The following is a 144,179-nucleotide window of genomic DNA, read 5'->3' on the forward strand; positions in this document are numbered from 1 at the left end:
ATTATACTTACGTGTGAAAACCTAACAAAAATTTTATTGTATCACATTTTTTTGAGATATGTGAGGATGGTTAGATAAGAGAATTACTTCAGTATCTCAAAAAGTATTTAGAACTTTGGTCAAATATCATTACTTCTTTTTATTACGGAACGTTTCTTTTTCTTTAAGCAGATTGCCTCAACGACATTGCCGCCTTAACTCTTTCGCGTATGTTGGCATATGTTTGTTATAAATATGTTGCTAATTACTAATGTTGGGGTGGAAAAAATAGAGACCAATTCTTTCTTCTTTTTTTGGTTCTTATTTTCTTTTGTTGAGTTAATATTATTTAATCTTTTTTAGATTCTAACTCTTGGTTTTATATTAGAAGAGCGTTGACTTATGGGGGATATTCCTATATCGGGTAAAATTATTATAGACAAGGTCTTTGACACGCTTCGAGTTTTAAAGAATTCTCAACAATATTCATGATGAGGTATTTTCTATAAGATTTATAACACATATTGCCTTCTTTTCTCAACTACTAATTGATTCGGTAGTGCGATGTTACAATACTCAATCTAATATGTGCTTGAAAGCATATTTTATATATTTAAATAAAAATCATCAAACTCGAATTAACCGACAAAACTAAAGCGATGAAAATCGCTTAATTGATTTGATTTGATTTCAACATCTGAAAAACTGACTAAATTAATTTGATCATATTTAAAGAATAACTCACACAAATCTAATCATGCATGAACACCCTTGACCATGACTAAAGTACAAAAAAAACTCTATTCGGAAAAATGTATATCAAATTAGATTAATTATATTATTACTTAATCAGATAGTATTTTTGATGAAATTTTTGAATAATAAGGATTCATAACAATTTTTAATAAGGATTCATAACAATTTTTAGTTGCTAGTTGAAGCATGACATGCTAAGTTTTAATCAACATCCACAATTCGATCAACAGAGCCCAAGGTCCCCTCTATATATCCCAACACCAACTCATTCTCTCACACGATTATTTATTTTGAGATATTTTTTTTAAAGTAGAATTAATTATATATATTTCAGGTAAATTTGTCAAGTTGTATGATTTTGCTAGGTTTCAGAAATTGAAAAATATAAATCATATTTAGATAAAATACATTCAAATTCTAAATATTATTTATAGAGCATATGATAAAGTACGACTCCAACTTTAACTTCAAATTTTTTAAATAAAATGAATTTAATTTTTATGAACAAACATCCACTCATTTGTTTGGGTTAGTTATTACCTCTGCAAATAGGTAGTTTTTTTTATTTATTTATAGTGAACGATTAAAAATATCAAAAATAAAATAGATATTACATAAGATGAATACAAGAAGAAAACGTCTATCGTTTAAAGCTGAGAAGAGAGAAGTTGTCGTATAAATAATTTTCATTATATTTAGCCTTATAAAAGAATGAAAAAACTATCAACTTTTTCCGTAAACAAAAATCTACATACAAAATATTGGTGAACAAATTAGTGGCGACAAAAACTGTTGCCGCAAAATCTCTACATTTAGTGGCAACATGTTATGTGTTGCCGCAAAATCTCTACAAACTTGTATCATAACAGCTGATTGAGAAAATGGTCTACACCTGACTTCCCTCCACCACCCAAAACCCCGCAACAATTCCAATAATATTTGAAACAGCACCACCCATTCAGGAAGTACTTCGAGTTATTATCCGATATCTTCCAGAATAATTTGTAGATCTTCTGCCAACATTATGTCAAGCTACAGTTTGATCATATAAGCCTTTACGACTTCAACTCTTTCAACTACGACTTCTTTTGGAGGTATCACAAAAGGGTTTTCGGCCAACTTAAGCACAGTTAGGTTGTCAAGCCGGCTAATATATTGTATCAGGCAGCTCATGGATCTGATTGTTGCTCAAATCAAGTTCCTTTAGATTTATCAAGTCACCAATTGTGTCAGGAAGCTTGGTTAGGTCATTGAAATTATTGCTCAAGTTGATGATCTCAAGATTTGTCAAGTTCCCAAATGAACGTGAAAGCTCATGTAGTTCATTAAAATTCACATCTAAAAAGTGTCAGGGATTTCATCTCACCAACTGAAGTAGGTAAGGAACGAAGCTTGTTAAAAGAAAGTGAAAGCATTTTTAGATTTACCAGTTCATTCCCAATATTCCTTGGCAAATAAGAAAGCTTGTTGAAGCCTGAATCGAATTCCATTAATGACCTGCAATGACAAATGTTATCGGGCAAAGTGATAAGCTTGTTTCGAGAGACATCTAAGATCTTCATACTAAACAATAAACTAGTCGAGTTTGGCAGCGATTCCAAATGATTAGAAGACAAATGCAGCTCCTCGAGGTTTTCTAAGCTCGCAATTGAATCAGAAATCACCGCAAGCTGATTGTTTGACAAATTAAGCTAGTAAGGAGCGAATCTTCCTAAAAGATTCGGTAGTATCCTCAGTTGCCTGCAGGACAAATCAACCTTTCCCACCCTCTTCTTCCCTACTAATGCCGGGAAGTGTAACTTATTCAGTTCATCATTGATGAACTTTGTAATAGATTGAAGAAGAAGAAGAAATGCAGAGAAGATAGGAGAAAGTAATGTATTCTCATATGAATTAATCTTATATGAAAACTTGTGTATACAGGATACAAATTAGGAGTATATATAGACTACATTGACTAAGTTAGAAAAATAACTAACTCTTAACAAACTTTAACTAACTGACTTTTACAGCTAATTACCTAATTAACTGACTTTAGGAGCTTTGCACAGTTAGCCTCATTTGCATAACTAGTCTCTTTTTTAGGCTTATAGCCCTCCTTCAACACTCTCCCTCAAATTAGGTACTCTAAATATGTTAAGAACATCTAACTTGGAATTAAGATATTGGTGTTGGACTTTGGCTAGTCCTTTTGTAAGAAGATCTGCAAGTTGTTCTTTGGTAGGGATATACTGAGCTTTGACTTTGCCTTGCTAATTTTTTTTCCTAATAAAGTGACAATCAATTTCTATATGTTTTGTTCTTTCGTGGTAAACTGGATTGCTAGCAATTTGTAGTGTTGATTTGTTGTCACTGAATAGGTCAACTGGTAGTTCAATCTTGACTTCCAATTCAATTAGTAGTCCTAGTAACCAAATGAGTTCAGACACAGTAGATGCTAAGCTCTTGTATTCTGCTTCAGTAGAGTTCTTAGAGACAGTAGTTTGTTTCTTTGATTTTCAGGATACTAAGGAATCCCCTAGCTTGAATAAGAAGCATGTAACAGACCTCTTTGTGTGTGTACGTGCTTCCTAATCAGCATTACAAAAGGCAGTCACATTTTGTACATGATTACTATTATATGCCTAATTAGTCAATAGGGGTACAAAAGTCACTTCCAGTCAATTATGTTAGGCAATTAAGTCGTTAGGTTCCAATTTTTCATTGAAGGCAGTGGCGGGTGGGGGGGGGAAGTAGTTAGAGAGCACTTCATTCAAATTTAGCTATTAATTCAATTGTATCAGTTCATTGGCATTTATTGAATAATATCTCTCTCCTACTTTCTCTCTATGTGTGTTTTCTTGCAACTCTGTTCAAGAGCTTTTCTTCCATAATCTCTTTAGAAACTGCATAGCTAATCTCTGCCTAATCACAAGGCACTGAAAGGCTGTAACAATTGGTATCAGAGCAGTCGAATCCTTGGAATTTTGTAGTCATAGGGGACTGTATTAGAAGTAATAAAATTAGACATGAGATAGACCAATCAATGGGGGTATTTGAAACAGTTATTTGGTGAGCAACTTCGAGTCATGAATGAGAAGCATGATCAAAACATGGAGGAGGTTCGATAGATGTTCATGACGATGGAAGGGACTCATAAAGCTCCACACAGAGAAGAAATGGCATTGGCTGATTCTGGTAGGTTTGGTGGTTTGTAGTACAGGGCCAATACTAGGTATTCGCGCATCAATTTTCTAAAATTCAATGGTGAATATTTGAGGGGATGGATTTATAAATACGAGATATTTTTTGAGTATGACAATACAGCTGAAGAATCGAAGGTGAAGGTAGCTGCCATACATTTGGAAGGGAGAGAATTACAATGGCATCAAATGTATATGAAAACTCGATTCTCTTAGAACATTCCAGAGTGGGAGGAGTATGTTAGAGCCCTTCGACATAGATTTGGGACCTCTACTTATTTAAATCCCCTATCGAAGTTGGTGTCATTATGATAACAGGTACTATGCAAAGCTTCTTTGATCAGTTTGATGAACTGTTAAATGGGGTAGATCTCATAGAGGACCAAGCGATCAATTGTTTGCTGGCTAGATTAAAACCTAAGATGGCTGTCCAGGTGAAGTTGTTGAATACTAGATCTCTGATGAAAGCATACAATCAAGACAAACTTGTTGAGAAATCCCTAAGACTTCAAAGAACCAGTAATGTTCCTTATCATAGAACCACTTCTCCAATACTATCTAATCCAAAACCTAATTTCAGCCAATTTTACAGACCAAATCCACCAAAGAATTTCCCTGCTAAACCCTTCACTAAACCCACTCGAATGTTAACCAGTGTTGAGATGGATGAAAGGTGGTCAAAGGGTTTGTGTTATTGGTGTGAAGAGAAGTATATACCAGGCCATAACTGTCGAAAAGGAAAACAATTGTACTTGTTTGAGGTAGATGGGGAAGAAGAACCACAAGAAGAGGAGTATCATGAAGTGCAGGAAATGATCATAGTGCAGAAGTCAAAAAAAGGGGCTGCTTGCCAGCAACCTTTTTTGACATTGTTTGCTGAAAACGCGTATGCCTTTTTTGACATTGTTTGCTGCCAACAACTCTTACACGTTTTTGAAAATGCGTATACGCGTTTTCTTTCTCCTATATATAGAAGGCATCTTGCCCTCGTTTAAATCATCCAAAAATCCCAGAAAGAGAGAGTAAGAATACAAAGAGAGTTATACACCAAGATAAATATTGTAGTCTTGATTATCCTCTTTAGTAGTTGTTCCTTTTACAAGAGAGAAGTGTTAATTGTTGTTTTCTCCTTGTATTTGAGAACAGTGTACTCCATATTTTATAGTGAGATCCTTCTACCCCGTAGTTTTTCCCTTCTATCAGTTAGAGGGGTTTCCACGTAAAATTCTCGTGTCCAATTTATTTTCATCATATCAAACTTTAATTGTGGTGCTTCCTCTCCCCAATAGTGGTATCATAGCCCTCGGTTATTCTGTCTGTTTTATGCGAAGATACTATTCGTGAATAGTAAAATTTCGTGAATAGTAAAATGGGGTGAATAGTACTATTCACGTGAATAGTACTATTCACGTGAATAGTAAATTTCGGTGATGGTACAGTTTGTCACGATTGTTCGCAAAAATATTCAGAAACGATCTAGAAGGGTGTGAAGCAAATAACAATGTCGAGTACAACAAAGTTTGACGTTGAGAAATTCAATGAGACTAATTTCTCATTGTGGAAAATGAAAATAAAAGCGATATTGAGAAAAGATAATTGTTTGGCTGCAATTGAAGGTAGACCCGCAGACTTTGCTGATGACAGCAAGTGGAATGACATAGACAACAATGCAGTTGCTGATCTACACTTGGCACTAGCTGATTAAGTATTGTCCAGTGTGGCGAAAAAGCAGACGGCGAAGAAAATATGGGATACTCTTACGGGGTTGTATGAGGCCATGTCTTTACATAATAAAATCTTCTTAAAAAGAAGATTGTATACTCTTCGAATGATAGAGTCCATGCCAGTTACTGAACACATTAATACTTTGAATACTCTGTTTTCGCAACTTACAACAATGGGTTGCAAAATAGAGGGGACTGAACGTGCGGAGCTTCTACTTCAAATTCTTCCTGACTCGTATGATCAACTCATCATCAACCTGACGAACAATACAGACAGTCTAGTTTTCGATGAAATTGCAGCCGCTGTCTTGGAAGAAGAAAATCGGCACAAAAATAAGGAAGACAGACAAGCAAGTTCGCAGCAAGCTGAAGCCTTGATGATGCTGAGAGGAAGACCAATGGAACGTGGCCCTAGTGGGAGTCACAATCACGGCAGATCTCAATCAAGAAGTAAGAAGAATATCAAGTGCTACAACTATGGCAAGAAAGGGCACTTCAAGAAAGATTGTCGGTTCAAGAAGAAGAGTGAAAATCCTGAGCCATCAAATGCTCAAGGGAATGTTACATGTACCTCGGATGATGGCGATATTTTATGTAGTGAGGCAATATCAAATAATGAAGGCAGAAAACGTTTCGCTGATGTCTGGATCATGGACACAGGAGCAACATGGCACATGACTTCCAGGAGAGAATGGTTCCATCAATATAATCCTATCTCAGGGGGGTCTGTGTTCATGGAAAACGATCATGCTTTGGATGTTATTGGTATTGGGTCCATCAAAATAAAGATGTATGATGGCACGGTTCACACCATCTAGGAGGTACGACATGTAAAAAACTTGAAGAAAAATCTATTGTCTTTAGGACAACTAGATGAAAATGGATGTTCGTATAAGACTCATGGTGGAGTCATGAGAATATCCAAAGGAGCGCTTGTAGTGATGAAAGCAGAAAAACTTGCTGCAAATCTATATGTGCTTAAAGGTGAAACACACCAAGAAGGAGAAGCATCAACCGTGTCAACAAGTTCATTTGAAGAATCAACGATGATGTGGCATCGTAAACTTGGCCATATGTCGGAACGAGGTTTGAAAATTCTTGCTGAGCAAAAACTTCTTCCAGGGCTCAAAAAGGTTTCACTACCCTTTTGTGATCATTGTGTTACCAGTAAGCAAAATAGACTGAAGTTTAGCAGTTCCTCTGCTAAAAGCAAGGAAATATTAGATCTGGTCCACTCTGATGTCTGGCAAGCACCGGTGGAGTCCCTAGGAGGAGCAAAATATTTTGTGTCATTTATTGACAATTTCTCCAGGAGAAGTTGGGTGTATCCAATCAAGAGAAAGGTAGATGTTTTTCCAGTTTTCAAAGAATTCAAAGCGCGGGTGGAACTTGAATCTGAGAAAAAGATCAAGTGTTTGAGGACAGATAATGGAGGAGAATACACTGGTGATGAATTTAATAACTTCTGTAAACAAGAAGGTATTAAACGGCAGTTCACTGTGGCATATACTCCACAACAAAATGGAGTAGCAGAGCGGATGAACAGAACCTTGTTGGAATGGACAAGAGCTATGTTGGCAACTGCAGGGTTGGAAAAACCATTCTGGGCAGAAGCAGTCAAAACCGCCTGTTATGTGATCAATCGGTCACCATCAACCGCAATTGATCTGAAAACACCAATGGAGATGTGGACAGAAAACCAGCTGATTATTCTCGCTTACATATATTCGGAAGTCCTGTTTATGTTATGTACAACACCCAAGAAAAATCAAAGTTGGATCCAAAATCTAGGGAATGCATTTTCTTAGGGTATGCTGATGGAGTCAAGGGGTATCGCTTGTGGGATCCCACAGTCCACAAGGTGGTAATCAGCAGGGATGTTGTATTTGTTGAAAATAAGATACAAGCAAAAGAAGGTAGCACTTCAAAAGAAAAATCAGAGACTACTACAGTTGAAGTTGAAGAAATAGAAGAAGTTCCAATTTCTTCTGAAGCAGCACCAGAGCACGAAGAACAAGAGCAAGCTGAGATCGAAACTCCAAAAGTTCAACGGTCAACTAGGGAGAGAAGAGAACCAGCTTGGCACTCAGATTATTCTATGGAGAGTAATATTGCATACTGTCTACTAACAGAAGATGGAGAGCCTTCAACTTTTCACGAGGCTATGAAAGGCCAAGAATCATCTATGTGGGTGGCAGCAATGCAAGAAGAAATTGAAGTTCTCCATAAAAATAAAATATGGGATCTTGTTCAATTACCACAAGAAAGGAAGGCCATTGGAAACAAATGAGTCTACAAGATCAAACGCAATGGTATTGATCAAGTGGAGAAGTATCGTGCAAGATTGGTGGTGAAAGGATTCACTCAGAAAGAAGGCATAGACTTCAATGAGATATTTTCTCCAGTGGTTCGACTCACAACAATTTGAGTGGTCCTGGCGATATGTGCTACATTTGACTTGTACTTGGAGCAGTTAGATGTCAAAACTGCATTTCTTCATGGAGAACTTGAAGAAGAAATTTATATGCTCCAACCAGAAGGTTTTGAAGAACAAGAAAAAAGAACTTGGTTTGCAGGTTGAACAAATCTCTATATGGTCTCAAACAGGCGCCGAGATATTGGTATAAGAGATTTGATTCCTTCATTATAAGCCTTGGATACAACAGACATAGTTCAGATCCTTATGTTTATTACAAGAGATTTGGTGATAACGATTTTGTTATTTTGCTGTTGTATGTTGACGACATGTTGGTAGCAGGCCCCAACAAAGATCGTCTTACAAAATTAAAGGCATAGTTGGCTAGGGAGTTTGAAATGAAGGACTTGGGACCAGCAAACAAGATTCTAGGGATGCAAATTCACCGAGACAGAAATAATAGGAAGATTTGGCTTTCTCAAAAGAACTACTTGAAGAAAATCTTGAGACGCTTCAAGATGCAAGACTGTAAGTCAATTTCTACCCCACTTCCTATTCATTTCAAGTTATCCTCAAGTATGAGTCCTAGCAATGAAGTAGAGAGGATGAAGATGTCTCGAGTACCATATGCATCAGTAGTGGGAAGTTTAATGTTCGCCATGGTATGTACAAGACCTGACATTGCACAAGTAGTGGGAGTGGTTAGTCGATACATGGCTAATCCTGGTAGAGAGCATTGGAATACTGTTAAGAGGATCCTGAGATACATCAAGGGTACCTCAGATGTTGCAATGTGTTATGGAGGATCAGACTTTAATGTTAAAGGTTATGTTGATTCAGATTATGCAGGTGATCTTGATAAGAGCAAGTCCACCACAGGTTATGTGTTTACTCTTGCTGGAGGAGATGTAAGCTGGGTTTCAAAACTGCAATCTATTGTGGCTACATCTACGACGGAAGCAGAATATGTAGCAGCTACACAAGCTAGAAAAGAAGCAATATGGATGCAGATGTTACTGGAGGAGCTCGGACACAAACAAGAGAAGGTTGCTCTATTTTGTGACAGTCAGAGCGCTTTGCATATCGCAAAGAATCCGACATTTCATTCAAGGACAAAGCACATACGAGTTCAGTATCACTTTGTTCGTGAGAAGGTGGAAGAAGGCAGTGTGGATATTCAGAAAATTCACACTAATGACAACCTAGCAGATATGTTTACAAAGCCAATCAACAGTAATAAGTTTATATGGTGTCGATCTTCTATTGGCCTAGCAGAAACGTAAGTGGGAGAATGCAGAAGTCAAAAAAAGGGGTTGCCTGCCAGCAACCTTTTTTGACATTGTTTGCTGAAAACGCGTATGCCTTTTTTGACATTGTTTGCTGCCAACAACTCTTACACATTTTTGAAAATGCGTATACGCGTTTTCTTTCTCCTATATATAGAAGGCATCTTGCCCTCATTTAAATCATCCAAAAATCCCAGAAAAAGAGAGTAAGAATACAAAGAGAGTTATACACCAAGATAAATATTGTAGTCTTGAGTGTCCTCTTTAGTAGTTGTTCCTTTTACAAGAGAGAAGTGTTAATTGTTGTTTTCTCCTTGTATTTGAGAACATTGTACTCCATATTTTATAGTGAGATCCTTCTACCCCGTGGTTTTTCCCTTCTATCAGTTAGAGGGGTTTCCACATAAAATTCTCGTGTCCAATTTATTTTCATTATTTTCATCATATCAAACTTTAGTTGTGGTGCTTCCTCTCCCCAACACATAGAAGTAGGAGATGGGACTTTAGAGGGGGCACAAGTCTCGATTCATGCCTTGTCTGGAGTGCATGACTATAGAACTATGAAAGTTAGAGGATCTTTTAAGGGAAAGGTGATACATATCTTGATTGATATAGGGAGTAGCCTAATTTTTTGGATTATGAGAGCGCCAATAGGCTAGGAAATCCCCTGAAAGTCATTCATGTTGTCCTTGTGGCTGTAGCTAATAGCAAAAAGATTGATTGCTCTCACATATCTGATGGATTTTCTTGGAAGATGCAAGGTGTGTAATTTTCCTCTGATATGTTGATCTTGGCATTAGGGGATATGATGTAGTTTTGGGAATACAATGGTTGATCACCTTGGGTGACATAAGGTGGAATTTCATGCAACTTAAAATGGAATTCATGGTAGGGAAGAGAAAAGTGTCCCTGAGGGGAAGTCAACCAGCTAAGACACAGTGGGTTGACAATAAACACATCCAGAATTTAATGCAGAAGCCAGCACAGTTGTCCATAATGGCAGTAGCAGTGGTGACACTCAAGCAACCTGAGGAGAAACACACATCTGAGATCATACTGAATTCTCAAGAGGTGAGTATCCTTATTTATGTCCAGTCCTTAGTTGATTAGTATGCCCAGATTTTGAAGACCCCCACAGTATTAGCACCTCATAGGAGGCATGATCACAAGATAGTCTTGAAATAAAGCACCTTACCTATCAATAGATACCCCCACTATCCAGAAACATGAAATAGAGAAGCACGTGCAGGAAATATTGACTTCTGGAGTTATAAGACCAAGTGTGAGCCCTTATTCATCCCCCATAGTCATGGTAAAGAAGAAGGATGGCTCTTGGAGAATGTGCATAGATTATAGGGAGTTCAATAAGTACATTGTCAAGGATAAATTCCCAATTCCTGTGATCGAGGAACTGTTTGATGAACTTGGTGGAGATCATCTTTTTACTAAATTGGACTTACGATCTAGTTACCATCAAATCAGAATGAGGGATAAAGATATAGATAAAACAGCTTCCAGGTCTCATCATGGACACTATGAATTTGTAGTGATACCCTTTGGTATGACAAATGCACCCTCTATATTTCAAAGTCTGATGAACCATATTTTTCAGCCTTATCTCAGAAAATTCATCTTGGTTTTCTTTGATGACATACTACTGTACAGTCCCTCTATGAATAGCCATTTGGATCACTTGGAGTTGACCTTAAGAGTTTTGAAGCAAAACAGTTTGTATGTTAAACTCATCAAGTGTTCTTTTTCCCAGCCTAAAGTAGATTACTTGGGACACATTATCTCTTCTGATGGGGTAGCTGCTGATCCTAAAAAGGTTGAAGCTATGTGAACTTGGCCATCACCTAAGATAGTGAAGGCACTTAGGAGATTCTTGGTACTCTCAGGGTACTATAGAAGATTTATTAATGGTTATGGTATTATTGCAAGACCTTTGACTAACCTACTGAAGAAAGAAACTTTTAAGTGGTCAAGTGAGGCCAAAATAGCTTTCCATAAGTTGAAGGAAGTTGTAAGTTCTCCTCCTGTTCTAGCACTACCTAACTTCAATTTAGAGATTCTTATTGAAGCTGATGCATGCTCAATAGGGGTAAGGGCAGTCTTGATGAAATAGGGTCATTCTTTGGCATTCATGAGTAAAGCTTTGGGGCCAAAACACCCTTCTCTATTTGTATATGAGAAGGAGATGTTGGAAATTGTGTTGGCAGTGCAGAAATGGAGACCATACTTGATTGGTAGGAATTTCACAATCAAGACAGACCATCAAAGTTTGAAATATCTTATAGAGCAGAGAATCACAACTCCTACCCAGCAGAAGTGGCTGACCAAGCTTATAGGATATGACTATTCTATTGCATACAAAAAAAGAAGCGAAAATTTAGTTGTGGATGTACTATCTAGAAGAAGTGACAACCAACTTCAGTTAAAGGCAATTTCTGTGGTCACGGTTCAGCTATTACAATAGGTGAAGGATTCCTATTAAAGGGATGTCTATATCATGAAATTACTCCAAACTATATCTGCAAATGGTGCTTGCAAATCTTACTATTCCTGAAAGATGGGTTGTTATATAGGAAGGACAAGTTGATGATAGATAATGAGGCAAAACTAAAGAAAGAAATGCTGCATATTTATCATGACAATGCTTTGGGTGGTCACTCAAGTATGGAAGCTACCCTCTAGAGATTGAAGAGTTTTTTCTGGAAGAGAACAAAGAAAGAGGATTTTCAATATGTGAGGGAATGTGTAGTCTGCCAATAGAACAAATCTGAGCATGTGGAATCTCTGGGTTCAATCCAAACCCTACCTATCCCTGAAAGAATTTGGCAAGACATCAGTCTTGATTTTGTCGAAGGTCTTTCCAAAGCTAATCTAAATTCATTATACTGGTGGTAGTTGACAAATTGAGAAAATATGCTCATTTCATTGGTCTATACCATCCCTACTCAGCAGCTGACGTTACTCAATTATTCTTGAATCATGTCTATAATTTATAAGGCCTTCCTCAGACCATTATGAGTGATCGGGAAACTATATTCTTGGGAAAATTTTGGCAGGAATTGTTCAGCATCCAAGGTGTGGCGTTGCATCATTCCTCAACTTACCATCCTCAAACAGATGGACAAATAGAGGCAATGAATAAGTGCTTGGAAGGATATCTTAGGTGTATGTGTGGTGACAGGCCTAAGGAGTAGATTTATTGGTTATCAGTGGCTGAATGGTGGTATTATACCAACTTCCACTCATCCACTCATTTGACCCCTTATGAGGTGGTCTATGGACAACACCCTCCTCTTCATATTCCCTACTTCCCTCAATGATCTATTATTGAGGCAGTTGATAGAAGTTTACAAGCAAGGGAAGAAACCATTAGACTTCTGAAACACCATCTCTTGATGGCTCAACAGAGAATAAATCAGGAAGCTGATAAAAAAACATCTGAAAGGGTTTTTGAGGTTGGTGATCTGGTTTACGTGAAGTTACAACCTTAATAGACAATTGTCCTTATGGGGTCACTCCTACCAGAAACTTGTTCCTAAGTATTTTGGGCCTTTTCCAGTACTTAAGAGAATTGGTCAGGTTGCTTATCACTTGGGGTTGCCACCACATGCTAGGATTCATCATACCTTTCACGTATCGCAATTGAAAAAGAAGATTGGTTCTAACCCTGTTGGCCCACACCTTCCGATTACCCTATCTGCTCATGGAAATGTTCTATTGGAGCTTGAGACTATTCTTGATCATAGGGTCATGTCCAAACACAATTGATCTATCACCCAAATCTTAGTGAAATGGATTAATTGTGCTCAGAAGGACAGCACTTGGATGGATTTACATACACTATAATAGTAGTTCCCTCTGTTCAATTCTTGAGGTCAAGGATGTGTTTGATAGGGGAGTAGTTGTTATATGACTAATTAGCCAGGAGGAGTACATAAGTCACTTCTAGTCAATTCTGTTAGGGTTAAGTCATTAGATTCCAATTATTAGTTGAAAGCAGTGGAGGAACAGTAGTTAGATATTACTTCATCCAAGTTTAGCTATTAATTCAGGTTCATTGGCATTCATTGAATAATATCTTACAGATTCTCTCCTACTTTCTCTCTCTGTGTGTTTTCTTGCAACTCTGTTCAAGTGTTTTTCTTCCATAAGCTCTTTAGGAATTGCGTAGCTAATCTCTCCCTAATCATAAGGCACTGAAAGGTTGTAACAATTACTTGACATAAGTATACCTTGATCAGGCTGTGACTTTATGTACCTGACAATTCTTAATGTTGCTTCCATATATGACTTTTTAAGCTACTGAAGATACTGATTTAGAGTTTGTACACTGTATGAAATATCAGGTCTTGTAACTGTTAGATACAACAGTTTGCCTATTAACCTCTGATATGAACTAGCATCAGGTAATAAAGGGTCTTCTCCATTGTTGTTGGTTGTATACTCATCATATTATCTTGTTGTCAGTTTGACATTTGTATCTATAGGAGTAGGCAATGGTTTAGAACCTGCTAGACCAAGTTCAGATATCACCTCCAATGAGTACTTTCTTTGATGCATCAATATGCCTTGATCAGATCTATCAAATTCTATTCCAAGAAAGTATTTTAGGTTTCCCAAGTCCTCCATTTTGAACACTTTCTATAGTTTTTGATTTGTTTCCTCAATTAACTTCAGGCTATCTCCAGTTACTAGCATGTCATCAATATAGACCAATACTATTACAGTTCCACGTTCAGATTTTTGCATGAAGAGAGAGTGGTCATACTAGCTACTGGAAATTTGGAAGGGAGGTTTCGATTTGTGAAGAGGAGAAGTCATAATTATAAGGACTTCATGTAAGCCTAAGTCTATAAGGACTTGGTGGTTACAATTCTAAATCCAATACGGAATTGGATAACCATCAAGTGTAAAGTTCATAAAAGTATTTGATGACCAATACCACTTCTACTATGTTATATCTAATCATAATAAAGAATAAAATAATCTCATTAGGTATTAAAATATTTTAAAAGAATAAATAAAATAATTAAATTTAATAAAAATTAAATTGGATTGGGTCTTGACTCGTTCTATGACACATTACTTGACACATTTTAATTCAATCCATTTTGATCAAAGCAAATTTGAGTTGGATTGGATCTTGATTTGTTTATTTTCAATGGAAATAAAATTATTAACTCCAACAATTAAGAGGTCTACTACAAGTATTTTTATGATTGAGTTAAATATTTCATATTTTGATTTTAAGTTTTTCGTGTACATATTTATCGAAAAATATTTTACATTTTTTAAGTTTAGATATTTCTAATGAAATTTCTAACTGTGTCACTATCCAAAGGGATAATAGGACCCGACAAAGTAAAAATATGTAACTAAAAATTTGGATAAAAGTCTTGAGGTAACTTTTATGTTTTCCCCTTAATATGTTGTTGCTCAATAGTCAGTGGCGGATCCAGAAAATTCATTAAGGGGAGTCAAAATATAAAGTAAAAAGATAAATGCTGCTAGCAGGGGTAGAACACACAACCTCAAGCAACTTTTGCAACTTCTTAGTCACTACATTAAACCTTCAACTTGTGTATGCTTAAAGCCCTTACTCAAGAGGTCCTGGAGTTGCAACTTAAGCTTCCTCAACTCAATTAGAACCATCCGATATGGTGAAATAGAGACTGACTGTATACCCGATTCAACATCAATGCAAAAATCAATATCACGCTCAGGAGAAAGACAAGGTAGATCGGTGGGAAAGACATTAGGGAACTCTCGAACCACAAAAATTGAATCAACAGCAGGAGTGTCAGCATTATTGTCACGAACATAAGCAAGATAGGCTAGACACCCTTTTTCTTCTAACCGTTGATCCCTAAGGAAGGAGATCAGAACACATGGCACATGACTGGCTGCTCCTGCCCACATGATCGGAGAAATACCTAGCATACATAGAGTAACGATCTTGGAGAAGCAATCCAAAATCGCATGATGAGTAGACAACCAATCCATGCCTAGAATCAAGTCAAAGTCTACCATATCTAGCATGATCAAGTCTTCTCTAGTATCATACCCCAATATGGTCACCACACATGATCGATACACTCGATCAACTATTAAAGAATCACCTATAGGGGTAGCTACACGTATAGGCACATATAATGGATCACACAACATATCCCACTGAATAGCATAATGAGTAGACATATACGAATAACTAGGCCCCAAATCAAATAAAGCATTAGCAGGCTGATGAGAGACGGATATCATACCTGTGATGATGGCATCCGAAGCCTCCGCCTATGGACTACCCAAAAAAGCATACATACAACTGTGTCCACCTCTACCACCTGTCTGAACTGCCTGGGAACCACCCTAGTACCCTGAGTATCCCCTCTGCTTGGGGGCCTGAACCTGCTGACTCTGGCGTCTGCGGTGGCTGATAATAGGAAACTCTCTAGAAAAATGGCCTATCACACCACACTCATAGCACACACCCTTGAAAAAACCTATTTGTGATGTCCCAGCTGAACCTAAGTGGACACCCTATTCTGAATACCCAGAAGTCTCACCTAGAGAAGACTGACCCAAAGTCTGGCTGCCCTGACCACCGACACCTACCAATCCCCCATCAGTAAGCTGTAAGGATGCCTGAACTGGCCTTCTAGGTGGATACTGTTGTAGATGACCTTTATCAAAAGAACCTCTACCATGCAACAAATATCCACTGAAACTGCCCTAACGGCGAGGCCTCTTATCGCTGCCTCTGTAAGCCTCACGACGAATAGCCTCAATAGTACAGGCATGATATACTATCCCAATGCAATTATCTACTCTTTAAAGGGACAGATAACCCTCTGAAAAATTGGTGTACCATCTCCTTTGTTGTCGGCATAATCATGGTAGCGTGCCTAGATAACTCATGGAACCGAGACTCATACTCTATGACCGATCCTTGTACCATCATTGTATACTTATTCTGTAGCCTCTCTCTCAAACTGCAGGGTACGTACTTCTCAATGAAAGCCTCAAATAATTGATTCCATAAAATCAGCCGCGATCTTGTGGGTCTGCAGCTAAGGTAGGATCTCCACCACTACTTTGCTGGTCCATCCAGCTTAAAAGTAGTGTAATCAACTTCAGGGGACTCCACCAACCCGAGGTTGTGCAACCTCTCCTGGAAACTAACCAAAAATCATGGGCATCCTCACCCGTAGCACTGGAGAACCTGTGGGACCTAATATGATAAACCTCCCCAACATCTTCTGCTCCTATGCAGTCATAACTAGCCTAGCTGTCATGTGTTGAAAAATTGTATGAATAGGCTAAATCACCGGACTGGGAGTTGTAGTAGGCTGTAGTACTGGAGTCTGATCATACTGTGCCCCTGCCTATCTTAAAGTCTAAGCCTCCTCTCGGAACTGAAGTCCGACTGAAGTACTAGGCAGTGTCCCTACTTGGGACATACCTTCCATGAAGCTAAGGATCTAGGCCAAAGTATCTTGTAACACTGTTGTGGCCACGAATCCTGGTGGGGGTTGGGCTCTATTTACCTCCACCGGCTGGTGCTCAAATTGCTCGACCTCTATGTATGGCCTCGGTACTGGTGTTGCAGCCTACACTCTACCCCGACCTCTGCATTGACCTTGACCTCTACCCCGACCTGAGGCTCTATCTGCAGGTGAGGGGGTCCTCATCCACCCTGAGTAGATCACATCTTCTCCATCTAAGAAAGAATAAAACAAATAGGATTTAGAGGTGTTCATCATCATTAGTGCACGATCAGAAACAATAGTGACTTAATTCCTAACAATTTCCTATAGCCTTCCGAAGATTGAATATGGACATCATCGTACAATTCTGCGGAACTCTACTAGACACTTACTCCTAAACTAGTAAGACCAGTGAACCTAGTCTTTGATACCACTCTGTCAGGACCCAAATCCGAGCCATGATGGTGCCTATTATACCCCCCGAGTAGGCTACCCAAACCTAACTCAAGCAGAAGTCCAACCTCAATTTAAATATATAAATAAATAATAACTTAAGAAGGCGGAAGTAAGAAGAATATAACAAAAGAAATCTAATCAAGGTATAGATATATAAATACGATAAAAATATATATATATAAAAGGTCCGAAAGTGACCAAAAATGGCGAACTGATGCTAGATCAACTCCGGACTTGATGTCACATATATAAGAGATACTAAGTACAAAAGCTGACAATATCTATATACAATATAGAAATGACTGTCCAAAGTGCAAAATATAAGCCAGTACAAAAGAAGAAAAGTAGCAAGTCTCCAAACGTTGGGAGCTCACCACAATTCGGATCTGGCACCTCCACGGATGATCAGGCGCGATCTGGGGGTAGCTCGAACTGAATATTGCATCAAAAAAATACAGAAGTGCAATATGAGTACCAAAACATGGGGTACCCAGTAGGCATCATAGGACAACTGAGCTCAGAAAGAAAGAATATACATATATAAGCAGCACAATGATACTAATCATAACATAAATGAGTCATAAACTACAACTAAAGGTGCATCAAGGTACGAGGAGAATATACAAATCAAATAAACCCAACTACAACAGGTAACCACAATAATTAACTCAACTCATAAAATACTAGAAGAGCATGTATATATAACAAAGCGAATCAGTAGTAATAATTCCAAAAGTATCATAGAGCGCCCGAAATAACCCTTGAGCTCATCAATATTAATGTAATAACTTGGAATGTGTATCAACGGGTCACCCAAAATTCACACCTCAAGCTTATCAATGGTAAATATAATAGTGTAGCCCAAAGTCAATAAAAGGACCGCCCGAAATTATACCTCAAGCTCATCAAAATCATGCAGTGCCATAAACAAGATATCACTAGTATCTTCTTCAACTCCTTATACTTATCCATTAACCAAAATCTTAGTATCATCATTTATTCTTTGATTAAAAGGATTTTAAATATCGGCGGGGTAATCAAGGTAAGTAACATGTCAAAAATCACATAACACTTAAAGCCAGGTAAAAACTCTGCCGAAGTAATCAATTCACTAACCTGAGACTCCAGTTTACCAAAAGTATGGCCTAGGACCAATCATTTCAATGCCATAAGGAAGTACGACATAAGCATAAGCCGAAAACACAATAAAATGGGCAACTAAAATCAAACAAGCCAAACAAGTGGAATATTATGTTCAAGTCACCTAGAGGCAATTTCTAAGGATTCAAAGTGATGTAAACAGTCAACAAAGCACCTAAACTAAGGCTCCAATGACTAAAATTCAAAATAGCTACTAACGATGCCATGGACTCCTAATTTACTCAAAAAGACTACCAACACCTCGAACCAACCTAGTCATACAATACTACTCATAATATACCAATTCTAACCGTACCAAGTCTAAAGAGAAGAAGCCATAGCCTACCTCAAGGGAGAAATCGCACACGAATTACTTCGGAGATTTTCCTTTCTGGGCCACCTTTGAATGATGTCACTCTATAAAATTATCGTAGAACACATCAAACAAAGTCAACGATACCCATATTACCATAGTTAAAAATGAAATCAAAATTAGGTCAAAATTCAATATTGGGACCCCCACATAAAATTAAAAAACCAACTCTATCACAAGGTTTCAAATAGCTCAAGGAACTTGTGCCCCAAAATGGACACATTCCGAGCACCGGAAGGGCTCAAACCAACCCCACTAAAATCAAGCCTTAGAATGGTCAAAAAGTGAGAAACAATGAATTTATGTGAGACTTACGAGGATTTTAGGATGATGAAAGGTTCCGAACGTCCCCGCAATAATTTCCAACACAATGCAATAAGAATCAATGAAAATAACCAAGAATTGCTCTCAAAAAGTGAGTTTCTAAGTGTTGGAAATGAAGAAAATATATCCAAAAATGGGTCTTAAATACCACTGGACTATTCAAAATTGCTCTTCGGGATCGCGAGACCCAAGTCAGCAATCGCGAGCACTGAACAAAACTACCTTTCGCGATTACGGCACTCAGCCCCGCGGTCGCGATGACCAAGGAGTCTGTCCTTTGCGATCACGGCCCTTGGCTTTCAAACGCGAAGAACAAGAAGCCCTACACCAACAGTTCAGCTAGTGCTAACTTTGAAGGATTGGGATTTCTCCAGTGGGGGTCCAAAATTCATTCGGAATCCCATTAACCAGAAATAGCATTCTAAACTCAATGGAAACGATGAAATGACCAACGGAGGCCATCTCATTGAAATATTGACCAAAGTTAAACTTTCAAAGGAAAGCACATAAAGCGTTCAAATGGTCAAAAATTTAATTTGAGCACCTCGAAAACCAAACCAAAGGTCATTCTAGATCAAACTCAGTGTATCAAAGATAACCGCACTGACAGAATTTTTATTCGAGCGCGTTTACTCAAAATGTTGACTAAGTCAAACTTGGTCAAAATATTAAAGTTAAAACGGCAAATCGTACAAACTCAAAATGAAGACTCCAAAACCCAAAACAACCTACCTTTTAGATCAAAATGCCTTCCATAGCTAGTGGAACCTTCGGAATTCCCATACGACAACCGATTTTTTTGATGTTGACTAAAGTCAACTCTTATACTTAAAGCTTCTAAAAAGAGAAAAATTCGCACCAAGCTCATCCAACCACCTCGAGGAGTGTGCCACCCATTCCAACATCATATAAGAGCTATAAATTAGCTATGAAAAGAGGTAAAATGGTAAAAACACGCAAACGTACAGAAATGATCTTGGAGGTCATTCATATACTTTCAAATAATTATGTATATTTCCATTAATTAAAATTTTTTTACCATATTTTAAGTTAGATACATTGAGATACATCATTCTTTAAAATTAGCCTACAATAGATTTCTTAATTATCTACCCACGTAATTTTCTCCATAATTTATGCATTTACTCCAAATCAATCCACTCTTTCTCCTAAATTTTTCCTCCCAAGTTATATATCATTCTCTCTCCTCCTTCCCCCTCACCTCCATCACTGCACTTTCAACATATAAAAAGAGTCCAATACTACTTTTGTTCTCTCCTTTCACTAATTTGTTACATAAATTCATGGCATAATACATAAATATACTCTTTAACTTGGTTTCACCTGATATCTATGCCCTCCAATTTTGGGTGTGCACAAGTAGACACTTAAACTTGTATAAAATTGAACAACTAGACATACGTTTTCTGCATAGAATAATACACATAGGACACCACGTAGGACACAAAATTGCCATGTAGGATGCCATGTAGGACGAACGTGTCTATTTGTTGAAGTTTTGGATAGTTAAAGTGACAACCTGTGCACTAGTAAAGTTAGAGGTCATAGTTGTCAGTTGAAGCCAAGTTAAGGATCATATTTATGTATTATGTCTAAATTTATCTATCTATCTATCTATATATATATATATATATATATATATATATATATATATATATATATATATAAGTGTGGAGTGCTGCCACTCTTATGTCATAGCAACATCAAAAAGCACGAGCCGCTTAGATCCTTCAACATCTTGGGAGGATTACCCTTTGTTGATAGTTTTTAGTCCTACTTCGAGGCTTATTGTTGTTCAAAAAATGGCATAAAAATTACACTACTGACTATTTTCTATAATTGACCAATTGCGATTTTTGATATCACTACAATAATGCGGAGGATATTCTAAAGTTTGCATAAAGGTCAAAAATTATGAATGTTTTTTCGTCAAAAAAATTGTTTGTGGAAATAATAAGTGGAGATTTACGCATGTATCTGGCACATATTGATGTATATATCACATTGTTCACGTATTTGAAATATAATTGAGTTAAATTTTTATGTATCTAATTTTTATCAGTGTATTTGATTAAGTGTACATATATCTGATAAAATATACGCATATATTTTAATAAGAGTTCATGAATCTGATAAAGTGTTTATGTTTCTAAGTTAAAACATAATGTATCTAGTCTTTATCAATGTATATGACTAAGTGAATATGTATTTGATAAAATATATACATGTATTTTGAGTAAGAGTTCTTATATATGGCAATAGCATGTATACAACAACAACAACAACCCAATGAATCACCAAAAAAAGAAGTATTTTGATTGTTTTGATTTTGTTTAGGAGTTATGATATGTCATATCCTTTACAGTTGTTGCAAGCGTGTTTTTTCCTTATTTAATGACGTTCAGTTATATCTCTTAATTCGACATACTCCTTAATTAATGAATTTCAGTTATATCCCTTAATTAGACACGACTAATTGATATGTATCTACCTTACATATATCTGATACATGTATCTAAAAGAGGTAGATACACATACCCAAGGATCAAAATATGATAGTGAACATAATATTGCAAATTAGCGTGAAACTAATTAATTAGCTCCTAAAGTAGTGGAATTGTGTAAGCTACCCAAAATTAAAATGTTGAGTCTTTTAAAAGAGATAATATCTCTCATGTTCTTGTTGTTGGAGATGATTTTGTTTCTTGATGCATTCTTTTGAAAAGAGGTATTACAACTATGATACTAAATAAGAAAATTTATTTTGTTGTATTAGAGGGGAGCAATGATGTAAAGTGAATTTCAAAATCCACTTATGATGATGTATTTATTCTTGAAGGATTTGTCATAACATGAAAATTATAAATTGTGATTGCCAGGGTTGTAGAGAAAAATAAAAATTTTCAATGAAAAAATAGACACATTTATTTGAGATATAATGTGATAAAGAAGTTGTTGTGAGATGAAATTATTTACGTAAATTATGTGTAGTCAGAGATGAATCTAATCAATTAACGGACTAAATGAAACATTGAGTTGAGTGAAAACATTGAGTTGAGTGAAATTTTTAGTCAATTTAAAAAGATCAATAATGATGGTAACCCAACCTATATGATAGAACATCCATGAATTAGGTCCATATGGGTAATAGCAATTCATTAGTTGATCAAGTAAGCAATATGAAATTATGTCCCTCCTATGATGTGTGAAGTGTTAAACTGCAAAGCAAAGTGAGATTATTGAATTATACTCTTAATTCAAATCATATCCTTTATAGGGGCATATTGCTACATTGGTGATTGGACCTATATGAGTGTGGAGTGCTTCCACCCTTATGAAATTGTGATACATTTCTAAAGCACTCATGAATATCAAGACACGCACCTCTTAACTTAAAACCGCTATAACGATAAAAATTGTGTAAGTATAATGTGATAGAATAAGACCTTAGACTTAAAAAAAAAATCTTGATTCACGGAAATTTTAAACTTCACCAATTATTTTGTAAGTTTAATTTTCTTTTATTTAAGTTTATTCATAGTTTACAAGATACTAGATTCAATGCATTGTACTTATATGTGAAAACTCAACAAAATATTCGTTTTATTTCACTTTTTTTTTGAGATATGTGAGGATTGTTAGATAAAAGAATTACTTTAGTATCTCAAATGTTATTTAGAACAGAAATTTTTTTGGGTCAAATATCATCAGTTTTTTTAATTACCCAACTTTTCTTTTTCTTTAAGCAAATTGCCTTAATGACATTGCCATCTTAACTTTCATGTCTATTGGAATATGATTTTTGTTATAAATATATTGCTAAATACTAATGTGGGGGTGGAAAAATTAGAAAGCAATTCTTTTTTTTTCCTTCTTATATTCTTTTGTTGAGTTTATATTATTTAATCTTTCTTAGATTTTGGCTTTTGATTTTAATTAGAAGAATTTGTTGAATTTTGGCGAATACATCTATATCATATAAAATATTCTTATAGACAATGTCTTTGACATGCCTCAAGTATTGAATAATTCTCTACATATCTATTTATCTATACTATATTAAAAGCATGAAGACGCTTAGAAAATGTTGGTTGAACTTTTTGCCCTTCATTAAAAGATTTTTTTGAACAAAATCGTCATTTACTATGTTATTTGATTATGTTTTTAATAATTTAAGACATTAAAATCAACTCAAATTCAGTAAATATTTTTGCCGTTGGGTAATGATTGAATTTCCATATATAAACATGATATTCCGAATATGAAGGGCTACGTAGCCTTACCTTGCATTTCTGTCAGAGGATGTTTCCAAGGCTTGAACCTGTGACCTCCTGATCACATGGAAGCAACTTTATCAGTTACTCCAACACTCCCCTTCATATTCCGAATATGAAATCAACTTAAATTAAAATAATATCCTTTTGTTGGGCCAAACTACACCAACTATAATCATGATTCTAAACAAACACACAATTTTATATTACATAGGATTGTGTAAATAATATTTTCCTTAATATTGGATTTTTACGTCTTTGTATTTTCGTTGTATACCATAATTAGAGTTCTAAATAAATAGTAATTCTATATTACAAGACTTTTAGTGTATAAACATATTTTCTTTTTGGGGGGTTTTCCCTCTTTTATCTTTTGAAGTATATAATTCATTGAACATAATTATTAGATTTCAATATTAAAATACAATTCTACCTCTTCTCTTTTCATTGCTTATGAATTATGATTTAGATATCGCGTGCTTTTATTGTGTTTTTTGGATTTGATCTAACACGTTCTTTAATATGTCTAAAAGTTTGGCCATTTCATCAAATCAATTCTAGTTTGCTAGAGTTTTCATATTGATTTAACCTCATTATGCAAGTGATATTAATCATTGATATTAGGTTAAATTTTAAATTTATGTTCTAGGAGTTGGAAAATTATATGCATAGCGGAAGCATACCAGAATTATACTGTTTAAGTGAATAATAGATAGCATATATGTTTATGCTAGAACACACATGATCATGCTAGAACACATAAACTTGCTGAAATTTAATTTAGTAAATACCTCTTAAAACGTGAGCAAATACCTTCAAGCAAATCCATAAGTTAGACTGCAGTCCGCGGTCTTCTACAATGATCCCAAGTTCACAGCCAAACCCTCTCAAAACTTGGGTGGGCAAGTATCGTATAGAAAACCTACTCTTTTGTTAGGTTAGGAGAACCCCTATTTATAGGGACCTTTTCCCAGTCTGTAACACCCCCCAAAAATATTTTCCCTAAGATTCGGACCCTTCTTGTTTTCGTGTAGGGTCGAACTCTATTATTGTGAAGTATATGCATGAGTTAAGATGAGTCCGTGAGTAATTGAAGAGTGTTGGAGGTGATGTAGAGTCACAAAGGACCCCTAGGACCAAGCTAAGTCCAAAACGTTCGTCGTGGCTATGTTTTAGGATGAGTTCGTTTAAGGGGTCGACTTCTAACGACCCTATCTTTTGAAAGAAGACAATCTGGGTGGCCCAAGACCTACCAAATTAAAGGTCGTCGAGTCTTCTTTCCAACGCCACCAAGAATGTAATTTTTGGAGTTCGGAGTCAAAAGATATGACGATCCTTAGACGAACTAGCACGGTAGGAATTTCAGGCCTGGGTTACAACTGCTGGAAATCTGGGCTTGGCGCCGCAGTGGCGCGACGCGCCAATATCGCGCTAGGAACAAGCCTCAATAGTTTGTCCCCTGGCGCGGTGCGCCACTACGAGGTGTGCAGGGTTTTCAAGCCTATTTTCCAGAACCCGAAAAACTTGGGCTTGGCACTGTAAGGGCGCGACGCGCCACTATCGCGCCAGGAACAAGCCTCAGTAGTTTGGTCCTTGGCGTGATGCGCCACTAAAAGATGTGCAGGTTTTTAGCCTATTCGATTTGGCGCCGCAGTGGTGCGATGCGCTACTATCGCGCCAGAGTTTTCAAAAGGAGCAATTTGGGAATTTTTCCAAATTATATATGTATCAGCCTTGGGACATTTTTGGACCATATTTTCAGCCTCTCTCTCTCTCTAAAAGCCCTAGAAAATTTCCCTCTCTTCTTCTTCTTCTCCAAATCCTTCTCCAATAAGAAGTGCCTCCAAGAGCTTCAAGATTCAAGTTTTCCGTTGAAGACCCAACATCAAGGTTTTCTTCAAGTCTTCTCTAAGGTATGTAAGGCTACTCAAAACATAGGTTGAGTCCACCCATATGCCCTACACTTTCTTTGAGGTTAAATGTTCATAAGAATGGAGTTTCTTGATAAGCCTATGTCCAAATGAGTCTTGTCATCCATTAATGTGATTCTTGTTATGTTAATGTTGTTGAGCTAAGAAATTTCTAAAATCTTCTTGTTAGCATGATTCAATGAAGATGAGTTGTTAGACATGCTTTATTGATTTTTCTTAACTATGTGGATTATGACGAAAATACTAATTTTCTTAAATATGTTGTTTATTTTAAATTATTGGTCTAAAACCTTGGAGTTGTGATGAGTTCCAAAGATGTGTTAAATTAATAGAGAAATGGTTGGATAGGTTTGTATGATTCCATAAATTTATATTTAATCTACTCTTGAAAAATATGATTGGGATCGATCGGATTGTATGATTGGGAGAGGTTTGATTGTGATAGAGTTGACGAGTTGACAAAGTTGTAATGAGACTTGTCGATATTATTTGATTGAGTTGATTGGATGGAGTTTTATGAGCATTGAGTCTTGGTAGGATTATCGAGCACCGAATTGGGCAAGAGTACAGTCCATACTCGAACCCAATAACTACGTCGCCAAATGTAGAAGGGGATTGAACCGTTAAAGTTGGATGCTTTCCTAAAATTATTGTCCTGACATTATAGGACTTGGTTGGATTGGATCCATGATTGGTTGATTCATTCATACCCTGGCAAGGTATGAATAGACGCGGCAACAACGTCGGTTTGTTGTACTTTCACTAGCTCATAAGTGATGGTTGTCGAATAAGAGAAACTCCCACATAGGTCTTAGTAGTACTCCTTGTCGGATTGAGTTGATTTGTATATGATTTGGTCCCGTCTAAACTATATTCCTTCTTAGACTTAGGACGCTTGTTGAGTTGTATTTCTTCCTGAGTTGAGATTCCCGAGTTGATTTGGTTCCTTCTAATGTTATTTCATTCGGCCATTTTACATACTCGTACATTTCATGTACTGACGCCATTTGACCTGCATCATTTCATGATGCAGAGACAGGTACTAGAGATCATCAACCGGCGCACCATTGGAGATCCACACACTCCCAGTTAGTTGGTGAGTCCTCCTAGTTTCTGGAGGATGTTGAGTTTCTTGTATAGTTTTGTGTTGTTTCCTTTATTTTGATTGTTGGTAGCCATGGGCTTGTCATTGGCACCTCCCAGATTGTTGATAGAGGCTTCATAGATCGGAGTGTAGAAATATTGGATCGTTCTTTTGAGTAGTTCTTCTATAACTGTTTGTTGATTTGATAGTTATTTGGCCTTTGGCCCTAAATTATGAATAGTACTTCATTGAATGAGTCTTCCGCTGAGAGAATGTGTTTGAATGAACGTGTGACTAGACCAGGTGGTTCGCTTGCAGGCTAGAAATAGCTTTTGAGTGCCGGCCACGCCTAGGGTACCCTCCCAGGGCGTGACAAACATGGTATCAGAGCCCAGAGTTTAAGAGTCCTAGGGAGTCTATGAAGCCGTGTCTAGTAGAGTCTTGCTTATGGGTGTGTTGTGCACCACACTTATAATCAGGAGGCTATAAGACATTAAGAATTGTTTCACTTCTTTCATATTTTGAGTTCGTGCGATAGAGTTAAACTCTATAAAACTCCTTTCTAATTCATGCGTTTATACATTACAGATAATGCCTCCTAAACGTACTTCTAGCCAGAGGAATACTGATAACGCAGGGATGCCACAGTCAGAGGTACATCCAACAAGGGCTAGAGGCCGACTGGCGAGGTATGCAGAGGCACCTCAAATGCCTACTACTTCACCTACACCAACTTCGGAAGCGGACTTTAGAGGAGCGATTGCCATGTTCACTCAGTTAGTGGCTGCCTAAAATGGTAACCAGAGTTCGCCAACTCTTAGCTCTAGTTCCCAAGAGCCGTTTGCTGCTACCAGAATTAGAGACTTTTTGAGAATAAATCTGCCGGTGTTCACGGGTTCTAAGGTTGATGAAGATCCCCAAAGTTTTATTGATGAGATGTGGAAAATCCTGAAAGCTATGCATGCTATGGAGATTGAGGGGGTTGAGTTGGTGTCCTATCAACTCAAAGATGTGGCAATATTTAGTATAACCAAGAGGAACAAGGTAGAGGTGAGGATGCTGAACCTGCTATGTGGGATGAATTTGAGGGAGCTTTTCTTGACCACTTCTTTCCCCGAGAATTGAGGGAAGCGAAAGTGGAGGAGTTTGTGAATCTGAAACAAGAAGGCATGACTGTTAAGGAGTACAACCTGAAGTTCATCCAGCTGTCCAGGTATACTCCAGAGATGATCCCATATGTGAGGTCGAAGATAGGCTCCAGAATTTTAGACCCTAGGGTTCTCAATCCCAAGCTAGCGTGGGTCAAGGTTCGCAAGGAAAGCCACCATGCGTCAAGTGTGGTAAGCTCCACTTGGGAGAGTGCAGGGCGGGAAGGGTTGGTTGTTATTAATGCGGCCAAATAGACCATTTCTAGAAGGAGTATCCGGCATGGGGGAACAGAGCCCACTATTCTACCACTGCACCACCAGCTAGAGGTAATCAGAGGGGCACTACTTCAAGTATGAGCGGAGGTACAAATTGACTATATGCCATGGGTAGTCGTCAAGATCAAGAGAACTCTCCAAATGTCATAACGGGTATGATTTGAGTCTCTTCTCTTGACTGTTATGTTTTGATGGATCCGAGTGCCACCCTATATTTTGTGACTCCTTACGTAGAAAGTAAGTTCAATAAAATTCCCGAATGTCTCCTTGAGCCTTTCAGTGTAGCTACTCTTGTCGGTGATTCTATCTTAGCTGAGAGAGTCTATAGAGATTGCACTATGTCAATTTAGCACAGGGATACCTTGGCTGACTTAGTTGAGTTGGACATGGTTGATTTTGATGTGATCCTTGGCATGGACTGGCTTTATGTCTGTTATGTCTCTATTGATTGTAGAACTCAGATTGTTAACTTCAAATTCTCGAACGAGGCTATCATAGAGTAGAAGGGGAGTCCTGTCGTGCCTAAGGGTAAGTTTATTTCCTACCTTAGGGCCAGGAAGCTAATCTCAAAAGGGTGTATTTATCACCTTGTCCGAGTGAAAGATGACAGTATTGAGTCTCCATCCCTTGAGTCGGTTCCGATTGTCAACGAGATTCCTAATGTCTTTCCTGAAGATCTGCCTGGAGTCCCTTCTGATAGGGAGATCAACTTTGGGATTGATGTCCTTCCTAATACCCAGCCTATCTCAATCCCTCTATATAGAATCGCTCTGGCTGAGTTGAAAGAGTTGAAAGAACAGTTGAAAGACTTGTTAGATAAGGGATTCATTAGGCCGAGTGTCTCACTATGGGGTACTCCAGTCCGATTTGTGTGAAAGAAAGATGGGTCCCTTAGAATATGTATTGACTACAGGCAGCTGAACAAGGTCACCATAAAGAACAAATACCCTCTCCCCAGAATAGATGACTTATTTGATCAACTTCAGAGTGCCACTTATTTCTCAAAGATAGACCTAAGATCGGGCTACCATTAGTTGAAGGTGAGGGAGTGTGATGTCCCAAAGACAGCTTTTCGGACCCGCTATGGCCACTTTGAGTCCTTGGTAATGTCCTTTGGGTTGACTAATGCCCCCGCAGCTTTTATGGATCTCATGAACCGAGTATTTAAACTATACCTTGATATGTTTGTGATTGTATTCATAGATGATATTTTGGTTTACTCCAAGAATGGGGAGGAGCACGCCCATCATCTTAGAGTCGTCTTGCAAACTCTGAAGGACTAGGTATTGTATGCAAAGTTCTCAAAATGTGAATTTTTGCTTGCATCAGTGGCTTTTCTAGGCCACATTGTATCTGGAGATGGTATTCAGGTTGATGCTCAGAAGATTGAGGCAGTGAAAAATTGGCCCAGACCCACATCTCCTACAGAGATAAGAAGCTTCTTGGGTTTGGCCGGCTATTATCGAAGGTTTCTAGAGGGATTCTCATCCATATCATCACCATTGACCAAGCTGACCCAAAAGAAGGCTAAGTTTTAATGGTCTGATGCTTGTGAGGAGAGTTTCCAGAAATTGAAGACCAAGCTAACCACTACTCATATTCTAACCTTGCCCGATAGAACAAAAGGTTTTGTGATCTATTGTGATGCATCTAGAGTTGGTTTAGGTTGTGTGCTGATGCAGAAGGGGAAGGTGATAGCTTATGCTTCAAGACAACTTAAGGTTCATGAGAGAAATTACCCAACTCATGACCTTGAACTGGCAGCTGTGGTATTTGCCCTTAAAATTTGGCGCCACTACTTGTATGGAGTGCATGTTGATGTGTTCACTGATCACAAGAGTTTACAATACGTCTTTAGCCAGAAGGAACTCAACCTGAGGCAAAGGAAATGGCTCGAACTACTCAAAGACTATGATATAAGCATTCTCTACCATCTAGGTAAAGCTAATGTTATTGCTGATGCTCTTAGCAGGTTGTCTATGGATAGCACTACTCATGTGGAGGAGGAAAGGAGAGAATTAGCGAAGGAAGTACATAGATTAGCCCGATTGGAGTTCGTCTTGAAGAGAACAATGAAGGTGGAGTTAATGTTCAGGATGGGGCTGCATCCTCACTCGTGGCAGAGGTAAAATAAAAGCAACACCTACAGGAAGGTGATGGTTTTTACCAAAGGGGGAGATGGTGTGTTAAGGTACCAAAATAGATTGTGCGTACCAAATATTGATGATGTTTGAGGAAGGATTATGGCCGAAGCGCATAGTTCTAGATACTCTATTCATCCTGGCTCTAAAAAGATGTATCATGACTTGAAGGAAGTTTATTGATGGAGTGGGATGAAGAGAGATATTGCGGAGTTTGTTTTCCAGTGCCTAAATTGCCAACAGGTGAAAGTTGAGCATCAAAGACCATGTGGTTTAGCTCAAAATATAGAAATCCCATAATGGAAGTGGGAGATGATTAATATGGACTTTATCACAGGTTTACCAAGGTCCCGAAAGCAACATGATTCGATTTAGGTGATTGTGGATAGAATGACGAAATCAGCCCACTTCTTGGCAGTTAAGACCACTGACACCGCAGAAGATTATGCAAAGTTATACATTCAGGAGATCATTAGATTGCATGGGGTCCCCTTGTCTATTATTTCAGATCGAGGAGCTCAATTCACTTCCCAATTCTGGAGATCCTTTCAGAAGGGACTGGGTACAAAGGTGAACCTTAGTACGGCCTTTCATCCCCAGACGGATGGCCAAGCGGAGCGCACCATCCAGACATTGGAGGATATGTTGAGAGCTTGTGTGCTTGACTTCAAAGGAAATTGGGATGATCACTTACCTCTCATAGAGTTTGCATATAATAATAGCTATCATGCAAGCATTCAAATGGCTCCTTATAAAGCTTTGTATGGGAGGAGGTGTAGATCGCCAATTGGATGGTTTGAAGTTGGTGAAGTTGAGTTGATTGGTCCCGATTTTGTTCACCAAGCCATGGAGAAGGTGAGATTTATTCAAGATAGGCTAAAGATATCCCAAAACCGCCAAAAATCTTACACCGATGTGAGGAGGAGAGACTTAGAGTTTGAGGTGGATGATTGGGTGTATTTGAAAGTGTCACCCATGAAGGGTGTCATAAGGTTTGGAAGGAAGGGGAAGCTCAATCCTTGATACATTGGTCCTTACCAGATTGCGAGGCAGATTAGGAGTGTTGCCTATGAGTTGGAGTTACCCCAGAGCTCACCTCTATTCATCCGATATTTCATATTTCGATGTTGAAGAAGTGCTTAGGCGATCCCTCGTTTGTAGTCCCCATTGATAGTATTGGAGTTAAGGATAGCGTATCCTATGAAGAGGTTCTGGTCCAATTTCTTAATAGCCAAATTCGCAAATCGAGGAACAAGGAGAACGCCTCAGTCAAAGTCCTATGGAGAAATCCATTTGTTGAGGAAGCCATGTGGGAAGCGGAGGAAGATATGAAATCTAAATATCCCCATCTAGTCGTGCCTACCAATGAGAACATTGAAGGTAATGCCCATTCCCTTGAATTAAATTCGTTCGTGCATTTTGAGTTTGGATAGAAAATTTTATTTGAGAAATTGATTGGTTGATTGACTAAATTTTGATTGTGATTTGTACCCCGATTTCCATTCTTGGTTTACTCATAATTCGAGAACGAATGATCCCAAGGGGTAGATATTGTAACACCCCCCAAAAAAAATTCTCTAAGATTCAGACCCTTCTTGTTTTCGTGTAGAGTCAAACTCTATTATTGTGAAGTATATGCATGAGTTAAGATGAGTCCCTGAGTAATTGAAGAGTGTTGGAGGTGATGTGGGGTCACAAAGGACCTCTAGGACCAAGCTAAGTCCAAAAGGTTCGTCATGGCTAAGTTTAAGGATGAGTTCATTTAAGGGGTCGACTTCTAATGACCCTATCTTTTGAAAGACGATAATCTGGGTGGCCCACAACCTACCAAATTAAAGGGTCGAGTCTTCTTTCCAACGCCACCAAGAAAGTAATTTTTGGAGTTCGGAGTCAAAAGATATGACAATTCTAAGACGAACTAGCACGGTAGGAATTTCAGGCCTGGGTTGCAACTGCTGGAAATCTGGGCTTGGCGTCGTAGTGGCGCGACGTGCCACTATCGCGCCAGGAACAAGCCTCAATAGTTTGGCCCCTGGCACGGCGCGCCAATACGAGGTGTGCAGGGTTTTCAAACCTATTTTCCAGAACCCAGAAAACTTAGGCTTGGCGCTGTAGGGGCACGACGCACCACTATCGCGCCAGGAATAAGCCTCAGTAGTTTGGTCCTTGGCGCGACACGCCACTAAAAGATGTGCAGGTTTTTAGCCTATTCGATTTGGCGCCGCAGTGGCGCGATGCGCCACTATCGCGCCAAGGGTGTTTTGGGCCTATTTTCCAGAGTTTTGAAAAGAGACAATTTGGGAATTTTCCCAAATTATATATGTATCATCCTTGGGACATTTTTGGACCATATTTTCAGCCTCTCTCTCTCTCTAAAAGCCCTAAAAATTTCCCTCTCTTCTTCTTCTTCTCCAAATCCTTCTCTAACAAGAAGTGCCTCCAAGAGCTTCAAGATTCAACTTTCCGTTGAAGACCCAACATCAAGGTTTTCTTCAAGTCTTCTCTAAGGTATGTAAGGCTACTCAAAACATGGGTTGAGTCCACCCATGTGCCCTACACTTTCTTTGAGGTTAAATGTTCATAAGAATGGAGTTTCTTGATAAGCCTATGTCCAAATGAGTCTTGTCATCCATTAATGTGATTCTTGTTATGTTGATGTTGTTGAGCTAAGAAATTTCTAAAATCTTCTTGTTAGCATGATTCAATGAAGATGAGTTGTTAGACATGCTTTATTGATTTTTCTTAACTATGTGGATTATGATGAAAATGCTAATTTTCTTAAATATGTTATTTATTTTAAATTGTTGGTCTAAAACCTTGGAGTTGTGATGAGTTCCAAAGATGTGTTAAATGAATAGAGAAATGATTGGATAGGTTTTTATGATGCCATAAATGTATATTTAATCTACTCTTGAAAAATATGATTGGGATCGATCGGATTGTATGATTGGGTGAGGTTTGATTGTGATAGAATTGATGAGTTGACAAAGTTGTAATGAGACTTGTCGATATGATTTGATTGAGTTGATTGGATGGAGTTTTATGAGCATTAAGTCTTGGGAGGAGTATCGAGCACCGAATTGGGCAAGAGTACAATCCATACTCGAACCTAATAACTACGTCGCCAAACGTAGGAGGGGATTGAACCGTTAAAGTCGGATGCTTTCCTAAAATTATTGTCGTGACATTATAGGACTTGGTTGAATTGGATTCATGACTGGTTGATTCGTTCATACCCTGGCAAGGTATGAATGGACGGGACAACAACGTCGGTTTGTTGTACTTTCACTAGCTCATAAGTGATGGTTGTCGAATAAGAGAAACTCCCACATAGGTCTTGGTAGTACTCCTTGTCAGATTGAGTTGATTTGTATATGATCTGGTCCCGTCTAAACTATATTCTTGCTTAGACTTAGGACGCTTGTTGATTTGTATTTCTTCCTGAGTTGATATTCCCGAGTTGATTTGGTTCCTTCTGATGTTGTTTCATTCGGCCATTTTACATACTCGTACATTCCATGTAATGATGTTATTTGGCATGCATCATTTCATGATGCAGAGATAAGTACTAGAGATCATCAACCGGCGCACCGTTGAAGATCCACACACTCCTAGTTAGTTAGTGAGTCCTCCTAGTTTCCGGAGGATGTTGAGTTTCTTGTATAGTTTTGTGTTGTTTTCTTTATTTTGATTGTTGATAGCCATGGGCTTGTCATTGGCACCTCCCAGATTGTTGATAGAGGCTTCATAGATCGGAGTGTAGAAATGTTGGATCGTTCTTTTGAGTAGTTCTTCTATAACTGTTTGTTGATTTGATAGTTATTTGGCCTTTGGCCCTAAATTATAAATAGTACTTCATTGAATGAGTCTTCCGCTGAGAGAATATGTTTGAATGAACGTGTGACTGGACCAGGTGGTTCACTTGGAGGCCACAAATGGCTTTCGAGTGTCGTCCACGCCTAGAGTACCCTCCCGGGGCATGACAAATTGCAGCTCAATTGGTGCAAGGCGATCCCTTTAAGGTGGATGTAAAGGAGCTAGAGGTTCCGGGTTCGATATCCCGTAGCGCTGCAGCATGAAGAGGGATGAAGGTGCAAACTGGATGACCCTAGCATAGACAATACCTGAGTATGTGGGCCCTAAGAAGGGGGCCATCACAAAAAAGGAAATAATTCAAATAATTAATTTGAATTATTCTTACCATTATAAATTATAAATCATTTCACTAGAAATTCGTAATTGCACTCCTCTATTTATATTTTGAAATTTCCTATTAAACACTTATGTAATTCCCAAGTTACGATTACAGATACTAATCAATAAATCAAACTACTAACTACTTTAACTTAAATATTAATTTTCTTTAGAGAACAACTTAACTTAATTCATGTGTCAGATTCATAAATTCACTTACAAGGTTCTACACGATAAATACTTATAAACTTCTCAAAAAGGCATATCATCAATCTTTATATCAATACATGAATTTCATCAACTAACTTAATATTTCATCAATATACATCATTATCATTCAATCTACCAGACACATTGACCCATCTCAGAATTTCACATTTTAATAAATCAAAACGATAATTAATACAAACAGATCATAATAGTTATATCAGAATTGAGAATATAAGTACATCTTACAGTTTAAAAAATGTTGTTTTGTTAGTCAGTCTAAAACAACTATTTCTACTCTATCCCGTTCAATACATACAAAATGCGCTAGTACAAGAAGTTTCAACTATACCATTCTCATAATCAAGATAAATTACATATAATCTTGTGCTACGATCATACCTATAGCTTGTCCAATTTCCATCTTAGATTGTGAACAAAAACCTTTATACTTTTAAAAACTGATAATTTAATCTTCTGTGCAACAACTAAAACTTTAGACACTAAATCATCTACTATATAAGTAAATGGACACATAAACGAATATATGATCTATTTAAACTTTTATTAAAATTGAATAAATAATTGTTCTATAATAAATACTACATCTAAACTCATGGTTAATAGTATATATCCCAACAATCTCCCACTTAGACTTTTAACCATCACAATTGTTATAATATATTATATCTAAATGCATGGTAAATAGTATATACCCTAACAATCTCCCACTTAGATGTTTAATCTTGAAAATTATTAGAATACTATGTCTAAATCCATGATTAATATTATATACCCTAGCAATTTTCCACTTAGACTTTTAACTATATATGCATTTACGACTTTCATAGGCATTCCTTTTATGTGACTTATCAAAAGGATCTTACCAAGTTATTTTCTTATGCAACTCAGTCTAGTAGTGCTTAGTCGTAACTAATCAATTTTGAGCTAGATCTTCGAAGACTCTATCATGAAACCTTGTAAGAGTGTACTTCTTTTTCAGGAGTTCTTTCAAGATTACTAAACAAGTCAATTTTCATTATGATTCTCCCACTATGACTAAGTACTACTACTATAGTCACACTTCCATATTCTTAAATCTTAATATTTTCCTCAAAATCCTTCGTCATTGAAATATTAACAACTTATTCATGTAGTGTTCTTTATTTTTCTCAACATCACTCCCACTACTTGGGGTAGTAATTTTTCTTATGTCAAGTAACATTTCTCCCACTATTTAATTAAATGCAATGGAACGTCAATTCTGACTTACCGATTAGATGTTCTTGAGCATCTGAATTTACAACTGACTCATTTGTTATTTCTTTTTTCATCTCCTGTAAAAAGTAATTTACTTCTAGGATATTGGTTTATTAAATGGTCATTTTCTAGAAATCTGACAATTTTGTTAACAATTGTCTTGTTTTTTTAGGACAATAAAATAAATCTTCTTTCATCCTTTTTGGTTATCCAACTAACACACACACATACATTCTTAATTCCAACTTATTTTTTCACCCTTTCAACACATATGCTAGACAATTCTATATCTGAACAGGTCACAGACTAGACTTACATCAAATCCACACTAGTTCTATAGATGTCAAAAGGTACTGACATGAAAGGAATTAAATTCAAAATGTGATATGCAGTTCTTAGGACATATTCCAAAAGAAGAAAAACAACTTCGAATAAGTCAATCATTAATCTTATCATCTCCATAAGAGTCTATTTCTTTTCTCTTTTACACCAATCTATTATAGAGTGTCAGGAGTAGATAATTGAAATGCAATTACTCTATCAGATAAGTGATTAGTGAATTCTGCAGAGAGGTATACGTTACTACAATCAGATCGCAGTGGCTTTATATATTTTTTATGATGCTATTTTCATTTTTTATCTTAAATATCTTGAGTTTATCACGGCATTTACAAAGCATCAAAAAACATATATTCATATCATGAGTAATCTTATGTGAATATCCCAAAATACTCAAAGTCACCTCTTGCTTGAATATTCATTTACCATACAAATCATAATAGATTAATTCTAACTTATCACTACCTCCATTTTCTTTTTAAGAGTAAGGTCTCTTAGTCATTTTTTCTTCTAAACAGGACTCACACATTGATAGTGACTCCACTTTCAATGATTATGTTCATCCCTTAACCAACCTCAAAGTTCTATACAGAATAAATGACTTAGACAGATAATTTTCATTCAATTTGAAAATATTCTCTCTTATGAGATAGATTAATATTATTCAATTCATGAGTGATCGTACCAAAAAAAACACGCACATATATACTACAAGAGATAAAATATTTATCAAACTCAATAATAGAAGAGTTGCAAGAAAAATATACTATGTATCAATCTCTTATCTAGTTAGAAACTGAAAATAAATTCCTTTTAACACAAGATATATGTATAATGCATTCTTTGAATCAATATTTTATTCCTATCGAAAGAAATTCTTGAGTAGTATTAAGTGGGTCTGTAAAGTCTGTTGAGAATTTGAGACATAATACATTAAATAGACCATAATATATCGTATAATTCTGAATAATAAAATTTAGGACTCATTTTATACATATATATTCATGCATCTCGAATAGCCAATCAATGAGATTGGAGAACTAATCATGCAATACACATGTACAATAACCGATTATTCACTCCATAAACTTATACAGATCTAACTCAGATGGAGATTCTACTGTTAGTTTAAGTCAAGTGAAAATCACCCTAGTTACATTGATCCAATCATGTATTACTCAGTTTAGTAGAGTTAATATAGATTATCAAAACTAGCGATTAAATAAATAATGACTTGTATTAATTTCATCCAATAGGGAGGAAGGTCTAAAGCCAGCACATAAAATTAGTACTTCACTACTATTTAATCTTGGTAATAATGGGAAGGACCCTTATCACCAAACATGACCAATAACTCATATAACGATCCAAATAATAAAAATATATATTTTTTACTAGTCGTTCTTATGAATCGGGGTCCTTTTTTCTGATGAATTCTAAAATTATGATCAATTCGGTGAAGAAGTTATTTGGTAAAAATAGAATTTAAAATTTTTAGTTCAATAATTCTTATCACATATCATTATTTGCGTAATAGATATACGAATCAGGAACAAATAACAAATTTTAAAACTATTTACATTATCTGAGTACTATTTTCTAAAAATCAGCATGTTTATATATCCATTGAATATTAAATTTTAAAAAACACCTCATAGATATTCATGCATCTTGAACGATAAATTTTGATGAAAAATAACTACTCATGCAACATACATATGTGATGTCAGATATTCACTCCAATAAATTTAGAACAAAAGCTAACTCATGTGAAGAGTATGTTGTTAATTTAAGCCAAGTGAATACAATTATCCCTATATCCATTGATCCAATCATATATTACTCAGATAGGGAGAGTCAATACAAAGTATCAAAACTAGAGATCAGATTAAAGCTAGTGATTTGTATTAATTTCATCGGATATGGAGAAAGGTATAAAGCCAGTACATGAACTTAATACTTCACTAAAATTTAGTCATGAAGACCACAGAGAACATCTCTATCACCACTATATTATAGTCGAATAATTTTTCATCACAATTAATTTTCAAGATACAAAAAAAATATTCAAAATATCACCTAAACGACCTCGAATTGCAAAATCACTACATAGCAGTGAGTATTTCTAATTTGATCATTTCTTGTAAACCTACCAAATTTCAGATCAATCAGAGTTCAAAAAAAATATTTATCTTCAAAGCTATGATCAAATTTAGATTCAAATGATTTAAGGAAAATAATCATATATATATCCTTGTATTATATCAATTCATGTTAAATTAATCATGTGTATTCATGTACCACATTTAACATAAATAAAACTGATATAAAGGATAACTTTTCATATTATATCACATTTATATCCGAAAAGAACAACTTAAAAATTATCTTAACAACCTCAAAAATCATAACCGCATAGCACAGAGTATTTCTTACTAGGTCGTTTCCAATGAACTTACCAAATTTCAGGTCAACTGGAGTCTGTAAAAATTCTTTATTTCCTAAGTTATGACCAAATTCGGATTCAAGTGTTTTGAGTATCTTCAGGAATTTAAAAAATATGACCCACATTCTTATCACATATCAATTCATGTTAAATCACCATGTGTAATCATGTTTCAGAATTAACATAAACATAACTAATATAACAAATGTTCTTTTCATATTCAAATCAAATTTTAATCAGACAAACTATCTAAAACACATCACTCACTGGGTTGTTTCCAATGAAATCACCAAATTTCAAGTCAATCAGAGATCATAAAATTCATAACCTTCAAACTATGACCAAATTCGAATGTTAACCGTTTTAGGCATAGTAAAGATTAAAATAACATGATTCAAATTTTCATTCTCTTTTAATAATCATCTTATGAGCATAAGGCATACGTTGTGTCCTTCCGTTGGTTAAGACACACAATACTTTCTTATATCAAAAATTGTCTTCTCGATTAATACATCTGAAAATTCAAGATATTGCGTTTCTCCCTTTCAGACCAGTAAAATCATTTAATATCTCTTCCCATGAATTAATTAAGTGTTACTAGTATCTAAAGGTAAATTTGCTTTGGAGTAAACAAAACTTGACTAGTACTATACACTTATCCAAAACAATTTACATGTGATACATTGTGCATATTTTACTGAATCAAATAAATAGACCAAATTAATGGATCGTATTTATTAATTATAATTCTCAATTCATATATTGACACAATTTCACATGTATAAAACTTTCGGAATTTGTTAATGATTCCAAATAAATAGACCACTTTAGCAACACTATTTATTAATCACAAATTCTTAACTTATACAATATTTGTAACGGGTAAGAAAAAACGATGCTCAATGTTCATATAATTATAAAAGGAAAAAAAGAAAAGGGAAAATATCCTAATACAATGATGCACCAGTTGCTGTTACCGCCACTTACTTCACAGATTATATATATTTTCATCTCCTATTCTTTTAAGAGTTTTGGCAAAGTTAAAAAAAATAAGTACTCCTACAAGGATTTTCACTCCAAAACAAATAAGGAATCCTTTGGTCAAAACTACTTTTTAACAATCCATGCCCAAATAGTTTTAAAAAAAAAACAAACAAAACTGAAGGAAGAAGCACATGAAGCTAAACTGTATCATATTTTCTTTGCCAAAACGTTTACACAATTACTTGTGAGAACGGATGAGACCCTATCACTGCCACCGCCACACAACATACACTAGCTTCTTTTGAATTCCACTCGTTCTCCTTCTTCCTCTTTTTTTTTCACTTGATCAAACCAATTATTAAAATAAAAGTAACAGTGACTTTTATAGAATTAAATGATCAAATAGAGCTTTAAAAAAAGGAATCCCAAAAAAACAACGAAACATCAAAATTGATTGTCAACGCAGTTGAAAAAATCAGACTTAAAAAAAAAAAAACTTTCAACGAATTTCTCAGGTATCGAACACCAAATTCTAGGTTATCTATTTAGATGTAAACGTGGCTCTTGATGCCAATTGTTGGAAAATTATATGCACGCAAAAGCATAGCAGAATTATACTGCTTACATGAATAATAGTGTAATGACCCTCAAGGTCATTTTTGGAATTTTTGTAAAATGACCATTTTACCCCTCCCTTTAGATGCCCCGAGTCATTTCTAATTGTTACTGGGTGTTGATTTTTAGAAAATCCTATGAAAAGTTAAGTCCTTGGAAATTTTGAGTTTCATAGGCTTTAAGTGTTAAAAAGTGGTATTTGGGGTCAATTAGAGCTACGGGTCTCAGAATGGAATTTCGTCGATTCCAGCAGCTCCGAAATGTCGAAATAGGCTTAGGAGACTTTACGGAATCAGTTTTGGAGCTGTAACGAAGATTTGAGGCCTTGAGTTGAGAATTTGAAGAACTTTAAGGCAAGGTTTGACTTTGGTCAACTTTTGGAGTTTCGATGCTCGGAATGGAATTCCGATAACTCCGTTGGATTCAGGAGATGGTTTTTGGTCTAGAAGAAGTGTTGGTTGAATTTTTAGAGGTCCCGAGTCCATTTTGGTATTTTAAAGGCCTAAGTTAGTTTAGTTGCGACTTTTTGAGTTTTGGGCTAACGAAATCTCGAATTCAAATTCTGATGGTTCCATCAGCTCCGGAATGACCAAATTAGGCTAGTAGCACTGTTGGAATGACTATCGAGTCAATCGATACGAGTTTGAGGCCATTTGACGCTTTTGACTTTTAAACTTAGCTTATGGTTGACTTTGGTCAACATTCTTGGAAAACGCGCTCAAATGAAAATTCTGGCAGCGCGGTTAGTTCCGAAATATTGATTTTGGTCTAGAACGACCCTTCGTTCATTTTTCGAGGCTTCCGAACTAATATCGAGGCCCGTTGTGGAATGAGGCTTAAAATGACTCTTGGATGTGGGACCCACTTTTTATTATAATAACCTCGTATGAGAATTCTGAATGCGCCATTGAGTCCAAAATATCGAATTTAGTAGGGTAGCATATCTGGTTTATTTTTATCGGATTCCGAACAAATTCCGAGGGTCCATTCGGAGACTTTAAATAATGGAAAACCAGAAAAAAATCTGGTGCAATAGTGCAGATTTTGCACCAGATTTTCAGATTTTTCTCCAACTTTAAAACCCTTTATCTTGAGTTATATAGCTCCAAATTGGGTGATTCAAAAGGCACAATTGTGAGATTTTTCGTGGAGAACGCATTGGGGAGCTTGGAAACTGATTTGGAGCATTCGATTCAGGTAAAAATCGTGATATTATTTGCAGCAGTGTCCATTTCCGGAATGGATTTTTGAAGAACTTTGACAAGTTATTTCTTGACCAATATAAATCCGATTTGGGCGATTCCAGAGGCTATCTTGCGTGGAAATTTAAGGAGAACATCGTGGAAGTTTCAGAATCTGTTTTTGGCACGTCGTTCGAGGTAATAAATTGATTTTTAGCTGCAGATTTAGTGATTTTCGGAATGAAATTTTATTGAATTTTGAAAGAGTGTATCTTGGTCAATATAACTCCGTTTTGAGTGATTCTTGAGGCTAGATTGTGGGGTTTTTCGCAAGGATCATCATAGTGCAATTTGTTTGGGTTGAAAGAGTCTCGTATTTCCAGAATTTACTGATTTTGATGCTGCCATTTTTAGTCCTTTAGTCCGAATTTATGAGTTTTGGTTGTTTGATCGTCTTGCGTAATTTCCCACCCCGAATTGTGTTATAAATCTGATTTGTGAGCTTGGGGTGACGTTTAGAACCTGTTTTGGGGGTCAAATTCGGAATTTCGTATGTGGGCCCCACAATTCCCGTTTTCGACCCAAAAATTGGTCCATTTCCAAAAAATAATGAAATTAGTGTCTAAACGACCGTATCGATGTTGTGGTTCTATTTTTGACAGTTTGGCAGCGTTCTGAGGTCGTTTGAAAGGGAAAAGCTCCAGCACAGTGATTTGAAGCTCGCGTGTTTAGCCTACAGGTAGGCTACGGTTTACCTTTCTTTAGATTGAGTTGGAATGTGTGAAAGCATGTTGAAATAGTTGGGATTTTGGTTGGATAGTTTAATTGTATATCTCAGGTGTTAGAAATCATGTTTTAGGCTTGTTATCGGGTTTTTTGGGTATTTAGAAGCAGATGTATCTTGTCGTTATTTGTTAGTATTATAAGGAGAGTTGAATGAGCATGTTGTTGATACTGTGGAGTATGTTGGCCTTAGTATAGGTGTTAGAAATCATGTTTTAGGCTTGTTATCGGGGTTTTCAGGTATTTAGAAGCATGTGTATCTTATCGTTATTTGTTAGTATTATAAGGAGAGTTGAATGAGCATGTTGTTGATACTGTGGAGTATGTTGGCCTTAGTATAGGATGTAAACTTGCTTTATATGCCCGGCGTCGCTCCGGTGGACTTAGATCCCTGTAGAATGGTGTAGCGGGCTAGTGCCTAGTAGTTGGCCTTAGTTAGGCGATACTCTTGCTCTTAATAACACTCTCACCCATAACTCGATATAGTCATAACTTTTGAGATGCGTTGGCAATACTAGAATTCATGATCGTTTGGCTTCGGCTCCGGTTCAAGTTTTGGCGGCATATCAGTTGACACATTGGGGAGGAAATTCTTGGTACTATTGTTGATTAGTTGGAAAGGATATATTCGAAACCATGGGATAAATTATCTATGAGCATCCGGTTACCCAGTCCCGGCCTCTATTCTGAATTATCGGGGAGCATCCGGGTACCCAGTCCCGGCCTCCATTCTGAATTATCGGGGAGCATCCGGGTACTTAGTCCCGGCCTCTGCCGACTTGCTAGTATGACGAGCATACGGGTATCCAGTCCTGGCCTCGATCATACCGATGTATTACGGCGAGCATCCGGGTATACAGTCCCGGCCTCGAGCCCACCGATGTATTACGGCGAGCATCCGGGTACCTAGTCCCGCACTTATGTATTATGGCAAGCATCCAGGTACCCAGTCCCGGCCTTGGCCACTTTGAATATTCGGGCGAGCATCTGGGTCCCAGTCCCGGCCTCGACCCCTAAGTCACCCCTAGATCGATTGACTCTTGGAGATTCTGGGTTTTGGAAATGATACAGTACTTCGGTTCCTGACATCGCATATTCTTGGTTCCTAGCCTTGGTAGTTGTAGCTATTCTGTGTACTCGGCGAACTTATGGGGGTTCATTCGGGTTTTTATTTAACTTGCGTACGAGTGTCCCGGCTGGGCTTATGGGGGCCCAGTTAGGTATAGTTAGCTGTAGCTTTCGTAGATAGTACTCTTTTCACTTTAGATACTTATGTTGATTCCTATTTAGGCTTATTCCTCTTTTTCATATTGTTTTCACCTTTTCTGCTCAGTCGGCCTATGATGCCTACTGGGTACCTGTTGTCTTGGTACTCATACTACACTCTGCATCTACTTTCGTGATGCAGGACCGAGCACCAGCTACTGTCACGAATAGATCGATCTTGTTGTAGTCAGATTCGGAGACTAGGGTGATAACTTGGCGTTTTTGGATCACTTCTGTCTCCTTCAGAATGGATGGCCCGTCTTTTGCCTTCTGAGACTAGCCAGTTGTTTTATATCTTTTTGGTCCACTTTCGGGACTTGTACTCATATTTTATTTTGTTGCAGCTCTGTACTTGTGACTTCCAGGTTCTGGGAGGGATCTTTAGTTGTTTAAAACATGTTTTGGTTTACTTCCGCTTATTCATTCTGTTTACTTTTATAATTCAATGCTCTTATATAGCTTTTGTCTTCAAACACATTACTTGAAGTTCCGGGTTGACGGGTTGGCTTACCTACTAGAGGGTTATAGTAGGTGCCATCATGACCTACGAAATTGGGTCATGACAAATAGTTAATATATACGTTTATGCTAGAACTCATACGATTATGCTAGAACACATAAACTTGTTGAAATTTAATTTGATAAATACCTCTTGAAGCATGAGCAAATACCTTCAAGCAAATCCACAAGTTAGACTGCAGTCCGCGGTCTTCTACAGTATACCTGTCAACTAGGTCGACCGCCCCCCTAAGACCAGCCCATTAAGACCCCGACACGGGGGGGAGACCGGACCGGATACAGGCTCAACACAAAAAAAAACTAGGCTTGTCCGGTCTTTTTTTGGCCTTGGACCAGTAAGACCGACCCGATAAGGAACCGGTAGCCAGCCCACCGACCCAGTAACGATTTTATATATTTTTTTAGATTAATCCGTTTGGGCCTCTTTTTCAAAAAGGATCGTTGGGCCAACGGCTATATATCTGAAAATATTTCCCTTTTTTAAAAAAAATAAATTAATTAATCAAAATATTTTTCTATAAATATCTACAACATTTAATCATTTTTTCCCACCGACAATTATATAATTCTCTCAATTCTCTTTCAATTTTTCAATTCTCTCTTAAAGTGATATCAATCTTTTATTATTTTTTGCAATTAACAACATCAAATGGAAGTTTTCAACTTTCAAGTGATCAACATTTCTGCAATTTTACAATTCTTTGTTTGATTCCGATAATTTGGTATAATTGTTCCTTCTCTTGCTCTTATTTAGTAAGTTAATTCTAGTATATTTCAATATTTAATTTTTGTGTTTAAAATTTTTATTAGTTTAATTTGCATAATGAAGATATTAAAAAATATAGGTAAAAGTGTTAAAAAATTGTGTCTCAGCGAAGGTAGTGGTAGTAAGAAAAAAAAGTAATTCCGGTAGAGGTAATACAAGTAGAAATTATTCTCATATGACTGAAGTACCACCTAGTGAATTTGGAGAAACAGGTGTAGGTGCACATGATATGAATGAAATTGAATATCAAGAAACTTATGGTATAGAAAAATCAAATGAATTTGAAGTAAAAATAGAACAAGATGATAATGATGATGTGAATGTTACACCAACTAGTCCTGATGTAGATTTAATTAATGCTCAATCTAGAACTGTTAATCTTCCTCCACGACCTATAAAAGAAAGAAAAAAACTAATTTAATATGACATTATTTTGAACGCATAGCCGGAACAACTAAATTTCAATGTAAAGAGTGTCAAAAAAAATGCGAGCATAAGACTGGGTAATAGAGGTGGAACGGATCAATTGACTAGACATCTAGACAATGAGTATCATGATTGGAAAGAATGAATAGGGGGTGCTACTGGGCCAGTTCAAGATAAAATAAATCCACATATCGAAAAATTAACGGGAACGTATAATAAAATAAAGGACGTGAAGAGATAGCGAAAATGATAGTTGTGGGTTGTCTACCTTTTTCATTTGCTTCTTCTGATGCTTTTATTCATTATATACAATCAATTTATAATCCCACGTTTAACGGTATTCCTAGAAATACTTGTAGATCAAATATTTTTAGACTTCATTGATAATATACATATTATTTACGTTGGTTATTAATAAAACTTTCATGTAGAGTTTCACTTACTTTTGATCTTGGTAATGTTATAAATAAAATAATTATTTAACTGTTACTTGTCATTGGATAGATAGTGATTTTATTATGCAAAAACGTATTTTAGTATTTCAATATGATGAAGACCGAAGACATAATACGCAATTTATTTCTGATTCTATATCAATGGTTGCAAAATAGTATGATCTTCAACACAAAGTTTTATGTATTTCTTTTCATAATGCATCTAACAACACCACTGCTATTAATTCTTTGAAAATTGAGTCCCCCCCCCCCCTTTAGATGATATTTTTCATGTTAGATATGTTTGTCATATATATAATTTAATTGTAAAAGATGAACTTTATTTTTTTGAGCCAACAATTGAAAAAATTAGGAATGCAGTTGGTTTATTCAAGGAAATAATAGAAAAGCTAGACTTAAAGAATTTAAAAGAAAATGTGAGGAAAATAATCTTAGACCTAGATTAATGCCCGAAGAAATTGAGACTAGGTGGAATTCGACTTATGATTTTTTAAAGACTTGTAATATTTATAAAATCATTATAACTACAACTTTTAATCAATATGCATATAAATTTCCCGAAGTCATGTTGGAAGAATTTGATTGGACTAAAATTAATGATGTTGTTGTGTTTTTAGAAAAAATTTATTTGGCTACTCTTGAATTTTTCGGTGCTTATTATCCTACTATTTCTAATATTTTAGCTTATTTAGCCAAAATTTATGTATTACTTATGGAATATAAAAAGAAAGTTGATTACAAAGATGTTGTTGCTAAAATGATAGAAAAATTTTAAAAATATTTTTTTTCTATTTCTTCTATTTATTTAATTGGTGCTATGTTAAATCTGTATATGAACTTTAATACTATGTCTGAATGTGTTCGCCTTATATATACTTCTATAGAAATTGAAAAAGATGAAGATCCTAGTATGTTTAAGGCGGTAAGTGATACAAATGATTATATTCAAACATTATATAATCATTATATCGATATACTTGATAATGCTACACCTAGTCATATTGTTTCTTTATCTCATTCTTTTGACGAGCCATCATCTTCTAAAAGGCAGGCACGTGGTATGCCTACCCATGATTTTTTCTAATTTATCTATTTGGAATAGAATACATCCTACATCACAACAGAGCATAAATTGGGATGAGCTTAATTATTATTTGAGACAGACTCCAGAGACCTATAATGAAAATAGTGTCACTACACTGGAATGATGGAAGAGCAATCAAAAACAATATCTAGTATTATCAACTATGGCTAAGGATGTGCTAAATATTCCAATGTCAACTGTTGCATCGGAGAGCGCATTTAGTCAAGGAGGGCAGCAGATCGGAGACAATCGACACTCTTTGGGGAGCAATGCCGTGAATATTTTAGTTTGCCTCAAAGATTAGATTAGATCAGAGCGTAGGAATAAAGGAAGAGCAGAAGATATGGAAGAAGACGAAGAACTTGAAAAAATAATGTCAATTGGAGATCCTTCGGCACAAGCTAGTCCAAATTATGGATTTGTTGATTTTGAAAATTATAAGCTAATTCTTGTTAACATTAATACCGATGTCACGCCCCGAGAGGGTACCCTAGGCGTGGCCGGCACTCAGAAACCATCTCCTGCTTCCGAGAGAACCACTTGGTCTCATTACTTATTTGTTCATCAGCGGAAGACTTAAGAATACTAATGTGGGTTTGTCATCATCAACACTCAAAGAAAAAATAGATAATTCTTAGAAGAAGTAGTTTCTAAGGAGAACTACACCGATTACATCATCAAACTCTGTCTATGAAGCCTCTAATACTCTTAGATGATGCCAATGACATGTCCATTGCTACCTTAAAAGAAACATAATACTCAAAAGTAATAAAAGGATAGAGAGTTCCTCCGAATACAAGAAGGACTCACCAAATAGCTAAAAAATAATGATCTTCAACGATGCGCCTGTTGAGGATCTCTAACACCTGTATCTGCATCATAAAACGATGCAGGTCGAATGACGTCAGTACATGGAATGTACGAGTATGTAAAATGGCAGGAAGGTAAGGACATATATCAAGAAATTCCTCTTAGGAAAACTCAGCTCAGAACTCAACATCATCTCAACATTAATATGTAATGCAAATTTAAAATAACAATAAAAAATGCTTACTCAGTTGGGAGTTTCTCTAACCAACAACCATCACTTATGAGCTAGCGATGATACAATGAAGCGATGTCGTTGCCACATCCATCCAATACCTTGCCAGGGTAAAGGACATCACCATCTTGGATCCACTCATCAAAGTCCTCTTTTTGGGACTTAAGAGGCATAGCCTCCATCCTACGCTGGCTACATAGTTCTGGAGTTTGAGTCAATTAAACTCTTACCCAACTCGGTGCTCAATACTACTCCCAAAATATGTGCTCATATTAATCTCATCATCTAGTCTCATTGGACTTTAATTTAGATCATCAAACTCATCTTATTACCTCTTCATCAATCATTATACTTCAAAAACATCATTTACATCTCATCAAAACATCTTGCTCAAAACATCATCAAATTCACTTAAACTCAATTAATTGCTCTTTCAAAACTCAATAATATATATATAGAGTATTAATTCATGTCACTCTTTTTGTCAATAAAATATTAAAAGCCAACATCTTTACTCAAAATATATGTAAAAATATTCATGAACATCAAATCAATTAGGATTCATGGAAAAGTAGCCATGAACAATAATTCCAATAATATGAGAGATAACAATAATAATAATATTAATGCATAAATATATCTAACTCAATAGAAGAAGAATTAATTCATTTAGAACTCAAGATTTGGATAAAACTCAACTATAAATCAATTATAATGAATTTAAATATTGGGTGCATGGACGAACTCAATCCAATGCTATGGAAGCCTTACATACCTTAAATCCGAAGCTTTACTCCGAATTGGAACACTCTTGGACCCCTAGCTTTTTTTTCTCGCCAGAGCATTTTGTGTACTACCCGGAGTATACGAATCACCGGAGTAGTATTTTTATACTACTAAAACTAAAACTATATTTGAGAATGAGTAAAAAAGTATATAGAGAGAAGAGTTTCTTAAGAAAGCTTGATGAATAAAATGAGGAAATAAGGTGGGTATTTATAGGTGGGAAAGAGGGACCAAATAATAAATAAAATAATTATAAACAAAAGTCTGAAAATTTAATGAAATATATTGATGTCATGGATGATGTCAAATGGAGGGCAGTTGATGTCATTAGTGATGTCAAATGTATCTAGATCTTTCTATGGTAGGTGAGATGAACTCTCATTTAACGGAATATCCATTTTTGAAGCTGCGTTTGAATATGATACATTCCTTATTAGGATTTGATGTCTCATAATAATTGTAGATATATAAGTCTAGTTTCATATCGTTCAAGAATCATGCAATTTGGATCAACCTACAGTGAGATATGAATTTTCTTCTACAAACACTTCATTCCGTCACAACACTATGTCTTGCAAAGATTAATTTATTTGATCTACTTAAACTCCGAATATTAAGATATGATCTTCATGGAAGTTGTAGGTAATGACGTATTGGTTACTCAGAAATTTGAATCACCTAATTTGGACAATCCTATGAAAAGTTATGCCCAAAATACAGAGGCTGTATCATTTTCGTCAAGAATTGAAATACCGACATACAATGTTTTAGGGATTGTTACAACAGATGAATTGGAGAAAATGATTCGAAATATGTAGAAGTTATAATTTATTATATTCAACTAATTATAAGTTTGTAACTTGTATATTTTGAATTTTATCAATATATTAATAAAGTCAAAGATCCATTGAGTCTTTGCATTCTTAATTATTTTCCCTATAAATTTTGTATGATTCAATTAAATAATTATTTTTACTTTACATAATCATCTAAGAAAAATTAAATTTGTATTCATTATAAGATTTCAATACTTGAAAAAATATTATTATAATAAATAGTATAATATGAGTATATTTGTTATACATTGTAAGTATATATAATATATAATGTAAGTAATAGATAGTATATTATGAGTATATTATATATGCATTGTAAATATATATAATATATAATGTAAGTAATAGATTGTATGTTGTGGGTATATTAGATATACATTGTAAGTATATATAATATAATATAAGTATATTATTATAATAGATAGTATATTATGAGTATATTTGGTATATTTTATAAGTATATATATAATATATAATGTAAGTAATAGATTATACATTGTGAGTATATATTAGATATACATTGTAGGTATATATATTATAATATAAGTATATATATACTAATAGATAGTATATTGTGAGTATATTAGATATACATTGTAAGTATATATAATGTAAGTATATCACTATAATAGATAGTATAATATTAGGTTACTTGATATACATAATGCGTATATATAGTATAATGTAAATATATGCATACTAATAGATAGTAGATTGTGAATATATTATTATAATAGATAGTATATTGTGAGTATATTCGATATACATTGTAAGTATATATAATATATAACATAAGTATATTATTATAATATATAGTATATTCTGATTATATTAGATATATATTGTAAGTATATATAATGTAAGTATATCACCATAATAGATAGTATAATGTTAGTATACTTGATATACATAGTATGTATATACTTACATTATACTATATATACATACTAATAGATAGTAGATTGTGAGTATATTTGGTATACTTTGTAAGTGTATATATATATATATATATATATAATATAATTAATTATATCACTATTGTATAAAGTTAGTATATTAGATATATATTGTAAGTATATATATAATATATAATTAAGTATATCACTATAATAAATAGTATATTGTGAGTATATAAATTATTATAATTACTTCTAAATTAACTAGATAACGATACACTATATTGATGATTGACTCAAATTTTTAAATACATAAACACCGCAAAAAAATCAAGTCCAACGGGCCCAACCCGGCCTATTAAGCCAGGACTCTATACCCTTGCAAGGTTTGATACGATGAATACTTATAAGCTTTTCTAAAAGGCATATCATCAATCTCTATATCGAGACATGGATTCCATCAACTAACTTATTATTTCACCAGTATATATTATTATCATCCAATCTATCAGGCATATTGACCCATCTCAGAATCTCATATTTTAATAAATCAAAACGATAATTAATATAGACAAATCATAATAGTTATATCAGGATTGAGAATATAAATACATTTAACAGTTTAAAAAATATGCTTTTGTCAGTCAATCTAAAACAACTATCTCTACTCTGTCCCATTCAATACATACAAAATGTACTAGCACAAGAAGTTGGAACTATATCGTTCCCATAATCAAGATAAATTTCATATAATCTTGTGCTACAATCAGACCGATGGCTTATCCAATTTCCATCTTAGATTGTGAACAAAAAACTTTATACTTATAAGAACCGATGATTTAATCTTCTGTGTATAAGCTAAAACTCTATACACTAAATCATCTACTATATAAGTAAATGGACACATAAACGAATATATGATCTATTAAAACTTTTATTAAAATTGAATAAAAAATTGTTCTATAATAAATACTATATCTAAAGTCATGGTTAATAGTATATATTCCATGGTTAATAGTATATATTCCAACACTAGGCATATCTATTTTGTTTGGGATTTTGTAACATCTCGAAAATTTCTATGCCAAGACTCGAACCATTCTTCATATGCGTATAGACTCGAACTGAATGACTTTTAATTGTATATATGAGTTAGGATCAATTCTTAAGTATTTTAAGAGTATTAGATGTGGTTTAGGATCATAAGGTATCTCTAAAACCAAGTCAAGCCCAAAAAAATTTTATCGACTAAGTTTTCGTATGAGACCGTAGAAGGGTCAATTTCAAACGACCATATCTCCTAAACTATAACAAAGAGTGTCCTATGACCTATCAAAGTAAAGGTCTATGAGTCTTCTTTCCAACGCCATCAAGATCAAATTTTTTGGAGTTTGGATTAAAATGTTATGCCTAGTTGACCAGAGAGGTGCGCGATAAGTCCGCGACGTAGACATGGCGCAAACTTGGCTAGTTTTTCCATATTTGTTTTGATCAGAGAGGTGCGCGACAAGTCTGCAATGCAGACCTGGCACGGACTTGGCCAATTTTTCCAGATTTTAGTAAGGGCAACTTAGACCATTCCCTATTATATATATACGAACTTGGACGCATTTTGGGGTCATTTTTGCTGTCTTTTGCCACCCCAAAACCCTAAACTTCATCATCCTCTCTCCCAAATCATCTTCTACAAAAAATAAAATCCTCTCAAACTCAAAGGATTCAAGCCTCCCATTGAAGGTGTAACATCAAGACTTCTCCAATTCTTCTTCAAGTTCTTCTCTAAGGTGTGTGGGTTTTCATCCATGGGTTCTTCCACCCATGGAGCCCAAATGTTTTCTCAACTTAGTGTTTCAATTTTAAATGATGAAATCTTATGGGATTTAACATGATGGTTCCAAATGCATAGATTATGGTATATTTTAAGTTTATTTACTCCTATTGATATATATGTATATTGACTCTCAATTTCAAGTGATGAGTTTTTTTATGGATTTTCATACAGCGATTCCAAATGTATAGATTCTTGAATATTTGAAGTTTATTTACCTATATGACTTATGTTGATTCTTATTTACATGAAATGGATGCTATATCAAAGTTCTTAGATGAAGGTTTGAAAGGTAGTTTTAAAGTGCATATGGTGGGTTATTTTTAAGATGTTTGATTTGATGCATTCATATCACTCTCATGCATACAAGTATTCTTTAAATGTATTTGATGGTCTTTTTGAAATGAACCCACCTAGTTTCCTATGATAAAGTAAAGTTGAAATGTAGTTTGACTCTAATGAATGTCATGAAGTAAATTTTTATGAAGGGGAGTCTTTATGAAATGATTGATTGTTGAAAGGGCTTCTTTGCCAAAGTAATGTTTCAATCTGAAAGGACAATTCTCACATCGAATCAAATAAAATGTTTAAGGTTATGATATGACATGCATGACATCCCTATAGGCCGTCAATGTTTTTGAATATTTTTTCAAAAAGGAAGGTCCGATTAGCATGGTACCTGGAATACCATCACTGATTGTAGACCTAATTTTCTTATAAATCAAGGTTCATTAGTAGAACGATAATATAGGGTATGACAGCCATGATGATATTATGAACCAAAGGTTTTAATGAGCTATTTCATAGATTGATGTTTTAATGTTAAAGTTGCTATATTGATGTTCAAACGTTATTCCATGGGATTTGACCTAGCACCGAATGTAGCATATAGATGGGGACTCGACCTAAGAGGTACTTAAGTAAAGTCTCATGTTGCATTAACTATGTGCCACCATAGGAGCCCTTGTCGGCTAGGCCTTTGTAGCCACCAAATTTTAAATAATTGAATGTAAACTGAATGGAGTTCTACCCGAGAAAGTAGTCTCCCCATGCCAACGTAGGGGTTTATGTTTGATTCTATGTAATAGATCGCATGGTCTTAAATGTCGGTTATGGTTACTTTCCCATAAAATGAATGTTTTAAGGCTTCATATGATGACGTCTAATGCATGCATTCACTTATGAATATTGCTTACTCATGTCTCTTTTATGTTCTTCATTTCATAGCATACTCACACACTTAGTACATTCAAAGTACTAATGCATACTTTTGCCTATATGATATCACCATGTAGGAATAGACGTCGCTCATCGACCTCCTCCATATGGCTAGCTCGGATTAGTTTGAAGAGTGCTTGTGGTGAGTTCTCATATTTCGGTAACAACATTCTTTTTATTCTAAGCTTATGTTATGTAGAACATTAAGACTTTTACTAAGGAATTTCTTGACACTTATTTTGAGGATGAGCTAGGAGCATGTCTTAGCCCCCGTCAAGTCTTTAATGTAGAAGGTATGATTTGACATAGAAAAGGATGTGATATTGTCTTTGACTCTTATTAAATGTGAAGCCCCTTAGTCCCTACATCCCTTTTTGTTATCCGTTTGTTTTATTTATCATTACCAATGAAATATTTAATGAATGCTAAGAGGCTTGGGTGAGGTACCTCTAGGTGTCTCATTCGCCGTATCATGTCTAGGCCCTAGGCTTGGGTCATGACAGATTCAAAAACCAACTTCTTATGTTCTTTTTACGTTCATCTTCTTTTTGTCTCTTTTAGTTGATAGCACATAAACTACTTTATATGGAAGTTAATACATGCCTTTTGCTATTGATTTAAACCAGAGTAATTTAAAGGTACATTTATATAGTATAATTTTGTATTATTTTACAAATACAATAGTATCAATGTTATATTTCATAACAAATTTTATTTGTATTCATGTGTATTTATATCATTGATACCATTTGTATTTTGAATCATAGACAAGGATGTGAATCATTGAAATATCTCATTTGTATTTTGTATCACTGAAAATGATTTGTATAGTTGATAATTACCATTTGTATTTGTATCATTAACTGGTAACATTTGTATTTGTATCATAGATTGTTACCATTTGTAGTTGAATTGCAAAGAGAGAGGAGGAAGCGAGCAATTGAGGGCAGATCGAGAGGTGAGAAAGAGAGGGTAAAGAGGTAAGAGAGAGAGGGCACACACACAGAGAGAGAGAGAGAGGAGATAGGCAAGCAAGAGTGTAGAGAGAGACGAGGGGAGAGAGGCGAGGGGGAGAGGTGAGGGAGAGAGGAGATAGGAGAGAGAAATTTGTTATAACGTACACACAATAATTTTCTTTTTCATATATATATTTATTATTAATTAACACGCGATACACACATGCAAAACACATACACTTAATTAGTTTAAAATAAAAATCATCAAAATCGAATTAACAGACAAAACTAAAGCGATGAAAATCGCTTAATTAATTTGATTTGATTTCGACAATTGAAAAACTGATTAAATTGATTTGATCATCTCTTAATGAATAACTCACCCAAATCGAATCATGCATGAACACCACCCTTGAACACGAGTAAAGTATAAAAAAAGCTCTATTCGGAAAAATATATATCAAATTAGATTAATTATGTTATTATTAAATCAGAGAGTATTTCTGATGAAATTTTTGAATAGTAGGGATTCATAACAATTTTTATTTGCTGGTTGAAGCATGACATGCTAAGTTTGAAGCAAAATCCACAATTCGATCAACAGAGCCCAAGGCCCCCTCTATATATCCCAACATCAATTCATTCTCTCACACGATTATCTATTTTGAGATATTTTCTTTTAAAGTAGATTTGTTGCATATGTTTCGTCAAGTTATATGATTTTATCAATTTTTAGAAATTGAAAAATATAAATTATATTTAGAGAAAATATATTCAAATTCTAAATATTATTTACAAAATATATGATAAAGCACAACTCTAACTTTAACTTCAAAATTTTTAAATAAAATAAAAAATATTTATTTTTTATGGCCAAACATCCACTCATTTGTTTGGGTTATTTATAACCTCCACAAATAAATAGTATTTTATTTTATTTATAGTGAATGATTAAAAATATCAAAAATAAAATAGATATTACATAAAATGAAGACAAGAAAAAATATTTATCGTTTAAAGCTGAGAAGAGTTAAAATTTTGAACTAAAAAGTTGGCGTATAAATAATTTTCGCCATATTTAGCACTATAAAAGAATGAAAAAATATATTAACTTCTTCCATAAACAAAAAATTACATACAAAATATTGGTGAATATTAAGATAAAAGAATTAGTGGCGACATAAAATGTTGCTGCAAAAGCTCTATGGCGACTTGTTATGTGTTGGCGACTTGTTATGTGTTGCCACAGAAAGCCTTATAACTGTTGATTGAGAAAATGGTCTACATGTGACTTTCTTCCACCTCCCAAACACCCTGAAACAGTTTCAATAACATTTGAAACATGATAAAAACAGTGTCTACTAGCAATAAACCAAGACAGAAGAAGAGAAATCAGCTATGGAGGTATTCTGCCATTGGGAGAAAAATGGAAATATTGCAGTTATGAAGATGGGTCTAGAATGTTCCCATTCTTCATTATATATACATGTCCCTATCTTGACAGCTATACACTAGATATTTTACTAATTGACTAACCACTAATTAGTTACAACTAACCATTAGTTACAACAAACAAATAACAACCTTCTAACTAACCAGTTAAGTCACAGCTCCTACTTTATCACTCCCCCTCAAACTGATAGGTACAAAAATATCTAATACTCCCAGCTTGGAAACAAGATACTCATGCTATGACCTGTATAGTCCTTTTGTCATTATATCTGCTTGTTGTTCATATGTACTTAAAAACAATGGCTTAATCAGTCCCTTTTGAATCTTTTCTCTAATGAAATGGCAATCTATTTCTATGTGTTTTGTTCTCTCATGATATAAGGATTTGCTGCTATCTGTAGTACAGCTTTACGATCACAAAAAAGCTCCACTGGCATTTCCAACTCTTAAACCAATTCTTTATATAATCCAACAATCCATATTATTTCAGAAACAATGGAAGTCATGCTCTTGTACTCTAACTCTGCTGAGCTTCTTGAAATGGTTGTTTGCTTCTTTGACTTTCAAGAAATCAAGGATTCACCGTGTTTGATCAAGAAACATATAACTGATCTTCTAGTATTTGGGCATGATGCCCAATCAGCATCACAGTACCCTGTCAACTTGTTCTTATTTCTGATACTCATCAATATTCCCATAGCAGGCTTCCTCTTTATGTATCACACTATCTTCAATGTTGCTTCCATATGAGATCTTTTTGGCTTCTGTAAAAATTGACTCAAGGTTTGAACTACATAACAAATATCTGGCCTAATTAGTATCAGGTATAGTAATCTTCCAATTAACCTCTGATATGGTCTTATGTCCTCCAATATTAGATTATTTATTGTTCCTATTGCTTCATCCACTTCTGTGGTTGTCAACTTAACATTGGTATCCAGTGGTGTCCATGATGGTTTAGCTCCAGTTAGATCCACTTTTTCAATCATTTCCAAAGCATACTTCCTTTGGTTCATCAATATTCCATTCACTGATCTGCAGAACTCAATTCCTAGGAAGTACTTCAGATTCCAAGATCTTTGATCTTGAACTTAGCATGCAGTTCTTTCTTGGTTTACTCAATTAGTACCAAGTCATTGCCAGCTATCAGCATATTATCAACATATACAGAATTACCATAATTTTTCCATGCTTTCTCTTGATAAACAATGAATGATCCAGGCCACTTTGGAGAAAATCAAAAGTAAGCAAAGCATCAGTAAGCTTCACATTCCATTGTCTGCTAGCTTGTTTAAGTCCATATAGGGATTTGACTAGCCTACACACTAAGCCTTGTGACTCTCCCCCTGGATAGAAAATCCCTCAGGCAGAGCCATGTACACCTCATCATATAAATCACTCTGTAAAAAGGCATTATACACATCCATTTGATGAATGTGCCAGGTAAAAGCTACTGCTATAGATAACACACTTCTCACTATGACAATCTTCATAAAAGGAGAAAAGATATCCAAGTAGTCAAGTCCCTCCCTTTGATTATAGCCTTTTGCAACCAATCTTGCCTTGTATCTTTCAATTTGATCATCAGCTTTGAATTTTACTTTGTAAACCCATCTACAACCAATAAGATGCTTACCTGGAGGTAGAGGAACTAAATTTCAAGTATGATTATCTTCAAGGGACTGAATCCCTTCTTTCATAGCTTGGATCCAATATGGATCTGAGCAAGCTTCATGATAGGATTTTGGTTCAGTAATACAAGAGAAAGCAGTTAGGTATTGCTGATATGAAGGAGAGAGGTTGGCATGACTTAGCACATGAGAAAGGAGATATGGAGTTTTTACTGCAACACTGCTGGAAACATAATCTGTCATCCAAGTAGGCTGATTTCTTTGTTTGAAAGAAGTTCAAACAGTTGGTACCTCAATCGGAGGTACAGTATAAGGAATAACAGGAGCAACAGGAACTGCACTAACAGGAGTACCATCATCATCAGGAGAATAATTCAAGGAGACAGGATCAGTAAATACTTCATCAGGGAAAGTAGCATGTGGCTCAGATATAAAAGGCTATGTAGAAGTATTTAGGAAGATAGAACCAGTGTGTATCTGTGTCCTAAAGGGAAAAGTATCTTCTTTGAAAATCACATCTCTGGATAAGAAAAAAGAGTGAGTGACCAAGCTATACAATACATAACCCTTAGTCACTGAAGAGTATCCCATGTGAACTGCAGGCACAACTCTTGGATCAAACTTGTCACATGAAGGAAACTTCTTGGCATAGCACAAACATCCTAAAGTTCGGAGGTGATTAAGAGAACATCTGTGACCATGAAATACCTCAAATGGTGTTTTGCCCTTTAAGAGGGTAATCTATTCATCATGTAAACATGTAATGACTTGTTTGGTCATTTTGAGAATGAGTCATCTCTCTTTCGTAAAATACTCTCCCTGTAAATTTAAATTAAAAAAATTTGGACCTTTCGGTAACTTCAATTAATAAATTGATGGGTGGTTTTAAATAATTAATTTAAGTGATGGACTAAAGTGTTAATTTATTTAACATCCTATACTATTTTCCCATATATGAGAATAAATTGAAAAATAAAATAAAAAATAAATAAATAAATAAAATCTTAAGAATATAATAGTGCTAATGGGTCTAGACGTAGGCCAGACCCATTTTCTCTGCTAAACTACGTGAGGTGACCTAAATTTTTGTAATTAGTGCAATTAATACTCTACATTCCTTAAAAAGAGAGGAAAATAAAGGAGTGCCGCTTAACAAATTGAAGAAATTGGAGATGATATTCGTCTGCACGCTGAGTATTACAAACACTCAGGTAAGACTTAACTTTGATGTTTCTTCTTATATTTTTTTTATTTTATTTTTATCTTTTTGTTTGCTTTTGTCTTTTTGTCAATTGTAATCATTGCAATATGACATAGGAAGGCATTATCATGTCTTTTTTTTCGATAGTGATGATAACTTAGCAGGTAAGGCTATTTAAGGTTGTGGTCTGACACGTATGGCTTCACCGTGTATAGAATTTGGACTCTCTTTTAATGACAAATATTGTGACTTAAGTCTGAGAGATGAATATTTAATATATTAGGTATATTCTATTTGATGAATACCATATTAGATTTATAAAATTTAGAGGAATTAAGACTTAATCCTAGACTTGAGATTTAGGTAATTGGTCATAGAAAAGAGTAAATTTTATTAGTCTAGGCTAGACATCTGGCAATATGAATGTTGTTAGTTCTGAAAGCTTTTTGTGATTATTTATTTTAATAGATTGCATTAATTTGGAAGCCCAACAAAAGGGGAAGGCTGAAGTCCTCGGGTGATTGTTCGAGTATTTGAGGCAAGTGAATTTCTAAACCTCAATTTAAGCTTGTAGATGCTTGTATTTCCGTGTTATGTATACTAGGGAGTAATGATAATTAGACTTGGTTATTGACTATATGATTGGCCTTAAAAATGGAGATGAGGGGTATAATATGGTTATCTAATGACATGTATTGGTGGAATTGATATGTTGTGATTGTGGATTTATTTTGGACATGTGAAATGACTATGTTGATGTGAGATAGGAAAAAATATTGTTATTGTCATATTATTATCGTAAATTATATGAATATGAATTGATTGCATTGGTTCTGACATATTGTGTTAAAACTGAAAATGATATGAAATAAAAGGGGTTGAGCCACACGCTCTGTGGCAGGTATTATGAAATAAAGGGGTCGAGCCATACGCTCCGTGGCAAGATATATATGTTGAGGGGATGGGACACACGTTCCGTGGCAGGTTACATGGACAAAAATATTCCCCATTCCAGACTGTGATTTAGCGGATGTGTATCGATAGGATAGACATGCATCATTTTATTGCATTGCATTACACCTTTTTGATATTTGTGAATTTGTGCTTACCTCTATATTGCTATGTATATGCTGACTTGACTTGATATGATTCATTGATGAGATTATTGATGAATATTCGTGGACTATATTGATGTTGTTATTGTACAAGTGTAAAGTTAGGCTGGTTTTATTCAAGTTGTAGTTAAGGAGGTTCGGTTGGGAGGATAGGAGTACTTATATCTATTAAGCTTTACTTAGTTTTAGTTATCCACTTGCTGAGTACCATGTTGTTTAGTACTCACCCCTTGCTTCCACACTTGTGTAGGTTGTGAGCCCGGACCTGCTTGATCTCCTACTATTTTCTACTACATCCGAGGCTATCATTCCGAGTGTTGAGGTAGCTGTTACATCCATCTAGCGGACACCTCTTACTTTTTTAATATGTTTTAGTCCTATTGTAGAGATAAAGACATTGTGTCTGTATTTTCTTTTATATTTCGGTAATGTATTAGTGGTTTGTACACATGACAACCAATCTTGGGGGAGTTTAAGTTTGTTTTACCTATTTAGGTTAAATTAAATTTGGATTTATTTCCTTTTCTTCCGTATCTATTTTCCATTGGGTATTAGGCTGACTTGTCTTGGTGGGTTGAGATGAGTGCCATCACACCCGGATTTAGGTCGTGACAAAATAGTATCAGATCCCCAGGTTCATAGGTCTCACATGTATACAAGTCGATTCTAAGTAGAGTTTTGAGGATCGGTACGGAGACGTCTGTACTTATCCTCTAGAGGCTATGAGGAGTTTTAGGAAATTTTCCCTTTGTTCTTTCACTTTGTATCATGCGTGTTGTGTTGGTACTGAATTTTCGTGTGTCTTTTTTGATAGATGGCCAGGACCAAAAGTACGACTAGAGATAGAGGCCGAGCTAGAGGCCGTGGTAGGGACGTGGCGGCAGGCAGAGGTCGTGCCTGAGGAGCGGCGCCAGCTAGATGTCGTGCTAGAGAGGCTTCTCTTGATCCACAGATTGATGCTAGAGAGGAACAGGTCCCTCAAGTCTGCTACTGCACCATTGCTTCAGGCCACTTTGATGCTTGTATTGGATGCGCTCGAAGGATTTAATCAGAATGTGAGGGTGAATGGTACACCCGAGGGTTCTCAAACTAGAGCAGGAGCTCAGACCCTAGGGCAGCATTAGATTCCAATTGTTCAGGATCCGATAGGCCAGCCACTTATGGGCCCTACAGCTGATGAGGGTGGAGTACAGGTAGGGGGAACTCAGGGTGCACCTGTAGTCATGTTGACTGACAAAGAACAACGCCGATATGAGAGGTTCTGAAAAATGGACCCCTCACAGTTTCAGGGTGGGAAGACTGAGAATGCACACGAGTTCTTGACCATGTGCTGAGAGTTGTTAGAGGCAGTAGGGTTAGCCGAAACTCATGGAGTTCGTTATACTACACTCTAATTTTGTAGACCAGCCAGAGAGTGGTGGAGAGTGTATACGAGTTCCAAGCCAGTTGGGTCACCCCAAATAACTTGGGATGAGTTTGCTAGTGCCTTTTATGACCGTTTCATCCCCTGGAGTGTGAAGGAAGAGAGCTAATTACGGTTCGAGAATTTAAGGCAGGAAGGACTTACAGTTGTTGAGTATGAGACTCATTTCTACCAGCTGTCCAGACATGCCATGGCTGTCCTTCCTAATAAGACAGAGTGGATTCGCAGATTTGTGTGAGGATTGAACTATACCATTCGTACAATAGTTTTTTGACCCGCCCATGAGGGCGCTTCCTTCCAGTCCATTGTGTGTGCTGCCAAGGAGGCAGAGTTGATGGAGAGAGAAGAGTTTGGGGACCCCAAAAGGGCCCATGCTTCTGGTTAATTTTTGGGTACCTCATCTGGAGGTAAAGGGTCCTATAGAGGAGGTGGTTCCTTCCAGCATAGAGGACTAGTTCATACATCTATGCCAGCTTCTGCGGATGGTCAGTTACCTCGTGGATCCTACAGTACAGGTCAGAGTTACTAAGGGTCATAGTAAAGGTCAGTTATCCAGGGTGGTTATATAAATTCTTTAGGTTCATCACAGAGGTTTTCGCATGGGAGAGCATATTATACTTGTGGTAATCCAGATCATCTTTCATGTCAGTGTACATCTCAGGGTCGAGGAGAAACCCAGCCTAGTTCTTCAGTTTCAGTTAGAGGACCAGCACCGCCGGTCAGAGGTCGAGGTAGAGCCCAAACTAGTAGAGGTGGTCGCACTCCTAGTAGGGGTGCTGGTGTTGCTATAGTCCCTCAGGGAGGAGGTAGAGGTATTGGGCAGGTCGGAGGTTGTAGAGGAGCTCAGTGTTATGCTTTTCCAGGGAGACCCGAGGCTGAGGCTCTTGACGCAGTTATCACATGTATTGTCCCAGTTTGCCATCGACCTGCATCTGTATTATTTAATCCAGGGTCTATATTTTCTTATGTGTTTGCCTATTTTTCATCTGACTTTGATTTGATATATGATCGTATGTCTGTGCTCATTCATGTTTCTACACCCGTGGGTGAACCCTTAGTGGTGGATCGAGTATATCGATCATATCTTGTTTCTTTGGCCAGGTATGATACTTGGGTAGATATGATTATTCTAGGGATGGTAGATTTTGATGTGATATTGGGTATGGATTGGCTTTCTCTCCATCGTGCTATTCTCGATTGTTATGCTAAAACTGTTACCTTAGCAATACCTGGTGCCCCGCGAATTGAGTGGAAGGGTACTAGTAGCTCCTATCCCAGTAAGGTTATCTCATATATTCGTGCTCAGAGGTTGATTGATAGAGGGTGTATGTCTTATTTGGCCTTTATTCGGGATACCAGTATTGAGTCACCTCCTATAGAGACTGTTCCAGTGGTTAAGGAGTTTTCTAATGTATTCCCTATTGATCTTCCTGGTATTCCTCCAGATAGGGACATTGATTTTGCTATTGACTTAGAGCCTGGAACTAAACCCATTTCTATTCCTCCATATCGCATGGCGCTAGTTGAGTTGAAGGAGTTGAAAGATCAGTTGCAAGACTTGTTGAGTAAGGGGTTTATTCGCCCTAGTGTGTCGCCTTGGAGTGCACCGGTTCTGTTTGTAAAGAAGAAAGATGGGACTATGAGGATGTGTTTCGATTACAGGCAGTTGAATAAGGTAACTATTAAAAATAATTATCCTCTTCCCCGTATTGATGATTTATTTAATCAGCTACAAAGAGCGACATTGTTTTCCAAAATAGACTTGAGGTTCGGTTATCATCAGTTGAAGATTAGAGCGTCAGATATCCCTAAGACAACTTTTCAGACTCGTTATGATCACTATGAGTTTTTGATGATGTCATTTGGGTTGACGAATGCCCCCGCAGCATTCATGGAGTTGATGAACGGAGTATTTTGCCCGTACTTAGATTTTTTTGTGATAGTATTCATTGATGACATCTTGGTGTATTCCAAGACTGAGGTAGATCATGTCCACTATTTGAGGTTGGTACTTCAGAAGTTGAGGGAAGAAAAGTTGTATGCAAAGTTCTCCAAGTGTGAATTTTGGCTTGATTCTGTTACATTCTTAGGACACGTGGTGTCCAAAGAGGGGATTAGAGTGGATCCAGCTAAGATTGAGGCAGTTAGAGGTTGGAAAAGGCCTACTTCTCCTACTGAGATTCGTAGTTTTATGGGGTTAGCCGGTTATTATAGACGGTTCATGCGGGGCTTCTCCACTATTGCATCTCTACTGACTAGATTAACTCAGAAGGCCGTGGATTTTCATTGGTCCGATGAGTGTGAAGCGAGCTTCCAATAGCTTAAGACTTTATTGACTTCGGCTCCTGTATTGATGCTACCCGAGGAAGGTATGGGATTTACTGTATACTGTGATGCTTCCGGTATTAGTTTAGGCGGTGTGTTGATGCAGAAGGGGAGAGTGGTTGCCTATACCTCGAGATAGTTGAAGGCCCATGAGAAAAACTATCCTACTCATGATTTGGAGTTAGCAGCTGTGGTTTTCGTGCTTAAGTTATGGCGTCATTACCTATATGGTGTGCATTGCGAGGTCTTCACCGATCATAGGAGTCTTCAGTATATATTCAGTCAGAGGGATCTGAACTTCAGGCAACGTAGATGGCTTGAGTTGCTGAAGGACTACAACATGACTATTTTGTATCATCCAGGAAAAGCCAATGTGGTGGCGGATGCCTTGAGTAGGAAGTCCTCTAGTATGGGGAGTCTTGTCGCGATTCGAGTTGAGGATCAACCATTGGCTAGAGATGTTCAAAGGCTGGCTTATAGCCTTGTCCGGTTGTAGATTTCTAAGGATGGTGGTGTTCTTGCCTTTATGGAGGCACGTTCTTCCTTGTTTGACTTGCCAGCAGGTAAAGTGTGAGCACCAGCGGCCTAAGAGTGTAAGTCAGAGGATGCATATTCCCACTTGGAAGTGGGAAATGATCACCATGGACTTCATTGTGGGTTTACCTCCCACCGTGGGTGGCTACGACTCTATATGGGTGGTGGTTGACAGACTAACAAGTCCGCCCATTTTATTCTAGTTAAGGTAAGGTACACAGCGGATAAACTAGCCCAATTGTATATTATTCAGATCGTTCGGCTTCATGGTGTCCCAGTATCCATCATTTCAGATCGAGGTTCAGTATTCACTTCGCACTTTTAGTAGGCATTACAATATGGTTTGGGCACTAGACTTGATATGAGTATTGCTTTCACCCACAGACTGATGGTCAGTCCGAGCGGATGATCCAAGTGTTGGAGGACATGCTCCAAGCTTGTGTTATTGATTTTGGTGCTAGATGGGATCAGCACTTGCCCCTAGCGGAGTTTGCCTACAACAACAGTTATCACTCTAGTATTCAGATGGCTCCATTTGAGGCTTTGTATGGTAGGCGGTGTCGATCCCCTATTGGATGGTTTGACTTAGCTGAGATGGACTCCTTAGACACAGACTTACTTAGAGATGCTATGGAGCAGGTTCGTAGGATTCAGGGTAGACTCTTGACAGCCTAGAGTAGGCAGAAGAGTTACGTAGATCAGAGAGTTCGACCATTGGATTTCATGGTGGGTGATCACGTTTGGCTTCTAGTGTCGCCCATGAAGGGTGTGATGCGGTTCGGGAGGAAGGGCAAGCTCAGCCCTCGATTCATTGGCCTATTTTAGATTTTGGTGCGAGTTGGAGAGGTGGCTTATAGATTGGCCTTACCACCTAGCTTATCGACTGTGCATAACGTGTTTCATATTTCCATGCTCTGGAGGTATGTTCCGGATGAGTCCCATGTGTTATCACTCGATTCAGTGGAGTTGGATCCAGACCTAACATTTGAGGAGGAGCCTATAGCTATTCTAGATAGGCAGGTTCGTAAGCTTAGGACCAAGGAGATAGCTTCAGTGAAGGTACAATGGAAAAACCGTTCAGCCGGAGAGGCGACTTGGAAAACAGAGGCTGATATGCGCGCTAGGTATCCCCAGCTTTTCGAAGCTTCGGGTACTTTCTTTTACTTTATGTTCGAGGACGAATATGATTTTTAGTGGTGGATAATGTAATGACCTGTTTGGTCATTTTGAGAATGAGTCATTTCTCTTTCGTAAAATACTCTCCCTGTAAATTTAAATTAAAAAAATTGGACCTTTCGGTAACTTCAATTAATAAATTGATGGGTGGTTTTAAATAATTAATTTAAGTAATGGGCTAAAGTGTTAATTTATTTAACATCCTATACTGTTTTCCCATATATGAGAATAAATTGAAAAATAAAATAATAAATAAATAAATAAATAAAATCTTAAGAATATAATAGTGCTAATGGGTCTAGACGTGGGCCAGACCCATTTTCTCTGCTAAACTACGTGAGGTGACCTAAATTTTTGTTATTAGTGCAATTAATACTCTACATTCCTTAAAAAAGCAAAATAAAGGAGTGCCGCTTAACAAATTGAAGAAATTGGAGACGATATTTGTCTGCACGCTGAGTATTACAAACACTCAGGTAATACTTAACTCTGATGTTTCTTCTTATATTTTTTTATTTTATTTTTATCTTTTTGTTTGTTTTTGTCTTTTTGTCAATTGTAATCATTGCAATATGACATAAGAAGGCATTATCATGTCTTTTTTTTTCGATAGTGATGATAACTTAGCAGGTAAGGCTATTCAAGGTTATGGTCTGACACGTATGGCTTCACCGTGTATAGAATTTGGACTCTCTTTTAATGACGAATATTGTGACTTAAGTCTGAGAGATGAATATTTAATATATTAGGTATATTCTATTTGATGAATACCATATTAGATTTATGAAATTTAGAGGAATTAAGACTTAATCCTACACTTGAGATTTAGGTAATTGGTCATAGAAAAGATTAAATTTTATTAGTCTAGGCTAGACATCTGGCAATATGAATGTTGTTAGTTTTGAAAGCTTTTTGTGATTATTTATGTTAATAGATTGTATTAATTTGGAAGCCCAACAAAAGGGGAAGGCTGAAGTCCTCGGGTGATTGTTCGAGTATTTGAGGCAAGTGAATTTCTAAACCTCAATTTAAGCTTGTAGATGCTTGTATTTCCGTGTTATGTATACTAGGGAGTAATGAGAATTAGACTGGGTTATTGACTATATGATTGGCCTTAAAAATGGAGATGAGGGGTATAATATGGTGATCTAATGACATGTATTGGTGGAATTGATATGTTGTGATTGTGAATTTATTTTGGACATGTGAAATGACTATGTTGATGTGAGATAGGAAAAAATATTATTGTTGTCATATTATTATCGTGAATTATATGAACATGAATTGATTGCATTGGTTCTGACATATTGTGTTGAAATTGAAAATAATATGAAACAAAAGAGGTCGGGCCACACGCTTCGTGGCAGGTATTATGAAATAAAGGGGTCGGGCCACATGCTCCGTGGCAAGATATATATGTTGAGGGGACGGACCACACGTTCCGTGGCATGTTACATCGACAGAAATATCCCCCATGGGTTCCGGACTGTGATTCAGCGAATGTGTACCAATAGGACAGACATGCATCATTTCATTTCATTGCATTGCAACTTTTTGATATTTGTGAATTTGTGTTTACCTCTATATTGCTATGTATACATTGACTTGACTTGATATGATTCATTGATGAGATTATTGATGAATATTCGTGGACTATATTGCTGTTGTTATTGTACAAGTGTAGAGTTGGGCTGGTTTTATTCAAGTTGTAGTTAAGAAGGTTCGGTTGGGAGGATAGGAGTACTTGTATCTATTAAGCTTTGCTTAGTTTTAGTTATCCACTTGCTGAGTACCGTGTTGTTTGGTACTCACCCCTTGCTTCCACACTTGTGTAGGTTGTGAGCCCGGACCTGCTTGATCTCCTACTATTTTCTACTAAATCCGAGGTTATCATTCCGAGTGTTGAGGTAACTGTTACATCCATCTAGCAGACACCTCTTACTCTTTTAATATGTTTTAGTCCTATTCTAGAGACAAAGGCATTGTGTCTGTATTTTCTTTCATATTTCGGTAATGTATTAGTGGCTTGTACACATGACAACCAATCTTGGGGGAGGTTAAGTTTGTTTTACCTATTTAGGTTAAATTAAATTTGGATTTATTTCCTTTTCTTCCACATCTATTTTCCATTGGGTATTAGGATGACTTGTCTCGGTGGGTTGAGATGAGTGTCATCACACCCGGATTCGAGTCGTGACAAAATAGCCTCTAAAACACAATGCCCCCAAAATTTCAAAGGAAAAGCTCCTTGAAATCTGATTGCTCTGGCCAACTCCAAAATGTATCTATGATTTCTCTCAACGACTTCATTCTGTTGAGGGATGTAAGCACAACTTCTTTGATGCACTATACCATTGTCGAGAAATAACTGCACACATGCGGAATTGAAAAACTCAAATCCATTGTCTATCCTGAATATCTTAATGGTCTTATCGAACTGAGTTTGGATCAACTGTATAAAGTTTCGAAGTACTACTACAATATCACTTTTTAAGTTTGAACAAATATATCCAGGTCATACATGAATGATCATCAACAATAGTCAAAAACAATCTATATCCATCAATAGTTTGAACATGAAAAGAACCCCATACATCCAAATGCATCAAATCAAAGATAGTAGAAGACTTAGTGTCGCGAAAAGGAAAAGGCATTCTAGTGTGTTTAGCAAGAGGACATAATTCACACTTATCTAAAACTTGTTTGCAATCACCATGATCAATATCCAGCAGCTTCTGCATTGCACCAACAGAGGCATGACCCATTCTTCTGTGCCACAACATAATATCTATTGTATTCTTTGTAGCAATCAATCCTCTGAGCAGTTGTTGCTTGTCTTGTGTTCCTTTTATTTTGTGCTTCAACAAATAAACACCTTCCTTTTCTATACCAATCTCCAACACCTTCCCACTTGAGAGGTCCTAAAATATGCAAAATTTAGGGGAAACATTGACTGAACAGCATAACTCCCTGGTTATCTTGGCGATTGATAATAGATTATATCTAAAGTCAAGTATATACAGCACATTGCTTATCGTTTGGCCATCAATTATTTCGCAACTTCCAGTATGAGTTATATTTACTACTTTACCATTAGGTAGATGCACCTGTTTTTCAGTAACAGTAGTATGTTCTTCTTGCAACAACTTTATATTAGATGTCATATGATTTGTAGCTCCACTGTCTACTATCCATTCCTCCATTTTATCTTTTACACAAGATACCGAAATAGTACCTGATTCCTTAATTACAGTCACATTGGAGCAAGAATATTACCTTCCATAGTAGGAGGTTCTGCAATTGACAATTTTCCCATGCTTGCTGAAGAGGTTTCCCCTTGCTGTTCCTTGTCCAAAAATTGCATCAATCGATTATATCAATAAGGATCCTCTAATAACTTCATCAACTGATTGTAATTACCCTGAGAATCGTGAGGTAGAGCTTCTCCTCTGTAAACTTCATTGTCAGGTGTTTTGCCTCTGATTCCTTCAGGCAATTTAGAAACCTCTTCCTTTACATTATATGCTCTTCCTCTAGGTTCTTGTCTTCGTACTTGGCATCTATTTTTTCTAAGATATCCATCACGTGTGTGAATAAGGTTGGTACCATTTGGTTTTCTTTTAAATTTGTAATCTGGAGGATAACCATGCAATTTATAGCAATCCATCTTTAAATGACCTTTCAACTTACAATAATCATATTGCACATCCATATTCTTCTTGAATCTATTGAAATTTTCTCCTCGACTTGTCATGAGAGCTATTATTTCTCCATTCATAGATGATCCAGCCACATTGACCATAACTCTTTGACTTTTTCGTTCAATCATCATAGAGTAGGCTTGGTTAATGGATGAGAGTGGAACTAACATCAAAATCTGTCCCCGAGATTGTCCATATGATTCATTCAGTCTCATTAAAAATTGCAGCAATTTTTGTCTCTTCGTAAACTCCTCAAAATCGCGTGATTTCTTGCAACTGCATCTAGGAAAAGGAGCTAAGCTATCAAACTCAGCCCACAGTAAACGCAGCTTCATAAAATACTCAGAAATGCTACTCATACCTTGAGTTATGGTTGCAATTTCTCTGTGTAGATGGAAGATCCTGGAGCCATCAACCTTATCAAAACGCTCTTTTAGATCATTCCATACAGAACTTGTATCAGAAGAATACACAATTCCACTTAGTACTCCTTTGATACGCAATTCATTATCCATGATAGAACTATCGCGTTGAATATCATTCCCATAGATTTGTCAAATTTGTACCAAAATTAGCCTTCTTACAGTTCCATTGATGAATCCCAACTTTTTGCATCCAAGTATGGCGATTCGCATCGAATGACTCCAGATTGAATAATTCTCAGATCCCGTTAATTGAATAGAAATCAACACCACTTCAGAAGTGTCTGATATATTCAGATACAGTTGATGATTATGACTCAGCTTCTCTGGCAGCTCATTTTCCAGAACCTCCGCCATTGTTCTTGTCACTGATTTTGACAATTTTGATCTTCAAGCAGCTCGATCTAGACCATATCTATGGCCAATTGCTCTAATACCATGATAAAAATAGTGTCTACTAGCAATAAACCAAGAAGAAGGAGAAGAAGAAGAAGGAGAAGAAGAAGAAGGAGAAGAAGGAGGAGGAGAAGAAGGAGGAGGAGGAGGAGGAGAAGAAGGATAAGGAGAAGGAGGAGGAGGAGGAGGAGGAGAAGGACAAGGAGAAGGAGAAGAAGGAAAAGAATGAGAAGGAGGAAGGAGGAGGAGGAAGGAGGAGGAGGAGAAGAGAAATCAGCTATGGGGGTATTCTGCCATTAGGAGAAAATTGGAAATATTGCAGTTATGAAGATAGGTCTAGAATGTTCCCATTCTTCATTATATATACATGTCCCTATCTTGACAGTTGTACACTAGATATTTTACTAATTGACTACCCACTAATTAGTTACAACTAACCATTAGTTACAATAAATAAATAACAACCTTCTAACTAACTAGTTAAGTCACAGCTCCTACTTTATCAAAACAGCACAAGTGTTTCGAGTTATTAAGCATGTCAGTGTCTCTCCGATCTTTTTAAGCATAATTTGGGGCTCTTTTACCGACATTATATCATGCCACCGCTTAATCATATAAGCTTTTACAACTTCAACTACGACTTCCTTTGGAGGTATTAGAAGAGGGTTCCAGCCAACTTAAGCATAACCAGGTTGTCAAGCCGATTAATTGTATCAGGCAATTCATGGATCTGAGCAACGATCAAGTTCATTTAGATTTATCAAGTCACCAATTGTGTCAGGAAGCTTAGTTAGGTCACTGAAATTGTTGCTAAAGTTGATGATCTCAAGATTTGTCAAGTTTCCAAGTGAACGTGGGAGCCCATGTAGATCATTAAAATACACATCTAAAAGGCGCAGGGATTTCACCTCATCAACAGAAGTTTTTAAGGAATGGAGCTTGTTAAAAGAAAGCGAAAATATTTTCAGATTTACCAATTCATTCCCAATATTCGTTAGAAAATAAAAAATCTTGTTGAAGACTGCATCGAACTTCACTAATGACCTACAATGACAAATACTATCGAGCAAAGTGACAAGCTTGTTTCAAGAGACATGTAAGATCTTCAAACTAAACAATAGACCAATCGAGTCTGGCAACGATTCCAAAAGATTAGATGAAAGATGTAGATCCTCAAGGTTTTCTAAGCTCACAATTGAATCAGGAATCACCACAAGCTGATTGTTGGACAAATTAAGCTTCGGGTAGTATCCTCAGCTCCCTCTTCTTCCCTACTAATGCCTCCTGCAAAATGTCGGTCACTTCAATTGATTCCACATCATTATCATTACCACCAGCAACCACCGCCATCTCATAAATCTTTTCCAACCTCTGTTCCGCTTCCTTCAACATCTTCTCATTGGCCTCGTGCAATTCATCCAAAGCTATCAACGCCTTATACTCCTCCTTTCGACACTCATTGTCCAATCTCCAATCCTGCCTCTCCATCCTCGTCTGCGTCGATCTGAGCTAACTTCACCTTGGCAGTATGAACATGGTCATGAAAAGGCCGGTCACCCAGGGTTTTGAGCATGGACCGGGTCAGCAACGGCTGATCGCGTAGCATTAACGATGTTAGGATCGGTGAGATAAGGCAGACGCTCCTCGAAGTGAGGTTCTGCTGGAGGTTGATGGAGGATTTGGGGCTATTCGATGTCGAATTCATCGGTGGTGATTTTATGGCTAATATTGGGGAGCTTGGACATGACGTAGGAGAGGATTGGGAAATTGGTAGGGTTGGGATCCATGGCTAATGGAGATTCGTGATGAAGAAAGGGAAGCCATAATTATAAGGACTTTAAGCCTAATTCTACAAGGAATTGGGTTTGATAGCCGATAATTCTAATTCTAATCACATTATAAACAGGATTTAAATTATGGATAGAATACCTACCAAAAATCATATTTTTAAATATCCTCTCCATCATAAAAGGTTCCTTTTATTCGGAATTGAAAGCCATCTCAATTATATGAAAACATTTTCATATGTAAGATTGAAATATCCATTCCACCACACTCCTAATTATTCCGAGGAAAATAAAATGGTGTCATTATTTATGTTTTTACTTTTTATCATCTTTGATCAATTGAATCGTTTGGGTGGGTACTAATGAAATGTACTCCACAACTACCATATATTTTATACATCTTTTCTAGCCTTAATTATGGCTTGATTTTATATGATTTATATTTTCCGTCAAAATGTTAGTAGTTTAACAAGCCAAATAACTTCATGTACAAACAGAAAAAGAAAAAAAAACTTACAAAAACACATTAATTTTAACCTTTAAGGTTGAGACTAAGGAGCAGAGATAACGATTGATTTAGAATTTAGGGATAATTTCAGGTATCCCTCTTCAGATTTTGGTCCTTAATACTTTATCTACCTTATTTTAATTTATTTGTGACAATTCTCTTAACATATTTACTATTAATTTAAAATATTATAGTATGACTAATTTGCACCTTATAATTAATTAATTTTATGAATATCCTCACTAACAAATTCTTTGAAAATAAAACCTAATTCCCTTGGTTAAAAGATCATTGACAATTTTCTTGGCAAATTCTAATTCCACCTTCTTCCTATTTTGTTTTTCTTTGCTCAAAATCAGTTGTATCTGTCTTTGATAAACGAATGACACGGATCAGTGTTTTAAAAGGCGAGAGCGTAAGGCGAGGCATTTTATGTAGTACGGGGTGAGGCGTAAGCCTCGAGATACGGGGTGTAAGTCTCATGGATCTACAGGGCGTAACTCTCATGTATATTCAATTTTATAATTTTATTACTTAGAAAATAAGTAAAAGTAAAACTTTCAATGATTTTACAAATAAATTTTAATAAATAACCAATAATATAGAAAAAAATATCATAATTATTATTTGAGAAAGATATTCATAATTAATAATATAGAAAAAAGTATTCTAATTTCTATTATGATAATAGCCAAAATACTTTTTATGATAAAATTATCATTCATCTTCACATTTACTAGTTCTTCTCACCCTCAATTAATATTTGCATTAATTATTGTTTATAAATTTTAAAGAAGAAAAAAGATAAAAAGTGTAAGAGTAATGACAAAAAATGAATAAAATTGTCTCAGGAATATTGTGCTATGAAAGATCTATCCTATCAATTTCACACATGATTATCTAAAAAATTATTTATAGCAATGTCATTTTCTATATTAGTTAATTTATACATTTTAGAATGAATCACTAAAACCTTAAAAACATGATAACATAAAATATAAATATCATTACTCCAATAAAAAAAATATGATTTAAAACAAAAATGGATTAAAACTCAAAAAAAAAAAAATTAATGCCCGGGACTTACATTTTTACACACAAGACTTACACTTTTATGCCCGAGGCTTACGCCCCAAATTGTAGGACTTACGCCCTATGAATCTATGCCTTCAATTTGCGCCCCGAAGTGTTTTTGATACGCCCCACCCCAGGGCTCGTCCCAAAAATGTTTTTTAAAACACTGATATGGATTATATAATTATATTTTCACTCTGTTCATTAAAATCTTGGAATACTTTAATCTCTCTTTCTATTTCATTCAGAAACTAATAAACATGATGAACAATAAGCATAAAATCAACCCCAATACAAAGGAACAAAAATAGAACTACAATTTATCACCAATACAGAATAAGTAATTGCAATTATCTCTACCATCTCTTTCTCTTGTCATAATCACTAAATCACCTTTGAATGATGAATGCCATAATAAAACTTCAAAACATCTATATATAGAGTAAAAATATACGGTACTTGCAAAGAATAAAACCTCAATTTAGCATTATTAAAGTTAATTTACAAAATAATTAAGTCATGTAATGAGTTTTTAATTCTTCAAAAAAGATGATAAAATTAATTTTTAAAATGGGTATATTTGAAAGGGCAATTTGGTCAAGTTGTGATTTTGTACATAAATAATAAATAGATTAAAAGATTTGTTACTAATAAATTAAAATAAGAGAAGTAAGTGTAATATCATAAACCACAGTGAGGTTAGTTTTATCCGATAAAACCTGAGGGAGGGGGGGTTTCTGAAAAATAGAATTTAATTTAAATGCTCGATATGCTCATATATTGACTTGCCAATTAACTTCAATGACAGATCAACGTTGTTCTGATTTTCAGTACTAATAATAAATTGACGACACCAATTGATTCATTACATTGAAGCATGAAAACAAAATTCTACCAATTATGATGAACCAGATATTTGATTCATTATATTTAAAAAACTAAAATATTTATTCATTATATTTAAAAAACTAAAATATTTATTGATCAAATTTTAATTTAATAAAAAAATAAAATTAAACATAAATTGTAGTGTTCTTTAATATAATCCTCCCACCAGAGGTGTTCGAACGAGACCAAAAAACCTATCTGAACTGATAAATCAAGTCAAATCAATTTAATAAATCAAAAATCGGCTCGGTTTGATTTGATTTGGTTTGATGTTATCCATAAAGAAAACCGAACTAAATCGAACCGAACCGAACCGATAAATATGTACATATTTAAAATATTATATATATTTATATATGTTTATTAAACTTTATCTATTTTTTAACTTCTTCATAATTTAGGATCATTCCAAGAAAAAAGTCTAGCTCATGTTCCCCAAGCCCATTTATGTTTAAAGTAAAATAAAAAAATCCTTACTGAATAATTAGCATAAATAATTTTTTCCCTCGTTAGATTTTCAGTTCTCTCTTATTTCCTCTCAAATTCTGTAGACCTCTATTCTGTTCTCAATCTCTCACGATAACAATTGAGTGCAAGAAGCTTTAATCCCAGTAAGTCTGTAACTTTTTCTTCCTTTTACTTTTTTGGTTACTTTTTGTATGTTCCCTACTCTTTGTTTGTGTAATTATTTTTGTGTCTTTGAAGTTTTAGTTGAATGAATTGCTTCTCTAATCTTTCATCTTGTATGTGTTTTTTATTTTATTTCTCTGTTATTTTATATTTTCTCCACTGATTTAGATTTTTTCTGTTATTTTTATTTTTATCTAATGATTTTGGATTTTTCTATTTATTTAGATTTTCGGATACTTTTTTTCAGATGGAAACTACAACTACTCAAAAAGAGGTAGAGCCAGTGGAGGTAACCAACAAAGTATCTCCAACTATTTTGCTGGAACTTGAGCTTGACGGTGATAAAACTCGTGATATTACTCTCAATCATGCTAAAAATGGAAATAAACAACTCTTTGCGATCCTGATCGTAGCCTTGTGAGTAGTGACAGGAGAACATCCGGCGTTTGGAAACACTATACTGAATATCTTGATAAATGAGGTGAGAAAAGGGCGAAAGATAACTACTGTACTAGTAACTTTGCTTCTGAAAGTACGAATAAGACCTCAACACTATGGAGACATTTAAATGAGGTTTGTCCTAATTCCCCTCTTAGAATTATTGACAGAAATCAATCAAGAATCAAGGTAGTTAAAAAAGGGGAACAAGCCTATAGTACATGTACCGTACAAAAAGTTAAGATTAACGTCAATGAGATTAGGAGAGTTATTGCTGAGTTTGTCATTATTGATGAACAACCTTTTAAAGTTGTTGAAGGGGAAGGTTTTAGGAGATTAATGGCAGTTGCGTTGCCTAATTTTCAATTACCTTCTCGCTTGACTGTTGCTAGAAAATGTTTGAAAATATATCAAGAAGAGAAAGAAAAGCTTAAAAAGCTTATTCATAATCAACGTGTATGTGTTACTAGTTGTCACGATCCGACCTAGGGCCTAGTCGTAACGCAGCGATCGAAACCCCGAAGGGCTCCAACCAAGCCTCTTATACATATCATAAGCATATATAAGGTAAAATATAAAAGCGGAAACATCATAAGAGAGTCTAAAACCATGAATAGAAATCTGAAAATGTCTTATGACAATATAGACTCAAACATACGTCCAACTAGATGCCTCTAAACATGAGTATGGGCGGGGCCTAAGACATGTCCCTAGCTCACCCTCAATATACACATAACCAACTTAAAACTAGTCCTCGGTCAATGAGGACTCACCACAAGACCTTCAGATAAAGAATGCCTACTAGTTACATAGACGATAAGGATCTTCAATATCAACCCCTATATTATGAGACAATGTAGGCAAAAAGTATGCATTAGTACATTGGAATATACTAAGTATGAGGGCGTGACATGCAACGTAAATCATGGAATGCAAAGGTCAAGTAAAACACATGATAAGATGGAATACGTAAAGTCATGAGAAAATCATATTGACCAAAGCATTTAAAAGCATAAATTCAAAATCATAATATATTTAAGAGATCATACATATGTAGGATAGGAACCATAACCGACAATAAGATCATGCGAGCTATAACATGGAATCCGATGATACCCACATCGAGAAGGAGGAGGCTACTTTGCCAAGGTAGACTCTTAATCATGAACATGTGCTATTTGTGGATCCACTAGCTAGGCCAAAAGGCAATCCTACGGTGGCACGTAGTTATGAGACAAGTGACTTTATATAAGGACCCCTTGCTTTGAGCCCCCACCTCAAGTCCACATTCGGTGCTAAGTCAAATCTCATAGAATACGTACATATCGTAGAAAATCATAATTTCATATATCATAGCCATTATCATAGGTTTGAGATCATAGAGTAGCTCATTTTCATAACATAAGTGCAATGCGGGCATTGTCCTTCCACATTACAAAATCATACATACATAGACATAATTCATACTTGGAAATTCATGATCATAGCTTATACTTGAAATTAGGGTAAGACATGAATGTATGATCAATTGACTTGAAAATCATGAAATTAACTTGAAAATATCCATGATCATAAACTTTATATCAGTCCATACATAATTCATATAGATAGTATCATTAGGAAGTATAATTGAAAATATCCATATTTTACATCATGAACCCTAAAAATCAAAATAGGAGAATTCATGGAAAAACTATTCAATTTAATTCAATAACTATCAATTTATATCAAAATAGACTCATGATCATACTTTAAATCAAAATTCATGCAATTGAAATAGAGATTACAAAACCCATAAAATATCATACTTTAATTTGATAGAAAATCCTTGAGAAATTGATTGGGCTTCATGGATGAAAGGATCCATGAATCAATACCCACATACCTTGAGTGAGAACACCAATTAATTTGGAATAACTTGAGAATTTTGATGGAGAAATTGAGTGAATTTGCTTGAAGCCTTCAATGGGAACCCTTGAGAGCCTTTTTGTAGAGAGAAATATTTGATAGATGAATCATAGAAGAATGAATAGAATTGGAGATTTAAGTTAATTTATAGAGTTGAATTAGGTCCTAAAAACGTTTAGGTTCATTAACTAATAATTTGGGAAAGGTCTAAAATGCCCCTTAAAAAAATTTAATTCGGCCAGAACTGCTTTCCAAGTCTGTGACACGGACCTGTCACAACCAACTCGATTGGAAAACTGTCCTCGGGTCCGCGACACGGTCCTGTCGCAGACCACACTATTTTGTGGATTCTTCAAAAATCTTTCTTCCGATCTACGGGTCCTAAAAATCCATCGAGACCATTTTTCCTCAACTTTTGACCCCCTGATCGATATTTCGAACTCGGATTTTCCAAAAAGATTAAGGATAATGTGTTACATGAGCGGACTATTTCCAAGGCATTCTTAAGGTATTTTGTGGACATTTTTAGGAATGTTACACTAGTGATACGTGGACATTACTTCAAAATCTAACTTATATGGTTATCACTGCCCATTGGATCGATGATGAGTGGAATCTGAAAAAGAAAAATCTCAACTTTTTCCAAACATTAGATCATAAGGGTGAAACAATTGCTAAGAGGATTGAGCGTGCTTATTTAATTGGGAAATTGATAACATATTCACGGTGACCTTAGATAATGCAACTGCTAATGATTCTGCAATTAAACACTTGAAGAGAAGAATTGAGAATTGAAAAGGAGGCATCTTAGGAAATGAGTTCTTAAATGTTAGATATAATACTCATATTCTAAATTTGATCGTGAAAGAAGGACTCGGTGAACAAAATGAGTCTATTTCTCGGGTAAGAAATGCAATCAAATATGTTAAGTCCTCAACTCGAAGGTTTGATTCCTTTAAGTCATTTGTCGATAAGGTTAAGTGTAATGACCCAGAAGGTCATTTTTGAATTTTTTTATAAAATGACTATTTTACCCCTCCCTTTAATTGCCTTGAGTCATTTTTGATTGGTACCGGGTGCTGAATTTTAGAAAATCGTATGAAAAGTTAAGTCTTTGGAAATTTTGAGTTTCATAAGCTTAGTATTAAAAAGTGGTATTTGGGTTCAATCGAAGCTAAAGGTCTCGAAACGGAATGTCGTCGATTCTAGCAGCTCTGAAATGTCGATATTGGCTTAGGAGACTTTACGGAATCAGTTTTGGAGTTGTAACGAAGATTTGAGGCCTTGAGTTGAGAATTTGAGAAATTTTAAGCCAAGATTTGACTTTGGTCAACTTTTGAAGTTCCGTTGCTCGGAATGGAATTCCGATGACTCCATTGGGTTCGGGAGAGGATTTTTGGTATAGAAGAAACGTTGGTTGAAGGCCTAAGTTGGTTTAGTTGTGACTTTTCGAGTTTTTGGTCAAAGAAACTTCGAATTCGAATTCTGATGATTTCATCAGCTTTGAAATGGCCAAATTAGGCTAGTAGCATTTTTGGCATGACCATCGAGGTAATCGATACGAGTTTGGGGCCATTTGGTACTTTTGACTTTGAAAGTTAGCCTACGGTTGACTTTGGTCAATATTCTTCGAAAATGCGCCCGAATAAAAAATTTTGACAGCGCAGTTAGTTTTGAAATGTCTATTTTGGTCTAGAACGACCCTTTGTTCGCTTTCCGAGGCTTCCGGACTAATATCGAGGCTCGTAGTGGAATGTGGCTTAAAATGGCTCTTGGGTGTGGGACCCACTTTCTATTAAAATGATCTCATATGGGAATTCTGAATGTGTCATTGAGTCCAAAACGTCAAATTTAGTGGCATAGCATATCTAGTTTATTTTTATCAGATTCCGAATGAATTTCGAGCACCCCATCGGAGATTTTGGATTTTCCAAAATCTAAAAAATTGCAGCAACAGCTGCCCTTTTATTTTGGATATTTCCTCCAACTTTAAAACCCTTTATCTTGGGCTATGGAGCTCCAAATTGGGTGATTCAAAAGGTAAACTTGTGAGATTTCTCATGGAGAACGTATTGGATAGATTGAAAACTGATTTTGAGCATTCGATTCAGGTAAAAAATGTGATTTTATTTGCAGCAGTGTCCATTTTCGGATTGAATTTTTAAAGAACTTTGAGAAATTATTTCTTGACCTATATAAACCCGATTTTGGTGATTCAAGGGTCTAAATTTAAGAGAATTTCATGAGGAATCTCCTGATGAGCTCACATATGCGAGGGGAAGCTTTGTTTGAGGTAACAATGTGTATTTATTTACTGATTTAGTCTTTTTTGAAATGAAATTTTATTGAATTTTGAAAGAGTGTATCTTGGTTAATATCACTCCATTTTGAGTGATTATGAGGCTAGATTGTGGGGGTTTTCGCAAAGATCATTGTAGTGTAATTTTTTTGGGTTGAAAGGGTCTCGTTTCTTCGAAATTAGCTAATCTTGATGCTGCCATTTTTAGGTCCTTTAGTTGGAATTTATGAGTTTGGTTGCATGCTCGTCCCGTATAAATTCACACCCCAAATTGTGTTATAAATCTGATTTGTGAGCTCGGAGTGACGTTTGGAACCTATTTTGGGGGTCAAATTCGAAATTCTATATGCGAGTCCCACAATTTCCGCTTTAGATTCTGAAATTGGTTCATCTCCAAAAATTATAAAATTAGTGTTTAAACGACCGTATCGATGTTGTGGTTCTATTTTTGATAACGTGTAGTATTCCGAGGCCGTTCGAAAGGAAAAGGCTTCAGTACAGTGATTTGAAGCTCGCGTGTTTAGCCTATAGGTAGGCTACAAATTTACCTTTCTTTAGATTGAGATGAGATGTGTGAAAGCATATTGAAATAGTTGAAATTTGGGTTGGGTAGTTTGATTGTATATTTTAGGTATTAGAAATCGTACTTTAAGCTAGTTATCGGGTTTTTTGGATATTTAGAAGCATGTGTATCTTGTCGTTATTTGTTAGTATTATAAGGAGAGTTGAATGAGCATGTTGTTGATATTGTGGAGTATGTTGGCCTTAGTATAGGATATAAACTTGCTTTAGATGCCCCGGCGTCGCTCCGATGGACTTAAATCCATGTAGAATGGTGTAGCGGGTTAGTGCTTGGTAGTTTGACCTTAGTTAGGCGTTACCCTTGATCTTAAAAATATCCTCATCCATAAATTGATATAATCATGACTTTCATAATGCGTCGACAATACTAGATTTCATAATTGTTGATTTTGGCTCTGGTTCTAATTTTGGCGGCATATCGGTTGACTCATTAGGGAAAAGATTTTTGGTACTGTTGTATTCTAATTGGGAAGTAGAATGTTTGGCATCATGGGATAAATTATCTGTGAGCATCCGGGTATCAAGTCCAGGCCTCCATTCTGAATTATCGGGAAGCATCCGGGTACTCAGTATCGGCCTCTACCGGCTTGTTAGTATGACGAGCATTCGGGTACCCAGTCTCGTCCTCGATCATACCAATATATTACAATGAGCATCTGAATATCCATTCCCAGCCTCGACCACACTTATGTATTATGGAAAGCATCTGCGTACCCAGTTCCGACCTTGGCCATTTGAACATTTGGGTGAGCATTTGGGTCCTAGTCCCGGCCTCGACCCCTAAGTCACCACTAGATCGATTGACTCTTGGAGATTCTGGGTTTGAAAATGATATAGTACTTCGGCTCCTAACATCACATATTCTTGGTTCCTAACCTTGGTAGTTGTAGCTATTATGTGTGCTCGATGGGCTTATAGGGGTTCATTCGTATTTTTATTTAATTTGCGCACGAGTATTCCGGCTGGGCTTATGGGGGCCCAATTGGGTATAGTTAGTTGTAGTTCTTATAGGTAGTACTATTTCCCCTTTTTGATGCTTATGTTGACTCTTATTTAGGCTATTCCTCTATTTCATATTGTTTTTACCTTTTTTGCTCATTCGGCCTATGATGCCTACTAGGTACCTGTTGTCTTGGTATTCATACTACACTCTACATCTATTTTCTTGATGTAGGACCGAACATCAGTTACCACCGTGGATAGATCGAGCCTATTGCAGTCATCTTCGGAGATAGGGTGAGCATTTGGCATTTTTGGATCATTCTTGTCTCCTTCAGTATGAATGACCCATCTTTTGCCTTTTGAGACTAGCCAGTTGTTGTTTATATTTTTGATCCACTTTCGAGACTTGTACTCGTCTTTTATTTTATACCACCTCTGTACTTGTGACTTCCAAGTTTTATGAGGGATCTTTAGTTGTTTATATAATGTTTTGGTTTACTTCCGCTTATTCTTTTTGCCTATCTTTATAATTCTCCACTCTTGTTTAGTTTCTTCCCTCAAACCCATTACTTGAAGTTTCGGATTGACGGGTTGGCTTACCTACTGGTGGATTATAGTAGGTGCCATCATGATCTAAGAAATTGAGTCGTGACATTAAGATTGACACTCATGGTCTTTTGACTTTAGATATTGAGATTAGGTGGAACTCGACATATATGATGTTAAATACAACTGTAAAATTTAAAAGGGCATTTTCAAGAATGTATGATGATGATCACAAGTACCTCAAGTATTGTGTAGAAATAAATAATGTGGAAGGGCATCCATCGATAGATGATTGGAAGAATGTTAAAGTTTTCATTAAGTTCCTTGAGATTTTCTACCAGGTAACTTTGAAATTCTCAGGAACTTCATATGTTACTTCCAATTCTTTCTTCCATGAGATCTTTAATCTTCAAAATATAATTTACAAATATGTTCGTAGTGAAGATTCTATTTTGAGTGGCATTGCTAAAAAGATAGAGCTTAAATTTAACAAATACTGGATACTTTTGAAAGTATGAACAAGTTATTGTTCATTGTTGTTGTTTTGGATCCTCAATACAAGTTGAAGTATGTGGAATATCTGTTTAAAAACTCTTATGGTTGTTTGGTGGGAGCCAAAAAATTAAAAAAGGTGATGGATACTTTGAGTCACTTGTATGATTACTACATGAGTTCTTTTTGTGGGACTCATGCCGATAAAATTGATGGTCAAACAAGCTTGAATGATGAAATTGATACCATGCATAGTGACGAGATGTGACAATCACAATGGGAGAAATATTTGGCAGATGAAGACAATACTGAAAATAAATCAGAACTTGAGAATTACTTGGTAGATGATTTGGAAGAGACCAAAGAGTTAGATATTTTGGTTTGGTGGAAAGTTTCTTTAGCTAGATATCCAATTATTTCTAGAATGGCAAGAGATGTTCTTTCTATTCCTATTTCTACTGTTGCTTCTGAATCAGCTTTTAGCATCGGTGGTCGGATTCTTGACTCTTATCGAAGTTCTTTATCTCCAATGATGGTAGAAGCTCTTATTTGCCCTCAACAATGGTTAAGATCAACTTCCAAAGAATGCAAGCTTGAAGATCTTTTAGAATAAATTCAGAAACTTGAGATAATTGAAAAAGGTAAATTTACACATTTAACTCTTTATGAATATGTCTTTTATGTTTTAAAAAGTTTTAACGCCTACTTTGTTAAATTTTCTTCTTTCTTTTTTCAGAATATGCTGGCACAACCTTGAGTATTGATTAGTTTGGATGTTGCAATTGAAATTCGTAGTGCAACTGTTTTGCTCTTTTGTAGTTAATTTTTAGGTTTTTGTTGTTGCTTCACCTGAAGTACTTTTGGATTATGCTATTGACTTGTTATTTTGTATTTAATCACACTTTTATGCAAGCAATTAAGTGATCTTTCTCTGGTGGTAGTTAGGTATATGATTCTTTTGTGTTGAATGTTGATCATTCGGAGGATTGTTTAAAGACCTTGTTATTTTTCTCAACTTGATTAATGAAAAAAGTAATGTATATAATTAACCTTTTATGGACTAGCCTTATTAATTTTGTTGTTGTGGAGGTTGTACTACTATGCAGTAGTTGTTATCTTCCTCGTAGTGAAAATTTTATAATTTCTTTCGAGGCTATTTTTGCATATGCTGTTGTGCTGATCCGTGCTTTCAATTTTCTTTCAAATAGTTTCATTTGGAGAAAGGTAAAGTAGCAAGTTTTCTATTGGTCATGGCTGGAAGCTTCAATTACTTCATGCAATAGTGAAAAAAATGATGCTTCTTGAAGGACTTTTTTTTGTTCTGGTGGCTCCTTTTCTCAAATTCGGTATCGAACTTGGACAGTCAAAATAGGCTGTCAATTCTTTATTTTTGAAGTCATTTTCTTCATGGACCGTAGGAGTTAAACAATCCACCAACTTATGAATTTATGTTGCTGATATTTTGCCCTTTTTAGAGCTTATCATTTTAGCTTATATATTTTACAAGAACATCACACATAGTTTCAGTCAGGACATATTCAAGTTTGTTATTATTGAAACGATATTTGTTTCTCTCTTATAGCTCTAGCTTGGACTTTAGATGATAACTTCTCTAGCTTATATATTTTTCTTTTGTCCTCACTATCTCCGAACAAGTTCAGGTATATTTGAAGATTAATGGCAGATGTTTTGAAATTTTATTCATTTGCAGTATGAAGGTAGTAAATAAGTTTGTCAATTTTTTTGCATTATAAAATATATTATTTCAATCCATAAAAAATGAACCAAACCGATACAATTGATAAAATCGAAACCGATAAAATTTATACTATAATGGTTTGATTTGGTTTGAATATTAAAAAAACTGCCTTAATTAATTTGGTTTCGTTTTAGCCAAAAACCGAGTTAAACTGGACCATGAACACCCCTACCTCCCACATAGTAAATTGTCAATAGTGAAATAAATGTTGAAGTTGTCAGCAACTAAAAAAAATTATGTCTTCAATTAATGTCGCAGTGGCCAGTCTTGTCCACTCAATATAATGATGGGAAAATATTTTTTTATTAAACGTTGATTTGAATGAAGTAGTAATAAATTTGGTTGCTAAACAAACTTGATCAAAAGTAATGAATTGATGAATATATATAAATGGTACAGTAGGAAATGATTTGAAGTAATAATAAATTTTATATTGGTGAGAATAATTGTTATATGAGATATGAATGGTCTAAAAAATAAAAAGTAATAGTATGAATTATAAATTGTATTTACATATGAAATAAATGGTTAGTGGATATAAATGCTGGTTTATTTTACACAAATAAATTTGTGGGTCAATTTTTTATTTGAAATTTTTAAATCATGTTTTTTTGGAGAATTTGGAATTTCATCTCATTATAAAAAATCAAGCGATGAAATTAGTGTGAAATTGCATGTCCAAATGCTGATTTCATCTCATAATTTCATATCACGATATAAAATAATATGTCCAAACTCATACTTATTAAAATTGTGAATTTTTTCATAAAAATTTCTATAACGTTAAAAATACTAAATTCAGATGAACATGATGCTTAAGTACTCGATCAGCCCCTGCCCACCACTGGCTTATCATTCTTTTTATTATCCAATTGTCGCGTCTGACATCATAGTTTAAAAATAATAGGTACGACCAAACATTATATAATAGTCTTAACGGTATTATTTGAGTTTCAGGAGTTCGAGTTTTTAACTTTAATTATGAATTTGGATGTAGAGTTTTAGAAATAAAATTTATATATTTAAAAATTAATTGAAAAATACTATAATCTACATTAATTAATAATTTCAAAGATATAGGAAAATATATATTTTTTTTAAAAAAAATTATTTAGCTCTAGAAATTCGAAACCTGTCCCATAAATTATGAGACAGAAGGAATACCTTATAAGACTATAACTTGATAACTCAAAAAAAAAAAAACAGAATTAAACCATGGATTACCTAACCATTGTTGGAGTAGTAGTCCTTGCCTGGACTTTGATCCAAATCCTCTATTTTGTTCAAGAAATTAGAAGCAAAGGATGTAACAACAAGAAACTTCCACCAGGTCCAGTCCCATTACCCTTCATAGGTAATTTACATAACTTACTAGGTGCACAACCCCACAAATCCCTTGCAAATCTTGGCCAAAAATATGGTCCAATATTCAGCCTTAGATTGGGGAAAACAACCACAGTGGTGATATCTTCATCAGTTGGTGTTAAAGAAATCCTCCAAAAGCAAGATTTAGCCTTTTCTAGATCAGTACCAGATGCAATGTGTGCCCACAACCATCACCAATTCTCTGTTATATGGCTACCTATGGATAATCGATGGAGACGCCTCCGGAAAATTTTGAATACTTATATCTTTTCAGGTATTTTTCGTCATTTGTTAAGTCAAAGGTGGTAAGTTTTGAAGAGTTAAAAACAGGTCAAATCAATAAACATTTTTTGTCTCAATCCACCACAAGTTTGTTCTATTGTAGTCGTAGGACTATTCTTGTAGTTTTTTTTGTTCTTTGATTTCTGTTACTATCTATTATTTTTCTATAGTTTGATTGTAGTATTATTTTAATACAGTTTTGTTACTATGCTGTTTTTTTGTTATTATCTTTTGTCTTTTTTACTTTCATTACGTCTTTTTCTAAACTTTTATTATCTTAAGCGGAGAATCTATCAGAAACAGCCTCAATATCTTATCTCTGAGGTAGAGGTAAGGTTTGCAAAAACTCTACCCTTCCTAGGACCTACTTTAAGGGATTGCACTGAATATGTTATTGTTGTTATCGAATATCGAGTTCAACCAATTATGTCAAGTCAGTAAAAAGGTCGGAATAAAACACCTTTTAAACTTGAACACGGAGTTAACTGCAAATTAGATTGATTTTGCCACATTTTCCAAGGGAATAGGCTTGATGCAAACCAGTACCTGAGGTCTAGGAAGATCAAAGAGCTTATTGCTTATTGCCATAAACATAGCCAAACAGGGGAGTCTCTGGATATTGGCCAAGCAACTTTCTATACCTCATTGAGTTTACTTTCCAATACCATTTTCTCCAGGGATTTTGCCGACCCCTATGTGAATTCAGGTGACGTATCCCTACTTATTCAACTTTATATAAGTTTTAGTGAGTATTTTTGCACATCCAAAGTTAAATAACACATATATCATCAACTGAAACCAAGTTCAAAGCCACGCTTATATATTATGTTTTTATCTATACTCAACTCTAACTTGCTCAAAATTGAGGCATAGTTATTATTGTATCGTTGAGTCAGGTAAAGAATTTAGAGAATTAGTCTGCAAATTTATGGAGGAATTTGGTAAGCCCAACATAGTAGATTTCTTCCCTATGCTAAAAAGGATGGATCCTCAAGGGATTAGGCGACGCATTAGCATTCATGCTGGGAAGTTGCTTAAGCTTTTTGAGGGGTTGATTGATGAACGAGTGGAGCAAAGGAAGATGCAAACTAATACTAGTAGCAATGTCGACGTTCTTGATGTCCTGCTCAATGTTAGCCAAGAAGATCCTGAGGCAATTGAAAGAAAGGACATAGAACATATGTTTCTGGTATGTTTGATAATACTGCTGCTTTTTCTTCATTCTTTCAGTATATAATTTACCAAATGTTGGTCTGTTTGGCTTCATTTGGTTTCTTTTGATGTTCTTCCTTTGTCATATATATGTTTTTGACTTCCAATGTTGTCCAATTTTTTTTGTCAAAATGCAAGAGATTGTTGGGTGACTTTTTAAAAGAACTATCTATAGTTGAATGGCCATCTGAGATATATATCTCTAATAAACAGGAAAAACAAATTCTCCCAGTTTCTTAAATGCAGGTGGGATTTGTATTGCAGGACCTTTTTGTTGCGGGAACGGAAACAACTTCAAATACAGTGGAATGGGCAATGTCAGAAGTCATGAAAACCCCAGAAGTTATGAAAAAAGTCCAAATCGAGCTCGAAGAAGTTATTGGCAAAGGCAAGTTAATAGAAGAAAAACATGTCCCACTCCTCCCTTATTTGCAATGCATTGTGAAAGAAACCATGCGATTACACCCACCAGGACCCTTATTCTTGCGTAGTGCCAAACAAGATGTTGAATTGTGTGACTATTTCATCCCAAAAGGCTCTCTAGTTTTAATTCATGTATGGTTAATGGGCCGCGACCCAACTATTTGGGAGGATCCATTGGTATTTAAGCCAGAAAGATTTTGGGATTCAGAATTTGAGGTTAGGGGCCATGATTTCGAGTTAATTCCATTTGGTGGTGGACGAAGAATATGCCCTGGCCTACCTTTGGCAATAAGGATTGTTCCGGTTTTATTGGGTTCGTTGTTGAATTCATTTGATTGGAAGGTTGAAGGGGAGATAGCACAAAAAGACTTGGACATGGAAGGAAAATTTGGTCTTACACTAGCCAAATCTTGTCCTCTGCGTGTTGTACCTCTTCCACTTTAAGGAATCATTTGGTTGAGGAATAAATTATCTCGGGTTAATTATTTTGAAATAAGTTATTTCAGAATTGTTATTCTATCCTCAAAGTGGAATAAAAACATTATAAAATATTAAATTGACAAAACAAAAGATATTGCGACTACGAGATAAATTTTGAAATTCTTATTCTTGTTCTAATAGGAACAACTAATCGATCGATTCATCGATACTATAATAACTATATCTCAGTCTTTAGAAAAATTGAGATCGCTTATATGAATTCTCAATTATTGCTAGCAATTATTTCTTGCAAACATAGGGAAAGCTTGTGAGGTTGGGATATCATAACCATATGGCCACATTTGGCAATAACTTTGACTTCATGTGGAGGGCTCTTGTGTATATTATACATTTGGAATTCTTCTTCCATTACTTGATCATCTTGGGTTACAATGTAAACTCTTTTTATTGACCCATATTTCTCTTTTGTCAACAACCCTTCCTTTGACATGCCTTCTGTGAAAAACTTTCCTGGTCTTACCAACATTTTTGACAATTCCAAGTCCTAACAAAAATTGCATGTCTCATCAAGCTTTTTAATTTATGTAAAAAAACAAAGAGAGACAAAATTGTAAGCAATACATTTAAGGTGAACAAAATTTAATATTAATAAATGCAAATTATCATGAACTCCTTATGTGTCACGCACTTTCATTAGTTGTAATTTACTAATTAACATTAGCGAAGTACAAGTTTAGTTCATATCTTACTCATTATTAAGTATCACTTATACAACCCATTTAAACATAAACAGATTTGGACGGGTTAGTAAAAAATGAGTTAGAATATACTTGCCAACACTATTAGATAGTTGATTTCTCAGATAGTCACTCAACTATATTATTCTAAAAAGTTATTTCTTCTTGATTTTATTTTTCTCCAACAAAAAAAAAATTAAGATAATAATTATTAGTTGAGTAATCAATCATAATACAGTAGTAAGAGCCACTTGTTTTCTAGTGCTAATGCATCAAATAATATTGGACAAGGACACGCATACAATCCTTGTTGCCGTTTATGCATTTTAATATCAAATTAAAATATTAAAATTTATATGTTAATAGATATAAATTGGCTAGAAGGAGGTCATTATTTTTTGGTGCAACTCATATAACTATCATTGTTATAATTTACCACTAATTACCCACCAACCCCATTTTTTACAATATTACTATCCCATTACTTTGCTATTTAATCCATGAAAGAATTTTATACCTATAAATGTACTAGTGTTTCTTCATTTGTGAAAGAGGGTGAGAGAAAAAAAATGAGACATGTGAAAAAATATTGTAATGTGTAATGAGGTTAGTGTATTGAGAGAAAGAAAGAATTGAGAGAAAGAAAAATATTTTAGGTCTTTAATTTATTCACTACTCAAAAGAAAGAAATTTTATATTGAAAGAAGATGTTCTAATGATGAAGCTTTAAACTCTTCAACTAATTCGAAATTGTTTGAGTTGTACAACATTGTTAGGTTATTATACTGCTGAATCGATGTAAATTGTACCGTAGCATATTTGAATCTCCTTAAAAATAGTGAGAATATTCATACCTCAACCTAGATATTTATTTATTCATTTTATCATTTTATTTTTCAAACTTTAATTTATTATAGTTTATGATTATATTCACCAACACACCTTATAACAAATGCACTTTCATTGTAAAAAAAAAAAGAAAACAGAAGGGGGGGGGGGGGGGGTAGGGTAATAACCTCTGGTTGGCAATGGTTGTAAAGATTAGCTTGCATGTACTGTGAGCCAAAAATAGCACTTGTTGGTGGATTTTCCATTCCTTGATCAAATGTAAATTGGCAATCCATGAGAGACTCCACTGAAGTCCTCCTAAAGAACTGCAATGCACCCACAAAATTTGATGGAAAAAAAACAAAGAAAAAAACTTTTGTATTCAGCAATTATATTGATAGGAAAGAATTAGCCATGAAATTTCTTTTTAATAGATGAAACGAGAGTCATGTGAAACGAATATATAAACGTCATGAGTAGGGCGTCTCAATAAAATTGAGGATTTTAAACTCAATTGTTAGAACACTATTGTAGGATAAATTGCCGCTCCAAACATTATTGCAAGCATATGCGTACCCAATGTCTGTAAGGGCCCAATCGTTCAACAACAAGTTGTTGAACACTATTGTAGGATAAATTGTCACTGCAAACATTATTGCAATCACCTGTCTATCCAATGTCTGTAAGGGCCCAATCATTCAAACACTTCATTAAACGAAAAATTATTTTAATATATAACTTATTTTGTTATATTTTTTAAAATTTTTCATCATTCAAAAAAAAATATAAAAATTCTTACTCTCTTATTCTCGATTACATTACTTAACGCGATGTACCGATCGGATACATCATTTTGATGTATCGAACTTCAGATACATCACTTTACGCAATATATCGATCGAATACATCACTTTACGTCAGGAACGGCTCTAAGATCTGGCCAGTGAGGTCATTGCCTTAGGCCCACAAAAAATTGGAGGCCCCAAATTTACTTAAATTATTATTATTATTAATAATAATAATAATAATTTTTATATATATCATATAATTTATATAAATAAAATTGTTACAATATATTTTTTATTATTTGTTTGAGGTTATTTTATACCAATAAATTTATAAACTATGATAATTTTCTTTACTCATTAATTGGTATTTGTTTCACCCTTCAATTTTAATTTTTATCCTTTGTATATAGGAACTAAGTTATATACATCGATAACATAGTGAATTCCTTTTTCAATCTTCTCTCAAACTGCATCAACTTAAAAGCATTCATGCACCGATTTCCTTTTTGTTTTAATTCAACATATTCTATTAATTTTTTAAAATTTAATTTAGATATTCATCAATAAGTGCTACTTTATAGAATGAATTAATATTATAATTTAAATTGATCAAAAATTTGATTTGAAGGAGTATATATTTTTGACATATTCATGCTCAAAACTCATATATTAAGTTATGTATTCTATTCTTTTTCTTGTTTGTGATGATAGCTAAATCAAAATTTCAATTGTTTGTGTTCTTTCCTAGTCTCTTTTTAATCTGAAATTCGTTATTCTATCTTAAATAATTAATCTATTCGTTAGTAAAAAATATTTTTTTAGTTAGTGTACAAATTTTATAAAATAAACTTTAGGGCCTGTTAATATGATTTTGTCTTAGGCCACTTCGTTGAGTTGCCCCTACTTTACGTGATGTATCGAAACATAAGATACATCACTATACGCGATGTATTCGGATACCATCAAATTTAAGAATTTTTTGGAATTTAAAAAAAAAATAAAAAAAAATATAATTAGATCTTAACACTACACATTCCTTCATTAAATGACATATTCACTATATGTGTAGCCAATGTCTGAATTTGATTTTTTAAAATGATGAATTAATCTATTCTAATCAATTCAGAAAACGAAAACTATCACAAAAAATGAAACAGACAGAGAACTCAGATGAAAATTAAACTCAAATGGATTGCACAAAAATTACCTCATGAATAAGAAGTGAAGGTGGATCCACATGATTAGGCATATAAGCAGAGATGAAAACAGCTGTTGAGATTTTGTGTGGGAAAGCTTCCATGGCAAGTGAAATTGCAAGGCCACCATAACTATGACCAACTAAAACAACCTTTTCATCATGAGACAAAGAGATCATAAAATCCATCAAAGGTTGAACATAATCAAATATTGAACTAATTTCATTGAGTTGTTTCATATTAATTCCAGAAGCACCAAGGTCTAAAGCAGTTACTTTGTGACCAAATTTTTCCAAAAAGTTGATAACTTTGTACCAACTCCAAGCACCAAGGCAAAATCCATGAACTAGAACAAAATGCTTCTTTGAAATTTTCTCCATTTTGCAACTCTTAATTTTTCTTTAGAAGAATATTTTATTGGTATAAGGGGCAGAAGATAAATGCTACTTTAAAGCTACCACATTTTGTATTTTTGCTTTCATCTCATCCCCTATTATATAGTTTTTTTTATTTAAAATAACTAAGATTAAGGGTGTGCAAATATCAAAGATCAATAAATTAAACAAAAAAAATGTTATTGATTTAATTTTATTGGGTTATTGAATTAATGGTTATTTAATAATTTTATAAAAAAAAATTATTGAGTTATCGATTCTGTATTGAGTTTTTAATATTAGATTATTTGGTAAACTAATAACCTATTAACACTATAATAATTTAGTTCTTTACTCATACACAAATATCAAATAAAAAATATTAATAGAAATATATAATTAGTATATCATACTATCAGTGCGTTACACAATTCACACTTCACACTACTTCATAATGACTCCCTTTTTCTAATTTCTCCTCTTCTCCGTGCCCACTTTCTCCAAAAATTTGACTTCACTGGTAAATTTGACTTCGCTTATAAACAGGTAGGAGGTTATTTCATCATAATTGGGGTTAAATCTGATGAGCATTCAAAAATTATTAGATAAGTCATATTTGTTTTGAAAATATTTTATTATTAGTTAAACCAAAAACCAAATCGTTAAAGACCAAAAATCGATAACAAATATCTTATTAATTTGATTATTGATTTAGCGTATTTAAAGATCGAAAACCAATAAACCTAATCAATAATACTTAAAATCGAATCGAACCAACCGATATACATAGTGGCGGAGCCACATAGACTTGAGGGGTGTCGACCGACACCCCTTCGTCAAAAAATTACACTGTTTAGCTAGGTAGAAATATTTTTTTATGTATTTATATTATATATTGACACCTTTTGACTTCTACGCAATTCTACTTCTTTAAATTTTGACACCCCTTAATTAAAATTTTGTATTCGCGACTAGATACACACCACTACCTAAACTAATGTTTGAATTGAAAAATGGGGTGTTTTTAAGCAAAAAGTCAATAGTTAAAGTTAAAAATTTTAATTTATGGTTTTGACTTATACACATAGGTCAAAAACTATAATTCCGTCCAAACGTGTATTTTCATTGACAGTTTGTCTTTTCTTTTCAAATTGGCCTAAAAGGGTTACAGTGGAAGTAACAATACTTGAGAGCTGATTTTTACTTTTCTTTCATCCCCTCCACTCTGTTTGCCACACCAACATCTAGGGAGGGAGGGGCAAGTAAAAACTATTAAATAGTCAAGTTCAAGGGATTAATTAAGTCTACTTATAGTTTAAGAACGATTCAAATAAAATGGTGTAATTAAGTTTACTTACAGTTTAAGAACGATTCAAATAAAACGGCGTTAAGTTTAGGATAATCTTTAGCTATTTTTATGTTTATTGATTTAGCATCGATTATTCGATACCTATATTAATGTTCGACTAAATTCAGATTCACACATTATAATATTCATCTTATTTCTAGAAACGATACGTCTAATACTTTTACCTTATTTTCAAAAACTCTCATCCAAAACCTCAAGTAATTTTAACTTTTAAATGACATGTTAAGATCACAAATTAAAGGATATTTTGGTATATTTGACATATCTTTAATTTAAGACTACAAGATTCAAAAGTGTTCTTTATTGTTTATACTCTCTGTCAAATTAAATAGGTCAAACAAATTGAAATAAAGGGCGTAATATTTTTATCGACTAACAATTTACTTTTAATAATAAAATAAAGCAGTATTTTGTGTTTGATCAGTATTTCAAATAAAATTGAGAATTTTTTTTTTTAATTTTTTGAAAAATTGATTCTAATAGCACTTAAAAATACTTACTTTTACTTAAAAACTTAATCATACAACTCAATTTTCTTAATAATAAATACTTCTAATTTTCAAACAAGCGTTTAAGACATGTTATATGACCATGGACATTGCCACCGCGTAGTTAAAGTTATCAAGAGAATCAAAAAAAAAGTGGATGCTCCTACAACAAAGAAAATTCAATGTAATATACTCGCCACTACATTAGGCCACAATCTTATCAACTTATCATCACAAGTATAAACACTTGCATATTGATCGGTTCAGTTTTAAAATTTATCGATTTGATTTATTGGTTATCGATTTGTAGATATGCTGAATCGTTATAGAACCGTTAAGATATTGATTTATCGATTATTGATCGTTATCAATTTAACTATTAGGATTTGACACAAGAAAATAATATTGAAAATAACTTAGAAAATAAGGTGATAAACCAAATGACCCATACGAATGAGTTGACAAATGGTATTTTTCTCAAAAACCAAACATCATCATATTGTAGAATAACTAAGAGTTTGTGATAACCTGAAATAAAAATATGAAACTAAACTCCAAGTCAAGATTTTATATATCAAATGGTATGAATATAATTATTTAATTTATTATCGGATTATCGGTTAACTCGTTAAGGAAAAAGCTCAAACCACTAAGAATTGATAACCTAATAATAAAAAAATTAAAACTATTAACGAAACCGCTAAACTAAATTCATTATTAAAAAATTAATACTTTTTTATTCTAATTATTGATTTCGATTGGATTTTAGCTATTAAAACTCGTCTAGTAGTTTCTAAAATCGTCTAGTCCGGTAGTGACAGTGATCTATCCCTTTTTGGTTATTCTACAAGCATATAATACTATTCAAATTACTTTCTTCTTTTTTTGCACTTTTCCCGATCCATTTTATTTATTAATATGACAAAAAGAAAGTGCAAATATTAAATTAAAATTAAAAAAATATTTAATAAATTATTAAAAGGCCAAAAAAAGATAAACCTGAACAATTAATCAGAGGAATTATTTGATATGCATGGTGCTGTAATAATGATGGGACAATTCCATATTTCTATCACACAATTTATTTATTTTCGTATCAAAATTCCATATTATTTTATTAATTCGAATATTATTTAATATTTTCGTCACATGTCTATTGCTCACAAATAGCAATTTAAAGCATGCCAGGCCAAGTACGGATGATTAATATTGATGGGACAACTCTATATTTCTACCACACAATTTACTTTCTTTCGTATCAAAACTCCATCATGTTTTATTAATTCAAATTGTCATGATCCAAATTAGATCGTGAGTGACATTTATACTAATTTTTTAATGGCAAAATCAAATTACACTCCAACTAGCATTTTAATATCACAGTAAACAATAAAAGATATGGAAACAGTTTTTGTATTAGTTTTAAATTGAATTCTCAAAAACACAGAAAATAAATTCAAGCACGATCATAACATAATAAAACATGTGGAAGTCAATCCTCCCAAAATTTGAAAATTATTGTATCAAAACTCAACTAAGTAACAAGTCTAAGAGTAAGGGAATGCAACCCCAAAACAACAAGGTAATATAAGCCTTAAGATAAAGTCTACGTCCGAAAGGATGGAGTACGAGCTAAGAGGGATCCATAACGGCCTGAATGAACTGGTTGACCCTTAAATTAGATCGGTCAGTAATCTCCTATCTGAGGTCAGTCAGCAGCAGTCTGAAAATGTTCAGTACTCAATAAAAAAAGAGCAATTTCAACATTAGTACATACAAACAACAGTGTACTAATAAGATCACGTGGCTAACTCAATAAGTAAAACAGATACAAGTAACTACAATATAGTAAAGACAAGCATATATGAAACACATTACCAATTAACCTTTCATAAGCATTATTCAGTTCACGGTGTCATTCTCAATACAATAGTCAACAATAGTTCTCTCATGAAACTCATACTCAAACTGTTAGCCTGTGTCGAAACGTGACATCCAATCGAATATATATATATATATATATATATATATATATATATAAAAGGGGGAGACATGACACTTGATTCCATATCATAACCGCAGTCACAATCACAACCACAGTCCACAACGAATAATACACATATTTTCACAATCAAGTAACAGGTTCATTGCATGTAATTAATCACAATAGCCATTTCACCAAGTTCATTACATTTTTTCTAGTCTCACACATGTAGACAATATTATCAATTACAGTAACAAGCACAAACAGAAATATAAACCATTACCTACCTCGAAATCAAGACTTCGAAACTCTAAACAACTTTTCCTTTCTTAAGACTCGGCTTATTCTTGATCTAAAATTAAACAAGAAATATAAAAATCCAAGGAATATTGGCCTACAATATCTAGGTTACATCGAAATCCTAACCCTCGACCATTTTCATGATCATCTCCCCTCAACTATGGCTTTTTCCACCATTAAATTCAGACCAAGAACCCTCTTCTAAGATATTTATCATAGATTCTAGGTTCTAAGAATCAAATGCAAGTTAGGGGAGCAATTAACTTACCTTCAATATGAAACTTGGTGAAAAAACTGAAGAAATATCGCCTTAGGTTGATTTTGGTCTCTCAAGAACGAAGTGAGAGGAATAAAATCGATTTTGGGACTTTTTCCCATTTAAACTTGCGACTGTCCCTCCATGGCGTCACTTACCCCGCCATAGTGAGAATAATCTCGCCATAGTGCGAATAATCCTGCCATTACGGGTTGCACGGGAATAGAACCTCGAGATTTGTATCTCAACTTCCCATTTTACCGCCTGCCCTCAAACCATGACATTCTAAAATCAATCTTTCACGCCAAGATCAATTACAAGAGTTCTACTTGCCCAAATTCGATTTCGTAAAACTGTATAGGCTCCTTAGTGTCTTGACTATCAATTCAAACTATCAAATTGATCATTAAATCATCCATCCATTATCGGATTACCCCAAACTTCACCTGACTCAAATTTCGTCCAAGTCTAGCCAATACTCAAATTTTCTAAATTACTAATTAGAAGTTTTTTAACCCAATTTTCTTTTTTATTGGTTTATCCATAACGACGGGTACGGATCATTATACAAATAGTGTTCAATATGTAGAACAAAACACATTACAATTTCCTCTCCGATTATACGTTCGTCACAGGCATATTGCTCGCAAATAACAATTTAAAGCATGTCAGCCCAAGTACGGATGATTTTAATGTTAGTCAAAATTATACTCATATTTATAAAATGCATCCAATATGCAATCCGAATTTAATTGAGGCTTTAATGTGAGCTCTGAACATGAGGTAAAATTTTTTTTAAAAAATAATATATATTTATACAATGTACCAAGAGTTTTCAGTTTTCAAAACATATTATTGATTATGTTTTTACAGAACATACCAAATATCATCTTCAAGCCATAAAAAAAATTCATTCAAAATTTTGTCAATGAAAATTGTATGAAATGTGTATATTTCGCTCAAAATTCCGTGTATAAAATTATATGAAATCGATAAAAAATGTGTATACCTCACTTAAGGCTTTACAATTTCACTCAATTATTCAGGTATGCAATGCGTATATAGCTGTGTCAATTTTATATAAAGTTCATGTTAGATTTTTTATTATCATACAAATTTAATACAACTACGTACAATAAAATACAAAATTTAAAATACAGTTTTCATACAAGTCATCATACAATTTTGATACAATTCGATTGTAGCTTCGAACTTCAATGAACCAGGATTGAAATTAAATTCAAAATGAATCAATTCTTACCTTAATAGCTCCACATTTTAGATTTGAACTTTTTCAATATGTAATACGTTTGCGCTAAGTCAGTTTTAGAACTTGAGCTTTGAGATCCTTTAATAGCGACAATGAAGTTTTCACTTAATTTAGAGCAGAGCACAAAGCTAGAACGGTTGAAAATATCTATTGGGATAAGGCGTGTTAATTATTTCGTTAGCTCATTATCTTATCCTCCTCCTTAATCCCAATCCTACTATATAAATACATCAGATGATGGCTAGGATTAGTGAAACGATTTGTATCCCTAAAGTTTATCTATGTTATGAACAAAAAAAAATGCATTTGGTTTATGAGGACTTCCGAGTCGTGATTGTTGCATATTCTCTTATTCTATGGAAAATTATGTAAGTCTCCTGAATTAGCATTTATGATTCAAATATTGCATTGGTATAACTTATAAGAGTCATAGGCTCATGTTGTGGTGTTTGACATAATTAAAATTTAAAACATATTTTTAGGATTTTATATGTTAAATCCATAACTTAATGGCATTATTTCATGCATGTAACTGTCTAGTTTGTACATGAAACCTTAGGGATTTAAAACATCTCGTCGAAATAGATCATAATTTTATTGAGTAGTTTCATATTAATATATCCCAGAATCACCAAGGTCTAACGAAGTTACTTTGTGAGCAGATTTTTCAAGAACCAAATGATTCTTTGAAATTTTCTCCATATTGCAATTCTTAATTTCTCCAATTTTCTTCGTATTGTATTGCAGATAAACGCTACTTAAAAGCTAACCACATTTATTCTTTTGAATTTGATTATTTGAGCATTTAACCCCCCCCCCCCCCCTCTCTACCATTTATATAATAACATTTATGTAGTTGGAACATCATTATTATGCTTGAAAAACTTATTTCACTTAAATTAAAGGAGCTCTAACAAAGTATTTTTTAAAATAAATTTGGTTCAAAAAACATTAACTAAATAGTCATTGCATCTAACTAAAAATGAAAAAGAAATACACAATTACAACTCCATTATTTTAGTTTTTTTAAAAAATTATGTGACTAAAAGGAACTCTAATTTTTTTATTAAAAAATTGGTCAAAGAAAATACGGAATTAAATAATATCTATTGTATCTAAAGAAGACTAGACATCGGTGGCCGTGCTAGCACGACCCAATATTTGTTATTTTTGTATCTCAATTTATGTGATATAGATAGAAATTAGAAAGTCAATTAAATTTTAATATAATTTTTAAGTATTTTAAACTATTAATTATTATAAATTATAGTACCTTTTATAAAAAATTTAAATAATATATGTTATTCTCTTTGTCTCAACTTATGTGGCACTGATAAAATTTTGAAAGTCAAAATTTTTTATATATCTTTTAATATTTAACTTTTTAATTATCGTAATCTATATGGATAGAGTTTTTTCTTTAGAACGGACATCTACTGCGTATTTGTTCTTTTTACAACTTCAAATCGGATTGATTGGAAGCTTCTAATCCTTTTTGTAATTGAATTTCTTTCCACATTACTCTTTTTTCTAGCAATTGGTAAAAAACAAAATAGAATAATTTTTGGGTGTATGCATTTATTGACAATTAGAATTGAAAACGTAGGTACTAAAATGCTTAATCAACTCTATTTACATTTTATTTTTCTCACATTCTACTAATATATTAGAATATTGACTTATATATAGGTATCAACATATGTGCTTTAAGTCAATAATCAATTTATAGAGGGCAATTATATCATTTAATTAATTGTTCTATTCTTAATATTACTCTTGATGACTCCATCAATGGAGTTTTTACAAGCAGCAAATAGAAGTAAGAGAAAGAAAAGAAGATGAATAATAGAGTGAATGCAGAGCAGAGAAGAGAAGATGAAGAGATGAAGAGAAGAGTGTAGAGAGAAGGAAGAGAAAAGTATAGAGAGAGGAAGAAATATCAGTAAAGTGAATTGTATTATACATCCAAGGGGTATTGCACCCTTATATAATACCTCTTGTACATGGTAGTGTATTGTGTATCTGTATAAATATACTCAGTAACTAATTAACAGTTACTAACAACTTTCTAACTATATCTAACAAATTATAACTAACTCCCAACTAATTCTAACAACTTCTTAACCATGATTGCTTGCCACTATCAGCTATGGTTAACACTCCTCCTCAAGCTCATGGTTTGAAGAGATTCAGCACACCAAATTTGTTCAGCAGTTGTTGATGCTGTGTTTTACCTAAGCTTTTTGTGAGAATATCAACTAGTTGGTCCTTGGTATGAATGAAGCTAGTTTTCAGCATTCCTTGACATATCCTCTCTCTTACAAAATGACAGTCTATATCAATGTGTTTGGTCCTTTCATGAAAGATAGGATTTGCAGCAATTTGAATTGCTGCTTTGCTGTCACATATCATATTCACAGGAAGTTCAATGGGAACTCCTAGTTCTTTGAGCAAGCTTACCAGCCAGGTGACCTCAGCTGCACAGTTGGCCATGCTTCTAAACTCAGCCTCAGCTGAGCTCCTGGACACTGTCTCTTGTTTCTTTGATTTCCAAGAGATCAATGTTCCCCCAAACTTTACCAGGTATCCAGTAACTGATCTTCTTGTCTCAAGACAAGCTCCCTAGTCTGAATCACAGTAGGCAGTTAGTGAATTTGTATTATCAGATGGCATTAGTAGTCCAAGACTTAGAGCTTCCTTAAGGTATCTAACAACTCTAAGTATTGCCTCCATGTGTGATTCTTTGGGATTATGCATGTGCTGGATCAGTACATGGACTGAAAAGGCTATATCAGGTCTGGTCATGGTGAGGTACAGGAGTCTTCCCATAAGTCTTTGATATCTTTCAGGCTGTTGCAGTAGGTGATCATCAGCACTGCTCTCAGATGGAATGAGTTCATCATATTTCACTGATGTAAGTTTTTTATTCTGCTCTAATGGTGTTCCTGCAGGTTTAGCTCCTCCTAGGCCATATTCAGCAATCAGTTCCAAAGCATATTTCCTTTGGGACATATGAATTCCTTGACTGAATCTGGCACATTCAATGCCTAAGAAAAACTTCAGCTCACCTAAGTCTTTCATTTTGAATTGGTTTTGTAGATCTCTTTTTGTGGCCTCTACTAACCCTGTGTTGCTCCCAGTTACTAGCAGATCATCTACATAGACTAGTACCACAAGTATATCACTGTCAACTTGCCTGGTGAACAGAGAGTAGTCATGATGACTTTCGTGAAAGCCCAGCTTCAACAAGGATTCAGTCAGTTTCAAGTTCTACTATCTGGGGGCTTGTTTGAGCCCATACAAAGATTTATGGAGTTTGCAGACTTTAGTAGAGGACTCCCCCTGTCTAGCAAACCCATCAGGAATAGTCATGTACACTTCCTCTACTAAGTCCCCATTGACAAAAGCATTATGGACATTCATCTGATAGATAAACCAACCCCTGGAAGCAGCAAGGGCTACAACTGCCCTCACAGTGACCATATTTGTAACTAGGTTGAAGGTTTCATTGTAGTCCAGACCAGCCTGCTGATTGAATCCCTTGGCTACCAGTCTAGCTTTTAGTCTTTCAACCTCACCTGTAGATTGGTATTTAATCTTGTAAACCCACTTACAGCTAATAGGTTTCTTGCCAGGAGGCAAGTCAACTAAGGACCATGTATGATTAGCCTCTAAGGCATCAATCTCTAACTGCATAGCTTGGACCCATTGGGGGTCAAGGGAGGCAACTCTGTAGGAGGTTGGCTCAGAGATAGTTGAATTGGCAGCAAGACAAGAGCTGTAGAAGGGAGAGAGATGAGCTTAGGAGATGTGAGCAGCAATGGGAAAAGAGCAGGCGTTAGTTGCAGGGGTGATGATGTAGTCTTGAATCCAAAAGGGAGGTCTACTATGTCTGGAGGATTTTCTGGGTGGAATAGGAGCAGCTTGAGGCAGGGATATATCAGGGGAAGTAGTGGGAGGGAGAGATGGGTCAGAATCAGGGTGTGTGGCAGAAGAAGGAGGGATGAGAGTTGGGGGAAGTTTTGTAGGAGGGGAAGGAGACTCTAGGAGTGTGAGGACTGGGAATATAAGATAAGGGGAGACTTGTACATCCTTGAAGGGAAATATGTCTTCTTTGAAGACAATATGCCTATTAACAAAGAAGGACTTAGAGTGCAGATCATACAACAGATATCCTTTTTGGGAAGAGGAGTAGCCCATAAGAATAGCTGGAATAGCTCTTGAAGAAAATTTATCAGGAATATGTGGACAAGAGGCATGGCAGAGATAGCCAAAGACTCTAATGTGGGTTAAGGAGGGGGGATGGAAGTGGAGTAGTTCAAATGGAGTCTTATACTGGAGCAACTTGGAGGGTATTCTGTTAAGGAGATATACTGCAGTAGTGACACATTCACCCCAGAATTTTAAAGGAATAGATGATTGGAACCTGAGTGCCTTGGCCATCTCCAAGATGGTTCTGTGCTTTCTCTCAACAACACCATTTTGTTGAGGTGTGTATACACAAGTACTCTGATGTCGAATTCCCAGAGTGGACAGCATGTCCTGAAAAGTAGCACTGAAGAATTCACTTCCATTATCAGTTCTTAGAGTTTTAACAGTGGTGGAGTAGAGGTTGTGGACCTGTGTAAAAAATCTATTAATACCACAATGGTATCTGCCTTAGAAGCTATAAGAAAGACCCATGTAAACCTGAAATAATCATCTACCAGAGTCACAAAGTACTTCTTCCCATTATAAGTAGGAACCCTGTAGGGGCCCCAAATGTCACAATGAACCAGCTCAAATATAGCATTTGAAACATGAGTGCTTATAGGAAAAGGAAGTTTAGTTTGCTTAGCAAGTGGGCAAACAGTACAAGCAGGATGTTCAGTGTCTAATACTTCAATAGTGGATGATTTTTTTATTACATCTACAGGAATATGGCCTAGTCTTAGATGCCATAGAGAGGTTGAAGCTGAGCTACAAACTGAGGTAACCTTGCTCCTTGTAGAGATAGCAGGAACTATATGCTTGACTGCTGCCTTTAGATCACCTTCCTTCAGAATGTAGAGTCCTTGATCCTCTTTACCAATCCCCTTGACCTGACCACTGAAGAGATCCTAAAAAACACAGAAGTCAGGAAAGAAAGTTGCCATACAATTGAGTTCTTTGGTGAGTTGTGAGACAGAAAGGAGATTGCACTTGAAGTCGGGGACAAACAGAACATTGCTAATAAGTTGATTATCAAGAATTCGAGTACTTCCAATATGTGGGACTGATGTAACCTTTCCAGTGGGTAAGAGTACTTGTCTCCTCTCAGAAGATGGTGTTGTGTGAAAAGTATGTAGTAGCTCAGTCTTGGAGGTCATATGATTTGTGGCACCAGTATCAATAATCCAACTTTTATCTACATATTTAGATACTAAAGCAGATAAAGCACTATCTGCAGTAGCTGCCTTAGCTGAGTGTTCTCCTCCATTTTCACCTTCCTTGGTTAGCAGTTATAGGATCTGATGATACTGATCCTGTGTAAAGAATGTTGTAGGTGCATCAATATTGGACTGTGAGCTTGTAGGTTTAGTAAACTCAACCTGATTAGCATATGAGTTGGAGTTGGATTGTTCCCTTTTCTTCTTTGACTTCCATCCAACTGGATACCCTTTCACTTTAAAACATTGTTCCTTAGAGTGCCCTCTGTAGCCACACACCTCACACACCAGTGGGAGCTTCTAGTTATGGAACTTAGATAGTTTGTATTGGTTATCATAGTGTCCTCTTCCTGAGTTGTCATCACCTCCTGGATGCTGACCAAAGCTACCACTATGAATAGGGACTCCTCCACCTTTCTTAGAGAATAGGGCAGTACTTTCTACAACTCTGGACACCACATTTTCACGACCTGTACTTGTCAGATTTCTTTGGCTCTCATGATCTACTATCAGAGAGTAGGCTTTGTTCAAGTTTGAAATTGGAGACTATATCAATATTTGACCTCTGGCAGCTGAGTATGACTCATTGAGTCCCATAAGAAACTCAAGTAGTCTCTGATACTCAAAATACTCTTGGAATTTTTTTGATTCAGCACAAGAGCACCCTGGGCATGGCATGATGGAATCAAACTCATTCCACAGTCCCCTAAGTTGAGTGTAGTACTCAGTGATTGTCATAGTTCCTTGAGTCAAGCTGTGGATTTCCTTGTGCAGTTAGAACACATGTGCTCCATTAATTTTATCGAATCTCTCCTTTAGATCACTCCATACCTTATGTCCATCACCAGCATAGACAATACTACTCAACAATCCCGGTGTGACAACATTCATTATCCAGGACAATACCACAGCGTTACACCTTTCTCAGATGTCAAACAACTCAGGTGCAAACTGAGTTTTTTTGAACTTTCCATCAACAAAACCAATTTTGCCCTTACCTAGGAGGCCAATGTGCATAGATCTGCTCCACACTGCATAGTTCTCAGAGCCAGTAAGTTGAAGTGAGATTAGAGAGCTACCTTAAGTGTCATTGGGGTGGAGATATAGAGGATGGTTGTGACCTATGACTGGAGCTTCGTAGCTGGATGGTCCAGTGGTTGCATGAGGTGTGTTCAGGTTCATATTGCCAGTTTCTAGTGATCTAGAGGTTTCTTCAGCTGTGTACATCTTTGTTGAAGGTTTAGAGACTGGATTGTTGGTTGACTGCCTCTTCTAGGTTGAACGAGAACTTCACGCGTTTTTCTTCTGGTCTACAGTTCTTGTAGGCTCTGATACCATGATGACTCCATCAATGGAGTCTTTACAAGCAGCAAATAGAAGTAAGAGAAAGAAAAGAAGATGAATAATAGAGTGAATGTAGAGCAGAGAAGAGAAGATGAAGAGATGAAGAGAATAGTGTAGAGAGAAGAGAAAAGTATAGAGAGAGGAAGAAATATCAGTAAAGTGAATTGTATTATACATCCAAGGGGTATTGCACCCTTATATACTACCTCTTGTACATGGTAGTGTATTTTGTATCTGTACAAATATACTCAGTAACTAATTAACAGTTACTAACAACTTTCTAACTATATCTAATAAATTATAACTAACTCCCAACTAATTCTAACAACTTCTTAATCATGATTGCTTGCTATCAACTATGGTTAACAACTCCACATGGTTTTGATTGCCAACTCACTGTTATTGGTGGTTTTCATATCGAATCCCTGTATGTTCTTTGCTTTTTTTCTCTCTGCAATGTATCTCTGTTATTTTTTATCTTAATTTATGTGATATAAATATAAATTAGAAAGTCAATTAAATTTTAATATTATTTTTAAATATTTGAAATTATTAATTATTGTAAATTATAGTTTTTTAACGTAATTTTTAAATAATATATGTTATTTTCTTTATCTCAATGTATGTGACACTGATAAAATTTTGAAAGTCAAAAATTTTAATGTCTTTTAATTTCTAAATTTTTAATTATCGTGATCTATATTACTCTTATGTCATTTTTAAACAATATATGATATTCATCTATCCCTATTTATGCTAAACTGATTCAAGTATTAATTAAATTTTTTTTATGTTTTTTAAATATTTTAAATTGTTAATTATTGTGATTTATAGTATTTTTTATACTTTTACGTAACATGGTTTTAAAACTATTTTAAGTTCTCAATCATCATGATTAGTAGTATTTTTTACACCAGTTTTAAATATATAAACCGCTAAAAATAAGACAAATAAAATACAAAAATCATCTAATAATTACAGATATATTCTCAAGTTACTCAAACAGACATGTCGATCTGCTGCCTGCTTGAGCAGCTCACGTGGCTAGAGAAGAAGCAACGTGAGAAGCAAGCATGACGATGAGTCATCAGAAGCTCCTCAGTGTTGCTTCTAATATAGTAGAAAATACACAGTTGGTACTTCATTATTTTACTAAAACTAATTTTATTTGGCTGAACTAATGAAGGTCGGGCCAAGTTTCTTTTCTGTTCAAATTGGCGTAAAAAATAAATACACAGCTAAAATAACAATACTTAGAGAGTTGATTTTCAATATTTTTCAACCCCTGCACTCTCTTTGCCACACCAACATCTAGGAAGGGTGGGGGCAAAACCTATTAAATATCCAAGGTCAAGAGGTTAATTAAGAGCATGTTTGATATTACTCCAAAAAATTGCTTATTTTTAGAACCAGTTTTTAAAAAATAGTCTTCAGAATAATTTTTTTGAAAAAAAAGTTATTTTTGTTTGGTTAATTCCTTTGAAAAGTGGTTTTGATAAGCATATTATGTTTGACTAATCTTTTTTAAAAATTGCTTTTGAGAGTCAAATTATGAAAAAGAACAAGTATCAATACATTTTTAATATTAAGATTATTTTATAGAGAGAAATTATTTTAAATATATATTATAATTTTTTTCAATTAAATTAAAATTAAAATATACATATTCAAATCTGTAATTAATATTATAAAAATATGAATAAAAAATAAATTAAATATTGACATAATATTAACATGATGATTATAAAATTAAAAATATCAAGCAAAATAAATTTAAAAATTATTTCACAAACTAAATCACTCATACAAAAAATTCTTCACAATATCTATTACTTCATTTATCTCTATTTATGTGGTACAAATATAATTAGGAAAATAACCAAATTTTTAATATGCTTTAAAATATTTTACGTTGTTAATTATTGTGATTTATAATGCTCTTAATTAACGTAATTTTCAAATAATATATATAGCTCCCTTTGTTGCAATTTATATGACATGTGCAAAATTTCAAGAGCTAACCAAATTTAGGTTTTAAACATATTTTTAAGTTATTAATTATTGTGATTTATAGTGCTTTTAATGTAATTGTCAAATAATATATATTACTCCTCTGCCTCAATTTATGTAGCACAAGTGAAATTTTGAGATTTCATCAAATTATTAATATGTTTTTTTGTTAATTATTATAATTTATAATATAATTTTAATTTAATTTATAAATACATATAACATACTAAAAGGAAAATAAGGCAAATAAATTAAAACAGAAGAATTATTAAATATAACAATTATTGTATTTTATAATATAATTTATTTAATAATTTATAAACACATAACATACTAAAAAGAAAAATAAGATAAATAAATTAAAATAGAGAAAATATTAAATATAAATAAAGGAGAATGGCAAATTGATCAATTGACCGACTGATCTTAAGCTCGTCTATTCACACCAATCACAATTTTTTTCTCTATTCCTCTTATATATCATCATAATGCCTTAGTGCTAGATTTTGAAAAAGACTTTTCATGTCATTTCCATTCGCTTTCTTTATTATAGTCTTATAGATAATGAGTACTGGTGTTGAGCTAGGAATGGAAATTTAGTGGACCAAAGTTAGCATGTGCCCACGTCAATAATTAGTTGTTATTCACGTAGAATGCTTGCGTACCATTATTTGGATAGTAAGATTGTTGCATATGTCCTTTTAGAAATAATATTCTATGGAGTAACAATTTGCTCTTTTTTTTGGTAACTAATCCTTGTATTAATTACCAAGTAATTTCAATTACAGAATCATAACCAAACAACAAACCAGGTTGGTTATCTTAAATGAGAAACAAAAAGACTAATATCCAAGCATAACTAAGTTTATGGCTACCAACTAGAAAATATCAAAACACTAAGCTATGCGGTAGGTGGCTACAACCTGCAGGACTTCTAACAATACAACATAGGTAATTTCTCGGGATGAGAAATCGCCTAATTCCGCTTGTACGGCTTCTAAATGCTATAAATATATTGTGGATCGTATCGATCAATTCAAAATCTTCCCTAAATATCTCAAATCATAGGCTGATATTTTGCATAATTTATTTTTAAAAAAAGACACGAATAAGTTGACGAGTATACTTATTCGTGGAGGATTTTGATCCAATATTTCAAATACTACTTTAACCACGGCTCAAATATCAAAAAGAATAAAATGAAGTGATGTATAATAAGGCATGAATGTGATTTATGCCCCTCCAAATCTGTCACGCCGCGAGAAGGTACCCTAGGTCTGCCGACACTCAGAAACCATCTCTGACCTCCAAGAGAATCACTTGGTCTCATCACTCATTCGTTCATCAGCGGAAGACTTAAAGTGAAAATAAGAATACTTATGTGGGCTCGCCATCATCAACATCAAATGAAATAAATAATCTTTAGAAGAAGTAGTTTCAAAGGAGAACTACTTCAATTACATCATCAAACTTTTTCTATGAAGTCTCTAACACTATCAGACGGTGACAATGACATGTCCATGGCTACCTCAAAATAAAAATAATACCCAACAATAATAAAAGGATAAAGACTTCCTCTGAATACAAGAAAGACTCACCAAATAGCTGAAAAGTAATGATCTTCACCGATGCGCCTGTTGAGGATCTCTAACACCTGTATTTACATCATAAAACGATGCAGGTCGAATGACATCAGTACATGTAATGTACAGTATGTAAAATGACAGGAAAGTAAGGACAAATATCAAGAAACTCCTCTCAGGAAGACTCAGCTCAGAACTCAACATCATCTTAACATCAATATGTAATGCAAGTTTAAAAATAATAATAATAATAATAATAAGCAATGCTTACTCAGTTGAGAGTTTCTCTAACTGACAACCATCACTTATGAGCTAGTGATGATACAACGAAGCGATCTCGTTGCCATATCCATCCAATACCTTGCCAGGATAAATGACATCACCATCTTGGATCCAATCATCGAGTCCTCTTTTTGAGACTTAAGAGGTATAACCTATATCCTACGCTGGCTACGTAGTTCTGGAGTTTGAGTCAATTAAACTCTTATCCAACTCGATGCTCAATACTACTCTCAAAATATGTGCTCATATTAACATCATCATCTAGTCTTATTGCAAAAACATCAAACTCATCTTATTACCTCTTCATCAATCATTACACTTCAAAATATTATTTACATCTCATCAAAACATCTTGCTCAAAACATCATTTACTCAAATTCATTTAAACTCAATTTTTTTGCTCTTTCAAAACTCAATAAAATACATATATAGTATTAATTCAAATCACTCTTTTTGTCAATAAATATTAAAATCCAATATTTTTACTCAAAACACGTGTAAAAATATTCATGAACATCAAATCAATTAGGGTTCATGAGAAAGTAACCATGAATTTAAATATCGGGCGCATAGACGAACTCAATCCAACGCTATGAATAGTCTTACATACCTGAAATTCGAAGCTTTATTTCAAATTGAAGAACTCAATGACCACTCTTGAACCACTAGATTTTTCTCATCGCTGGAGCATTTTGTATACTATCCAGAGTATAAGAATTATCGGAATAGTATTTCTACACTACTAAAAATTAAAATTATATTTGAGAATGTGTAAGAAGTGTATAAAGAGAAGAGTTGCTTGAGAAAGTATGATGAATAAAATGAGGAAATAAGGTGGATATTTATAGGTGTGGAAGAGCGACCTAACAATAAATAAAATAATTACAAATGATGATCTTAAAAATTCAATGAAGGATTGTGATCTCATTGATAATGTCAAATGGAGGACCATTGATGTCATGGGTAATGTCATATGGATCTAGTTCTTTCCATGGTTGGTGAGATGAACCTTTTTTTAATGGAATACCCTTTTTTGGAGCTGCATTTGAATAAGATAACTTCCTAATTAAAATTTGGTGTCTCATATGAATTGTAGATCTAGAAGTATACTTTCATCTCAAGAATCAATCGATTTGAAGCATTCTATCGTGAGATATGATTTTTCTTCTACAAATATTTCATTTCATCACAACACCATGTCTTGCAAAAATTAATTTATTTGTCCTACGTATTCTTCGAATCTTAAGATATGGTCTTCATGAAAGTTGTAGATAATGTCGTTGGAGTTATTTAAAAATTTGAATCACCTAATTTGGACTATTCTATAAAAAGTTATATCCAAAATACAAAAGCAGTATCATTTTCGTCGAGAATTGAAAAACCACTATCTTGGATTCGTTCAACCCAAGATCTGCTACCCACATAATCCAAAAGTCATTGTGAACAGCACCTTGGTAACCAGGTTCATTTCAATTGGACTTGGTACCTACGGTTTCCATATCTTTCCTTATCTATTCCTTGCTCATACAATTATAGTTAAATTTTGTTGACTTTAAACCTTTGAATAATTTATTAGTTCATACGCATTTTTATGACTTTGGATAGTGATGGTAGACTAGGGTCATATTCTCGCTCAGGGACAGGGACAAAGACGAGGGTTAGGAGGGGTAAGTGAATTAAAGGAGCATCTAGACTAAGAGTAGGTTCTTGGAACATTGGGACATTGACAGAAAAATCATAGAGATAGTTAAGATTCTAAAGAAGAGAAAGATTAATATAGCTTGTGTACAAGAAACCAAATGGGTAGGTTCTAAAGCTAAGGAGGTAGACGGGTATAAGCTTTGGTTCTCTGGTAGATCGAAGTATAGGAATGAGATAGGGATTTTAATAGATAGTACTTTAAGGGATCAGGTGGTGGAGGTTAGGAAAGTCACTGATCGGATGATGTCAATTAAGGTGGTCATTGAAGGGATCACGGTGAACATTATTAATGCTTATGCACTGTAAGCGAGCTAAAATGAGGACGATAAGAGGCGCTTTTGGGAGGATTTGGACGAGTTAGTAGGAGGCATACCGCCTACTGAGAAGATTTTCGTGGTAGGGTATTTCATTAGGCACATCGGGTCTATTTTGAGAGGGTATGATAATGTGCATGGTGGCTTTGGCTTCAGGGACAAAAATGGAGAAGGCGTCTCACTTTTGGACTTTGTAAGAGCTTTTGAGTTGGTGATAGACAATTCAAGTTTTCTAAAAAAGGAGGACCACTTGGTAACCTTCCGAAGTGCGGTGTATAAGACTCAGATAGATTTGTTACTCCTTAGGAAGGATGATAAAAATTTGTGTAAAAATTGTAAGGTCATTCCGATCGACAACCTTATAACCCGACATAATCTCTTGGTGATGGATTTAGGGATCAAGATGACGAGGAAGAAGAGGGTCGGAGATAACCGACCTAGGATCAGATAGGGGAGATTGACCATGGCTAGCGCCCTGAAGATGGGAGAAAATTAAAGGATATGGGGCCCTGAGATAGTAGTGGGGATGCGAATACTATGTGGGATAAGATGGTTAATTGTATTAGAGTACAAGTAAGGGAAGTGTTGGGAGTCTCAAAAGGTAGCCGTGGCCGGCATCAAGGGGACTGGTGGTGGAATAACGAAGTACAAGGGAAGGTAGAAGCAAAGAAGATAGCATATACGAAGATGATAGAAAGCAAGGATGAGGTAGAGAAGTGGACGAATAAGGAACTTTATAAGATTGCGAGGAAGAAGGCGAAGTCGGCGGTTTCGACGGCAAAAATGACAGCTTATGTATGCCTTTATGATGAATTAGAAGAGAAAGACGGGAATAGGAAATTATTCAAGCTAGTCAGGGTGCGAGAGCGAAGGGCACGTGATGTAGATCAAGTGAAGTGCATTAAGGACGAGCATGGAAATGTATTGGTAGAGAAGACCCTCATTAAATAGAGATGACAGTCGTACTTCCATAAACTCTTGAATGAAGAAGGAAACAGAGAGATTGTGTTGGGAGATTTGGAACATACAAGGAGGCTTCACGATGGTAGGTGTTGCAGGAGTATTTCGATAGAAGAGGTTAAGGGTGTTGTGCGTAGGATGCGCTGGGGAAGAGCGACCGAACCTGATGAGATTTTTGAGGAGTTTTGGAAGAGCGCGAGCCCGATAGGTTTGGAGTGGATGAATAGGTTATTTAATGTCATATTTAGGACAACAACGATGCCTGAAGAATGGAGGTCGAACGTAATGATCTCTCTATACAAAAATAAGGGGGATATCCAAAACTGCAATATTTATAAAGTTATCAAGCTTCTAAGCTATACTATGAAAGTGTGGGAAAGAGTGGTGGAGATAAGGGTGAGGAGAGGCGTGTTTATTTCAGAGAACCAATTCAAATTTATGCCGGGATGCTCAACTACAGAAGCCATCTATCTTATGAGGAGATTGGTGGAGAAGTATAGGGAGAGGAAGAGGGACTTGCATATGGTATTCATTGACCTAGAAAAGGCTTATGATAAAGTTCCACGAGAGATACTATAGAGATGTTTGGAGGCTAAAGGTGTATCTGTGGCGTACATTAGGGTGATCAAGGACATGTATGAGGGTGACAAAACCAGGGTAAAGAGAGTAGGAGAGGACTCAAAGAACTTTTTAGTTGTGATGGGGTTACAATAAGGATCAACACTTAGTCCTTTTTTATTTTCCTTGATGATGGATGGATCGACGCGATAAATTCAAGGTGAGGTGCCATGGTATATACTTTTTGCGGACGACATAGTCCTGATTGATGAGACTCGTAGCGGAGTTAATATTAAGCTGGAGGATTAGAGACATACCTTGGAGTTTAAAGGGTTTAAGCTGAGTAGGACTAAGACAGAGTACTTAGAGTGCAAGTTCAGTGAGATACCTCATGAGGTTGGCGCGAAAGTTAGGCTTGGTGACCAGGCCATCCAAAAGAAAAATAGTTTCAAGTACCTTGGGTCTATCATGCAAGGCAGTGGGGAGATTGACGACGATGTCACACATCGTATTGGGGCAGGGTGGATGAAATAGAGGCTCGCTTCTGGTGTGCTATGTGACAAGAAGGTGCCACCATAACTTAAGGGAAAGTTCTACAAAGTGGTGGTTAGATCGGCTATGTTATATGGGGCGGAGTGTTGGTCAGTTAAGGTCTCTCACTTTCAAAAGATGAAAGTAGACGAGATGAGAATGTTGAGATGGATGTGTGGGCATACCAGGAGCGACAGGCTTAAAAATGAGGCTATTCGGGATAAGGTAGGAGTGGCCTCGGTGGAAGACAAGATGCGGGAAATGTGACTGAGATGGTTTGGGCCTGTGAAGAGGAGAGACACAGATGCCCCAGTGAGGAGGTGTGAGAGGTTGGCCATGGATGGTTTCAGAAGAGGTAGGGGTAGGCCAAAGAAATATTGGGGTGAGGTTATTAGACAGGACATGACGCAGTTACAGCTTAGCGAGGACATGACCTTAGATAAGAGAGTGTGGAGGACCCACACTAGGGTAGAAGGCTAGTACATAGTCTCGCTATTCTACCCTTTTGTGGAAGACTCAGATTGGGATAAAAGGCTAGGTGACTTATCCTTTACACCATAGTAGTTGTAGTTCTGCTCATTGTTTATTGTCATTTGATTTCTGCATTGTATTGTTGTTTATAGGTGTGGGGTCGTTGTACTTTGATTATCTTATCTTATATTGTCTTATTTATTTATAGTAATTAATGCCTGTTTCTTTTCATACCATTCTATTATGGCTTTCTCACTTTTACTATTCTTTGTTTTCATCTTGTTTTCGATATGCTTGTCCCTATCTGATTTTTTATATAGTTTTCCTCTCTTGAAGCCGAGGTTCTTTCGGAAACAATCGACCTACCTTTCAAGGTGAGTGTTAGGTCTGCGTATACTCTATCCTTCTCAAACCTCACATGGTAGGATTATACTGATTTTTTTATTATTATTATTATACAATATTACGTTTTAGAAGGTGTTAAAAAATCTCTATTATCTTTTTTCAAAGATTCTCGATTTCCTCTCTATCCACACAACATGGATCACTTCATCAAAGACTATTCTGAACAGAATAGCTTTTTGAGTCTTTCCTTTAGCATGAGCTATAACCCATTCTATATATAATATAATGATCCCACCTATAGCAAAGACTTGTGCATACAATTTGCGTTTAATAATAAAATAGAGATATTAAATTTCTGAAAAATTTATTCTAATATTACTTAAAATACTTAAAAACTTAATCAAATAACTTAGTTTTTCTATTATAAATACTTTTAATTTTTCAAAACTTTATCAAACAAGCTTTTAAAACATGAGATATATCAGCATGGTCAGCACAATCTGATTCCGTGTAACAGAAAAGGCTATATTAATTGAAAGATTCAAGAACACAAAAAAATGAAACAAGGTTCAATGGAGTTGTAGGTTGAAATCTGAGAGAGGAAAAAAAGTGAAAGCTCCTTCACAAAAAAAGGTTTAGTGTAATGGACTCCCCACCACAACATATTCTTTAGATCACAATCTTATCCACTAATCATATTTAGGGTGTGGATTCGATCAAATTTTGGTTTAAATAATATATTTATTTTAAAAATTTATTTAATATGTATAAACTCTAATTTTAAATTTAATAACTTTTAAAAATATTAAATAAAAATTTATAAATTTTAAATTGTGATTCCGTCTACGGAAACATATGTCTCTCCCCTATAAAAGTAGCCTGGTAGTGACGTTAGATATTTCCGAGCGATCCACTCGTTTTCTGATTACTTTCTTTTTTGTGCACTTTTCGAAATACATTTTATTTATTAAAGTGAAGAGAAATTAATATAGTTAGAACTGTACAGGATAAGTTGATAAATTATACCAAATCGATAAATCAAATCACATCGAAAAAAAACCCGATTAGTACTTTGGTTTGACTTGGTTTGGTGTTTGGAAAAAAAAATTCGACCATTATAGGGTTGATTTTGTTTTAACTAAAAAAAAGTCAAACCGAACCCAAATTGATCCGATTATAGATATACTACTTTTAAATTATGTTATACAAAAAATATTTATTAAAATATAATTTATAAATATTTTTTAAAATTTTTTCATAATTTTTATTTTTTTTCGTACATTTAGATTTGGACTTGAGAAATCCATCTAAATAATATACAAAAAAAGTCTATCTTATAAAGTTATATTATAAAGTTAAAACTTCAAACAGTGTTCTGTCTCCATCTTATATGTTGATATTTTGTACTAGAACTCTTTTTAAGAAGCACTGCTCTGTGCTTTTTATTAGATACTATGAAAAATCCGAAAAATCCAAAAAAATCCGAAAACCCCGAAAAAACTCAAAAAATCTGAGAAAAATTTATATCGAAAAATTCATTTTTTATTGATTTGGTTTGATTTATAGATTTAATAATTCGACACAAATGATTTAATTTGATTTGTAAAAAATCTGAACCAACCCAATCTATGTACACCTCTAAATATATTATAAGAAAGTGTAAAAACTAAATACAAATATTTAATTAATTATCTTTTTTAATTACTGTAATATTTTATTAAAAAGCCAGCAAAAGATAAACATGACCAATAAATCAGAGGAACTACTCCTATTTGATTACTTTTTCCATGTACAAGTTACGTGATAATGATGATTGATGGGACAACGGATTAATTGTCTAATCTTATTCTTTTTCCATGTACAAGTTATGTAATAATGATGATTGATGGGACAATGGATTAATTGTCCAATCTTATATTTTGATCACGCAATTTATTTTCTTTCATATCAAAACTCCATCTTGTTTTATAAATTCAAATAATGGTACTCAATATGATATGTAAAACAAAACATGTTACAACTTCGACTAGGCCTCATTTATTACGTGCTCATTCTTTATTTTTCTAAACTATCAATCGGCTAGTCAAAATTCTCATGAATTGGTAAGGTTTAAAAAACTTTTTACAAGTATGTTATTTATTAATTTGTGTTAGAGGACTGTAACAACATATTTTCGTCGTTACGGATAAGCCAATAAGAAAGGAATCATGTCAAAAAACTTCGGGTAGTGACTTAAGAAATATTGAGCCTAGGGCAGACTTGAACGAATTCTGAGTTAGGTGAGGTGTAGGGTGATTCGGAAATGGATGGGGAATTGAACCTATAGTTTGATTGATTTAGTTGATAGCCAAGAAGATAGGAGCACGTACGACCTTACAGAATCACATTTGGGTGAGTAAAACTCTCGAAATCGATCTTGGCGTGAAAGGTATATTTTAAGGCGTCTTGAGACAAGAGTGTGTTGTAAAAGGGGAGACTTTGAGACTCTTTATAAGCTCTCTGTCTCCGTCAATCCGGTCAGAGCGGAATTATTCCCGTCAGGGCAGGGCCGAGCGGGATGGTCCCGCTGTGACAGGATAGACATGACTCAAGTCGGGACAAAATTCTAGAAGCGGTATTCTTTCTGCAAAACTGTTCTTAAGAAGATAGGAGGCGATCCAGAAAGAAAACGCTCCTGTACTTTAGAATTGTCAAAGCTTGATTTCGAGGTAGGTGATGATTTGTCTTCCCGTATGTGATTCATGTACTTGTTAAATTACTTCACTGTATGCATATGTTTATATAAATAGGGAAGAATGAAATGAACTATATGAAATGATTACTTCTTGGCCATGACTTGTGATGAACCTATTCTTGATAGATATGATAGTTTGACTATTCATTGTGATTGTGACTGAATTGCATGCTTGGATCGGGTGTGTCACGTTCCGACACACATTTGGATTGGGTGTCACGTTCCAACACTAACATTGGATTGGGTGTCACGTTCTGACACATAATTAGTGATTGTTTGTCCCATGAAAGGACCCTTATATGAAAATGCATGATAATTGAGATTGATGAAATGTGATCATGTTGGCAATTGGTGATGAGATGTTAATGGTTAAGTCTATTCTGTATATATGTGCTTACTGTGTTGTTTTTACTTGTTCATGTCTCGCTTACTGGCTAGTCGTGTGATCCTACCAGTACACTGTTGACTTTGTGTATTGATACTACACTTGTTCTGTCTTTGTTGAGTACAGGGTGTATTCAAACGGTTGCTAAGAGACCTAGAATAGAGGACCATTAGTTGCCAGAGTTCAAGGGTGAGCCAAATTCTTCTAGGCTACCATGGGCTCTCCTTGTTCTAGTCTTTCTTTTAGGACTCGGACTTCATTTTGGTTATTTGTTTTATGACTTTTGAGGTTGTATCCCTTTTCCTAGACATGTTGTTTTATTAGAGTTTTTGTACATCGATTTTCAGGTCCTAAGTGTTAATTTTCGCTCATTTTTGGTTGTTGACTAGATTTTTCTGAGTTTATGAAAACTCAGTCTTATTTTAAGTATTAAACCTGCTTCCTCAACTTTAATTTTGTTTATCTCTTGTGATTAGTGTCAATTGGGCTGTAATAAGTGGTTGATGTCAATCACGACTGGTCAAGATCGTGAGAAGGACTCTTTGTTTGATGAGTGAAGTTATTGTTTTAATTGGTATTTTTAACACCTTTAAGTTCTCAATAAGTGATGAACGTGGAAAATAAAAAAAATACTGAACAATTTTGCTCCTCGGCCGACACTGGCAACTAATATTTGACCATAAATCTTTTTTAGTTTACTTTTATTACATGAAAGAACCTTTACATATATATGCCATACATAGATTATTATTATCATTATTAGTTCGAGACATTGTATATATAAAGTCACATATTCTAGATTCAATGTACTTGGCAAACAACCTGTGACTTACCTCCTCATGGTCTAGTTCATGATCTAGTAGTCGTCTCAAGATAGAGCTTACTGTATTTTATTCAAAGAAGAGTTGTATACAATATTCCTATAACCTACTTCTATTTAGGTTTGCCAAAAACAGTTGAAACTTGCAAAGGATGAAATAATTGGCGGTTTTGTGTATCTATTCTAAACGGCGATTTTGATTGACTTATTTTAAGTGTTTTTAAGTTAAAATAATTTTTAAATAATTTTGTAGTGTTTGGATTATAATTTATTTTTAAATTGAAATATAAAAAAAGGTGAAAATTCATAAGTTTTAAATTGAAACGTCTGACTTTTTTGACCCGTAAGTTATAAGCTATAAGTAGGATATGAACTCTTTATTCTTTTCAAATATTTGTTCGGTTTATTGTGGATTACATATTGGACTGTAGATATATATTATTGAAGTAAAACCTATTGGAAAAAGAAAGAAAGAAATTTATCTTGCAAAGAGAAGTACATTAATTAATGATATTCTGATGACATGCAAATGAAATGTGGCAGAAGGAAATACGTTTCTAGTGATAATAATTATAGTTTGTTCTTCATAATACATCACTTTTTCAAGAATAAAACGATTATCGCATAACATGTATTCATTTATATTTATAAATATTTTAATTTATTACTTAAATAATAATATTTTATTGTTTAAGTTAATATTTTTTGACATAATATTTAATTACCTTTTTAAGTTTGAACTGCATATTTATTATTAAAAAAAAATTGTGTACATTCAATTGTTAAAAAATAAGTATTTTTAATTATTCAATATTCGGATTTAGAAACAACATTTTAGATAGTGTTTGGATTGACTTAAGCTCTTTTTAACTTTTTGAAGTGTTTGACAAATTAAAAAATGCATAAAATAAGTTAAAATTTATTTTTAAAAGCAAAAGTTAAAAGTTTGTCCTCCCTTATTTTTTTTTTGGCTTAAAAGTCATTTATTTTTTTACCAATAATTTTACTTGTTTATCCTCAATGTTTTTTATAATCCCCATTATCCTCCTATTTTCTTCTTTGCTCTTTCTTTTCATTCATTTTTTTTCTTCTTCTTGCTTTTTGTTTCTTTTTTTCTTCTATATTTTGTTCTCCTTTTTTATACACTTTTTTTTATAAATTATTTGTGGTATATAAGAAATATAGTCATTATTATTTATAAATATAATTGAAAAAACATCCCAAATCTTTCATGTGCTTTATCAGAATTATATATTTTAAAACTTAAAATAACTTACACATATAAATCAACTTATATAATCAATTTATATTAAAGTTGAATTAAAATATAAACTAACGTTATTTCATAAAAAACTGATATTCCTAATAATTAGCATTTTATAATGTTTAACAGTTTTAAGGGCATCTTAGATATTTTGATTAAAAATGTGCTTAACAACACTTGTGTACTGAATATATCAACAACTTTTTTTTTTCTAAAACATAATTGCTTATTTTTAAAATAAGTTTCAACACTTTTTTAAAAGTGCTTTTAAAGTACTTTTCAAAAGCCACTTTTTTCGGTTAATCCAAACGGACGCTTAATCATTTAGATGTGCATTCAGATTCTGACGTTTAATCTCAATAAAAAAAAATACATAATAAAGCAAAAATAAGGTATATATTTACTATACACCACTATAGTTTGGAGTAATACCATTTATAACTACTACTTAGAAAATATAGCTATGCCAATGCCTTCTCGCTCTCTCTTCTCTCCTCTGTCACTCTCTCCCTCGACTTCTCCTCTAAATCTACCCCCCGTCCCCGTCTTGCCTCTCATTCTCTATCATTTCTTGCTCATCTCTCTCCTATTTTTGTCCTCTCTTTCTTGCCTATTCATTTTTATCTCTCTACAATACAAATACAAATGATAATATTCACTAATATAAATGGTAACAGTTAATGATATAAATACAAATGGTAACACAAACACACATAATAACAGATAAATACGATATACAATGCAACATATGAATACAAATGCACATTATACAAATATAATTTATTGCGAATTACAAAAATGATACAATTGTATTCGTCGATACACATTATATTTGAATAAATTATATTCGTTAATACACATGATTTAATTAATTTGCATCTACGAATTGAATACAATAATTTTTGATACAATTATATTCATTGATGCAAATCAACTGTATCAATATAATTGTATTTATAATATAATTATTGATCAGATATAATTATATTCATCGATATAAATTGTATTTGTTAGTATACCTGATTCAATTGATTTGCATCAATGAATTGAATATAATACTCCTTAATACAATTGTATTCGTTGGTACAAATCAATTGCATTCATGATACAATTATCAGTCATATATACAATTATTGATTAGATATACAAATCAATTGTATCTCTCTCTTCTTTCTCAGATCTCGCTCGCCTCTCTCCTTCATCTCTCAATTCGCTTGCCTCTCTCCTCCTTCTAGTAGATAGTTTTTGATACAAAACAATTGTGTCGATTGTATTCGTAATACATTATCAATCAAATATATAAATCAATTCTATCTCTCTCCTCTCCCCCTAGATCTCGCTTGCTTCTCGCTCACATATCTCCTCGCCTATCTCTTTTCTTTTCCAATCTTCACTACTAAAAAATTGTGAAAAAATAATAAAAAGAAAAGCAACGGACTAGTAGTTGGCTAAAAGCGACGAATAAAGGGACACCGTCCGTCACTTGTATTTTTTTTATTTTTTATTTTATAAAGCGACGGACAGTGACTCTATCTCTCTATTCATATTTCTACCCCTGTTAGAGAGTTAGTCATAGTCACCCATGTATATCGTGCTTGTTAAATTGTGTTTATGGGATACCAGACTTGGGTTGACTTAGTAATTTTAGACATGACAGATTTGGATATGATCTTAGGCATGACTTGGTTGTCCTCCTACTTTGTTGTACTTAATTTTAATGTAAAAACTGTGGCTCTAAAGATTTTGGGAAGGGAAATGTTAGAGTAGGAAGGGGTGTACAAGCCTAAGCCAGCTAACGTCATATCCTTTCTCTAGGTTAGAAAAATGGTGGGGCAGGGTTATTTCGCTTACTTGGACCATATATGGAATGTGTAGGTAGAGTCTTCTACTATTGATTCTATTCCAGTAATTCGTGAATTTTTGGAAATTTTTCCTTTAGACTTGCCTGGTATGCCTCCTGACCGAAATATAGATTTCTGCATTGACCTAAAGCCGAGTACACATTTAATTTTCATTCCTCTCTACTGTATGGATCCGACAGAGTTAGAGAGCTTAAGGTTCAGATTCAGGAGCTTCTTGACAAGGGGTTCATTCGTCCTAATGCTTCTCCTTGGAGTGCTCCGGTGTTGTTTGTCAAGAAAAAGGATGGTAGTATGAGAATGTGAATTGACTATCGATAACTAAATAAGATCACCATCAGAAATAAATACCTTTTACCTCATATTGATGACATGTTTGACTAGTTACAAGGTGCTTTAGTCTTCTCAAAGATTGATCTCAGGTTTGGGTATCATCAATTGAAAATTTGGCCTAAGGATGTGTAACAACCCCTAAAATGTTGTATGTCGGTATTTCAATTCTCGACGAAAATAATACAGCCTCTGTATTTTGGGCATAACCTTTCATAGGTTGGTACAAATTAGGTGATTCAAATTTCTGGGTAATCACAACATCCTTACCTATAACTTTCATGAAGAACATAACTACAAATTCGGAGTATAAGTAGGTCAAATAAATTAATCTTTGCAAGATATAGTGCTGTGATGGAATTGAGTGTTGATAGAAGAAAATTCATATCTCACTGTAGGTTGCTCCAAATTGGTTCTTGAACGATATGAAACTAGACTTCCATATCTACAATTCTTATGAAGACACCAAATCCTAATAAGGAATTTATCTTATTCAAACGCAGCTTCGAAAATGAGTATTCTGTTAAAAAGAACTCATCTTACCTACCATGGAAACATCTAGATGCATTTGACATCATGCATGACATAAATTGTCCTCCATTTAACATCATCCATGACATCAATATATTCCATTAAATTTTCAGATTTTTCTTTATAATTATTTTATTTATTGTTAGGTCCCTCTTTCCCACCTATAAATACCTACCTTATTTCCTCATTTTATTCATCAAGCTTTCTTAAGCATTTCTTCTCTCTATATACTTCTTCTCAAATATAGTTTTAGTTTTAGTAGTATAAAAATACTACTCCGGTGATTCTTATACTCCGGGTAGTACACAAAACGCTCCGGCGAGAAGAAAAGGCTAGAGGTCCAAGAGTGTTCCAATTCAGAGTAAATCTTCGGATTTAAGGTATGTAAGGCTTTCATAGCATCGGATTGAGTTCGTCCATGCGCCCAATATTTAAATTCATTATAATTGAGTTATAGTTGAGTTTTATCCAAATCTTGAATTCTAAATGAATTAATTCTTCTTCTATTGAGTTAGATATATTTATGCATTAATATTATTATTATTGTTATCTCTCATATTATTGGAATTATTGTTAATGGCTACTTTCCCATGAATCCTAATTGATTTGATGTTCATGAATATTTTTACACATGTTTTGAGTAAAGATGTTGGCTTTTTATTATTTTTATTGATAAAAAGAGAGTTATATGAATTAATACTATATATGTATTTTATTGAGTTTTGAAAGAGCAAAAGAGTTGAATTTGAATGAATTTGAGAAAATGATATTTTGAGCAAGATGTTTTGATGAGATGTAAATGATGTTTTTGGAAGTATAATGATTGATGAACATGAAATGAGATGAGTTTGATTATTTAAATTAAAGTCCAATGAGACTAGATGATGAGTTTAATATGAGCACATATTTTGGGAGTAGTATTGAGCACCGAGTTGGGTAAGAGTTTAATTGACTCAAACCCCAGAACTACGTAGCCAGCGTAGGATGGAGGCTATGCCTCTTAAGTCCCAAAAAGAGGACTTTGATGAATGGATCCAAGATGGTGATGTCCTTTACCCTGGCAAGGTATTGGATGGATGTGGCAATGACATCGCTTCGTTGTATCATCGCTAGCTCATAAGTGATGGTTGTCGGTTAGAGAAACTCCCAACTGAGTAAGCATTGCTTATTACTATTATTTATTATTATATTTTAAACTTGCATTACATATTCATGTTGAGATGATGTTGAGTTCTGAGCTGAGTTTTCTTGAGAGGAGTATCTTGATATCTGTCCTTACCTTTCTGCCATTTTACTTACTCGTACATTCCACGTACTGACGTCATTCGACCTGCATCGTTTTATGATACAGATACAGGTGTTAGAGATCCTCAATAGACGCATCGTTGAAGATCATTTCTTTTCAGCTATTTGGTGAGTCCTTCTTGTATTCGAAGGAACTCCTTATCTTTTTATTATTGTTGAGTGTGATGCTTCTTTTGAGGTAGCCATGGACATGTCATTGGCACCATCTAAGAGTATTAGAGGCTTCATAGATAGAGTCTGATGATGTAATCGGAGTAGTTCTCCTTAGAAACTACTTCTTATAAAAATTATCTATTTTTCCTTTGATTATGACTAGCCCACATTAGTATTCTTAAGTCTTTCGCTGATGAACAAATGAGTAATGAGACCAAGTGGTTCTCTCGAAAGCCAGAGATAGTTTCTGAGTGCCGGCCACGCCTAGGGTAGCCTCTCGGGGCGTGACAAACTTGGTATCAGAGCACAGAGTTCAAGAGTCCTAGGGTGTCTATGAAGCCGTGTCTAGTAGAGTCTTGTTTATAGGTGTGTCGTGCACCACACTTATAATCAGGAAGCTATAGGACATTAGGAATTATTTCACTTCTTTCATAATCTGAGTTCGTGCGATAGAGTTTAACTCTATAAAAGCTTTCTTTCTAATTCGTGCGTTTACACATTTCAGACATGCCTCCTAAACGTTCAGCTAGTCAGAGGAACTCTCCCAGCACTGAGGTTCCACAGTCAGTGATGCCTCCATGGAGAACTAGGGGCCGACCTGCAAGGTCTACTGAGGTACCCCAAGTACCTACTGTTCAGACCACTCCTACTTCTGAGGAAGATTTTCGAGGAGCGATTGCTATGCTCACCCAGTTGGTGGCTGCTCGAAATAGTAGCCAGAGTTCACCAACTCCTAGCTCTAGTTATCAAGAGTCGTCTGCTGCCACGAGGATCAGATATTTTTTGAGAATGAATCCGCCGGTCTTCACGGGTTCTAACATTGATGAAGACCCCCAAAATTTCATTGATGAGATGTTGAAGATACTAAAAGCGATGCATGCTACAGAGATCGAGAGGGTTGAGTTGGTGTCTTATCAACTCAAGGATATGACAAATGTCTGGTATAACCAGTGGGAAGAAAGTAGAGGTGAGGATGCAGAGCCTGCTCTTTGGGATGAGTTTGAAAGAACATTTCTTGATAACTTCTTTCCCCAAGAGCTAAGTGAAGCAAAAATTGAGGAGTTTGTGAACCTCAAGCAAGAGAGTATGACTGTGAAAGAGTATAGTTTGAAGTTTATTCAATTGTCCAAATATGCCCCAGAAATGATTCCTCATATGAGGTCTAAGATGAGGAAGTTTGTCTCTGGCCTAGGCAAACATGTAAAGAAAGAATGTAAGGCAATGCTAATGATTTCTGACATGGATTTTCCTAGATTGATGGTATATGTTCAGCAGGTTGAGGATGACAAGAAAAAGGACCGAGAGGAACACCTAAGTAAGAAGGCTAAGTCTGCTGGGCATGAGAATGAGCAGAAGCAAGGGAAGGGTAACAAGTCTTTCTTTCAAAAAAGGTCTTCCAATTATGCACCTTCCCCAACAAATGCTTTTACACCTAATACCAGGTATGATTAGAGATCTCTAAGTCACCAAAACTTCCGATCTCAGGGTTCTCAGTTCCAATTAAGTATGGCTCAAGGTTCTAGAGGGAAACCACCATGTGCTAGATGTGGGAGGCTCCATTTGGGAGAGTGTCGTGTGGGCACCAATGCTTGCTATGGATGTGGAAAGACAGGTCACTTCTAGAATAAGTGTCCTTCAAAGAGGCAAGGAGATGGAAGTAGCAGAGCTCAGTTTTCTTCTGCAGCTCCACAGAATAGAGGTAATTATAGAGGTGCAGCTTCAAGTGCAGGTAGGGAAACCAACCGTCTGTATGCTATGGGTAGTCTCCAAGACCAAGAGAATGCACCTGATGTTGTTACTGGTATGCTCCGAGTCCTTTCTTTTGATGTGTATGCATTACTTGATCCTGGTGCTACATTATCTTTTGTGACTCCTTACTTGGCTAGTAAATTTGAGATCCTTCCTGAGTGTCTTCTTGAGCCTTTCAGCGTGTCTACTCCTGTTGGTGAATCTATCTTAGCTGAGAGAGTCTATAGAAATTGTACTGTATCAATCTATCATAGGGATACCATGGCTGACTTAGTTGAGTTGGACATGGTTGATTTTGATGTGATTCTTGGCATGGACTGGCTTTATTCTTGTTATGCTTCTATTGATTGTAGGACCCGAATTGTCAAGTTTCAATTTCCAAAAGAGCCTATCTTAGAGTGGAAGGGGAATTCTGTAGTGCCTAAGGGTAAATTTATTTCCTACCTTAAGGCCAGAAATTTAATCTCTAAGGGAAGTATATATCATATAGTCCGAGTCAAAAGTATTAATGATCAGACTCCATCTCTTGAGTCAGTTCCCATTGTGAATGAGTTTCCTGAAGTCTTTTCTAAGGATCTACCCGGAATCCCTCCTGATAGAGAGATAAACTTTGGTATTGATGTCCTTCCTGATACACAACCTATCTCCATTCCTCCTTATAGGATGGCTCCTGCTGAGTTGAAAGAGTTGAAAGAACAACTGAAAGACCTCCTAGATAAGGGGTTTATTAGGCCAAGTGTCTCACCTTGGGGCGCTCCTGTCCTATTCGTGCGAAAGAAAGATGGGTCCCTTAGAATGTGCATTGATTACCGATAACTAAACAAGGTCACCATTAAAAACAAGTACCCTCTCCCCAGAATAGATGATTTATTTGACCAACTTCAGGGTGTCACATGTTTCTCTAAGATAGACCTCAGATCAGGCTATCACCAGTTGAAAGTGAGAGAATGTGACATCCCGAAGACGGCTTTTCGAACCCGCTATGGTCATTTTGAGTTTCTTGTTATGTCCTTTGGATTGACAAATGCTCCAGCAGCTTTTATGGACCTCATGAACCGAGTATTCAAGCCATACCTAGATACATTTGTAATTGTCTTCATCGATGATATTTTGGTCTACTCTAGAAGTAAGAGTGAGCATGCTAATCACCTTAGGATTGTCCTTCAAACTCTTAAGGAGAAGGAGTTGTATGCTAAGTTTTCAAAGTGTGAGTTTTGGCTTGAGTCTGTAGCATTCCTAGGTCATATTATATCTGGGGATGGAATCCAAGTTGATACTCAAAAGATTGAGGCAGTTAACAACTGGCCCCGACCCACCTCTCCAACCGACATAAGGAGTTTCTTAGGTTTGGCTGGTTACTACAGGAGGTTTGTTGAGGGATTTTCATCTATATCCTCACCATTGACTAAGCTGACTCAGAAGAAGGCTAAGTTTCAATGGTCTGATGCTTGTGAGAAAAGTTTTCAAGAGTTGAAAGCTAGATTGACTACTGCTCCAGTACTATCCCTACCCGAAGGAACAGATGGTTTTGTAATCTATTGTGATGCTTCAAGAGTTAGGTTGGGATGTGTATTGATGCAGAAATGTAAGGTCATTGCCTATGCCTCCAGGCAGCTTAAGACTCATGAGAGGAACTACCCCACTCATGACCTTGAGTTGGCAGCTGTGGTATTTGCTCTTAAGATTTGGCGTTACTATCTTTATGGTGTACATGTGGATGTGTTCACAGACCATAAGAGCTTACAGTATGTATTCAACCAGAAGGAGTTGAATTTGAGGCAAAGGAGATGGCTAGAGTTGCTCAAGGATTATGACATGAGCATTCTCTACCACCCAGGTAAAGCAAATGTAGTTGCTGATGCTCTTAGAAGGTTATCTATGGGGAGTACAACTCATGTGGAAGAGGAAAAGAAGGAGTTGGCAAAGGAAGTGCATAGACTTGCGCATTTGGGAGTTCAACTTATTGACTCTAGTGAGGGTGGTACAATAGTACGAAATGGAGCCGAATCATCTCTAGTTGCAGAGGTGAAAGAAAAGAAAGATCAGGACCCCATTCTTCTTCAACTGAAGGATGAGGTTCACAAGCAGAAGGTAATGGCTTTTACCAAAGGGGGAGATGGGGTGTTGAGATATCAAGAAAGATTATGTGTTCCAAGTGTTGATGGTATTAGGGAGAGAATCATGAAAGAAGCCCATAATTCTAAGTATTCCATCCATCCAGGTTCAACAAAGATGTATCATGACTTGAGAGAAGTATACTGGTGGAGTGGAATGAAGAGAGATATAGCAGAGTTTGTTTCCAAGTGCCCTAATTGCCAACAAGTTAAAGTTGATCACCAAAGGCCTTGTGGAGTGGCTCAAAATATAGAGATCCCAGAATGGAAGTGGGAAATAATCAATATGGACTTCATAACCGGTTTACCATGAACCCGCAAACAACATGACTCTATTTGGGTGATTGTGGATAGGATGACTAAATCGGCCCATTTCTTGCCGGTTAAGACTACGAACACTGTAGAGGATTATGCCAAACTGTATCTTAGAGAGATTGTTAGACTGCATGGAGTTCCTTTGTCTATAATCTCTGATAGGGGAGCTCAATTTACTGCTCAGTTTTGGAAGTCATTTCAGAAGGGCTTGGGTTCAAGAGTGAACCTTAGTACTGCTTTTCATCCGCAAACAGATGGCCAGGCAGAGCGTACGATACAGACTTTGGAGGATATGTTAAGAGCCTGTGTCATTGACTTCAAAGGTAATTGGGATGATCATTTACCTCTTATTGAGTTTGCATACAATAATAGTTTCCATTCGAGTATTCAAATGGCTCCTTATGAAGCTCTATATGGAAGGAGATGTAGATCACCAATTGGTTGGTTTGAAGTTGGTGAAGCTGAGTTGATTGGACCAGACTTTGTTCACCAAGCTATGGAGAAGGTGAAAACCATACAAGAGAGGTTGAGGACTGCTCAAAGTCGCCAAAAATCCTACACTGATGTTAGAAGAAGAGATTTGGAGTTCGAAGTGTACGATTGGGTATACTTGAAAGTTTCACCCATGAAGGGTGTGATGAGATTTGGAAAGAAAGGGAAGCTTAGTCCCCGCTACATTGGTCCTTATCAGATTATGAGGAGGGTAGGTAATGTAGCCTATGAATTGGAGTTGCCTCCAGAATTAGCTGTTATTCATCCCGTGTTTCACATCTCTATGCTTAAGAAGTGTTTGGGAGATCCTTCACTTGTTATCCCAGCTGAGAGCATTGGGGTGAAAGAGAGTTTGAGTTATGAAGAGATTCCAGTTCAAATTCTTGATCGTCAGGTTCGCAAATTAAGAACTAAGGAAGTGGCATCTATCAAAGTCCTATGGCGAAATCAATTTGTTGAAAAGGCTACATGGGAAGCTGAAGAAGATATGAAGGCTAACTATCCTCATCTATTTATGCCTTCTGATGACGATATTCAAGGTAATATTCCTTACTTCTACCTTTGAGTCGATGTTTATTCTTGAGTTTGACTCATTGACCATTTGAGTATCGGAGTTGATGTATTGATGATATTCATTCTTTATGTCTCCTATTTTCATCTTCATTCGAGGAGGAATGATCCCAAGGGGGAGATATTGTAACAACCCCTAAAATGTTGTATGTCGGTATTTCAATTCTCGACGAAAATTATACAACCTCTGTAATTTGGGCATAACCTTTCATAGGTTGGTCCAAATTAGGTGATTCAAATTTCTGGGTAATCACAACATCCTTACCTACAACTTTCATGAAGAACATAACTACAAATTCGGAGTATAAGTAGGTCAAATAAATTAATCTTTGCAAGATATAGTGCTGTGATGGAATTGAGTGTTGATAGAAGAAAATTCATATCTCACTGTAGGTTGCTCCAAATTGGTTGATTCTTGAACGATATGAAACTAGACTTCCATATCTACAATTCTTATGAAGACACCAAATCCTAATAAGGAATTTATCTTATTCAAACGCAGCTTCGAAAATGAGTATTCTGTTAAAAAGAACTCATCTTACCTACCATGGAAATATCTAGATGCATTTGACATCATGCATGACATAAATTGTCCTCCATTTAACATCATCCATGACATCAATATATTCCATTAAATTTTCAGATTTTTCTTTATAATTATTTTATTTATTGTTAGATCCCTCTTTCCCACCTATAAATACCTACCTTATTTCCTCATTTTATTCATCAAGCTTTCTTAAGCATTTTTTCTCTTTATATACTTCTTCTCAAATATAGTTTTAGTTTTAGTAGTATAAAAATACTACTCCGGTGATTCTTATACTCCGGGTAGTACACAAAACGCTCCGGCGAGAAGAAAAGGCTAGGGGTCTAAGAGTGTTCCAATTCGGAGTAAACCTTCAGATTTAAGGTATGTAAGGCTTTCATAGCATCAGATTGAGTTCGTCCATGCGCCCAATATTTAAATTCATTATAATTGAGTTATAGTTGAGTTTTATCCAAATCTTGAATTCTAAATGAATTAATTCTTCTTCTATTGAGTTAGATATATTTATGCATTAATATTATTATTATTGTTATCTCTCATATTATTGGAATTATTGTTCATGGCTACTTTCCCATGAATCCTAATTGATTTGATGTTCATGAATATTTTTACACATGTTTTGAGTAAAGATGTTGGCTTTTTATTATTTTTATTGATAAAAAGAGAGTTATATGAATTAATATTATATATGTATTTTATTGAGTTTTGAAAGAGCAAAAGAGTTGAATTTGAATGAATTTGAGAAAATGATATTTTGAACAAGATGTTTTGATGAGATGTAAATGATGTTTTTGGAAGTATAATGATTGATGAACATGAAATGAGATGAGTTTGATTATTTAAATTAAAGTCCAATGAGACTAGATGATGAGTTTAATATGAGCACATATTTTGGGAGTAGTATTGAGCACCGAGTTGGGTAAGAGTTTAATTGACTCAAACCCCAGAACTACGTAGCCAGCGTAGGATGGAGGCTATGCCTCTTAAGTCCCAAAAAGAGGACTTTGATGAATGGATCCAAGATGGTGATGTCCTTTACCCTGGCAAGGTATTGGATGGATGTGGCAACGACATCGCTTCATTGTATCATCGCTAGCTCATAAGTGATGGTTGTCGGTTAGAGAAACTCCCAACTGAGTAAGCATTGCTTATTACTATTATTTTTATTATTATATTTTAAACTTGCATTACATATTCATGTTGAGATGATGTTGAGTTCTGAGCTGAGTTTTCTTGAGAGGAGTTTCTTGATATATGTCCTTACCTTCCTGTCATTTTACATACTCGTACATTCCACGTACTGACGTCATTCGACCTGCATCGTTTTATGATGCAGATACATGTGTTAGAGATCCTCAACAGACGCATCGTTGAAGATCATTTCTTTTCAGCTATTTGGTGAGTCCTTCTTGTATTCGAAGGAACTCCTTATCTTTTTATTATTGTTGAGTGTGATGTTTCTTTTGAGGTAGCCATGGACATGTCATTGGCACCATCTAAGAGTATTAGAGGCTTCATAGACAGAGTCTGATGATGTAATCGGAGTAGTTCTCCTTAGAAACTACTTCTTATAAAAATTATCTATTTTTCCTTTGATTATGACTAGCCCACATTAGTATTCTTAAGTCTTCCGCTGATGAATAAATAAGAAATGAGACCAAGTGGTTCTCTCGGAAGCCAGAAATGGTTTCTGAGTGCCGGCCACGCCTAGGGTACCCTCTCGGGGCGTGACAGGATGTGCCCAAAATAGCTTTTAGGACAATGTGTGAGCACTATGAATTTTTAGTAATGTCCTTTGGATTGACCAATGCACATGTAGTCTTCATGAGTTTGATGAATTGGGTGTTAAAACCATTTCTAGATTCATCCGTTATAGTGTTTATAGATGTATATTGGTGTATTCAAAGAGTGAACAAGAACATGCAGATCACCTTTGAATTGTGTTAGGCATTTGGAGAAGACAAAAGTTGTATGCAAAATGGTATGAGTGTAAATTTTGACTGTCTTTAGTTGTCATTTTATGCCATGTTGTTTCAAAAGAAGGGGTAATGATAAGCCCACAAAAGATTGAGGCAGTTAAGAACTGGGCTAGGCCTAGTTCCGTGACTGAGGTTTGAAATTTTGTAAGACTAGCCAGTTTTGCTTCTATTTCCACTCACTTGACCAGGCTGACTCAAAAGGAAATGCCCTTCGAGTGGACTGACAAGTGTGAAAAAAGCTTTCAAAAGCTCAAAGCTTTTCTGACCACCGTACCAATTTTGACCCTGCCGGTCAATGGTAAATACTTCATTATTTATTCTGATGCTTCATATTCCTGTTTGGGTGTTGTGTTGATGCAGAATAAGAATATTGAAGCATATTCTTCGCGATAATTGAAGGTACATAAAAGGAACTACCCGACTCATGACTTGGAGTTGACACCAGTAATGTTTGCACAAAAAATGTGGAGACATTATTCATACGGTGTCAAGTGTGAGGTATTTACTAATCACACAGCTTACAGGACATATTCACTCAGAAGGACTTGGATTTGAGACAGTGAAGATAGATAAAGTTGCTTAAGGACTATAATGTCACTATCTAGTACCATCTAGGTAAGGCTAATGTGGTAGCACACACATTGGGATGAAAACCGATGAGCACGGTCAATTTAGCTTGTTTGGGGGCTTTTAAGCGACCCCTGGCTAGAGAGATTCTTGCTCTAGAGGCCAGGTTCATGAGGCTAGACATCTCAGAGAAAGGTGGGATAATGACTGTAGTTGATCTAAGACCCACTTTTATAGAAGAGATTAAGACCAAGCAGTTTGAGGATGTGAAGTTAAACGAAATTAAAGGAAAAGTTTTGATAAGCAAGGCTTAAGACTCAACACTTGATTCAAGTGGGGTGCTTCATTTCAGGGGAAAGATTTGTGTTCTCCGGGTATATGGACTAATTTAGAAGATTCTATTTGAATCTCACGGTTCACGATACTCTATTCACCCGAGAGTTACTAAGATGTATCAAGACTTGAAACTGTTGTATTGGTGTCCTGGTATGAAGAAAGACATACCTTACTATGTAGCCAAGAGTCAAAATTGCCAACAGCTGAAATATGAGCATCGAAGACCTGCAGGTTTGCTTCAAAGAATGCCTATTCCTGAATGTAAGTGGGAGAGAATAGCCACGGATTTCGTGGTGGGACTTCCTAAGACCTTGGGAAAGTATTGTCGCACCCATTTTTTGAACTGGTCGAAATAGTTCACAACATAAAGTGGTTATACCTCTGAATTTGAAATATGTGTAGAGTCACCACCTAATTTTAAGAAAAATATTAGGAAAACTAGTTTTTAAAAAAATGTAAATGTAAACTCTATTTTGATTTGCAAAACCAGTGAGTTTCTAGGTAAGAATTTTCGTTACTCGAGGGGAAGGAGTTAAGCATCCTTGAGAGCCTATCCGAAGATAGCCCTTAAATTTAATTTTAGAAAAAATGATTAGGGATATTTATTCATTTGTTTTCTTTAGAAAAATTAACAAGAAAAGTTTTCATTAATTTTGAGAAAATGGTGAAAATGCAAGGTATGTCATATATACCTTTATAATAAATAAAATTAATAATAATATATTTGTAATAAATATATGTTTGACATATGTGAAAAATTTATAATCTCTCTATAAATATTGAGTTAGAAGGACATGAGAACTTGTTACTTTATTATCTATAATTAAGATGTAAAATAAATAAATAAATAAATAAAAGACAATAGATGGGTGTCAAATATACCATATGTGTATTGTATAGTAAATGTAATTTGAACAAATAAATGATAGAGTGGAGTTTTCATAAATACAAAAAAAAGTATAAAAATGTTAAAACATTATGTAAAGTTTATGGTATCACATATATTTACTATAAAATAAAATATGCAAATATGTTGTTTGAAACTTATAAGATCTTATTATTTTATTTACGTGTAGGGACAAAATGATAATAGATATATATGTAATGAAATAATATGTGTATTGAAGTGTAAGAGTTTACAAAAAAATAAAAAATAGCACTGATAAAAGAGATAGTAGATATATAAAAACATGTTATGTGTAACAAAGTAATACATCAAGTATAGTAAAAATTAGTGTAAAAATAAAATAAAATAATGCCTTGTATGTATGACATATATATGTATATACCTTGCATTTTGAACATGTTATAAATCTAAAATCTTGAAATAATATATTAAGGAAACTAATAAGACATCTAGGCCTTAAAATAGAAATAATAATAAATTATATTTTTTTTAATTCTAAATGGCCAAAAATGTTAATAACAAATTATTTTATAAGGGAATTTATTAAAAGAATCTAAGATGGCCTAACTATTGAAATTCATTCTATAATTATTTTGTTTTGCAAAAATATGGTGTAAGGCCATATTTATTCTTGATAAAAGGAAAAAAATCTATTTTTTTTGCCTTTAAACTAGTTTCTAACACACACAAAAAAATTAAGCGATAAATTTTCTTAGCCCCTTAACTTAACTTAAACGCCTAAATGAATGTTTAGTAGACTAAGCGTTCATCTATTCTTAAAGAGCACTTTTTGCTTTTGATTCTAAAAAATCATTAACAAATAATATTATCTTACACATAAAAAAAAATCCCAAATAAAGAAGAAAGATTAGTATCAACATTCACATATATATAAACATATATATAAGAATTATTGTATCAAGAGAAATATAATCAAAGGAGTAACGAGGAAGGCAAGGAATGTCGACTCCTAATTTACAAGACTCCGAGCTCAGTGATAATCCTAATAGCTGTTGGCCCAATATTTCAGGCCAAAACGAGTTTCAAAATAGGAACTCCAGGCCTCCGGTTGTACATGAAACATAAGAAGAGAAAAATGAGAAAAAGATAAGGAGTATATGTAAGAATCAATGCATTCAGTATTGAACTCAAATATACGATGTCAACAAAATCAATAGAAGTATATTCTACTGTACCAAGCAAATAATAATTTCATAGTTGATCATTTTTTGATGAAAATAAATAAATATCCACAACGGGCAAACAATAAGGCAACAAAGCATATTTAAGGCTTAAATTTTCAAGCTATCATTCCAAGCATACAATTACCAATTTGTCATTAAAGCAAAACAAAAACAAGAGGATAGTCTTAAACTTAGAATGACATTTAGGGAGGAGCCACGCTTTACAAAAACAAAATAATGCAGTCTAACAGAACAGTGAGGGTTATAGGGATGTGTAAAGAAATTATCATCCTACTTATTTCCACCATAGAGCTAAATGATAATTGCTCAAATGAAGTGGTAATATGCAGATCCATAATAGCTACTAACTAAATCTAAAACCTTAATATCTAGCAAGGTACTTGAGATGAAAAATATAGGGGACGGGGAAAACTCAATTTTAAAACATTCAAAAATCTATTTTTGAAGGTAAGATCGAATGGACTTAAAAAATCAAGAATCAGAGGGAATGAATCTTATGTAAAAAAACCAGACTTGAATCCTAATCAAATACAAAGGCATATTAGGGTGTTTTAAGACGTATGACACTACACGATGTTATGAATCAACAAGACAAGGCAAGACCATAGAGATTAAGTCTTTGACTACAACTGAACTTGAAATAGTAAGAGATTCAAAAATACAAGGATGAAAGCCAAATAAGATTTGAAATCTTGATGCTAGGAGCTGGATAGGAATATACAGTCATAGATTAATGGTAAAAGACTTGCAATAACAGTGTTCATATGAGAAAAGATTCAACATTTCAACCTTTGCAAATAATAGAAGATCAAACTATTAATTACAACGAGAAGGAAAATGCAATTAAAGAAAACATAGTTAATTAAATGTCTACAGCTTAACAAACAGAAACGAGGGAGGATTCAGAATCTGCTAATATGCAGATTACCCAACAAGTAAATAATAAATCTTAGGATTCTATAAATTCAAACACCCGGCAAAATGTCCATTATATAGTCAAGCTAAATTTTAGCTCAACTTTATGAACAAAATGTTGTTTTCCTACCTGCAAATGTCATTTAAAATGTGCCTGACATGAATATGTATTCTGGTTGTAATGAAAAGAGTGAGGTGTAAGTTCAGCCAAGTTAATCACCCCCTAGCACTTATGTTGGGTAGCAAACTAGGAATTTTTGTCAAGAATTCTTATTTCGAACTCCTTTCTGAACTTGAATTCAAAGCCAAAAATAAAAAAGACAGTAATTTTGAAATCCAAAGCTTGCAGTAGAGATTTTCTAAATCAGTTTCAAAATTGATTCTTTGATGTCAATTTTTTTTTCCTTCGGATCTCTCTATTATGGTCCTTTTGAGGTGAAAATCTTGTTATTTATAGACAAATCCGGACTTGAAGGAGCGTGGGTATGGTGAAGATGGAGAATAGGGCGTGTAGGTTTGGGAAAAAGAAACAAAAGGAGCATAGTTAAGAAGATAAAAATAATAAATTATAATATATATATATATATATAGGCAAAAATAAAAGTTAAAAAAGGCTAAATTATGAGGGTCATTAGATCAAATTGAAGGGATGAAATTGAACTAAAGAAACACACAATTCATGTGCATCCTACGTGGCATACACGGATTGGCTAATTTAAGGGGACTTGAATTTTCAAGCTATTGCTCAAATTAGCTTATTTCAATTATAATCCAGTTTTTATTAAGTAGTCATGATTAATTAATTTTAAAGTAATTACTTTGTAAAACTAATTTATTTTAAAAAAAATTGGCCATTCTTTAAAAAAAATTGTATGAATTAGTAATTAATTAATTAAGCTTCCTAATTTTGAATAATATACGCAAAATCTTTATTTTAACAAAAATGTATTTAATCAAAAAAATTGATTTAACCCTTAAGATTGATATTTACTTGGTATAAATTTCTAAAAAAAAATGATAAAAAAAAGTAATAAATATTTACATATATTTATGTATTTAATTTATTTATTATTTATATATAAGACATAATATTTATTAAATAAGTTTTGCCGAAAAATGAAAAAGAATTTTTAACCAAAAAAAACATTTTCATACCCTTACAAAAGTTTTGTTATTTATTTTTATTATTATATACGGAGAATCAAAATTGAGTGTCAACAAGTATGAATCCATTTGGGTGGTGGTTAACAGGTTAACAAAGTCAGCACACTTTATTCCGGTTAGAGTGGACTACAATGCACAACAACTGACCAAGATTTATGTGAAGGAGATAGTAAAGTTGCACGGGGTGCCCCTTTCTATCATTTTAGATCGTGGTACATAGTTCACTTTCGAATTTTGGGGTACGTTACATGAAGTGTTGGGTAATCAACTCACTTTCAGCTCAGCTTTCCATCCACAGACAGATGGGCAGTCAGAAAGGACTATCCAAGTGCTGAAAGATATGTTGAGGGCATGTGTGATGGACTTTGGGGACATTGGGACAAGTTTTTGCTCTTGTGTGAGTTCTTCTACAACAATAGCTACCACTGTAGTATTGATATGGCCCCATTCAAAGCCCTTTATGGGAGGGGATACAAGTCTCCCATAGGGTGGTCCGAGGCTGGGGAAGCGGAGCCGTTGGGGGTTGACTTAGTGAGAGATGCTCAGGCTAAGTTAAGAAGCATCCAAGCTAAGCTTCTAGCGGCCCATTCGAAATTCGTGACTGTGTAGGGCCAGTGGCGTACAGATTGACCTTACCACCTAGTTTGTCTGGGGTACACCCAGTGTTCCATGTGTCCATGCTGAAAAAGTACCATGGAGATGGGGACTACATCATTAAATGGGACTTGGTGTTATTAGACAAGGAACTTTAGTATGAGGAGGAGCCAATTATAATTTTTTATCGTGATGTCCGGAAGTTGAGGACTAAGGAGATCAATATGGTTAAAGTGCAATGGAAACATCGTTCAATAGAATAAGCTACTTGGGAGACTGAGAAAGACATGTGAGACAAGTATCCTCAACTGTTCGACGAAACAGGTACTACTTTATCTTTATTTTAGCCTTGTTTTCCCTAGTTAGTCACTCGGGGACGAGTGATGGGTAAATTGATATCTATTGTAATTACTTGTCCCCGTCGTTAGGAATAGGCCAATGGGGAAGGATTTCAGGCTAGAAAACTTCGGATAGTAACTTCGAAAAAACTTAGCCTAGGCCAGACTTAGACGAATTCTGAGTTAGGTGAAGGATAGTGTGATCATGTGAATGATGGCAGGTCAAACCTCTAATTTGATTGGATAGGCTGATAGCCAAGACGATACAAAATATTTACAGCTTCGCAGAATCGCACTCGGACAAGTTAAACTTCAGGAATCGAAGTTGGCGTGAAGGGTATATATTAATACGTCTTTAAAAAGTGAGATTCTGAGATGGGTCAATATACCTGATAGATTGAATGATAATAATATATATTGGTGAAACAATAAGTTAGTTGATGAAATCCATGTCTCGAAATAGAGATTGATGATATGCCTTTTTGAGAAGCTTATAAGTTTTCATCGTGTCAAACCTAACAAGTGAATTTATGAATCCGACACATGAAATAAGTTAAGTAGTGCTCTAAAGGAAATTAATCTTTAAGTTAAATTTGTCAGTAATTTAATTTATTGATTAGTATCTGTAATCTAAATATGGGAATTACATAAGTGTTTAATGGGGAATTTCAAAATATAAATGGAGGAGTGCAATCACGAATTTCTAGTGAAATAATTTATAATTTATTATGGTAAAAATAATTCAAATTAATCTTTAAGTTAAATTTGTCAGTAATTTAATTTATTGATTAGTATTTGTAATCTAAATATAGGAATTACATAAGTGTTTAATGGGGAATTTCGAAATATAAATGGAGGAGTGCAATCACGAATTTCTAGTGGAATGATTTATAATTTATTCTGTAAAAATAATTCAAATTAATTATTTTGAATTATTTTCTATAATAAGGAGCCTCAATAATTAATTTCGTGGTCCCTAAAGTGTCCATATTTAACTAGAACTCAGAATTCATTTTTTTCCCTTTATGGAGTGGGAAAAGGTCCCTATAAGTAGGGGTTTCTCCTAACCTAGAAAAGGAATAAGTTTTCTATACGAAACTTGTCCACCCAAGTATTGAGTGAGTTCATCTGTTAACTTTGGATCACTATAGAAAACCACAGAACTGCAGCTTAACTTGTGAATTTGCAAGAAGGTATTTGTTCACGTTTCAAGAGGAATTTATCGAATTAAATTTCAGTAAGTTTATGTGTTCTAGCATGAGCGTATATGTTTTAGAATAAATGTATGTGTTATCTATTATTCATGTAAGTAATATGATTCTGATATGCTTTCGCTGTGCATATAGTTTTCCAACAATTGGCATCTAAAGCCACGCTTGCATCTAAATAGATAATCTAGATGAAGTATATGTATGAAATAATATGTATACGATTCATGCTTTAAAACGAAAAAAGGGTTTTTGCTTGTCGTGTTACTTCGACTGCGAAGGTGCCCATCAATTTTGTTACAGTGTTGAAATTGTTGACTTACTGAGTTTGCAAAAATAATTATTAAAATAGTTTTGCATTCTATTTAATTTAAAAAGAAAGAAGAGAAATTGCTATTGTATTTTATTCTCATTTTTGAGAAATAGCGGCGGTAAGAAGAAACTATTATTGTATTTTTTTTCTCGATTTTGAGAAACAGAAGCGATAAGTGTTGGTCTTCAACGTTTCTCAGTCTTTTTTTTATACATTGAGTGATGATTGGTCATCCACCAACATAAAAGAATTATTGATTTTGGCCCCAATTGCTTTGTAGCAACATTGATTTTCTCTTTACTTGTTAGCATTGACCCTTTGGTTTTTTGTTTTTATTGGTAAGTTGAAACAAGAAGAGAAAATAATTTGGCTTGCAACTCAGAATGAAAATTGATTTTTTTTTTGTTGAAAAGTTGACTTGATTCCTTGGTTCACGGAGAGCAATTGTTTTGTCCAAGTCATGATTTACTTTGTCGCAATTCATACATCACAGGAAGATGAGAAATTAACATTTTTAGAATAATGGCGGAGGCTATCCATGGTTCAAAGTTGCATTAGAGAAATTCAGTTTTGTTCTTTTATAATTATATGAGTCTTATTTCATTACACATGTATATAATATATATTACAAATTAAGAATTTTGTGATTAACAAATAGTTACCATTAAAATGGTTTATTTATTTGAAATTATTGAAAATTCTTAAAGTTATACATGTGAAATTGTGTCAATAAGAATTATGATTAATAAATATGATCCACTAAAGTGGCTTATTTATTTGAGTCATTAAGATATACTCATTGTATCATGTATAAATTGTCCAGCATAAGTATGGTACTAGTAAAGGTTTTTTACTCGAAAAGAAATTTACGTTTAGATACTAGTAAAAATTTAATTAATTAATGAGAAGAGATATTAAAAGGTTTCATCGGTCTAAAAGGGAGAAACATAATATCTTGAATTCTCAGATGTATTAGTCGAGAGGACAATTTGATACAAGAAGGTGTTATCTATCTTAGACAAAGGGAGGACGCAACGTATGCCTTGTGCTCATGAGATAATTATAAAAAGAGAATGAAAAATCTGAATCAGGTTATTTAATCTTTAACTATGCCTAAAACAGTTAATTTTCAATTTTGATCATAGTTTGGAGATTATGAAATTTATGATCTTTGATTGACCTAAAATTTGATGGATCCATCGGAAACGACCCGATGAGTGATGTGTTTTAAATAGTTTGTCAGATTAAAATTTGATTTGAATTTGATAAAATCATTCTTTATGTCGGTTATATTTATGTTAAATCTGGAACATGATTACACAGGTGATTTAACATGAATTGATATGTGATAAGAATGTAGGTCATATTATTTTAAATTCTGAAAGATGCTTAAATCACTTGAATTTGAACTTGGTCATAGCTTTGGAAATAAAGTTTTTTTTTGTAGACTCCAATTGACCTGAAATTTGGTAAGTTCATTGAAAACAATCTAGTAAGAAATACTCACTGCTATGCGGTTATGGTTCTTGAGGTCGTTAAGATGATTTTTAAGTTGTTCTTTTAGATTAAAATGTTAGTTAGTATGAAAACAATCCTTTATATTGGCTTTATTTATGTTAAATGTGGTATATGAATACACATGATAATTTACCATGAATTGATATATGATAAGGATGTAGATCTGATTACAACAACAACAACAACAAACCCAGTGTGATCCCACCATGTGGGGTCTGGGGAGGGTAGAGTGTACGCAGACCTAACCCCCACCTTAAAAGGTAGGGCGGCTGTTTCCGAAAGACCCTCGGCTTAAGAGAGAAGAAACAAGGGAGGAGAAACAAGGAAAAACAAGACATAGGTCAGTAAAGCCAGGCATATAACAGACAATATAAAGATATGAATAATGAGAGCGATAAAGCGATAAAGTCAGGGTAGGAAAGATCGGGGATAAAGGAGCATTAACTACTATAGATAAAATAGGATACCCAAAGTAGACTGGGCCCAACTAATATAAGCAGTAAACCCATGCAAAATCCTATGTTAAGACAAATGAGCGCGACTACGACTACTATGGAGAACCGATCGGCCACCTAGCCCACTATCTTAGTCTGAGTCCTCCATAGCCTCCTATCTAAGGTCATGTCCTCGGAGAGCTGCAACTGTGCCATATCATGTCTAATGACCTCTTCCCAATATTTCTTCGGCCTCCCTTTGCCCCTCCTGAAACCGTCCATAGCCAACCTCTCGCACCTCCGCACTGGAGCATCTGTGTCTCTCCTCTTCACATGCCCAAACCATCTCAGTCTCGCTTCCCGCATCTTGTATTAATTTCATTCGATATGGATTTGAATCTGAATTTGATCATAACTTTAGAGATAAATATTATTTTTGAACTCTGATTGATCTGAAATTCGGTATCAGAAATGATCAAATAAAAAAACTTCATTGATAGGCAGTGATTTGGTAATTTGAAGTCATTCAGATGATTTTTGGATATTTTTGTATCTTAAAAAATTATTTTTATGAAAAATAACTCGATTATGATGCAGTGATAATAGAGATTGTTCTTTGTGGTCTTCATAACTAAATTTGAGTGAAGTATTAAGTTCATGTGTTGGCTTTAGACCTTCCTCCATATCGAATGAAATTAATACAAGTCATTAGATTTAATCTCTAATTTTGATAATCAATATTGACTCTCCTATCTGAGTAATATATGATTGGATCAATGGATCTAGGGATAATGATATTCACTTGGCTTGAATTAACAGTGTACTCTCCATTTGAATTAACTCTTATTCAAAATTTATTGGAGTGAATATTTGACACCACATAAGTATGTTGCATGAGTAAATATTTTTTCATCAAAATTTATCATTCAAGATGCATGAATATCTATAAGGTGTGTTTTGAATTTTAATATTCAATGAATACATAGATATGCTGATTTTTGAAATATATATATTGTGGCTTTGAATAGTGATGGTAGACTAGGGTCATGTTCTGGCCCAGGGACGGGGACGGGGATGAGGGTAAGGAGGGGTAAGTGGGTTAAAAGAGTGTCTAGATTGAGAGTAGGTTTTTGGAACATTGGGACGTTAACGGGAAAATTCATAAAGCTAGTTAAGATTCTAAAGAAGAGAAAGATTAATATAACTTGTGTCCAAGAGACCAAATGGGTAGGTTCTAAAGATAAGGAGATAGACGGGTATAAGCTTTGGTTCTCTAGAAGATCGAAGTATAGGAATGGGGTAGGCATTTTAGTAGACAGTGATTTAAGGGATCAGGTGGTGGAGGTTAGGAGAGTCAATGATAGGATGATGTCGATTAAGGTGGTTGTTGAAGGGATCACGTTGAACGTTATTAGTGCTTATGCACCACAAGCGGGCTTAGGCAAAGAGGATAAAAGGCGCTTTTGGGAGGATTTGAACGAGTTAATGGGAGGTATACCGCCTACTGAGAAGCTTTTCGTGGAAGGGGATTTCAATGGGCACCTCGGGTCCTTTTGGGGAGGGTATGATGATGTGCATGGAGGCTTTGTCTATGGGGACAGAAATGGAGGAGTTTCACTTTTGGATTTCGCAAGAGCTTTTGGATTGGTTATAGCCAATTCGAGTTTTCCAAAGAAGGAGGACCACTTGATGACCTTCCGTAGTTCGGTGGCTAAGACTCAGATAGATTTCTTACTCCTTAGGAAGAATGATAAAGGTTTGTGCAAAGACTGTAAGATCATTTCAATCGTCAACCTTACGACCTGACATAAGCTCTTGGTGATGGATTTAGAGATCAAGATGACAAGGAAGAAAAGGGTTGGGGATGACCGACCTAGGATCAAATGGGGGAGTTTGACCACGGCTAGTGCCTGGAGATGGGAAAGAAATTGAAGGATATGGGGGCCTGGGATAGTAATAGGGATGGGAACAGTATGTGGGATAGGACGGCTAGTTGTATTAGGGTTGTAGCAAGGGAAGTGTTGGGAGTCTAGACAGGTAGTCGTAGTTGGCATCGAGGGGACTAGTGGTGGAATAGAGAAGTGCAAGGGAAGGTGGAAGCAAAGAAGGTGTATGCGAAGTTGATAGAAAGCAAGGATGAGGTGGAGAAGTGGACGAATAGAGAACTTTATAAGATAGTGAGGAAGGAGGCGAAGTCGGTGGTTTCGACGGCAAAAACGGTAACTTTTGAACGCCTTTATGCTGAACTAGAAAAGAGGCGGGGATAGAAAATTGTTTAGGCTAGCCAGGGTACGGGAGAGAAGGGCACGCGATGTGGATCAAGTGAAGTACATTAAGAACGAGCATGGTAAAATATTGGTAGAGAAGACCCTCATTAAATAGAGATAGCAGTCATACTTCCATAAACTCTTCAATGAAGAAGGGGACAGAGAGATTGTGTTGGGAGATTTGGAACATACAGGGAGGCATCACGATTTTGGGTGTTACGGGAGTATTACGGTCGAAGAGGTTAAGGGTATTGTGCGTAGGATGCACTGGGGAAGAGCGATCGAACCTGACGAGATTCTTGGGGAATTTTGGAAGAGCGCGAGATCGGTAGGTGGCTGACTAGGTTATTTAGTGTGATCTTTAAGAAGGCAACGATGCCCGAAGAATGAAGGTCGAACGTAATGATCTCTCTATACAAAAACAAGGGGAATATCCAAAGCTGCAATATTTATAAAGGTATCAAGCTTCTAAGCTATACTATGAAAGTGTGGGAAAGAGTGGTGGAGATGAGGGTGAGGAGAGGCGTGTTTATTTCAGAGAACCAATTCGGATTTATGTCGGGACGCTCAACTACAGAAGCCATCCATCTTATGAGGAGACTGGTGAAGCAGTATAGGGAGAGGAAGAGGGACTTGCATATGGTATTCATTGACCTAGAAAAGGCTTACGATAAAGTTCCACGAGAGATACTATAGAGATGTTTGGAGGCTAAAGGTGTACGTGTGACGTACATTAGGGTGATCAAGGACATGTATGAGGATGCTAAAACCAGGGTAAGGATAGTAGGAGAGGACTCAGAGCACTTTCCAGTTGTGATAGGGTTGCATCAAGGATCAACTCCTAGTCCGTTTTTATTTGTCTTGGTAATGGATGGATTGACGTGATAAATTCAAGGTGAGGTGTCATGGTGTATGCTTTTCGCGAACGACATAGTCCTGATCGATGAGACTCGTAGCGGAGTTAACGCTAAGCTAGAGGATTGAAGACATATCTTGGATCTAAAGGGTTTAAGTTGAGTAGGACCAAGACAGAGTACTTAGAGTACAAGTTCAGTGAGATACCTCAGGAGGTTAGCGCGGAAGTTAGACTTGGTGACCAGGCCATCCAACAGAAAAGTAGTGTCAAGTACCTTGGGTCTATCATGCAAGGCAGTGGGGAGATTGACGATGATGTCACACATCGTATTGGGGCAGGGTGGATGAAATAGAGGCTCGTTTCCGGTGTGCTATGTGACAAGAAGGTGCCACCACAACTTAAGGGCAAGTTCTACAAAGTGGTGGTTAGACCGGCTATGTTATATGGGGTGGAGTGTTGGCCAGTTAAGGTTTCTCATGTTCAAAAGATGAAAATTGCCGAGATGAGAATGTTGAGATGGATTTGTGGCCATACCAGGAGCGACAGAATTAGAAATGAGGCTATTCGGGACAAGGTAGGAGTGGCCTCGGTGGAAGACAAGATGCAGGAAATGTGACTAAGATGGTTTGGGCATGTGAAGAGGAGAGACACAGATGCCCCAGTGCAGAGGTGTGAGAGGTTGGACATGGATGGTTTCAGAAGAGGTAGGGGTAGGCCGAAGAAATATTGGGGAGAGGTAATTAGACAGGACATGTCGCAGTTACAACTTACCGAGGATATGACCTTAGATAGGAGGGTGTGGAGGACTCATATTAGGGTAGCAGGCTAGCACAAAGTCTCGTTATTCTTTCTTATTAGTAGGCGCATTAGCGCACTATAATTTCTTGTACTCTGATTTCTGTTATTATATACTACTCTCTGTACTTTGATTACTCTATTTTATCTATGTCGCTTTCGTTATTTTTTTTCACATAACTCTTTGAACTTCTTGTACTTTTTAGCAGTATCTAACCTCTTTTATGCTTCTATTGAGCCGTGGATCTCTCGAAAACAGCCGTCTTACCTTGGAAGGAGTAAGGTCTGCGTACACTTTACCCTTCCAGACCGCACATTGTGAAATTTCACTGGATTGTTGTTGTTGTTGTTGTATATATATATATATTGTTCGTGTATTTATTACCCAAATGATGATATGTGATAAGAATTACTGAACGGAAAATGTTAAAATTCTATTTTGGCCAAACAACGTTTTCAACTGAATTGATCATAGTTTTGAAATTCAAAAAAAAACCTCTGATTGATCTGAAATTCGATAGATTCATTAGAACAATCTAGTAAGAAATATATATATTTACTATTTGGATTGTTATATGAGTTTTTGGTCATATTTGATAATAGGGGTCCTTTCCATAATTATCAAGATTAAATAGTAGTGAAGTACTAAATTTATGTGCTGGCTTTATACCTTCCTCCCTATCGGATGAAATTAATACAAGTCACTATGTATTTAATCGCTAGTTTTGATAATCTGTATTAACTCTTCTAAACTGAGTAATATATGATTGGATCAATGTAACTAGGGTGATTTTCGCTTGACTAAAGCTAATAGTAGACTCTCCATCTGAGTTAGGTCTGTATAAGTTTATGGAGTGAATAATTGATCATTGTACATGTGTATTGCATGAGTAGTTCTCCAATCCCAACGATTGGCTATTCAAGATGCATGGATATATATGTATAAATGAGTCCTGAATTTTACTATTCAAAATTATTCGACATATTATGATTTGTTTATATCTCAAATTCTCAACAGACTTTCCAGACCCACTTAGTACTACTCAAGAAACATTTTGGTAGAGATAAAATATTAATTCAAAGAATGCATTGTACATGTACCTTATGTTAGAAGGAATTTATTTTCAGTTTCTAACTAGATAAGAGATAGATACATAATATATTTTTCTTGTAACTCTTTTATTATTGAGTTTGATAAATATTTGATCTCTTATGGTATATTGGTGCGTGATTTTTTAGTACTATCTCTCATGAATTGAAATATATTAATCTGTCACATAAGATAATATTTTCAAATTGAATGAAACTTATCTTTACACTAGCGTCTAAATTATTTATTTCGGATAGAACTTTGAGGTTGGTTAAGAAATGAACATAATTGTTCATTGAAAGTGGAGTCACTACCAATGTGTGAGTCCTGTTTAGATGGAAAAGTGACTAAGAGGCCTTCCTCTTAAAAAGAAAATGGAGGT

The 144,179-nt window shown here is 35.0% G+C and overlaps 2 protein-coding genes and 1 pseudogene across 2 annotated transcripts; 1 reads left to right on the top strand and 2 right to left on the bottom strand.

The window, feature by feature from the left end:
- Positions 1 to 1,595: 1,595 nt before the first annotated feature.
- On the bottom strand, positions 1,596 to 71,257 carry LOC129895706 (plant intracellular Ras-group-related LRR protein 9-like; annotated as a pseudogene).
- Positions 71,258 to 84,447: 13,190 nt separating this feature from the next.
- LOC129896863 (geraniol 8-hydroxylase-like) lies at positions 84,448 to 87,105 on the top strand. The gene is made up of 4 exons (XM_055972845.1): positions 84,448 to 84,962; positions 85,491 to 85,676; positions 85,867 to 86,159; positions 86,447 to 87,105. The coding sequence occupies exons 1-4, from the start codon at positions 84,539 to 84,541 to the stop codon at positions 87,047 to 87,049; spliced, it is 1,506 nt and encodes a 501-aa protein (XP_055828820.1). The 5' UTR covers positions 84,448 to 84,538; the 3' UTR covers positions 87,050 to 87,105.
- Positions 87,106 to 87,186: 81 nt separating this feature from the next.
- Positions 87,187 to 91,022, bottom strand: LOC129896864 (methylesterase 10-like). Its single transcript, XM_055972846.1, has 3 exons — positions 90,607 to 91,022; positions 88,800 to 88,937; positions 87,187 to 87,590 (listed from the first exon to the last, which is right to left on the bottom strand). The coding sequence occupies exons 1-3, from the start codon at positions 90,973 to 90,975 to the stop codon at positions 87,309 to 87,311; spliced, it is 789 nt and encodes a 262-aa protein (XP_055828821.1). The 5' UTR covers positions 90,976 to 91,022; the 3' UTR covers positions 87,187 to 87,308.
- Between the last annotated feature and the right edge of the window lie 53,157 nt (positions 91,023 to 144,179).

The sequence above is a fragment of the Solanum dulcamara genome, chromosome 7 (assembly GCF_947179165.1).
Source record: "Solanum dulcamara chromosome 7, daSolDulc1.2, whole genome shotgun sequence".
Lineage (NCBI taxonomy): Eukaryota > Viridiplantae > Streptophyta > Magnoliopsida > Solanales > Solanaceae > Solanum > Solanum dulcamara.

What these genes read in the sequence shown, in the direction of transcription:
- LOC129896863 (XM_055972845.1), top strand. Translation starts at nt 84,539, where the DNA reads ATGGATTACCTAACCATTGTTGGAGTAGTAGTCCTTGCCTGGACTTTG. An exon ending in CGACCCCTATGTGAATTCAG is followed by an intron (nt 85,677 to 85,866) that starts GTGACGTATCCC and finishes TCGTTGAGTCAG; the next exon opens with GTAAAGAATTTAGAGAATTA. An exon ending in ACATAGAACATATGTTTCTG is followed by an intron (nt 86,160 to 86,446) that starts GTATGTTTGATA and finishes TTTGTATTGCAG; the next exon opens with GACCTTTTTGTTGCGGGAAC.
- LOC129896864 (XM_055972846.1), bottom strand. Translation starts at nt 90,975, where the DNA reads ATGGAGAAAATTTCAAAGAAGCATTTTGTTCTAGTTCATGGATTTTGC. An exon ending in CTTCACTTCTTATTCATGAG is followed by an intron (nt 88,938 to 90,606) that starts GTAATTTTTGTG and finishes GGTGCATTGCAG; the next exon opens with TTCTTTAGGAGGACTTCAGT. An exon ending in ACAACCATTGCCAACCAGAG is followed by an intron (nt 87,591 to 88,799) that starts GTTATTACCCTA and finishes AATTTTTGTTAG; the next exon opens with GACTTGGAATTGTCAAAAAT.